The sequence below is a fragment of the Eleutherodactylus coqui genome, chromosome 13 (genome assembly GCF_035609145.1).
Source record: "Eleutherodactylus coqui strain aEleCoq1 chromosome 13, aEleCoq1.hap1, whole genome shotgun sequence".
Lineage (NCBI taxonomy): Eukaryota > Metazoa > Chordata > Amphibia > Anura > Eleutherodactylidae > Eleutherodactylus > Eleutherodactylus coqui.
The window spans coordinates 67,010,318-67,128,020 of NC_089849.1; the positions used below are offsets into that span (position 1 = coordinate 67,010,318).

Below are 117,703 nucleotides of genomic sequence, written 5' to 3' on the forward strand. Positions count from 1 at the left end.
AATCATCAGAAACAAGGATACACCTGCTAGGATGGTACAAACATTTACATAAAACAGCTCCCCAAACAATGGAACTAAATAAATATAGTATATAATCATAAACAAAATGAAGGAAGGTTAGGCCTCATGTCCGCTTGCACGCACGGATTCCTTCTGCTGAATCCTGCAGCGGAATCCAGACGTGCCCGCTGACATGGACAGAAAAATACATTTTCTTATCTGTCCAGATCCAACGTGGGTCTCCTCTTCTTTTGTTCAGCGCAATTTTTTTTTTGTAAATCACCTGCTTTCTCGCGAATCATCTGCGATCCACAGTGTCAGCTGAGTGTGTGCCGTGGATCGGATGGCTTCCATTGACTTCAATGAAAGCCAAAAAATGGAGCATGCTGCAATTTTTTCCTGCGCATGCGATCTGCATGCCAGAAAAATTATATCTGCATGCTTTTAATAGTTTTGCGGACGCTAATGCATCCCTATAGGCAGCTTGATTTGCGGATCTCCCACGTGGGTTTCCCAAATCAAATCCGCTTGTAGATATTGAGCCTAAAAAGGAAAAAAAAGAAGTCAAAGCACAAAAATGCACGCAACCAGACCAGGTAGAAAAGTAATTCCTCCAGGTAGAAACAGACAAAGGCTGCCGCAATACGTTCATAGCAGAATAGTGGAGAAAAGGGGAGATCAGCGCTGCTGAAGAACAGGACCAAGAGCGGAGGCTTGAAGGATAAGTCTCTGTGCCTGATCTTGTTCTTCAGCAGCGCCGATCTTAGAAGACAAACAGTTAATAGCATACGTAACCCTTTTGGTATCTGTGTGAAACTAAATTCTTTGCAAAATATCCACCCCACAGCACTAATGAAATAACAATGGAGAATAACTATAATAGTACAAGACTGGAGACACCATGTTAAGTCCGAGAACAATGCCACTGCTCTACAAAAACAGAAGGTCTCAAAACATTCCACCTGCAGTATTGCTACCGATGTCCATAAAAAGCTGCTAGTCATCTGAAGACACAGACTCATCCTGCCACAGGGATTTCCTATTGAAATCCCGCAAGAAATTAGGCCACACTGATAAATCCTTTCTAATTTCACTGCAAATCCATGCATGAAACAAAGGATTACAAATACCAGAAATGGAATTGGCTAACCTGCAAAATACCCTACCCATGGGCATAACTCTACCCAGGAGGCCTCATAGTAGCCTTACACTTACATAGCAGTCAAGCAATAAACGTACTAGCCTTCTTGATCATGGACAAAGGAAATCTAAATTCACGCCTATATATTCAATACAGATTATAGGAAAAAAATGTTTTCTCCTGAGCCAAAGAGACACCAATGTGTGAACAAACAGAAGGGAAGGTGGAACAATATGTCTTCAACACCACCTATTGGAAGGTAGCATTCCTGCAAGTCAATGTCAGACTTTTGAAACAAACCTTATAACTATGACTGGGAATTGTGAGTCATAGCCAGAATAACCATGCACAGACAACTGTTTCGGAGTTGTTGCCCTTCATCAGTGTGCATCAGGTTTCTGGCTTGGCTACTTGGAGGCCTATAGATGTGGGTATCGTTTCTACTTAAGGAGAGCACCTAGAAGGTGTGTGAGGAGACTTATAAGGCCATGCATGCTCCTCTGGGAAATATGCAAATGGAAAGATGAAACAATACCTCTGCAGCGCCACATATACGAATGCAGAAGTCCTGCAAGCCAATGTCAGACTTTTGGAACGTACCTTATAACAATGACTGGGAATTGTGAGCCAAAGCCAGAATAACTATGCACAGACAGCTGCAGAAAAAAACAGACATCAACTCCGGCAAACATGCCAAATAATGAATCACACCTCCCTGCATTTCTTCCAATCAGTAAACCCATTTCATAAAAAGAGAAGAAGGACGCAAAGTCAGGGAGAAACCTATTGGCAAGCATTTATCAAAATAAAAACCACTGTTAGAAAGTCCAAATGTGTTGAAAACATAAGAACATAGAGAGCAAGTTAAAAGCTGACTGAATATTGGCTTCTAACATTAATGAACCCTTACAAAAAGTTTTACTTTACAGCGCCCAGGTTCCAACTTGGGGCCATCCTTGTCAGGACGATCACTCCGCTCTGTTAGGCAAGGACTTCATTACCCAACTCCAGCTTAGAGCTAGCTCATTCCAGTCTCTGCTTCGTACCAAGCTTCATGCCAAGGAGTGAGCATCCGGTTCCTGGGTCAGCTGTCAGTCCTGTTGGGGGGTTTCCCTGCTCTGAGGAACAACATAGTGGTTCCACACCTGAATATATAACACTACTGATCTATTTGTGAAGAAAAAAGCAGCTGTCTTTCTTATTCCTCCTGTTATGGCTGCTGGTCATGACCACTGGCATACCTCCTGCAGTTGGGTGTTGCCAGCACTGTATCCTCAATGTTGTCTGTGGCAGGTGCCACTGTCAGTTTTCTGGTCCTTATAGAGTGCAAGAACACACCCAGTCTGCCTCTTAAAGGGACAGTATACGCATCCAGCTTTCCTGTTTCCAACCAATTCTAACAAGCCCTAGGTTATTTGGGCTACTACACCCATCAGCTGGTCAAACAGTCTTCACACAGTGTGAAGGTGCATGTGTATGCTGCCTGATCTCCTGGTATTTGATCCCTGCCTGAATCAACCAGCTTTCCTGACCTCTGTAACCCTGATTTTGGCTCATTATTTGACTATTTTTTTCTTGTCTACTGCCTGCTCCAAACTTCGGCCTGAGCTACATTGTTGAAGTATTCTACCAGCCTTGACTCTGGCTCTGTTCTATGACTACACACCTGTTAACACCCTCCAGTACCACATTACGTAAAATGAAGTATGTGAGCTGCCTCTTAACTGAGACTATTTCTAGGGCAACGGTCTAGAAGTCCCCACAGTGAAGACCAGATGCCAATTGGTCAAAGAGTGAAAAGTAGGGAATCTCAGGTGTTGCCCTACATCTAGCCCCAGTTAAATCAGTGGTTCCAGATCCGTTGCCGCCACACTAATATTCCAATTACTAATTGGAATTCTTATCTTAATAATATGAAAATATCAATATAATTATGTTGTTCACCCAACATCTTCTGTCACTCGTCTTCACTGACTCTCAGTAGATAGGGGATAAGTGTTAAAGTTGGCACAATTGCTTTAAGGGATTTTTCACTTTGCAAAGTTTAAACACAAGAGCAGGAAGTTGTCCTTTTAGATTATGCACAGTGTCAAATTAGATAAGTTCAGCGCACATTAAATGTTATTACACCAAACATACCGCATGCCCAAACTTGCATTAAGTAGAGCAGCATATATTTGTTGGCAACTCTAGGATGAGAAGATGGTTCAATTCTCCTGCAAAGCCTTGAAGGGCTGTGATAGTACTTTTGTATGCAAACAGTCTAAGCAATATTTAACCTGATTAAATAGTTAGTGTAGGAGATTTTTTGTGAAACATTTTATTTTGGTCTTATTTCCTAAAGATTGTGTACCCCTAGAATGCAAGCACATGTTATGTTGATAGTAACCACCATGTGGCTGATCAATTCTATGTAATTGGTTCATTCTACATGCACAATTTGAAACTCGGTATTATTGTATCTTGTCACCACCAGAAGCTAGGGGTTTGACAGGGCTTGGATGGAGGAACACCCCTGTCACACCCCTAGCTCCTGATAGGCTGTCTTCTGTATGGTTCTAGCAGCAGCGTCTGTGTAGATTTTTGGCTGCCCTGGAGGGTTAGGGTTAGGGATTCGTTTCCTGTTAGGCTTACATTATTAGTTGTAAATACTTCCATGTTACACATGTAACATTGAAGGATTTACAGTTAATAATCTAAGGCTAACAGCAAAACAATCCCTAACTCTAACCCTCTAGGGCTGGCAAAAATCAATACACACGATGCAGCAATCAGTTTCCCAGTAGCAGCCGACCCCCTTCCATCTCCTCTGCCCAACCAGTAGCCGCCACCTCCGGTGACTGTGTGATGCTAGCGGCGCTGCAGCAATCCCCCTGCAGTGAGGCAGTGCCTCCGCTCCCTCAATGCTCCGGCCGCGTGTCTGCTGCTGCCGGCGGCGCTCCCAGCCTTGCTGCTGAGGTCCTTTGTGGACTGCACTCTCTTGCCACCGCTGCCTCACCATAGTGTGGATCTCCTGCCATTCCGGAGTGAAGGGAGACGGACAGCGGGGAGCAGTAGCAGCGGGGAGGTAACAACAGGGCTGGGGAAGAGACACCAGCAGCGGGGAGCTAACATACTGGCTGGGAAAGAGACAGGTCACACACACACAGTGGGGAGCCAGGGAGTGCAACACCAGTACCAGGGAGGTTAAATCAGGGCCGGGAGCAGGAATGGGAGAATAATAATGGCCTGCCAGGACCTGCAGGGGAGGTATCTCTGCAGCCAATTTGGTACAGGGAAGTGAAAAACGTGTAGCGAAATCAGGAACTTAGTGAGGGGTTGATAACAGAATAGCAATTATGATGCAACAAACCAGAGGATGAGCAGGATCCGTTGACAGATCAGGAGTTGATACGAAGAGTAGATCCATTAGAGCCAAGCAACTAATTGGAATTCTATCTTAATAATATGAAAATATCAATATAATTATGGTGTTCACCCAACATCTTCTCTCACTCGTCTTCACTGACTCTCAGTAGATAGGGGATAAGTGTTAAAGTTGGCACAATTGCTTTAAGGGATTTTTCACTTTGCAAAGTTTAAACACAAGAGCAGGAAGTTGTCCTTTTAGAATATACACAGTGTCAAATTAGCTAAATTCAGCGCACATTAAATGTTATCACACCAAACATACCGCATGCCCAAACTTGCATTAAGTAGAACAGCATATATTTGTTGGCAACTCTTTAGGATGAGAAGATGGTTCAATTCTCCTGCAAAGCCTTGAAGGGCTATGATAGTACTTTTGTATGCAAACAGTCTAAGCAATATCTAACCTGAATAAATAGTTAGTGTAGGAGATTTTTTGTTAAACATTTTATTTTGGTCTTATTTCCTAAAGATTGTGTAGCCCTAGAATGCAAGCACATGTTATGTTGATAGTAACTGCCATGTGACTGATCAATTCTATGTAATTGGTTCATTCTACACGCACAATTTGAAACTGGGTATTATTGTATCTTGTCACCACCAGAAGCTAGGGGTTTGACAGGGCTTGGATGAAGCAACACCCCCGTCACGCCCCTAGCTGCTGATAGGCTGTCTTCTGTATGGTCCTAGCAGCAGCATCTGTATAGATTTTTGGCTGCCCTGGAGGGTTAGGGTTAGGGATTCTTTTCCTGTTAGGCTTACATTATTAGTTTAAATACTTCCATGTTACACCTGTAACATGGAAGCATTTACAGTTAATAATCTAAGTCTAACAGCAAAACAATCCCTAACTCTAACCCTTTAGGGCTGGCAAAAATCAATACACACGATGCAGCAATCAGTTTCCCAGTAGCAACTGACCCCCTTCCATCTCCTCTGCCCAACCAGTAGCCGCCACCTCCGGTGACTGTGTGATGCTGGTGGCACTGCAGGAATCCCCCTGCAGTGAGGCAGTGCCTCCGCTCCCTCAATGCTCCGGCTGTGTGTCTGCTGCTGTCGGCGGCACTCCCAGCCTTGCTGCTGAGGTCCTTGGTGGACTGCACTCTCTTGCCGCCGCTGCCTCACCATAGTGTGGATCTCCTGCCATTCCGGAGTGAAGGGAGACGGACAGCGGGGAGCAGTAGCAGCGGGGAGCTAACATCAGGGCTGGGGAAGAGACGGGGCACACGCACACAGTGGGAAGCCAGGGAGTGCGACACCAGCACCAGGGAGGTTAAATCACAGAGCCGGGAGCAGGAATGGGAGAATAATAATGGCCTGCCAGGACCTGCATGGGAGGCATCTCTGCAGCCAATTTGGTACAGGGAAGTGAAAAACTTGTAGCGAAATCAGGAACTTAGTGAGGGGTTGATAACAGAATAGCAATTATGATGCAACAAACCAGAGGATGAGCAGGATCCGTTGACAGACCAGGAGTTGATACCAAGAGTAGATCCATTAGAGACAAGCAACAAATTAAAAGGGTGAGACAAAAACATAATGCAAGAGGAAGGTCAAGGTCAGGATCAGGAGTCAAGAAGAGTCAATATACACAAAACAATAATCAAGCAAAGGATGTACCTTGATTTGCAACCCTGGCATTGAAGCCAAAATCTTCTTAAAAAGGCTGATAGGAGGTACAGAGAAACGTCCACTGGGAGGAAGTTAAGGAGAAATATCACTTGGATGGAAACTCAAGATTAAATCTTCCCAGTATGCTTGGCATGGATTAAATCTCCAGGCAGATTGGAGATAATCCATATATTTGTCATCAGTGCAAATACTAACAGGAAATTTTGCTCTCTCCAATAGATGTTGCCATTCTTCTAGTCAGGTTTCGCAGCCAGCAATTCTTGCTTTCTGATGGAATAGATTCTTTTTGAACAGAAGAGAATGTATTGGAGAAAAAGCCGCAGATTGGCAGATGGCTTGAACTGCAGAAGTTAAACAATTCTCAGTATTAATTCCCTTTCAGGTTAGAGCAGTGAGTAGTGAGACCGCCTGAGAGAAATGTAGAATGAATTCATGGTAATATTCTAGTTCGAAACACCCAGGAAACTCTAGAGAGCTTTAACCCTTTGCAATCCAATTTTGGATTCAGGGTTTCCTAGGGGGCTTTCTTTTTCTGCCATTATACAATGGCGCCATCTGCTGGCTAGAGCCAGTACTGTGGTATGTGACATGCTGGAGAGGCCCCCGACAACAGGGCGGCCAGTAATCTACAGTAAGAATACCCTGCCGGATGTCTTCCAACATTGGAGCTCTACAGCCTTCAATCATAATGTCTTCAGAGGTCAGGCAGTGGATTGGAAAGGGTTAAAACATATGGACTGAGGTCAATTTTGAATTGTAGAAACCTGGTCCAGATCCACATAAAATCTCTCAGAAGAGATCATATAGGCCAGGAATGGAAATTCAGATTTTTGAATAGTCATTTCTCAAATATGACATATAAATAATTCTGTTGGAGCGGAGGCAACACAGAATGAACATGAGAATGTTGAGTTTACCAAATTTAGAAATAAATGCCCATAACATCTAGGTTTATGAATGAACATCTTCATTCACAAACTTGGAAAACAGCAACTCAGACTGAGAAGGCAATGCTGAAAACAGGAAGATCTCCAGTGTGCAATTTGACCAGTCTGAGCCAGGGTAATCCCAAGAGCTAGACTTGAACCCTTTAAAGGAAGACTTGACCCTAAGGGATGAAAGATCCATTGACCAATGTGAGACTTATGCGCTTCTTAAAGGTCACGAGAGGAAGTCTCTGAACCAGAGAATATTCAATAGAATTTTCTGATGTGTCTGAATCCAGAAAGCCCTGGACTCTTGGAGAAGTTGGAAACTTACAGTAACAAGAACTAGAATTTATCATTGGGGAAAGAAAGTGACAGACCCAAGGTGATCTTCCCTATCTCACCTAGGCCTTTATGGCACAGAAAAGTTGCAAACTTTGCACAAGGGCTGCTTGCGCAAAACTTCAATGACTTTTCACCCATCTGTGCTGGCTCTGCCACTTTTTTAAAATAAAATAAAGTAGGCGGAGCTTGATGGGAGGGGGCATGGCCGCTCAAAATGTCAGATTTCTGTATAATTATGCCAGAAATGTACACCTGGTTGGGACAAGGTATATATTTCTGTGATGGTACATGTCATGTATTCATGGCACTGTGCACTGGCGGAAATCTTACTAAGCATTGGAAATGCCAGGCTTAGTAAATTTCTCCTATAAGTGTATTCCTTTTCTTGAGATATATTCTGAAACTGAATTTCTTCTCCGATAGCCAGAAAAGCAGCAGAAGCTAAATTGTATGAGCAGCAGTACATGGTGCTCACTGGCAGTATGTAGAACAGTAACATTCTTTCATATAGAACTTAATGGTTTTCTAATGTTTCAATACCGGGCAAAATTGCCTATTATCAGTTTTAACACAAAATGCCACATTCAAAGTGCTGCATAGAGAAGCTGCAAAGAATTGGAATCTCCTTGTGTTTTCTTGGCCATACTCAGCATAAACATGCTTATTTATTACCATAGCAGAGAATTATCTGGCAAAGTGCTATATACTAAAATCCAACAGGCTGCCCATAAAAACAAGACCATCAAATGTGTACGACCAGCTTAAAAGGAATCTATTGTATCAGTTTTCTTTTTTACAAATTAGAACTAGATTAGTGAAACATTTTTTAATGTGTTTTAGTTTACAATGATTGATTTTTCATTCTATTTTGTGTACATGATTATATGGGTGGTCATCTTCCCATCTAATGAGCATTTAACAGCATTGAGTTATATCTTTTACAGCAGCCACACAGACTATAGGAATTTCCAGTCTGAAGATGATTCATTGAGTTCTACGGAAAACTGTTGTGGTCATGCTCTGTGAGCTGCGCATTGTGTAGGGAGAGCTGTGACCATCATCTATTGTGAAAGGTGGTTCCAGTATAATTTATATATATTAGGGTGGTCCATAGAGATATGGCAAAAAATAAAGTGGCAGCTATACAGCAAGACACCTTCCCAATTTGTTACTGTTAAGGTTGTGCCTCTGTGACCTGTGCTTCTACAGGTTCCCTTGTGCACACCTTCACAGGTAGGGGGTAATTGAGCTGGCTGCGTGTGGTATTCTCCAGCAGCCAATCCCCGCCTGGTCTGCAGCAGAGAAATACCAGCAAACTCTTGTGAGAGATTGCTGGTCATTTTAGTGCCTTTCGTATCACTGTTAATCCCACTCAGAGCTGGTGGTTGCATGCGTCTCTGAAGTGTCTGTCTCCTCCTCTGAAGACGGTCTGAGCACCTGCTGTCCCTCACCTCCTTGTGTTCTGGGATGCATGCATTGTGTAGTGTGTGGTACGGTGACCACACAGGTGCAGACTGCCCACAGGTTTCTCCCTATCCCTGGGCAGATAAGGCCCCTAGATGTCTGATGTCCTACGTGTGTGTCAGATGGGTAATGCCTGACACTGTTCCCTATGTCAGTACAGTCGCTGACTCTCCCTATTCCCCTGGAGTGAGGACACTTGGACAGCTTTGGTTTGCCATTGGTATGCATGTGAGCTCTGGGTGGGGTCTGTGTTGTATGCACTACCTGTTGTATGTTGTTGTGAAAAGTGACTTGTGTCATATGTCTGTGCAGGGTGCCAGACATGTGCTTTATGTGCAGTCCTGTTCTGTGTACAGTGTGTGTGTGAACAGTGTTGTGTAATGAGTGTTTAGCACATCTCTCCGGCTCCTTGATCAGGGATACTCAGGTCACTAGAAAACATTGGTGCCGCCTTTATCGAGGCGATAACTCCGCTTTTAGGCAGGGGTGCCCCTCTTTCCCTGATCAGTAAGGGACAGTTGTCCATTCTTCCTCCTGGAGAGATGCAATTGGTTCGTGCAAGTACTCTATGTGTGTGTTTGTGGTTTTAAATGGACACGTTTGCGTCTATTCTGAGGAGTGGCGCTTTTGTGCTCCAAGCGGACGTAACAGTGACATCAGCTAATAGTAATGTTAGGCTAAAGTTTTAGCTTTAAATTGCAACTGCAAGATTGTGCTCAAAGCTGATGTATATTATGAGAAATGGTGCTTAAGATTTCCAATTACACAAGCTACAGAATAAATATTAACAATTTGCTTTTGCAAAACAACCCTACACATTTGTGCTGTTCCTACAAAAATACCTCCAAATATATGAAAATAGTCAAAATTACAACACATACTTGTCAGTCAGTGCTTAAGGACCGGACAGCAGACTTCTGGGTAATCTGTGTTGGAACAGCCTTGCGATTTGCTTCCATGAGTTGAAGCAACAGTTGTTTTTCTTTTTCATCATTAGTAAAATTCATGTTCCTTGAGCACAGCCTTGTCACAGACATAAAAATCTGAAACTGTGCCCCAAATAAAGGTTTTTTTAAAGGAAAAAAAATAGAGGGTGTTTTGCTGTGTAGTTGAAAATTGAGTTTTTTGGGCCACCCTAATATACATGGGTGTTACCGGTTTATTGTAATCCTGCCTGTGACAATACTGAGCTGACTGCTGAAAATGTTTTCTCTATAGAGCATGAAGTATCAGTTTAGTATAAGACTTAGTGGACACTGTGAAAATTGCAAGATTTCAGCATTAGATAGATAGATAGATAGATAGATAGATAGATAGATAGATAGATAGATATGAGAGAGATAGATAGATATGAGAGAGATAGATAGATATGAGATAGATCTGAGATAGATAGATAGATAGATAGATAGATATGATGCAGCGTCCCGTAGGGCAAGATGCTGGCTTGTCACGGTGGCACTTACCCCTCTCCCACCTGGAGGGACGCATGCAGCCAAGGCCAGGGCAGCGCTGGGCCTCTTCCGAACACCCCCGACATAGGGATGCCCAATAAACGGTAGAACAAGTGATGAGGTTGTCACGAGTGACGCTACCATTCCGGCGCCCACCGGCATGAACATTGGCAGGGAAATAACTGAGCCACAGACAGAGATATAGTACCTTAGGTCCCCTGGAAGGGTGAGGGCCTGGAATAACTTTACTTGAATGATAAACTTCAGCAGTATTCAAGGCATAAAGATACAGACTGATAAAGTGCAGGAATTATATACATGTTAGAGTACCTCCACACAGCAGGCCCAGACTTAGAGACGCCTGTGTGTGATGAATCAAAGACGCGTACCTCCACTCAGCAGGACCCAGACTTCAGGATGCCGGAGTGTGAACTGTTATGAATGAATAAATGTACCCACTTGCTGCTCACTCTGTCTTTGGGGGCTCACTCTCTATTCATAGAAGCAGGCACTATGGGACATATCTCCTCCTCTTCCATCTTCAACACATAAGGGCTAAAGGTGCCCCCCATGTGCCTCTGTGCTTTCTCTCTTTGGTGGAACTCAAGATGGAAGATTTTTTCCCGCTCTCAATCACTCACATTTATACCCTCTCTCATACCACGGGACAGGACATAAAATGATACATTAACAGACAGTCAGTTCACACTTTAAAGACATTTACTCTACATTTGCTGCAGCTGGGCAATACAAATAACAGAATGACAAGACATTTCTGCGCATTGCATCAAGACAAGACATTACATGTATGACATTATGGAGGGGGCCAGGAAAGCATGTACTGGACGACTACAATGAGATAGATAGATAGATAGATAGATAGATAGATAGATATGAGATAGAAAGAACAAAAAGCAGGGGGTGTTTTGTTTCTGCGCTTCTTACTGGATGAGAAATGTATTGCAGAATAGTTAAAGAAGCACTTGCTTCATAGGGAGACCCCCCCTTTCCCATAAATAGAGCCTGTAATCCCTCCTTCAAAAGGGTATTTCAAATCACAGTCTTCCGAGCAGGAAAACACTAATTGATTAAACAAACAAAACAAAATACAACACAAAATGTGGTCCTAAAAGCGATGCAATGCGTTTCAGGGCAAAAGCTCCCCTTTTTCAAGCATCATTCAATACCTTCAGCTCTTCTTTATATACAATCCCAAATTATCACTACGTTGTGGCGTCACCACGTGACAACGTGACGCCGCCGCTCTATTTATGGGTAAGGGGGGTCTCCTTGGAGGGGACTTCCCTATGAAGTAAGTGCTTTTTTTTAACTATTCTGCAATTCATTTCTCGTCCAGTAAGAAGCGCAGAAACAAAACACCCCCTGCTTTTTGTTCTTTCTATCTATTTTATGTCCTGGGTACAGTGATCTGGACCTGGAGTTTGGGTGTCTGCAGCTCACCAGAAGGTTCTGTTCTGGTTAGAGGAAGAGATATATTGGTGGCGGAGGACTGATTCCAAGGGTGCAGCGGTCTGGTACCCCCTTGATCATTAAGGGGGCAGGACTGCTAGCACCAGGTGAGTCTCCTCTACATTTATTTTGCCTAAATTAATCATTTGTAAAGATATACCCTGAGTGCTATTCCTGATAAATATTTTTCTACATAGGAGATAGATGAATAGATAGATAAGAGATAGATAGAGATGTTTTTTCTATTTTCCATGTCATTATATTAAAAAATAATGCTAAAAACTTGCAGTTTTCACAGTGACCACAAAGTCTTATACATCATCATACCTTTTTTACACAATAAGCCATTTTCTAATTACCCTTTTCCTTTAAGAGAATGAAAATAGTATTAGATAAGTAGGTCCTAAGCTTTTCAAACATGCCAATGCAACCGTGCATAATAAAGACACAAGGTAAAGCAAAGTCCAATGGTGATGACATTATACTAAAGCTGCAAGATTTTAAGGGATCAGAACAAAGTGCTGGGCTTTCATCTGTCTATAAACCCAAGCTAAGATCACTGCTACTACTCCAGTACTAGACCTCTGAAAGGGTTATATGTGCACGATTCCCCAATGGGCTTTATTGCATACTTCTCCAAGTCCCCAGTGTGGAAACCATTAACAGAGTTTACTGCCTGGCCCACAACAAGCTACAGGCAAGTCCCTGCTTTGTGAAGGAACACACCCTGCTCAGTCTCACTTAATTCTATGATCTTTCTTCTTTTGTCTTATCGTATTATCTTAAGAAAACCAAACATTACTGCTGGGATACGGAATTGTTATAGGAAACAAATGTTAGACTCCTCAGCACCATGTCCGACCAAAGTTGGTGCATTTTACATTTATAGCTCATAAGAACCGGGAATTCTTCTAACGGTGGATGGGCACAAACTGGGCAGATTCTTGAGGCTAAATAGTAGGTTTCTATATTTTACCAACTTCGAGCCCACTGGGCTGTGACTGGTTATGGCTTGCAAGACCTGAGTAAGGTTTTTTTCACACGAGCGTCATTTTGACACATAGTAGGCACTAGGGATGAGCGAGTATACTCGCTAAAGCACTACTCGCTCGAGTAATGTGCTTTAGACGAGTATCTCCCTGCTCGGCCCTGAAGATTCGGGGGCTGGGGGCGGGCGGGGAGCGGCGGGGAGGAATGGAGGGGAGATCTCTCTCTCCCTCTCTCCCACCCGCTCTCCCCTGCTCCCCGCCGCAACTCACCTGTCAGCTGCGGTGGCTCCCGAATCTTCAGGGACGAGCAGGGAGATACTCAGCTAAGGCACATTACTCGAGCGAGTAGTGCTTTAGCGAGTATACTCGCTCATCCCTAGTAGGCACGTCAAAAAATCGCAACTATCGTAGCATAAAATTGCATGAACGAAGAATAGCTGCGACAAAGTCACGGGTATTCTTCACAATTTTTCATGGCTGGCTGCAGCGTCTTGCAGTGAACTGACGCCGCAGCCCCAAAATCCCTCGGTCGGCAGGACTACTAAAATCTCTTTAAATGCCTCACTTAAGGCGCCTGTCATTGTTTAGCAGCACTAGCTGCTGTTAAACTCCCTCCCTCTCCCTTTTTCAGCTGATTCCCATAAACTCCAATAGGAGTCTATAGAGCCTCTGCGTTGTGCTGTCGAAAAATAGGACAAGACCTATCTTTTGACGCGAAAGAAAGTCGGGCATTGAAATAATGCGCCTATGTTCTATCTTTTGCGGTCTGATTTTTTTCTAGGCATTTCAAAAAATCGTTCGCTGGAAGGAACCCATAGGAAACTAATGGTTCTAATAGATGCAATTTTTTGAAGCGCCTACTTTGCATCAAAATGACCCTCGTGTGAAAGAGGCCTATGGCCAGATTCACACAGGCACATTTGCATGTGTATCTGCGCATTAAAAATGTGCGCACGCAATACACAGAAGATAGAACCCATTGATTTCCATGGTTTCATTCACATGCACGTATTTGGCGTGCAAAATCCGGTTGGGCACAAAATATGCAGCATGCTCTCTTTTCCTACACATTTGCACAGGGAAGGATAACATTTTAAACTCATGAAACTATTGGACATTTCAATGGCTGACAGCATCGGTTCCTGTTCTTTTTTTCCACGCAAAAAGTACAGCAAAATATGCTGATGCGTGCACAAATACGCAACACCCATTCTGCAAAAACCATTATGTTTATGTGAATCCAAACTAACTCTTGAAGAGAAAGGATCATTCTCACAATTGGGCCCCATTCACACGGCCCCGTTGAAAGCAATGGGATGGCATTGCGCTCCTCTTCCACAGCTGTGACAGGAGATTCTTTCGTCCCCACTGCAATTGCGGTTACGCTTGTAAATGTCCACTGTTGTGCCCTATTTTGTTTCTTTAATCTTAAAGGGGTTGTCCCGCGCCGAAACGGGTTTTTTTTTTTTTCAACCCCCCCCCCCCCCCCGTTCGGCACGAGACAACCCCGATGCAGGGACCTAAAGAAAAAACCGGACAGCGCTTACCTGAATCCCCACGCTCCGGTGACTTCTATACTTACCGGTTGAAGATGGCCGCCGGCATCTTCTTCCTCCGTGGACCGCAGCTCTTCTGTGCGGTCCATTGCCGATTCCAGCCTCCTGATTGGCTGGAATCGGCACGTGACGGGGTGGAGCTACACGGAGCTACACGGAGCCCCATTGAAGAAAGAAGAAGACCCGGACTGCGCAAGCGCGTCTAATTTGGCCATCAGAGGCGAAAATTAGACGGCAACCATGGAGACGGGGACGCCAGCAACGGAACAGGTAAGTGAAAAACTTTTTATAACTTCTGTATGGCTCATAATTAATGCACAATGTACATTACAAAGTGCATTATTATGGCCATACAGAAGTGTATAGACCCACTTGCTGCCGCGGGACAACCCCTTTAATAGGACTGATGGGGTCTGATTTGTGGTTTTTCTGATACAAATCATATGTAAAGACCAATGTCAGCTTATTTCATACTGTGTCATTATCCCTAATGGTGGCTATGGGCAATTAAAAAGATATCTTTGAACAGGGGCGTAATAACTCATGGGACCCCATAGCAATACCGAAAGACACCCACCGCACCCAAAATCAAAATAGTTGCACAAGACTTAAAAAATAAAATATTGGAGCAGGATCAGCAGGGGATGGTACAGAGAGAGGAGACACACAGTCCTAAGTTACTGGCAGGCAGCAGTAGTAGCAGGGTCATTCTAATACCTGCATAGGCTCCAGTGCATGGGTATTTAAGCTGTCCTCCCCTCAACTATCGCCCCACCACCTCTATCCCCAAACTTTTCTTGTGATAAAATTAATAAAAACATTCATACTTACCAGACCTTGCTTTTTATTGTTTTGTAACCTCCTCAATGAATTTGGTGTTGCTGCCAGGGTGCCTGATGCTGTCAAGGTGCCCGATGCTGCCAGGGGGCCTAATGCTGTCAGGGGGCCCAATGCTGTCAGGGGGCCCAATGCTATTACAGTATTTGCCCTATGGTTAAATCAGGACTGGAAGAGGAGATGGTGGAGCCGCAGCGCTGGAGAAGAGGCTTGCTAGCTTTGCTCATAATCTGGTGGGCTGGTAAACAAGGCCATTCGGCTGCTGCCATTGGCGGTTCACTACTGTCTTTGAACGCTATAAAAAGTTAAAACAATAGAAAAATGAATCGACACATAATTTAGGACCTCAGAATGACTTGATGTTAAAACCACATGCAGCATACAGTTGCTGCAGCAGATTTAGGGTGGTTTCACACCTGCATTTGGTGTCCTTTTAAAACTGAACAGTTTTTAACTGAATGTGGACTGATTACAAATTGAAGGCTTCTTCACACAAGCGTATGCGCAACTACGTTCGTCGCTACAGAGTGTAGTTGCGCATGAACAAGGTAAAAATCTTTTTTCATTACCTTTGAACTTCAGGCTAGTCCACACGAGTTTGAAAAAGAAAAGCGGGAAGATAGGTGCTGCCCTATCTTTCTCACTCGTATTAACCATGTGCGAGAAAGATAGGGCAAGTCCCATCTTTTCTCTGGCGTAATATTAACAGCAGAGAATTTCGATAGCGGAAACAAAACCGTTATTTTTTTATGCTTTTTTCCGTTTAAAAAAACTAAGTGCGAACGGAACGGAGTCAAACTCAACCCAAACTGAGAGCAAAAAAATGAATTGCTCTCTATGGATCCAGTTTGCCTAATTCTTTTTATTTAAAAGACTGAGGAACAGACACAGATGTGAATCTACCCTTAGGGCTTTTACCCACTAGCCCTTTTTTTAACACTGCGATATCGCTGCATTTTTTTAATGCAAATATCAATGGACTTTCTAATGTTAAAATCGCATTGCACAAAAACTTGCGATTTTTGTGCGATGCGGTTTTAACATTAGAAAGTCCCATTGAAAAAAATTGCAGCGTTAAAAAAAACGCCAGTGGGTAAAAGTCCTTAGCTGGACACCAGAAAAGGATTTTACAAATAATACCCAGTACCAGATCATTTCATCTTGACCCCTTTTGCTCTTTTAGGCCGCCTGCACACGAGCGTTCCGGATTCCGCTAGCGGATTTTCACGCGCATATGGTACCTAAATGTGCTTGCGGATAGGTGCGGATGCGTGAAAAATCACGCGCGGATATACGCGGATGTCTTGCGGAAAAAAACGCGCAGAAAGACCAGCAGACACCCCTTATTGTAAACCCAACCCCTAGAGAACTGCCCATTCCTTGGAAAACAGCTTAAAAACCAACACCTAGACTCCGTTTTGTCCCTCTTGCTTGTGCGAGCACCGTTAAATTATTCTGGCAACATGCTTTCACCCGGTGAGCAGATGTCTTTGTGGGCATGGTTGATCCATGTAACTTTTTTCAGGCGCTTCTCCAGCGTGACTTTATTTCAGTCACTGCAAAAAAATTCACAAGAGGAAGGCCGCCTGCACACGGGCGGAAATCCCGCGGCGGTATTTCCCGCGGGATTTCCGCCGCTGAAAGTCTGCATAGGAGTGCATTACAATACGCACTCCTATGCAGACGGCCGCGGTTTGGCTGCGCGAAATCTTGTGTGGCAAACAAACCACGGCATGTCCTATTTTTGTGTGGGGCTCGCACTCACCCGGCCGCCGGCTACAGTCTGCGCATGCGCCGGCTGCGCGGCAGCCGGCACATGAAAGAGCTGGGGCCGCCAGGCGCGGGTGAGTACGCGCTCGTCACTGCAGGCTCTCGGGTCGGCTCCCGCGGCGAGAATTCTCGCCGCCGGATCCGACCCGCTCGTCTGCAGGCGGCCGAATTCATTACTACAGATTTTGCATTCTTAGATCCTGCATTGGCAAGAAATACTACCTATCTCCCTCTACAAATTTGCCTGTGAAGCTCTGTGCTGTGTGTTGGGATGCCTCCTACCATGCCTACTTCCTGTAGTCATAGCAACCAGTGACTCCATCTGCAGCTGCACTGCGGATGTACTGCATGAAAAAACGCACCCATTCACTTGTATTGGAGGCTTCACGCGCAGAATCCGACCCAAATTAGAACAGGTCGCAGATTTTTTCACGCGCGTGAAAAAACGCGATACAAATCCGTCCGTCTGGGGACAACTGCGGATCCTCATAGGAGTATATTGGCTGCGGTCTGGGGCAGATAATGTGCCTAAAATAACGCGCTGGAAATTCCGTTCGTGTGCAGGCACCCTTACAGAGCCTGAAATCTTCTGTTTACGGTGATCAAACCTACTTAGGCCTCCCTCACACAGGCGTTTGCAGAATCACAGCGTTTTTTAATGCTGCATTTACTGCGGTTTCAGCAGCACTGACATGCGTTTTGCCAGCGTTTTGGCTACATTTTCAGCACAGCTGAAAGTGCAGCCAAGGAGTCTGAAAAAGAAGCAATACTCACCTAGCTGGTGCCGTCCGGGTCCCTCCCGCTGCTCTCCGGAGCTCCGGGCAGGATGCACCAAATCGCAGTCATTGCTTCATCGAGCGCTGGCACTGATTGGCTGAGCCAGCACTCGAGGAACCAATCAGAGCAATCTCTTGCTGGAGACAGGGTCTTTAAACCCGTTACCAGCAAAAGATGCTCTGTCTGCACTGACAAGTGCCCGGAAGCCTGCCCGTAGTTCCGGAGAGCAGCGGAAGGGACCCGGACGGCACCGGCTAGGTGAGTATTGCTTTTTTTTTTAGGTAGTGTAGCTAGGGCTCGTGTTTAGCGCTGTTAAAAACATGGTACCAAGTTGTGCCGCGTTTTCAGCAGCGCTGAAACTGCTGTCTGGTCATTTCAATGAGCAACACACAGATAACAAAACAGCCAAAACGAGAACATACATCGCTTTCGTTTTGATGCTTGTGTGAACAACCCGATTGAAATGAATGGGAGCATTGTACAGCATTTAGCGCAACGCTGAAAAGGCAGCGCTAAGCGCTGTACAAAAACGCCTGTGTGTGGGAGGCCTTAGACTGTAATTAGGTTAGATCAGCTGTATGAAAATCCTTATGAAACATGTATAGAGTAATGGCAGGGTGTACTACATGTGCTTTCTGTAATCCCTCCCTCCTTGCTGAAAATGGGGAGGTGAACTATAGAAAGTCCTATACTGAGCTCTGCTGTGCTGTCAAGTTGTGGCTTTAAAATATGTATGTGCATCGAGAGCCTTCATACACCTTCGGCCCAAATTTTCATCTAACCAAAACCAGGACTGGTAATATATGTAAAGAAAAATGTAACGTTCCCTTCTCTATAATCTTGGCTTTGATTAAAAAAAGAGGCATGCATGTGGTCAGCAACAGCCACCATGGTTGAGTTCAGCCTTATGCACTCAAAGTACTAAATACATATAAAGAGTGAGAAGAGCTGTAGCAGCTTGCCTGCTTGCTGACTATTTTCAAGTAGCTACAAAATATTTTTACTATAGTGTAGTGGCCCAGCACATCATTCTGGTCCCCTCCATAAATGCCATACATGTTTGTCCTGTATTGATGCACTGTGCAAGCCTGTCTTGTCATTTCCAGCATGTGTGTTGCACAGCTGCAAGCGCTTGAGAAGAATAAAATCATTGCCTGCATGTAAATGTAACCAGTATGTCTTGTCATGTGACATGAGAGAAGGTATAAATAGGAGTGCATGAAAGTGGGAAAAGAGTTCCATCTTCTGGTGTTCCATCTTGTCTGCTGCAGAGGATTGCAACTAACATAGTGCCACACTGAGGCACCTTCAGCTTCCTTGTGGTGAAGATGGAAGCTGAGGAGAGATATCCCGAAGCAACTGAATTCTGGATGTGAGTGTAGTGACCCCAAGAGAGAGCATTCGTAAGTAATTCTGTAAGACAAGCCCAGTGCAGAGGTACTAATAGAAGTCTTCAAGTTTCTCTATGTGGCCGTTCAGAGCCAGGATCCCCGAATAGAAGTATGCTACTAAGTTACATCCACGCATCTCTAATAATTAGTCAGAGTGTCTGCGGAGTGACCCCTACCCCCTTCCTCCTCCAGAGTGTTCCCCTTCCAGGAGCAGTACCTGACAGATAACGTAGACTACAGGACCCGTGTCATCCTGTGTTTCCTCCCTGACCTCAAGCCTCTTGCCTTACCTGTGCTGTATTGACTGTACCTAAACTGCCTTGTGATAACTGTTTACTGCAAGTTTACAATAGGAAAGTTTTACTGGGCCCTAACCGTTCCTGGGGACCCAATGTACTAAGTAACTGTGTCCGTGATTATTCTCAGTCGAGTAGCATACCGGTGTGTAGGAACGGTGGCGTCACCCGTGATAACTACAACCCCCATCATTCTGTTTATTGACATTCCTTATACTAGGGGTGTCTCTGGTGACCTGCATTGTGTTACTCTGGCCTTGGCTGCACTGATACCACCGGGAAAGAGTTGGTAAGTGCCACCGTGACACATCCGCACTATACCCTCCCAACTTCCCCACATATGTCAAGTGTCCAGGATCTCCCTATAGGACGCTGCAGTCAGCCAAATTCTGGTGTCACTAGGAACAGGATCAGAACTGTTGCGCCATATATGTTTAATGGACTGCTACTTAAATTGTGGTTGGGACATCCAAGATGGTGCCCAATCATTAGTGTTTGTTTCTGGCTCACTCCCGCCAAAGCTCTTCGTGCCAAAAGAACTACGCTTTGGCCTGGCGCCAACACCCCTACTAAATGGACTTGTTGGAGCCCAAAGTGGGAGGAGTTACCTGCCACAGCAGACTCTTGGGATCAGAACACTTTTTGCCAGGCAAAAGCTAAGGTGAACTCTACCCATAGAAGACAGAGACTACACCCAGTCCCAGTGGCAGTGGTGGAGCCAGTTGCGAGCAGGCAACTCCTATACTGGGAGGAGGATCCACAGCTAGTCTGGCTACACACCGGTACAGAGTCAATGAATGAACAAGCAGAGACTGACAACCAGAGGACTGTGGGGCCTTCTCAACCTCTCTACTTTTTCCGCAGGAATGGCATGACTGCGCAAGTGGGACAGCTACCGTGAATATTAACCCTTTCTAATCCACTGTCTGATGTCTTCCAACATTCTGATTGAAGCCTGTAGAGCTCCGATGTCGTAAGACGTCCGGCAGGGTATTCTCACTGTATATTATTGGCGGCTCTGTTGTTGGGGGCCTCTCCAGCATGTCACATACCGCAGTACTAACTCTAGCCAGCAGATGGTGCCATTGTATAATGACAGAAAGAGAAAGCCCCCTAGGAAACCCTGAATCCAAAATTGGATTGCAAAGGGTTAATTCACCGACACAATGGGGTCATCAAGGACTTTATCCCAAAATTGCTCTGATCCCTCGTCTTGGAATACAGAGACTCTAATTTTGCGTTTCATTTAATGGGAGAGTGGCAAACCCCATCTGGACTACTGCCGCGGACACCGCTGAGGAGACCGGTTGCGTTCCTTCAGATAGCATGGATACTGTATCCACCTCTCTTTTCACCACCTCAATGAGGCTGGAAGATGTTGAGGAGTTGCTGGTAAGTGTTAGTGTTTCAGCAGCTATGGCTGACACAGATAATAGGGAGAACCAGTGGTACGAGCTGACAAGAATGGCGTTCCCACAGAATAATTTCCATTTCCCAGAATGAACACTAAGTTTAAAAGACTCTAACGTACCAGAGGCATTGTACTGTTTCCCCCGTTATGCCCCTGATAATGCAAAGGACTTTAAAGTAATGCCCTGATTATAACTTTTTCATGTTAAAAAGTTTAATGCAACGTTATACATTTGTGCAGGAGGACGTAAAGGAGTGTTCATGTTTATATTTCACTCACGCTCTCTAAAGTAATTTCTTACATGAAGTCATTTATTATTCTCATGCATATTTATGTCTAGTTTAATACAATTAATTCAGGCTAATTAATGCTAATTTAGAAATGTTAGTATAGCTACTATCATTGTGTGCCTGAAACTGTGTGCATGGTATGATTGCTTTATATGTGTATGACTGTTAGGTTTCTTGTGTCCCCCCTCAGTCCAGTCTTAGTGTTAGCAGCCCGTTCTAGCCTGTCCTAGGGGGCGGGGCCTTCTGTTCACCTTCTCACAAATCACGAACAGCGGTATTGATGTAAGCTACTGACTTCTCTGCTGATATTTTTGCTCTTTCTCCTGCCAGTCACCTTTCATATTTTTATGCTTGGTAACAGTGTGTTTCTCCTTCAAAAAGACAGTGACGTTCATTCCACTGATCTTATCTCACTAGCCTCTGGAGCAAATTGTTATTTAGGACGCTCCATAGAAATACTAGTGGCTTTGAATTCTGTTCACCCTACTGTGTTTCCATGAAAATAAGACATCCCCTGAAAAATAGGCCTAGCAGACATTTTGCTGGAGTGCTAAATATAAGGCCTCCCCCGAAAGTAAGACCTAGGTCTGTCCCTGCTGTGTGAGTCTGCTGTGATGAGCTCTACCTTGGGGCCGGAAGCTGCAATACCGTCCCTGCTGTCCAGGAACTGCTGTGGGTGATCGTTACAGTTTCCAGACAGTGTGTGGGAGCCAGATACTTTACAGCCCTTATTTTTTGTGGCCCTGTCTGTGTGTCAGGCAACCAGTGTGTCACTTTGATTCTTTAGGGTGCCTACCCACTAGCGTTTTTTTTCACTGCGAAATTCGCAGGATTTTTTTTCTGCAGGGGGTCTATGGGACTTGTAATGTAAAAATCGCGATCACGCAAAATCGCGATTTTGCGCAATCGCGATTTTAGCTTTGCATGTCCCATAGCCCAAAGACCCCTGCAGAAAAAAAAAACGCTGCGAATTTCGCAGTAAAAAAAACGCTAGTGGGTAGGCACCTTAGGGGGTGATCGTTACAGTATCGAGACAGTGTGTACATGGAAATAATGATAGTAACAAGAAATGCTTGATAGGATTCACAGTCTGTCTGGTTATGCTGGTTTGTGATAACAACTACTGTACAGTATATAAGTAATGTTCATATTTTTTTTGTTCAACAATAAATGTGAAGTCATCTTAATGGAAAAAAGACATCCCCTGAAAATAAGGCCTATTGTATCTTTAGGAGAAAAAATTAATATAAAACACTGTCTTATTTTTAGGGAAACAGGGTAGTAGATTTTTCACAAATGTACTTGCAACTCAAAGTCATTTACACGCTGTCATAAATAAAAGGCTGCACATTGTGTTTACAGGTTTCGCCTTGCACACTCCGTGACTGCGCAAAGTTCTTAAAGGGGATAGAAGTAATACACTCAAGATGGCCAACTCCAGATAGATACACTCTGTTTTAGAGGCGCCAGGGTTGGCTTGTTCTTAAAGGGGTTGTCCCGCGCCGAAACGGGTTTTTTTTTTTTTCAACCCCCCCCCCCCCCGTTCGGCGCGAGACAACCCCGATGCAGGGACTGAAAAAAAGAACAGCACAGCGCTTACCTGAATCCCCGCGCTCCGGTGACTTCTATACTTACCGGTTGAAGATGGCCGCCGGGGTCCGCTCCCTCCGTGGACCGCAGCTCTTCTGTGCGGTCCATTGCCGATTCCAGCCTCCTGATTGGCTGGAATCGGCACGTGATGGGGCGGAGCTACACGGAGCTACACGGAGCCCCATTGAAGAGATAAGAAGACCCGGACTGCGCAAGCGCGTCTAATTTGGCCATTAGGCCATTTTAGACGGCGAAAATTAGACGGCAACCATGGAGACGGGGACACCAGCAGCGGAGCAGGTAAGTGAAAAACTTTTTATAACTTCTGTATGGCTCATAATTAATGCACAATGTACATTACAAAGTGCATTATTATGGCCATACAGAAGTGTATAGACCCACTTGCTGCCGCGGGACAACCCCTTTAAGTAGAGGGGATCTGTATTCGCCCAGTACATCATCCTGGTCCCCTCCATAAATGTCATATATGTTTGTCCTGTATTGATGCACTGTGCAAGCCTGTCTTGTCATTTCCAGCGTGTGTGTTGCACAGCTGCGGCGCTTAAAAGGTTAACTTTTAATAAAATAATTGCCTGCATGAAAATGTATCAGTCTGTCATGTCATGTCAATAGGAGTGCTTGAGAGCGGGAAAACAGTTCTATCTTCTGGTGTTCCATCTTGTCTGCTGCAGAGGATTGCACCTAACACAGTGCCACACGGAGGCACCTTTAGTTTCCTTGTGGTGAAGATGGAAGCTGAGGAGAGATATTCCGTAGTGACTGAATTCTGGATGTGAGTTGAGTGAGCCCAAGCATAAGAGAGAGCATTCGTAAGTAATTCTGTAAGACGGGAACAGTGCAGAGGTACTAATTGAAGTCTTCCAGTTTCCCTACGCGGACGCCCAGAGCCAGGATTCCCCTGTAGAAGTATGCTACTAAGTTACACCCACGCGTCTCCACGACTGGGTGAAAATCAATAATTACTGTCAGAGTGTCTGGAGTGACCCCTACCCCCTTTCCTCCTCTAGAGTGTTCCCCTTCCAGGAGCAGTACCTGACAGATAACATGGACTGCGGGACCCATGTCATCCTGCGTTTCCTCCCTGACCTCAAGCCTCTTGATTTGCCTGCACTGTATTGACTGTACCTAAACTGCCTTGTGATAATTGTTTTCTGCAAGTTTACAATAGTAAAGTTTTATCAGGCCTTAACTGTTCCTGGGGACCCAATGTACTAAGTAACTGTGTCCGTGATTATTCTCCGTCGAGTAGCATACCGGTGTGTAGGAACGTTGGCGTCACCCGTGACAACTACAACCCCCCTCATTCTGTTTATTGGCATTCCTTATCCTAGGCGTGTCTTTGGTGACCTGCAGTGTTACTCTGGCCTTGGCTGCACCGATACCCCCGGAAAAGAGTTGGTAAGTGCCACCGTGACACGTCCGCACTATACCCTCCCAGCTCCCCACGTATGCCAGGTGTCCAGGGTATCCCTATGGGACGCTGCAATAGTATATATAGTATTCATATAATGAACAGATAAATTACTAAAATGTAGTCAGACATTATTAAAGCCATCAATACAATGCCATGGAAACAAATATTCCAATTTACAGTAAGAATTGTGATGACTTCTAGAGTTAATATATATTATTGTGCATTCTGCATGATAATCGTCCCGTGTACATAGCCCCTAATGGTTTCACTTATTGCGTACTAGTTGTGGAATTTCAGTTGTGAAATCTGCATCAAATGCACGAAGATAAATCCCCATTAAAATCATGTACAGATTTATTGTGGATTTTTAGTGCAGATTCAGGCCTTTTTTACACGAGTGTCAATATCACACCATAGTTAGCCGCATATTAAAATCGCGAACATAGCGTAACTGCCGAAAATAGCGTAGATGGACAATTTTCCACAAACAAGTCCCAAGCTGAAATAGTGTTTTATTCGGGGATTCACACGGCCGGATGCGACTTTTTGCGCTGCTGATCAGAATTCCCTTGGTCGGCAGAAATTCTCCTAATGACTTAAATAGAGGCACCTGTCCTCTTTTCCCGGCTTTGCACACAACTAAACTCCCTTCTCGCTTTTTTTCCATCTCCCACAGGAGTCTATGGAGGCTCCAGCGTTTTTTTTAGTCCAAAGATAGACCAAGACCTATATTTTTCGGCATCAGGAAATTTCGTTCGCTTGTGTGCTATCTTTTTCTGTCCAATTTTTTTTTTTTGCACGGCTACAAATCGTTCGTTTAAGTGAACATATTGGAAACCATTGGTACTAATCGTTGCGTGTGCACAAGGCTTCACAGTGCAAATTTTACATTGTGTGTGAACCCAGATGATAATAGGGGCCAGAGGCAAAGAAGACACGAAATAATATGTACAAGTACAGGGGACATGATGTAACAACACTCCAGCATATAAGTAAGGGCCCATTTACACACAAAGATGATCGATCAAAAGATGGCTTTTGTGCGATCATTTTGCATAAACTACTACTTGGTACTAATGCCTATTAGTATCAATTAGTAACATGTGAGCCACCAGGAGCTGTAGTTAGGGAACAGACCACCCGCTGTTCTCTGAAGAAATTCCCTTTGTTCTGCCACAGGGCTGACAGCTGAGACAATGTAATCAGCGCTCCCTAGGCAGAACACAGCCTGTGGTCCTTCTTATCGGCTGTTCTGTGGAAAGATGGATTTCATGCTGAACTGAAATCCATCGTTCAGCAGAAAAGTGAAAGATGGGCACATTTACACCCAACGATTATTGCTCAAAAGATGGCTTTTTAGCAAATTTTGAGTGATAATCGTTCTGTGTAAAAGGGCCCTAAAACAGCAGAAAGGCTTATCTTAACATACGTGCAAGGCCAAACTAGTGCCACTGATAAAACCAGAAATGCCTTCAGACAGAGTGTCTACAGACAGGAGTTTGACTGGATTCAGACAAGACTCAGGAGTCAGACAGGAGTCTGACTGGGATCAGACAGAAATTAATGGGAGAGCTGACCAGTATGCATGCTCAAACTAGACTGAAGAAGAACTGTCTCCCTCTGCGAGGAGGGGCAGAATTAATGTGTAGAGACCAACAGTAATTGGCTGGCAGTGCTGATCCACCCCTTAGCCAACCAAGCATCTTAAATTATGCAATCAAAAGGAAATGATGCCTGCTGTTTTAAAGAAATAAAGCATTTTTTCACACGTGGAGCCGACACTTTATATTAATAAATCTACTTAAATACCTACGGAGAAAAGCTCCTGTCAGTGCCCAGTACCAGAATGACAGAGAGCATATAGAGGTCATCTCAAAGTTTATCCCTTTCTGTATGGTCTTTTAGGATCAGAATATATGCAGATTTGTTTGAATGGAGGCATGCAGATCTGCATGGGAGCATAAAGACTTCTGGCATTTCTGGTGCATTGGAGTACTACAGATTGGTAGAAGGGGCGTAACTATAGGGGGTGCAGGGGATGCGGTTGCACCCGGGCCCAGGAGCCTTAGGGGGCCCATAACGCCTCTCTTCTCCATATAGGGAGTCCAGTACTATGAATAAAGCATTTTATTTGGGGGGCCTGCTACAGGTTTTACATTGGGGCCCAGGAGCTTCAAGTTACGCCTCTGATTGGTAGCACGAGTACACATAGCCTTCACATGAAAATAGAAATATCTGAGCAGACATTTCATTTGGTTAATACTTACTGCCACATCTAGAGTATTTGTATAACTTGTCCTTTAAACAAAGTAGATCATAGGGCGGGTCAGTTGTATGACAAGCACACGATTCATTAAAGATGCTCTGGAAGCAAGTCCATCATTACATTTACATTTCTACTAGAAATACAAGTCGTGCATTATGTCATTTCATCTTTTACCTAATAGGTTTACAACCTTTAATCAAATATTAATCTAATAATACAGCTTTTGATAAAACAATCATTTTTGGATCAATCAAGATCAGATTAAACCAATGAAAATGTGAAACTAAACATTTTCCATATAGTTAAGGTCTATAGAAATACAGAACCTTGCAAAAGTATTCCCCCCCACTAGGTGTTTTTCCTATTTCGTTGTATTACAAACTGGAATTAAAATGTTTTTTTTATATTTTATGTAATGGTCATGACAGAATACTCCATCTACAGTGGAATGAAAATGTATCTGAATTAAAAAATAAAAGTTGTGAGTGCCTATGTATTCACACTAGAGATGAGCGAGCACCAAAATTCTCGGGTGCTCGTTACTCGAGCCGAACTTTTCGCGATGCTTGAGGGTTCGTTTCGAGTAACGAACCCCATTGAAGTCAATGGGCGACCCGAGCATTTTTGTATATCGCCGATGCTCGCTAAGGTTTTCATTTGTGAAAATCTGGGAAATTCAAGAAAGTGATGGGAACGACACAGCAACGGATAGGGCAGGCGAGGGGCTACATGTTGGGCTGCATCTCAAGTTCACAGGTCCCACTATTAAGCCACAATAGCGGCAAGAGTGCCCCCCTCCCAACAATTTTTACTTCTGAAAAACCCTCATTAGCTAGGCATACCTTAGCTAAGCACCACACTATCTCCAACAAACCACAATCACTGCCTGCCACTTCTCCTGGGTTACATGCTGCCCAACCCCCCCCCCCCCCGACGCAGTGTCCACAGCGCACACCAAAGTGTCCCTGTCCCTGCGCAGCCTTCAGCTGACCTCATACCACATGCTGGCCTCATAGCCACACCACCCTCATGTCTATTTATAAGTGTGTCTGCCATGAGGAGGAACCGCAGGCACACACTGCAGAGGGTTGGCAGGGCCAGGCAGCGACCCTCTTTAAAAGGGGCGGGGCGATAGCCCACAATGCTGTACAGAGGCAATGAGAAATCCAATCCTGTGCCACCTCCATCAGAAGCTGCACACGTGGGCATAGCAATGGGGAACCCATATGCCACATACTATTCATTCTGTCAAGGTGTCTGCATGCCCCAGTCAGACCGGGGTTTTTTATAAATAGTCACAGGCAGGTACAACTCTGCAATGGGAATTCCGTGTGCACCCACAGCATGGGTGGCTCCCTGGAACCCACCGGCTGTACATAAATAAATCCCATTGCAGTGCCCAGCACAGCTGAGGTAACGTCAGGTTTAATGCAGGTGGTCTTTGGCCCACACTGCATACCCCAGTCAGACTGGGGTTCTTTATAAGTAGACACATGCAGTTACAACTCCGTGTGGACCGACAGCATGGATGGGTCCCAGGAAGCCACTGGCGGTACATAAATATATCCCATTGCAGTGCCCTGGACAGCAAAGCTAACGTCAGATTACATGCAGTTGGGCTTCGGCCCACACTGCATGCCCCAGCCTGACCGGGGTTTTTAATTCATAGACACAGGCAGGTACAAATCCCCAATGTGAAGTCCCTGTGGACCCACAGCATGGGTGGCTCCCTGGAACCCACCGGCGGTACATAAATAAATCCCATTGCAGTGCCCAGCACAGCTGAGGTAATGTCAGGTTTAATGCAGGTGGGCTTCGGCCCACACTGCATGCCCCAGTCAGACTGGGGTTCTTTATAAGTAGACACATGCAGTTACAACTCCGTGTGGACCGACAGCATGGGTGGGTCCCAGGAAGCCACCGGCGGTACATAAATATATCCCATTGCAGTGCCCTGGACAGCAAAGCTAACGTCAGATTAAATGCAGGTGGACTTCGGTCCACACTGCATGCCCCAGTCAGACTGGGTTTTTTTATAAGTAGACACAGGCAGGTACAACTCCCTATTGTGAAGTCCGTGTGGACTGACAGCATGGGTGGCTCCCTGGAACCCACCGGCGGTACATAAATAAATCCCATTGCAGTGCCCAACACAGCTGAGGTAACGTCAGGTTTAATGCAGGTGGGCTTCGGCCCACACTGCATGCCCCAGTCAGACTGGGGTTCTTTATAAGTAGACACATGCAGTTACAACTCCATGTGGACCGACAGCATAGGTGGGTCCCAGGAAGCCACCGGCGGTACATAAATATATCCCATTGCAGTGCCCAGCACAGCTGAGGTAACGTCCGATTAAATGCAGGTGGTCTTCGGCCCACACTGCATGCCCCAGTCTGACCGGGGTTTTTAATACATAGACACTGGCAGGTACAAATCCCTAATGTGAAGTCCCTGTGGACCCACAGCATGGGTGGCTCCCTGGAACCCATCCGCAGTACATAAATGTATCCCATTGCAGTGCCCTGCTCAGCAGAGCTAACGTCACATACAATACAGGTATGCTTCGGCCCACAGTGCATGCCCCAGTCAGAGTGGTAATATGTACCTTAACAGTAACCGCGTTGGTAGGAATGTGGTAGCGACTGCGGACCTAGTAGCGCGGTTTTATTTAGTTGGTTTTCGGAATGTGGCCAGGATTAAGTGGGCCGTGGCGGGGTGATGGTGGGGGGGCTCTCTTGTTGTGTCGGTAAAGGTGAAATTCTTGGACTGCCACCAGACGGATCAATTCAAAGGTATTTTCCAAGAATGTTTTCATTGTTGGAGGAGGAGGGGGATGTTTTTGAGGCACTACGTGTCCTCTCCACGTGTCCGTGCTTATATGCACCTTAACAGTAACCGCGTTGGTGGGAAATGGCCTCGCCACCATCATGTCTTTGGGAAGCCTCCGTTTCCACACCTCAGTGACATAGCATTAGCAGCGGTATAGGCAGAGCCCAAAATTAGTAACATTTCAGCGATAGCATTAGGGACAGGCCCCAGTAACATATCACTAGCAGCATTATAGGGGGAGCACAGTATTAGTTCCATTTCAGTAGTAGTAGCAGTCCAGACAGGCCCAGTAACAATTCCAAAGCAGCATTATAGGGGGAGCACAGTATTAGTTCCATTTCAGTAGTAGTAGCAGTCAAGACAGGCCACAGTAACATTCCCGTTGCAGCAGTCTAGGGAGATAACAGTCTCTTTCACATTTCAGTAGTTGCAGTATAGACAAGGCCCCAGGTACATTTATGTAGCAAAAGTGTAGGCCAACCCCACACACCTTGCTGCAGCATGAGTGCAGGCGAAGCTCATAAAAATTACTAGGATTACACTGTAGGCGAGGGCCCAAAAAAATTGGTGTACCAACAGTACAAATGTACGTCAGAAAAATTGCCCATGCCCAACCAAGAGGGCAGGGGAAACCCATTAATCGCTTTGGTTAATGTGGCTTAAATTTTAACTAGGCCTGGAGGCAGCCCAGTTAAAATAAAAATTGGTTCAGGTGCAGGTTTCAACACTTTAATGAGCATTGAAACGTATAAACATTGTTTACAAAAGTAATATGACTGAGCCTTGTGGGCCTAAGAAAAATTGCCCGTTCGGCGTGATTACGTGAGGTTTCAGGAGGAGGAGCAGTAGGAGGAGGATGAATATAATACACAGATTGATGAAGCTAAAAGGTCCCCGTTTTTGATGATGATAGAGAACGATGCTTCCATCCGCGGGTGCAGCCTACGTATTGTTTAGGTACTGCTGCTGTCCGGTGGTGGGGAAGAGAAATCTGGGGAAATCCAGGCTTTGTTCATCTTTATGAGTGTAAGCCTGTCGGCACTGTCAGTTGACAGGCGGGTACGCTTATCCGTGATGATTCCCCCAGCCGCACTAAACACCCTCTCTGACAAGACGCTAGCCGCAGGACAAGCAAGCACCTCCAGGGCATACAGCGCGAGTTCAGGCCACGTGTCCAGCTTCGACACCCAGTAGTTGTAGGGAGCAGAGGCGTCACAGAGGACGGTCGTGCGATCGGCTACGTACTCCCTCAACATCCTTTTACAGTGCTCCCGCCGACTCAGCCTTGACTGGGGAGCGGTGACACAGTCTTGCTGGGGAGCCATAAAGCTGGCAAAGGCCTTGGAGAGTGTTCCCCTGCCTGTGCTGTACATGCTGCCTGATCTCCGCGCCTCCCCTGCTACCTGGCCCTCGGAACTGCGCCTTCTGCCACTAGCGCTGTCGTATGGGAATTTTACCATCAGTTTGTCCGCCAGGGTCCTGTGGTATAGCATCACTCTCGAACCCCTTTCCTCTTCGGGTATGAGAGTGGAAAGGTTCTCCTTATACCGTGGGTCGAGCAGTGTGTACACCCAGTAATCCGTAGTGGCCAGAATGCGTGTAAGGCGAGGGTCACGAGAAAGGCATCCTAACATGAAGTCAGCCATGTGTGCCAGGGTACCTGTACGCAACACATGGCTGTCCTCACTAGGAAGATCACTTTCAGGATCCTCCTCCTCCTTAGGCCATACACGCTGAAAGGATGACAGGCAAGCAGCATGGGTACCCTCAGCAGTGGGCCAAGCTGTCTCTTGCCCCTCCTCCTCATGCTCCTCCCCCTCCTCCTCGTCCTCCTCAACGCGCTGAGATATAGACATGAGGGTGCTCTGACTATCCAGCGACATACTGTCTTCCCCGGCCTCCGTTTCCGAGCGAAAAGCGTCTGCCTTTATGCTTTGCGGGGAACTTCTCAAGAGGCATAGCAGAGGAATGGTGACGCTAATGATTGCAGCATCCCCGCTCACCATCTTGGTAGACTCCTCAAAGTTTCTAAGGACCTGGCAGATGTCTGTCAACCAGGCCCACTCTTCTGTAAAGAATTGAGGAGGCTGACTCTCACTGCGCCGCCCATGTTGGAGTTGGTATTCCACTATAGCTCTACGCTGCTCATAGAGCCTGGCCAACATGTGGAGCGTAGAGTTCCACCGTGTGGGCACGTCGCACAGCAGTCGGTGCACTGGCAGATTAAACCAAAGTTGCAGGGTCCGCAGGGTGGCAGCGTCCGTGTGGGACTTGCGGAAATGTGCGCTGAGATGGCGCACCTTTCCGAGCAGGTCTGACAAGCGTGGGTAGCTTTTCAGAAAGCGCTGAACCACCAAATTAAAGACGTGGGCCAGGCATGGCACGTGCGTGAGGCTGCCGAGCTGCAGAGCCGCAACCAGGTTATGGCCGTTGTCACACACCACCATGCCCGGTTGGAGGCTCAGCGGCGCAAGCCAGCGGTCGGTCTGCTCTGTCAGACCCTGCAGCAGTTCGTGGGCCGTGTGCCTCTTCTCTCCTAAGCTGAGTAGTTTCAGCATGGCCTGCTGACGCTTGCCCACCGCTGTGCTGCCACGCCACGCGACACCGACTGCTGGCGATGTGCTGCTGCTGACACATCTTGATTGCGAGACAGAGGTTGTGTAGGAGGAGGATGGTGGTTTAGTGGAGGAAGCATAGACCGCCGCAGATACCAGCACCGAGCTGGGACCCGCAATTCTGGGGGTGGGTAGGACGTGAGTGGTCCCAGGCTCTGACTCGGTCCCAGCCTCCACTAAATTCACCCAATGTGCCGTCAGGGAGATATAGTGGCCCTGCCCGCCTGTGCTTGTCCACGTGTCCATTGTTAAGTGGACCTTGGCAGTAACCGCGTTGGTGAGGGCGCGTACAATGTGGCGGGAGACATGGTCGTGCAGGGCTGGGACGGCACATCGGGAAAAGTAGTGGCGACTGGGAACCGAGTAGTGCGGGGCCGCCGCCGCCATCATGTTTTTGAAAGCCTCCGTTTCCACAAGCCTATACGGCAGCATCTCCTGGCTGATCAATTTGGCTATGTGCACGTTTAACGCTTGAGCGTGCGGGTGCGTGGCGGCATACTTGCGCTTGCGCTCAAACAGTTGCGCAAGCGACGGCTGGACGCTGCGCTGAGAGACATTGCTGGATGGGGCCGAGGACAGCGGAGGTGAGGGTGTGGGTGCAGGCCAGGAGACGGTCGTGCCTGTGTCCTGAGAGGGGGTTGGATCTCAGTGGCAGGTTGGGGCACAGGGGGAGAGACAGTGGTGCAAACCGGAGGCGGTGAACGGCCTTCGTCCCACCTTGTGGGGTGCTTGGCCATCATATGTCTGCGCATGCTGGTGGTGGTGAGGCTGGTGGTGGTGGCTCCACGGCTGATCTTGGCGCGACACACCACACACACCACAGTTCGTTGCTCGTCTGCACTCTCAGTGAAAAACTGCCACACCTTTGAGCACCTCGGCCTCTGCAGGGTGGCATGGCGCGAGGGGGCGCTTTGGGAAACAGTTGGTGGATTATTCGGTCTGGCCCTGCCTCTACCCCTGGCCACCGCACTGCCTCTTCCAACCTGCCCTGCTGCTGCACTTGCCTCCCCCTCTGAAGACCTTTCCTCAGTAGGCTTAGCAAACCAGGTGGGGTCAGTCACCTCATCGTCCAGCTGCTCTTCCTCCGAATCCTCTGTGCGCTCCTCCCTCGGACTTACTGAAATTACTACTACCTGAGTGATAGACAACTGTGTCTCATCGTCATCGTCCTCCTCACCTACTGAAAGCTCTTGAGACAGTTGCCAGAAGTCCCCAGCCTCATCCCCCGGACCCCGGGAACTTTCCAAAGGTTGGGCATCGGTCACGACAAACTCCTCCGGTGGGAGAGGAACCATTGCTGCCCATTCTGGGCAGGGGCCCGAGAACAGTTCCTGGGAGTCTGCCTGCTCCTCAAAATGTGTCATTTTAATGGAGTGAGGAGGCTGGGAGGAAGGAGGAGCAGCAGTCAGAGGATTCAGAGTTGCAGCAGTGGACGGCGTAGAAGTCTGGGTGGTCGATAGATTGCTGAATGCACTTTCTGCCATCCACGACAGGACCTGCTCACACTGCTCATTTTCTAATAAAGGTCTGCCGCGTGGACCCATTAATTGTGAGATGAATCTGGGGACACCAGAAACGTGCCTCTCTCCTAATCCCGCAGCAGTCGGCTGCGATACACCTGGATCAGGAGCTCGGCCTGTGCCCACACCCTGACTTGGGCCTCCGCGTCCTCGCCCGCGTCCACGTCCTCTAGGCCTACCCCTACCCCTCAGCATGGTGTATTACGAGTAGAGCAGAAACAGAACGCTGTAATTAAATGTGCCGCTTATTGGCCTGTGGTTGGAGGCTGACTTCGCTTACGGAACGCACAGCAGAACCAGGAAACAATTATGCGCAAGCCTGTAGTGAGACGTAGGTGCGTATGACTGAGCTAGTGGAATTCACAGCGCAGAAGCAGTCAAGTGGCCAAAGGCCAGTGGTAGGCCTTAAGTATTTTGCTTCTATTTTTTAAAATGGTGAGCTGAAACACCAGACAGACCCTGTATGCAGCGTATATTATGTATACTGTTTCCCTCTGGCGGTATGACGGCGGTGATGTAACGGGCACAGCAGAGCCAGGAAACAATTATGCGCAAGCCTGCGGTAACGCTTAGCTGCGTATTAATTATGACTACTACCCCCAGCAGACACGCAGTACACTGAAGATGGTCACAGGCAGCCCAAATATAGTATTTTTCTCCAATTTTTTTGAAAAAGCCCACTGCCTATATAGACAGTATATCTCTTTCCCTGCCTCACCAGTACTGCACCTATACTCTGTACAATGACTGCAGACTGCGGACGCAATGCTCTGTACGGCCGATATACAAAAAAAAAAATTGTGCAACACTGCTAAAAGCAGCCTCAACAGTACTGCACACGGTCAGATGTGGCCCTAAGAAGGACCGTTGGGGTTCTTGAAGACTAAAATAACTCCTAACGCTCTCCCTATAGCAGCAGCAGCATCAGTAGCACTGTCCCTGATCTATGTCAGAATGCATCTGTGGCGAGCCGCGGGCGGGGCAGATTTTAATACTCGGGTGACACCTGATCTCCCCAGCCACTCACTGCAGGGGGGTGGTATAGGGCTTGAACGTCACAGGGGGAAGTTGTAATGCCTTCCCTATCTTTCTATTGGCCAGAAAAGCGCGCAAATCTCTCAGAGAAGAAAGTGAAAGTAACCCGAACATCGCATGGTGCTCGTCTCGAGTAACGAGCATCTCGAACACGCTAATACTCGAACGAGCATCAAGCTCGGACGAGTACGCTCGCTCATCTCTAATTCACACCCTTTGCTATGAAGGAAGGTCTGGTCTGGTCCAACAAACTTAAGGCGTAATGTCTACGGTACGTACTGCATTGGCTATCCGGATGCACTGCGGATCATTTATAAAATGCTTAAAAATGATTTTTAAATGCTTGCGGGTGATCGCAGATGGCGGGGTATTTCCACGCGTATGTACGTGGAGGCACTGCAGATCATCCGCGTGGAAAAAATCCACAAACCCACCTCCAAGCCTTTTCCCCACCTCCCTGACTGCTTCTAACCTTCAAATGCATTTAAATGTATTTGCAGATCGCTGCGGACTCAAAGCTCCCATAGAGATGAATGAAGCCAAATCCGCGATGAACGGGAGAATGCTGCGATTTTAAATCTGCGCGGATACTAAATAGCTACAATAAAATCAAATCCGCAGATCTAAAATCAGTTGTGGAAGCCCCATTTATTTCTATAGGCGGCGATCCGCGCAGATTTCCACGACTCAAATCCGCACGAATTTCACAAATAAAATCTGCAGGTGGAGATTGAGCCTAAGTCACATAATTAATTGAATACGATATCCTGTGTACGATGAAAGTATCCCATGTTCTCTCGCAGAATGTCAGTTTAAATACCCCTGTTCTGAAAGTTCCCTTCACCCCTTCAATCTGCGAGAATTATAAGCAAGCAACATAAAGATCAACGAGCTCGCCAAGTATAGATCAGGATTGCGTTATATAAAAATATCCCAAAGTTAGACATCCCATAGAGGGCCATTAAATCCATTGTAACACAATAGAATATAGCGCCACTGCTAACCCAACAAGAGGAAGCTGCCCATCATAACTCACAGACGGGGCATAGATGGCATTAATCAGAGAGTCAACAAAGATACCAACGATAACTCCAAAAACACTAGGATTTGGAATTATCTGTCCATAGGACCAATATAGGCCATACACTCTACAGAGTGAGACTTTATGGAAGAGTTGCCAAAAAAATGCCATTGCTTAAAGAAAAACATAAGAAAACACAACTGGAGCTCATCTTAGCATAGAGGCAGGGCTGAACCAGTGTCACCGACTAGACTAGAAATTCCTTCAGACAGAGTGTCTACAGGCAGAAGTTTTGACTGAGTTCAGGAAGGACTCAGGAGTCAGACATTAATCTGGCTGGGTTCTAAAAGAAATTAGACAGAGATCTGACCAGTATGCATGCTCCAACTAGACTGGAGAATAACCGGTTCCCTCAGAGAGGAGGGGCCAGAATAAATGTGTAGAGACCAACAGTGATTGCGTGGCTGTGCTGATCCACCTCTCAGCCAACCAATCAACCTAAACACCTGTAGTTGTGTCACCCCAATCCCATCAAACAGCATGTGGCAAACTCATCAACCATATGGAAGATGTTTCTCTGCTCACAAGAGACTAAAACCGAACGTTTTCGCTATCATGGGAAACGTTATGTGTTGTGAAAACCCAACACTTCCCATCACCCCAAGGGCATCATTCCCACAGTGAAGCATGGTGGTGGCAGCATCATACTGTTAGGACACCTCTCTTCTGCAGGGACTTCTGGTCAGGATAGAAGGAATGATTTATGGCATTAAATGCAGGGCAATTTTTGCAGAAAACCTGTTGCAGTTTGCCAGAGATTTGAGACTGAGATGGACGTTCACCTTCCAGTAGGGCAATGAGCCTAAACATATCGCTGAAGTTATACTGGAGGGGTCTATGGGGAAACATGGAAGAAGTGTGGAATAGTCTAATTAAAACGCAGACTTCAACCTAGTTTGAGAATGTGTGGCATGGCTTCAAGACAGCTGTAAATTAACACAACCCATCTAAGGACCCTGTTCTCACGATTTTCGTTTGCCAAAAGAGATGAGCTGGTGACGTCATCACCAGCTTATCTGGACTCGTGGACCTTGTTTAAATGGCACTGTTCCCATTGAGAATCATGCAGTTCTCATGCACTAGTCATTCAGTGTTTCACATTCCTATGTGAAAAGCTGAACGATTAGTGTTTAAACTGCACAAAAAATGTCTGAGCCGGCGCTGGTTTTTGTGCCAGCTGAAACCGAACAACTAGCGAAAACCTCCTGATTCTCGCTCGTCATTCAGTCATTTGCCTGCATTTAAACTGAAAGATTACACTGTGCAACAAATTTTTCAAAAATTTCCATAACAGAAAGTAATTGATATGTTTCTGTAAAATTGAAACCTGCTGATTCCACTGGTGAGATTGAATACTGGCGGCACGTCTCATTTTCAAGGAACTAACCATTTCCTTTATTTTAGATGCTAACAGTTTGGTCTCCGTAATATTACTATTCGACTGTTTTTGGTGGAAAATGACGCTTGGATCTTGACTTCCTCCTGTAAGAAACATTAGTTTCCCTCTGTAAGAACCAGCAAAAGTCGCCCATTGTATTCGGCTTCTACTTCCCTTTGTAGCGGTCTTCTATGACTGAGATGTCTTGTGTGCGTAATACTCGGTGAATAGAACCCATTGATTTCAATGGATTCGTTCACATGAGCATATTTTTTGCACGATGTACAATTGCGTGAAACAATACGCAGCACGACCTTGTTGGGGTGTATTACACACTGCAATAAGCCATTGAAGTGAATGGGTGGGCACAAATGCACAGTGAGTATGCAGGAAACCTTTTCAATGAGCCTGTCTATGTTGTTTTATGCATGCGCAAATATGCAGTGTATTTGTGCACTTAAAAACACGCCAGAGCAGGCGAAAAACGTGGGTGTAAGCAAATTGTAGTCGTGCAAATACATATTGCATTTGCACGACTGAAATGCGCTTATGTCCATGGGAATGAGCCCCAATAGTGACCCCTATAGTAGCCCTAGTAGAAACAGTGCCCCCTACAATGGCCTCAGTAGTAATAGTGACCCCCATAGTGGGCTCAGTAGTAAGTGACCCCCATAGTGGTCACAGTAGTAACGGTGTCCTCTATATTGACCTGAGTAGTAATAGTGACCCCCTCAATGGCCTAAGTAGTAATAGTGACCCCCATAGTGGCCCCAGTAGTAACAGTGTCCCTTATATTGGTCCGAGTAGTAATAGTGACCACCATAGTAGTCCCAGGGATGCTGCCCAGCCAGAGGCCAATAGCAACCCTCCCATTGGATCAGGAATAGGTAATCTGGCGCCACGAGGCACAGATTTTATTGCAGAAGGTATATCTGGATACAGAATTTTATCTTTCAGTTTACTAGAGGAACCTTTGGTATTTGTCATGCAGAAATACCAGTTATTATGGTGGACTCTTTGTTATACCATCGGAATGGTAAATGGCATTCTACTCTTGCCTTTCAGCCACTGTGTGAGATGAGTGTTACATGACACACAGATGATGTGCGGTGCCACTTCTTACCTTAGTCACCAAGCTTTATTCCCAAATACTTGTGATAGGCCTACTTTACCAAGGATGTTATTTTCCTCCGCTGTGAACTGTCCGCAGACATAGCAGAAATTGTCTGGGTTGTTCAGACATCTGCGCCGCTCAGCCATATTGTTATTAAATGTCTAACCAATGACCTGTAAAAACATAGTCCATTAATTACAACTTACTGGTGGATGATCGGCAGTGTTCACGCCCCATGGAAACATACCCTATATGTTACATAAACCTACCCTTACAGTGTTCAGTCAGCGCACGGTGTGTAATAGTGATGGCTAAATAGTTGCACAATCACTTTTGTTCTTTTAATTAAGCAAGGTTAATGGCGAGCTACTGGATTAATTGTAAAGGCATACTTCCCAAAAATAAAGTACATTGGATTATATTATTCCTCATAACTGGAATGCCTTACGTGGCCGAAAAGACGGATATCATATTTGAATTCAACACATTAAAGTTACTATAAGCCAGGGCCTATCTGCTTATCTAAAAATTATATTGCAGTGTTATCATTCAGTTTTGCTGGTTTGTACGATTTTCTAAGCAATAAATAATCATTCTATCTAAACGAGTCTTAATTTGAAGTATTTGAGCAGTTTTATTTGGAAGAATAGACAAAACCTCAGTATCTAGATGTGCTAAACTAATAGAGACATTCCTCAATAGACTTACATCTATAATTGCAACAAAAGATGGCTGCACAAGGTAATGACTTTCAGGGGTTGAATACTTATACACATTAAAGTTCTGTTTACGTCTTTAATTATTGTTGGTCTTTAATTGTTACACCCGGCGTGAAGCTACTCATAGCTGTTCCATTTCAGTCAGCTGGAACAGAACGACTAGAAGAATACCTACAGCCACTGAACAAGACATTGTTCATACCAGGTGTATGCTCATCTACAGACAGACACTAAACAAGACATTGTTCACACCAGGTGCCTGCACACCTACAGACACTGAACAAGACATTGTTCACACCAGGTGCCTGCACACCTACAGACACTGAACAAGACATTGTTCACACCAGGTGCCTGCACACCTACAGACACTGAACAAGACATTGTTCACACCAGGTGCCTGCACACCTACAGACACTGAACAAGACATTGTTCACACCAGGTGCCTGCACACCTGCATGCATACAGTCACCGAAACAGACATAGTTTAAACGTGAATGCATTCTTCAAACAAATGTTTCTTATAGTTGATGTAAGTAAGTGTCTGCAGTGAAGGTCCTAGGAAAGTTTCAATAATTGCCCTTGAAATTCACTTTCTAACAATGATATTCATTAATAAGTGGTATTCTCCTTTAAGAAAAAATCCAACCAGATCATGAGCCATTGCCATGGCACCAGTACAGTGAGTGTCCTGGACTATTAGCTGCCGGTTACCCGAGCACTGTCAATAGAAGAAAAGAGGAGAAGGCAGGAGGGAGAATCAGAACAATATGCGATCCTAGAACAGCCAAGAACTGTATAAAAGGAACAAACTCCAAGGGAATAAAGTGAGGTCACAGCGACCACAAGAAAACCTGTCTGTAGCCTTGTGATTTCTCCAAAAATGACACAGAAGAGTTTATTAGAAGGATAACAAAGCTTTTTATGATTACATTTCTGTGACCGTCTTGTCGCAGTGAAGCAGAGCTTACACGTATGTCATACATCGCAAGTAATGGGCTTGCACCGCTAGCAGGGGAATAGAGGGCACATAGATGCTGCAGACTAATTACTGCCAATATATCCAGTAACGTGTCCTATAATTTGATATGTCCGCTTTAATTTTCTATAATACATTGGGCTGAGCTTTACAATTTCACAAAATTTTCATATTCTCTGTATTCAATTTCACAGATTGCATGTAGCACCCATAAATTGAAGGAGTTGTAAACTATTAATGGCCGCTCGTCAAGATAGGCCATCAATAGTAGATCATTGGAGGCAGACCCCCAATGATAAGCTGTTCAGCAGCCAATTCACTTATGCACTGAGCTGATTTCTGCAGGAAGCAGATAGCTCCGTTACCATTACAGTGGGCAGGCTCGGTATAACAGGCTTGATAGTACATTGAAGTAAATGGGAACTTTGCCTGTAATAGCAAACCTGGCCACTGTAATGGGAATGGAGCTGTCTGCTTCCTTCAAAAATCAGCTCAGTGCACAAAGCATACCAGCCTGGCAAACAGCTGACTGGAGGGGTCCCTGGCGAGCTACAATTGATGACCTATCTTGAGGATCAGCCAGCAAATCCACAGCTGATCTGCAGAGGTAAAATGTGCATCTAATAGTACAGATTGTGCCCTAGAGGTTAGTGTAGACTGGCCATGGATTTAATTCTTGTATTGCAATCCGCAGCAAACAATTGACATGCTGTGGTTTTAAAATCTGCATGTTATGTCAATGAGGACTTAAACAGACAACCGTGATTTTGTCCCGTTTTGCAGCGTTTTTGCGCATGTGCCAGTCTGTTTTAGCCCTAGGGCTGGGTTCACATGGGGCAAAATTGCTGCGGACTTTCCGCACGGAAATTCTGCCGACAATCTTAAGCCCGAGACTAACCAGCAAAGTGGACGAGATTTACAAAATCCTGCCCACACGCTGCAGAGAAGCCGATGCGGCCAAGCCACACTGAAGCTGACATGCCACGCAGAATTTAAAGCCATGGCATGTCAATTGTATCGCCGTTTCAATGGCGGCCTCTCTATGGGGAAAGATGACTTTAGCGGAATACAGGCGGCAAAGCTGCTTTAAAACCCGGGTTTTGAAGCTGCATTTCTGCCGCCGAAATCTGGCTGTATTTCTTTGCGGAAGCGCTGCAGTCATTCCGCCAGATTTACACGGGATTTACGCCCCGTGTGACCGCAGCCTTAGAGTGAATTCATGCCCGCATTAGGGCTCAGTTCAGGGTTTCTATCTCTCTGTTCTGTTTCTGGAGTTTTCGTTTTTTCCCCCTTGATTTCAATGGGGTTTCAAAAGAAAGAGAACCAGAGGAAAGCTTCCGTTAGGATGCCGGTTTTTTATAGACTGCAGACTGCACTATTTTTCAATCCCAAAGAACTGAATCCTAATGGAATGGAAATAAACGGGAAGCTTTTTTTTTTCTTTTTTTTTGAAACCCCATTGAAATCATTGAGGAAAAATTGAGACATTTATTCCCCTTTTATTTCCGTTTTTCTGCCCCAAAAATTAAACAGAGGTCCGGGAACCACAAACTGAGCCCTTAATCAGGTGTGAACTCCCCCTTAAGGTACAAGCACAGGGACGTATTTTTCAGCAAATCAGTACGAAATTGGATGGACATAATAAATTGCAGCATGTCCTATTTGTGTTCTCGGATGCCCATAGTACGTATATATGTGTGGGGTCCCATACATCAGACAGCACAAGGACGGGATGTATGTGTGCCGTCTGATTCAAGTTGAGCCTGAGAATATCGGGCGTAACTTTTCATGTGCATATAGCCTGCGGCAAAACACAGGAGCCATGCAAATCTTTCCATCCTGCTTTTCGCTGGTTTGCCGTTCTGGTTTGCCTTCCAAATACTGATGCAAAATACTCACCAGAAGACTGCCGAGTCTAGGGCTGTTATTAGACGAGTCAATTTTAACCCCATATTTGGTCCTTGTTTTGCGAACTGTAATACGGAGCTAATGTGAATCTATTCACAAGATCGCATTTTTCACGGACATTTTTAAAAAAAACCGCAGCATGACCTATTTTTGTCCATTTTAGGCCTCCGTATTGGTATAATCGTCTATTGGGTGAATACGGATCACTATTTGCTCAGTAGAAAATAGCGCAGATCATACGACTGCTGGATAAAAGACAGGAGGACTGATAAACAGGATTTTGAAACTGAAGGAAAAAAGGGAAAAATTGGCGCTATGCCTCAACATCCAGAAAACAAAGATCATGACAACAGCGGCTAATAGAAACTGAAGCTTAAAATGAACAGCAAAGAAATTGAATCAGTTCAGGGATTCATCTTCCTTGGATCAAAAATCGACTGCGATGGCGAATCTACTCCAGAAATCCAACGTAAGATCGAATTGGGCCGCAATGGTTGGCATGAATAAGATCTGGAAGAGCAGGGATATCACTCTAACTACCAAAAGCAGACTAGCTAGAGCCATCGTCCTTCCTATGATGATGTACGGGGGTCCGACACTAAGAAAGGCCACCTGTAACAAGTCCATATTATGGATCTGGATTACGGATGTGTTAGAATTAGAGATGAGCGAATATACTCGTTTCGAGTAATTACTCGATCGAGCACCGCGATTTTCGAGTACTTCTGTACTCGGGTGAAAAGATTCGGGGGGCGCCGGGGGGCGGGGGAAGGCGTGGCGGAGCGGGGGTAGCAGCGGGGAACAGGGGGAGCCCTCTCTCTCTCCCCCCCCCCCACTCACCCACGGCGCCCCCCAAATCTTTTCGCCCGAGTACGGAAGTACTCGAAAATCGCGGCGCTCGGGCGAAAAAGGGGCGTGGCCAAGTAGGTTCACTCATCTCTAGTTAGAATGCGCTCATCTGAAACTTGCCTGAGGGTTTATTCACACATCCATTTTTTAGTCTGTGTTCAGTCCGTGTTTGTAGCACCCGGATAGCACATGGACCCACTGATGTTAATTCACCGCTCCAGACTTGCGATTTTTTTTTTACAGACCCAAGATCCATGCAAAAAAAAAAATGCTATTTTCACCCATATCACAGACGACAGTAAAATATGCAATGGCCACTCCCCCCACCCCGCTGCTAAGTCAGCACACGTACATGAATCTCACATGCGAATATGTAAATGTAGTACTTTGCAAAAGTTTTAGGCAGGTGTGAAAAAGCACTGCAAAGTAAGCATTGTTTCAAAAATAGAATGTTTCTGATTGACTCTAAATTTATTCTGCAACAGGACAACGACCCCCAAAATACAGCCAATGTCATTTAGGACTATCTTCAGTGTAAGGCCGCCTGCACACAGGCGGATTTTTGCTGTGGAATCCGCGGCGGGTGTCTGCACTGCGGATCTGCAGCAAATACCGTCCATAGCATGCTATGGGAAATCGATTCTTCCTACACACGAGCGGAAATGAATTGCGGTTTCCGCTCTCGAAGGAAAAATCTCAGCATGCTCTATTTTTGCACGGATTCCACAAAGACGGCTTCCATTGAAGTCAGTGAAAGCCATCCGACCCGCGGTCCGTCTGCAATTAACATTGCAGACAGGTTCTGGATTCGGCATCATTGCCTAGCGACAGCACAAGAAAAATAAACTTTTGAAAAAAAAATCTGTACTGCGCATGTCTGATGACGGCTCACCGCAGCTATCCGCAGTACAGATGAAGAAAGAAAATGACAGGTGTGCAGGGCCGCCGGCCGCGGTCAGAGCCAGAATCTGGCTCTGCTGCATGCGGACGGCCTAAACAAGAACAAGGAGTCCTGGAAGCAATGATTTGGCCCCCACGGAGCCCTGATCTCAACATCTTCCAGTCTGTCTGGGATTACATAAAGAGACAGAAGGATTTGAGTTAAGGCCCATTTATACCAGCCGATGATCGCTAAAAAAAATTGCTAATCGGTGATCGTTTTAGCGATAATTGCTGCGTCCAAATGTGTGCCCATTGTGCGCTTTTCGTGCACTGCTAGCTGATCGTTAAATTCAGTCCAACCTAAAAATCGTCAGTTAGCCTTATCAGCAGTTCTCCACGGGGAGTGCTGATAGCATTGTGGAGAACAAAAGACCTAAGCGCAGATAAGAGCCCTGGGGCTATTAACTGTGTTCAGGGAAGGCTTCATTTGCACACTTAATTGCTCTTAAGTAGCTGAGTAGCTACTTAATAGTTTATGCAAAATGATCGCTCAAAGCTGTCACTCAAACTGGCGTTTGAGCGATCTTTGAGTGATCATCAGCCCGTGTAAACCAGCATTTTGTCCCCATGTCCATGGGCGGAAACCATTTGTGGGAGATCAGGGGTGTAACAGTTTTCCCGCGCAGATGTACACGGATGCACTGCGGATCATCCACGTGGAAAAAAATCTGCAACCCTGCCTCCCTAATTGATTTTACCCTCCAAATCCGCAGTACTTCCACAATTGTATTTGCGGATGCACTACGGATCGTCCGCACCCATTGACCTCTATTGAGCCCGTCCGCACGGAATCCACACTGAAATGGAGCATGCAGTGATTTGTTTTCTGCAAAACAATAGTCTGCAAATCAAACCTGCATGCTTAAATTCAGTTGCGGATGCCAATGCCTTCTTATTGGCACTTTGAATTGCGAATCTTCTGCGCGGGTGATCCATGTGGATTCCGCAAATCAAATCCGTCCGTAGACATGAGGTTGATGCCGACATCCATAGAAAATCTGTGCTTAGTTCTCGAAGATGTTTGGAACAACCTCCCTGCTGAGTTCCTTCACAATCTGAGTGCAAGTGTACCTCAAAGAATTAATGGTGTTTTGACGACAGAGGGAGGTCACACCAAATATTGATGTCACTTTGTTTTGTTGTCACTTTGAATTTTGTTAATTGACAAAAATAAACTATTAAAATTTCTATTTTTGAAAATATTCTTACTTTGCAGCATTTTTTCCACACCTGCCTAAAGGTTTTGCCCAGTACTAAAAACCAGAAGGGTGAGGAAGGCGGTCTTCACATCTGTGCCGGAACCTCAGTTAGGTGGTTCCATCGCATGGCCGGCTCAAAATACTGGAAAAAAGAGTTATAATCAATGGGGTCTGTTCGGTTCCATCACAAGACAGATCCATTCCACCAGGGAATTCTCATTTCCTGCTTCCCGAATGGAACAGAACGGAATCCTCACTGCAGATGTGAAGGCAACCTAAATAGAGATGAGCGAACGCGTTCGTCCGAGCTTGATATTCGTGCGAATATTAGGGTGTTCGGGATGTTCGTTATTCGTAACGAACACCATGCGGTGTTCTGGTTACTTTCACTTCCTTCCCTGAGACGTTAGCGCGCTTTTCTGGCCAATTGAAAGACAGGGAAGGCATTACAACTTCCCCCTGCAACGTTTAAGCCCTATACCACCCCCCTGCTGTGAGTGGCTGGCGAGATCAGGTGTTCGCCTAATATAAAAGTCGGCCCCTCCCGCGGCTCGCCTCAGATGCGGTGTGAGTTAGATGAGGGACAGTGCTGCTTGTACCGGAGCTGCTGTAGGGAAAGAATTGGTAGTTAGTGTAGGCTTCAAGACCCACCAAAGGTCCTTATTAGGGCCACTGATAGCTGTGTGTTGGCTGCTGTTAGCAGTGGGATTTTTTTTTTTCTCAAAATCGCCTCTGCAGACCGTTGCACCTGGCATTAGGGACAGAAGTGCTGCATAGGCAGGGAGAGTGTTAGGAGTGAGTGTAGCCTTCAAGAACCTCAACGGTCCTTTCTAGGGCCATATTTATCCGTGTGCAGTACTGTCCAGGCTGCTGTTGGCTGTGCTGCCTTTTTTTTGGGCTTCTCAAAATCGCCTCTGCAGAGCATTCCACCCTCCATTGATACTGCAGGGAAAGAATTGTATAGGCAGGGCCACAACACAGTTATTATTCATAGAATATACGCAGTGCTGCCTTTTGGTGGGAAAAAACTGAAAACAAATCTATTTGTCCAGCCTCTGTCCGTCCTAACGCCTGTGGACACATGTGAGCTGCGTGAAGAACAGTGCTAAATCATACGCACCCAGCTACGCTTTACTGCTGGCTTCGCCATTTGCTTTCCTTAATTGGGAAAAAAAATTCCTGCTCTGCCAGAGTTATAATAACTCTGCTACCCTCACGTTCTGTGACACATAAGCAGGGACACAGCACAGTTATTAAACTTCTCATGTTCATTGAATATACGCAGTGCTGCCTTTTGGTGGGAAAAAACTGAAAACAAATCTATTTGTCCAGCCTCTGTCCGTCCTAACGCCTGTGGACACATGTGAGCTGCGTGAAGAACAGTGCTAAATCATACGCACCCAGCTACGCTTTACTGCTGGCTTCGCCATTTGCTTTCCTTAATTGGGAAAAAAAATTCCTGCTCTGCCAGAGTTATAATAACTCTGCTACCCTCACGTTCTGTGACACATAAGCAGGGACACAGCACAGTTATTAAACTTCTCATGTTCATTGAATATACGCAGTGCTGCCTTTTGGTGGGAAAAAACTGAAAACAAATCTATTTGTCCAGCCTCTGTCCGTCCTTACGGGCGGTGGAGACGTGTGAGCTGCGTGAAGAACAGTGCTAAATCATACGCACCCAGCTACGCTTTACTGCTGGCTTCGCCATTTGCTTTCCTTAATTGGGAAAAAAAATTCCTGCTCTGCCAGAGTTATAATAACTCTGCTACCCTCACGTTCTGTGACACATAAGCAGGGACACAGCACAGTTATTAAACTTAGATAATTCATTCACTAGAGGCAGTGGGGCCTTTCGTTTTCCAAAAAGGGCAAAAATTATATTTGGCCTGCAGTCTTGCGCCAATTTATTTCCTGCCTGTGAAATCAAATCACTGGTAATACAGCATGCTGAGGGGTAGGGGTAGGCCTAGAGGACGTGGACGCGGCCGAGGACGCGGAGGGCCAAGTCAGGGTGTGGGCACAGGCCAAGCTCCTGATCCAGGTGTGTCGCAGCCGACTGCTGCGCGATTAGGAGAGAGGCACGTTTCTGGCGTCCCCACATTCATCGCCCAATTAATGGGTCCACGCGGGAGACGGTTATTAGAAAATGAGCAGTGTGAGCAGGTCCTGTCCTGGATGGCAGAAAGTGCTTCGAGCAACCTATCGTCTACCCGCAGTTCTGCGCCGTCCTCTGTCTGCTGCTCCTCCTTCCTCCCAGCCTCCTCACTCCACTACAATGACACATGCTCAGGAGCGGGCAGACTCCCAGGAACTGTTCTCGGGCCCCTGCTTAGATTGGGCAGCAGCGGTTCCTCTCCCACCAGAGGAGTTTATCGTCACTGATGCCCAACCATTCGAAAGTTCCCGGGGTCCGGGGGAAGAAGCTGGGGACTTACGCCAACTGTCTCAACAACTTTCTGTGGGTGAGGAGGACGATGACGATCAGACACAGTTGTCTTGCAGTGAGGTAGTAGTAAGGGCAGTAAGTCCCAGGGAGCAGCGCACAGAGGATTCGGAGGAAGAGCAGCAGGACGATGAGGTGACTGACCCCACCTGGTGTGCAACGCTTACTCAGGAGGACAGGTCTTCAGAGGGGGAGTCAAGGGCATCAGCAGGGCAGGTTGCAAGAGGCAGTGCAGTGGCCAGGGGTAGAGGCAGGGCCAGACCGAATAATCCACCAACTGTTTCCCAAAGCGCCCCCTCGCGCCATGCCACCCTGCGGAGGCCGAGGTGCTCTAAGGTCTGGCAGTTTTTCACAGAGACGCCTGACGACCGACGAACAGTGGTGTGCAACCTTTGTCGCGCAAAGCTCAGCCGGGGAGCCAACACCAACAGCCTCACCACCACCACCATGCGCAGACATATGATGGCCAAGCACCCCGCAAGGTGGGACAAAGGCCGTTCACCGCCTCCAGTTTGCACCCCTGCCTCTCCCCCTGTGCCCCAACCTGCCACTGAGATGCAACCCCCCTCTCAGGACACAGGCACTACCGCCTCATGGCCTGCACCCACACCCTCATCTCCGCTGTCCTCGGCCCCATCCAGCAGTGTAGTTCAGCGCACCGTTCAGCCGTCGCTTGCGCAAGTGTTCGAGCGCAAGCGCAAGTACGCCGCCACGCACCCGCACGCTCAAACGTTAACCGTCCGCATAGCAAAATTCATCAGCCTTGAGATGCTGCCGTATAGGGTTGTGGAAACGGAGTCCTTCAAAAGTATCATGGAGGCGGCGGCCCCGCGCTACTCAGTTCCCAGTCGCCACTACTTTTCCCGATGTGCCGTCCCAGCCCTGCACGACCACGTCTCCCACAACATTGTGCGCGCCCTCACCAACGCGGTTACTGCCACGGTCCACTTAACTACGGACACGTGGACAAGCACAGGCGGGCAGGGCCACTACATCTCCCTGACGGCACATTGGGTGAATTTAGTGGAGGCTGGGACAGAGTCAGAGCCTGGGACCGCTCACGTCCTACCCACCCCCAGAATTGCGGGCCCCAGCTCGGTGCTGGTATCTGCGGAGGTGTATGCTTCCTCCACTAAAGCACCCTCCTCCTCCTCCTCCTCCTCCTCTGTCTCACAATCAAGATGTGTTAGCAGCAGCATGTCGCCAGCAGTCGGTGTCGCGCGGTGTGGCAGCACAGCGGTGGGCAAGCGTCAGCAGGCCGTGCTGAAACTACTCAGCTTAGGCGATAAGAGGCACACGGCCCACGAACTGCTGCAGGGTCTGACACAGCAGACCGACCGCTGGCTTGCGCCGCTGAGCCTCCAACCGGGCATGGTCGTGTGTGACAACGGCCGTAACCTGGTGGCGGCTCTGCAGCTCGGCAGCCTCACGCACGTGCCATGCCTGGCCCACGTCTTTAATTTGGTGGTTCAGCGCTTTCTGAAAAGCTACCCACGCTTGTCAGACCTGCTCGGAAAGGCGCGCCGGCTCTGCGCACATTTCCGCAAGTCCCACACGGACGCTGCCACCCTGCGCACCCTGCAACATCACTTTAAGCTGCCAGTGCACCGACTGCTGTGCGACGTGCCCACACGGTGGAACTCTACGCTCCACATGTTGGCCAGGCTCTATGAACAACGTAGAGCTATAGTCGAATACCAACTCCAACATGGGCGGCGCAGTGGGAGTCAGCCTCCTCAATTCCTTTCAGAAGAGTGGGCCTGGTTGGCAGACATCTGCCATGTCCTTGGTAATTTTGAGGAGTCTACCCAGGTGGTGAGCGGCGATGCTACAATCATTAGCGTCACCATTCCTCTGCTATGCATCTTGAGAAATTCCCTGCAAACCATAAAGGCAGCTGCTTTGCGCTCGGAAACGGGGGCGGGGGAAGACAGTATGCCGCTGGATAGTCAGGGCACCCTCCTGTCTATTTCTCAGCGCGTACAGGAGGAGGAGGAGGAGCATGAGGAGGATGAGGAGGAGGGGGAAGAGACAGCTTGGGCCGCTGCTGACGGTACACCGGCTGATTGCCTGTCATCCTTTCAGCGTGTATGGCCTGAGGAGGAGGAGGAGGAGGAGGAGGATCCTGAAAGTGATCTTCCTAGTGAAGACAGCCATGTGTTGCGTACAGGTACCCTGGCACACATGGCTGACTTCATGTTAGGATGCCTTTCTCGTGACCCTCGCGTTGCACGCATTCTGGCCACGACGGATTACTGGGTGTACACACTGCTCGATCCACGGTATAAGGAGAACCTGCCCACTCTGATTCCCGAAGAGGAAAGGGGTTCGAGAGTGTTGCTATACCACAGGACCCTTGCGGACAAGCTGATGGTAAAATTCCCAGCCGACAGCGCTAGTGGCAGAAGGCGCAGTACCGAGGGCAAGGTAGCAGGGGAGGTGCGGAGATCTAGCAGCATGTACATCCCAGGCAGTGCAACAGTCTTTAAGGGCCTGGCCAGCTTTACGGCTCCCCACCAAGACTATGTCACCGCTCCCCAGTCACGGCTGAGTCGGCGGGAGCACTGTAAAAGGATGGTGAGGGAGTACGTAGCGGATCGCACGACCATCCTTGGTGACGCCTCTGCCCCCTACAACTACTGGGTGTCGAAGCTGGACACGTGGCCTGAACTCGCGCTGTATGCCCTGGAGGTGCTTGCTTGTCCTGCGGCTAGCGTCTTGTCGGAAAGGGTGTTTAGTGCGGCTGGGGGAATCATCACAGATAAGCGTAGCCGCTTGTCAACCGACAGTGCCGACAGGCTAACACTCATCAAGATGAACAAAGGCTGGATTTCCCCAGACTTCTGTTCTCCACCAGCGGACAGCAGCGATACGTAAGCAATACGTAGGCTGCACCCGCGGATGGAAGCTACGTTCTCTCTCACCATCCAAAACGGGGACATTTCTGCTTCATCAATCTGTGTCTAATATTCCTCCTCCTCCTCCTGCTCCTCCTCCTGAAACCTCACGTAATCACGCTGAACGGGCAATTTTTCTTAGGGCCACAAGGCTCACTCAAATAATTTTTCTTAACAATTTTTATAAGTTTCAATGCGCTTAAAAGCGTTGGAACTTTAACTTGAACCAATTTTTCGTTACACTGGGCTGCCTACAGGCCTAGTTACCACTTAAGCCACATTAACCATTGCTTACATGGAACGAAGACTGCGCTCCCGCTATACTGCTGCTTCAGAATTGTTACTGGGGCCTGTCTTGAGTGCTACTATTGCTTACATGGAACGAAGACTGCGCTCCCGCTATACTGCTGCTTCAGAATTGTTACTGGGGCCTGTCTTGAGTGCTACTATTGCTTACATGGAACGAAGACTGCGCTCCCGCTATACTGCTGCTTCAGAATTGTTACTGGGGCCTGTCTTGAGTGCTACTATTGCTTACATGGAACGAAGACTGCGCTCCCGCTATACTGCTGCTTCAGAATTGTTACTGGGGCCTGTCTTGAGTGCTACTATTGCTGACATGGAACGGACACGTGGAGAGGACACGTAGTGCCTCAAAAACATCCCCCTCCTCCTCCAACAGGGAAAACATTGTTGGCAAATGCCTTTGCATTGGTTCGTCTGGTGGCAGTCCAAGAATTTCACCTTTACCGACACTACAAGAGAGCCCCCCCACCATCCCCCCGCCACGGCCCACTTAATCCTGGCCACATTCCGAAAACCAACAAAATACAACCGTGGTACTAGGTCCGCAGTCACCACCACATTACCACCAACGCGGTTACTGTTAAGGTGCATATAACCACGGACACGTGGAGAGGACACGTAGTGCCTCAAAAACATCCCCCTCCTCCTCCAACAGGGAAAACATTGTTGGCAAATGCCTTTGCATTGGTTCGTCTGGTGGCAGTCCAAGAATTTCACCTTTACCGACACTACAAGAGAGCCCCCCCACCATCCCCCCGCCACGGCCCACTTAATCCTGGCCACATTCCGAAAACCAACAAAATACAACCGTGGTACTAGGTCCGCAGTCACCACCACATTACCACCAACGCGGTTACTGTTAAGGTGCATATAACCACGGACACGTGGAGAGGACACGTAGTGCCTCAAAAACATCCCCCTCCTCCTCCAACAGGGAAAACATTGTTGGCAAATGCCTTTGCATTGGTTCGTCTGGTGGCAGTCCAAGAATTTCACCTTTACCGACACTACAAGAGAGCCCCCCCACCATCCCCCCGCCACGGCCCACTTAATCCTGGCCACATTCCGAAAACCAACAAAATACAACCGTGGTACTAGGTCCGCAGTCACCACCACATTACCACCAACGCGGTTACTGTTAAGGTGCATATAACCAGTCTGACTGGGGCATGCAGACACCTTGACAGAATGAATAGTGTGTGGCACATAGGTTCCCCATTGCTATGCCCACGTGTGCAGCTCCTGATGGCGGTGGCACAGGATTATATTTCTCATTGCTTCTGTACAGCATTGTGGGCTATCGCCCCGCCCCTATTAAAGAGGGTCGCTACCTAGCCGTGCCAACCCTGTGCAGTGTGTGCCTGCGGTCCCTCGTCGTGGCAGACGCACTTCTAAATAGACATGAGGGTGGTGTGGCATGAGGGCAGCTGAAGGCTGCGCAGGGACAGTTTGGTGTGCGCTGTGGGGGGGAGGGGGTGCGGTTGGGCAGCATGTAACACAGGAGAAGTGGCAGTGGAGTGTCATGCAGGCAGTGATTGTGCTTTGTTGGAGGTAGTGTGGTGCTTAGCAAAGGTATGCCATGCTAATGAGGGCTTTTCAGAAGTAAAAGTTGTTGGGAGGGGGGGGGGCCCACTCTTGCCGCTATTGTGGCTTAATAGTGGGACCTGTGAACTTGAGATGCAGCCCAACATGTAGCCCCTTGCCTGCCCTATCCGTCACTGTGTCATTCCCATCACTTTCCTGAATTGCCCAGATTTTCACACATGAAAACCTTAGCGAGCATCGGCGAAATACAAAAATGTTCTGGTCGCCCATTGACTTCAATGGGGTTCGTTGTTCGAAACGAACCCTCGAGCATCACGGGAAGTTCGTTACGAATAACGAACACCCGAACATTTTGGTGTTCGCTCATCTCTAAACCTAAAGGATCCTTCACACGGGCGTATTTACAAGCGCAAAACGCAGAGAATAGAACCCACTGACATCAATGGGTTCGTACACAGTAGCTTTTTTTGCACTCGCATTTCGCATATGTGCAAAAAAATAGAATCTGCTCTATTTTGTGTGCATTTGCAAATCAAAGGGCGCCATAGAAGTCTATAGGCGGTTGCGCAAATGTTTACGCAGTACGCAAGAGGATGTGTGAAATACAGTGCAAAACGACGTGAAAAAGAGCACAATCCGGAGCTCATTAGGCTAAATAGCTGGGCGGGAGGGTGTCCAGCGGCCATGTGAACACTCCCTGCGTGCGCAAAAGAGGACAGTAAAATGCACAAACACATGCACGCAAAATTGCTTTGTTCACGGTGCAAATGTGTTGCACGCAAAAGCACATATGCCCATGTTAAGCTGCCCTAAATTAAGATTTCTTGCAGGAACTTCTGCAACTGAAGATCTGTTCCCTCCACATGGATGCCGCTGTTTCTTCGCTTGTACGCAGATTTCGGTAAGCTGCACTCAGAAAAATGGGATGGTCCGAGAAATTTACACAACAAGTCACCTGCATGCGAATATTGCTAATTCTTCATTGTTTAAGCCTGTCTATTCCAACCCATCCCTGTAAGAAGCAGCGCGGAGGGAATATTCATCCTGGGGCCGGACAGACCTGGAGATGCTGGAAGCCACAATGTATTAACCCATGGCATGCCGTGTGTGATACAAAGTGACAGTGGGCAGCAGCTGAAGTGAGTGGGAGGGATCAGTGTGGATCTACACCCAGCTGGGAGCACATCCAGCTCTTCTGCATGAGTTGTCTGCACTTGTGGGTGACTTCATTTACAAGAGGGTGGATTGCAGACTTGATCCAGGATCTTACTTTTCTTGTCTGTAACCTTGTGACAAGGCAGCGCTCCCCCAGGGGCTCCACACCTCTTCTTGTCCCCAAAGGCTCATTCTTTCTTCGCTTCCTAAATGCGTCTTCGTTGGGTTAAACTCCTGAGCCTGATGGTGGGGCTGGCAGTTTCTGCAGTCTTCTATGGGCACTACTACACTTCCTTGGTGGCTTCGAGGTAAGGAGGGAAAGGGGAGCATCCTTATAGTGGGTGGTGTGTATTAATATTGGTAGAGATAATGCAGAACTGAGTTTGTCATTTGGCATAATTCATCTATGATATCATGCTCTGCAACAGAACTGCTGCGAGTAAAACATATCTGAAGTCCGAGTGTGATTCGCAAACCGTAGAGCTATAAAAAGTTAATATTGCTTCCATGGAACTGCAGTGTTGAGTTTGATGTAGCGGGGCTGAAATTGTTTAGCAGTCATTATGCCTGATGCCTTGTATGTAGGCTGCTTTTAGACGGAGCGCAAAAGGGTTCGCCTGAGCGAATAATGTCCCAGTTTGCTCGGGCGTTACAGATAATGATTGGCGAACAAGGCAATGATGATTTTCATGCTTGCATTAAATGAATAATCGTTCATCGTTCAATCGTGTTTGTATTGAATGATTATCATTCAAATTCGAACGATCCTACTTTATTACCTTAAAGGGGTTATCCCTCAAACAACATATTACCTAAAACCCACTGATCACTCCATTCTAAGTCCATGAGACTGATGGAGATAGGCAAACACAGTACCAGTCCTATAGAGATTGAACTGAGCAGGAGGGTACATGCATGACCACAGCTTCCAACTTCTCCACAAATGGGGGCTCAGGACCTCTATTCAAGTGACTGGTGGGGTCCCAGTAATGATACACTACTCATCCGTATTACGGACATGTTATAGATGACATTACAATTCTACGTCATTAGTATAAACTGCAATTGGTTTTATTTCCTACTAATCTGTATTTGCCCAATAGAAAAGAATACCAAAACGGGGGCAAAAATGGAAAAAAAAATAGGTCATGTTGGGTTTTTTAAAAAAACGAGCATGAAAAATATGTGCATGTGAATAGATTTACATTAGCTCCATATTAAGAGTCTGCAAAACTGGACCCAGTAAAGAGTTAAAATACACTTGTCTGAAAGTGATCTTATAAAGTGGATTGGTAATAAATGTTTTAGTGGGTTAACCCCTTTAACTAAGAAAATGATGCATAAATTGTGATGTGTTATTCAATAAGTATTATGAAACTCTGCTACATCTTTACTTCTGTTAGTGATATGTTGGAGAAGACATGATGATGTCTTCGCTGTGGGTGCTGGTGGCTCTGGTCACCTATGCCATGTTTGTTTTACTATTCACTTCCTACTCTGCCTTATCTACTGTATATCTGATGGCTGTGCTGCTGTTCTGTCTGTCTGCACTATGGGTGATAAGGCAGCAGTTTATCTGAGCTGTATAGATGTTCTGCAGGTAGGTACAGCTGTGCATACACAGCCACAGCAACGCACAAGATGGGATTTCTTTGACACCATGCATTGTGGTTGTCTCCTGAAGTTTTCTTCATCCTTGTTGTAATAGATAGATAGTACATATTTCGGACACTACAAGGTTCCAAAAGACTTGAGATATAATTGGCTGAAAGGCTCTCAAAATTTGTAACATTTATTTGGACGATAATGAGTTCAAACTTGAAGAAACGTCATTGTCACAGGTCCATCTTGTAGATACTGCAATCCTTGAGAAGGGCCTTCTTTCTAGAAGAGAGAACCTCGTTAGCATGGCATGCAATGGAGTACGTTATGTTTTTTTCTTGCAGATTATTAAAAATGTATAGTATGGGTTTATAGAGCATAAATATTAAATGCTAGTAGGAAATTAGATCTACTTAGCGCTTACTAATTGCCCGTCCCACCAGCAGCCCCCCATACTGCCTGCAACTCATGGTCAACACACCTTTTTCTCACACCTGAAGACCACTCTCAACAAAGGCATTTTTGTGCTAATTACAAGAGCTCCCATTTCTACTGTAGCACAATGTTTGCAGTCTAGTGGAATAGGTTCGGCTGCATCTACTTCATCTTTCATGAAAGTTTCATTGTCTGGTGGGAAATGTATCAATAAAAAAGTTACATTCATGCTGCATACTAGTTGTGTACAAGTTTTAACCTGGCAATTTTGACACAAATGTGTGCAAATGGAAAGGTAATACAAAAATTGACTATAAGTCTGGTATGACTAGAGTCAGAATCATTAACCCTAACATACATAGACTTAAAGCCCCTTTACACGCAATGAATATCGCTTGAGCAAATGACTGAATATCGCTTTGTTGACCTAACGAATTAACAACTCTTTTTGCATAACGCACAGTTATCGCTTGAAATCCCCTCTATTTCCCTCATTAACTAAAGCAAACTCAGTATATGTTGTTTGCTTAGGTGGGCGTGTGTTTATGCAAGGGAAACTCTGTCAGTCAGGATTTTAATTAGGCTTTATTCAGACGAGTAGCGGGAAAACCTTGCCAGAAAATTGCGACCATGTAAAGCATTGGATTCCAATGCATTCATTCACATGAGCTATTCTTAGTCGTGAAAAAAATTGGAACTGAAAAATCGCCAAATCACCAGTGATTTTCAGCAGCGATTTTTCCCCGCAGCGTCAAAAAAATCGGCCATTGCCTATCTTTTGACAAAAATCGCAGATTCCTATGGGAGCTGAAAAAAATGGAGGGGGCGGGAGTTTACCTGCGCCCGCCACTAGTTAAAGAAGACAGCTGACGCTATTTAGCTATTTAGGCTAAATAGAGCCATTCTGCCGACCGCCGCTGCAGCGTCTTTTTTATGCGATGCGGTCGTGTGAATGGACTAGAAAACGCTAATTCCTTTCAGAATTAGATCATGGCAATGCAGTGTTGCCGCGATTTTTTTTACGGCATGTGACCTGTGTGAACACACATCGCTCCTGTGAAGGAGGCCTTAGTGTGAAGAAAACTCATTGACTTCTGCTGGCATGAGTAAACAAGCACTCATTGTATTTGTCAAGGTAAACAATCGCCCCTCCCTTCAAGTCTTTCAAGCGCAAATGGAATGAATAATGAACTACCTATTTTTCTGCTGGCTAAATCTCAGAGATGTGACAACTGAACGAATAGTGAATGACGGCCGTGCATTTACACGTAATGATTATTGCTCACTTTCGCTCGTTTGAACAAATTTTGAGTGATAATTTGTTGCGTGTAAAAGGGCCTTTAGGTCTCATGCATAATGCTGTATTAACCTCTGTTGTATGGAGCAGTAAGAGGGCACCCATAGACAAGTTTGGGCATCTACTTTGCCTTCCTCTGGTTTAATATGATATGATCAGAATTGCATGAATTTGACAGAAAAAAATAGTAATGGCGTAACTATAGGGGATGCAGGGGATGCGGTTGCACCCGGGCCCAGGAGCCTTAGGGGGCCCATAAGGCCTCTCTTCTCCATATAGGAAGCCCAGGACTATGAATAAAGCATTATAGTTGGGGCCCTGTTACAGGTTTTGCATTGGGGCCCGGGAGCTTCAAGTTATGCCTCTGCGTTTAGGGGTTAAGAGAAGTTGGGGGACCCCAAGATAAACTTTTGCACCAGGGTACATAAGCCTTTAGCTACGCCCCTGGTCCCTATGGCTGCTGTTACATAGCTACAGTGAACTTCAGGTACAGGCAGCTTCTTGTATACAGCTCTGCTCTGTCATTCCGGCTTCATTCACTGGTTTCTAGTCAACACTGGCCTCTTTACATTCCATTGTCATGCTCAGTTTACTATGAAAAGAGTAAAAAGATCCTTAAAGTTAGGTTTACATGTTCTTACTTGTGGAATGAATTACATCTACTCCTGCTTTCCATATGGGTGTAGCACTGAAGATGTTCTGAAGTTCTAAAATACTGAAGTACTGAAGTTCTGAAATACTAAAGTACTAAAATCAGTAACCAGATCTCTACTGTCAGCGCCCCCAAAGAGCTATTAAATGGTGCCCTCAATAGTAGATCAGTGGGGGGCCATCACTTAGAACCCCCACGAATCAGCTGTTTGCCAGCTGGTATGCTTGTGCACTAAGCTAATTTCTGCAGGATGCAGACAGCTCTGTTCTTATTGCAGTGGCCAGGCTTGGTATTGCAGGCCAAGTTCCTATGGAAGTAAATGGGAACTTTGCCTGTAATACTAAGCGTGGCCACTGCAGAAATCAATTCAGTGTACGGGTGCGCCGACCCAGCAAACTGCTGATTGGATGGGCTCCATTGCAACAGACCCCTGCCGATCTACAATTGATGGCCAATCCTGAGAATAGGCCATCGGTAGTTTACAACTAGAGAGCCCCTTTAAGCCCTATCCAGGTCCTTTTACACGCAAATGAAGATGATAAAGTGTTAATTGACATTAGTGTCAATTAACACTTTATGCAAAATGATTGCTAAAACTTTCAATCTTTCAATCGTTCAAAAGATTATCTTTGCATGTAAATGGGCCTTTAGTTTCTGTCACTTTTTACAGGACAGAATAGTATAGTTGACCGGAGCCTTCAATGTGTACATAGCCTGATTCATAATACGCTTTTAATAAACAACATTATACATTTTAAGCACTATTTGAACTGATTTTTTTTTACCATGTGGAGTAGTACCACTAATGAAGAGAACTACACTAAGTAGCCGGACTAGCTGATGGATAAGAATGCTTTACATGCTTTCTATGCATTGCTACTATGTTCATGCAAAATACCTCAGGCTCTGACAATTTATGAGATTTCCTACATAAATATTTGTTGCTACTATTGATCCTTTCCAATCCAATTTTGGGTTCAGGGTTTTCCTAAAAGATTTTCTCCTTTTGCTGTTATACAACAGTGCCATCTGTTGGCTAAAGCCAGTGTGTGTGCACCAGAGAGGCTCTGACAGCAGAGTGGCTGGCAATAGATGGTAAGAATACCCTGTCGGACGTCTTCTGACATTAGAGCTGTACAAGCTTCAATCAGAATGTAGGAAGACGTCAGACAGTGGATTAGAAAGGATTAAAGGGCTTTCAGCCAGGGTAGATTATCAGTAGTTGATCGGCTGAGGTCCACTAATAGGAACCCTGACCGGTAAGCTGGTCCAGTACCCACTGTCACTAGCAGAACACACAGGAGTGGAAGCAGATTGCTCCTACTCTTGTGTAGTGGATGGTGCTGGTAATTAAGGGGCAGCTATCACTGATTTTACAAGCACCGCACACAAGCAGCAATTACCAGTGCAGGCCACCACAAAGGGATTGGAGTGATCTAATTCCACTCCGTACATTATGTGTATTGCCGGTGATACCCGACACCAAAACAGTTGTTTGGTTAGGGACCCGAGCAGTGGACCCTAGTTGATCAGCTATCAATCACCTACACTGAGGATAGGTCATCAATAAAAATAGCCCTGATAACCCCTTCAACAAGGTTTTTTAGTTGTGGGTTTTTTAGATAACTTTTATAACTTTCTGTGCCACAGTTTTTTTATTCTTTTAATTGCCTTACAATCACTATTGTTGTGGTAAGATAAGGGAACAATAGTTTTTTTAATGACTTCAGATAAATGGTCACAGAAACGCATCACACAGAGTTAAGGCCCATTTAGACATCTTTTGAGCGATAATCATTGGGTATAAATGGGCCCATCTTTCACTTTTCTGCCAAACAATGGATCTCAGTTCAGCATGAAATCCATCATTAGGCAGAACAGCTGATAAGAAGGATGCTGTGTTCTGCCCGGGGAGCGCTGATAACATTGTCTTAGCTGCCAGCCCCACGGCAGAACAATGGGAATATATTGAACGAACAGCGGGTGGTCTGTTCCCTGAATACAGCTTTCGGAGGCTCACAGGCTACTAATTGGTACTAATAGACATGCAAAATGATCGCTCAACAGCCTTAGGGCTCTTTCCCACAAGTTCATACACGGAGACGGTGTTTTTACGTTTTCACGCCTGCTCTATAAAAGCGCCTGAATGGGCATTTTTCCCGGATCACGGCCAGCGTTTTATCATCCATTCATACGACCGCGAGCATCGTTTTTAGCTAAAAAAATATGCCGCACCCCCGAAAACCCTCACTCGGCCAGAAAAATCCCCGGGATGCCTTCCAATGCCTATATTGAGGCACCTGTAAGCTTTTCGCAGTGTTGGATGCTGCAAAAATGCCTCCCCTTCCCTTCTCTTTCCCTGTTCCTATAGGAGTCTATAGGACCCGCCGACATATATTGGTCAAAAGATAGTTTCAGAACTTTTTTTTGGCTGAGCGTATATGCGCCGGCCACGTAAATGTTCTATTTTCATGCTGCTGGCGTATTTACGTGCCGTATATTCGCCCGTGGAAACTAATGCTTCAGATGGGTACCGTATATGCGCTCGGGCATGAAAACACGGCGTATATGCCCTCATGGGAATGAAGCCTTAAATTTCAATTCCTAATCATATGCGCTAATCTCCTGTCCCTATCTGTAGCCCAGAATCTCTGTCGCCTATCAAGTATCCAAAGTGTTCACCACTATCTTTTCAATGGCATTTTCAGAATTTATTTCTAAGAGGCTCATAGAAGGTAATTCCATTGAGATATTTTAATATTTTCTTCAATGTAAAAAGGAAACAATTAAGAGATAATAAAAAATAAAGAAATCAAAACACTCTATAAAAAAAATGAAATCACACCTTAAAGTATAATATTTGTTGCCCCTAGACATTTATCTAAATGCCCTCAGCCATGTTGGATTGTCTTGCTTGCTCCCTCCCCGGGCCATAGAGGATTGTCCTGCTTGCTCCCTCCCCGGGCCATGGAGGATTGTCCTGCTTGCTCCCTCCCTGGGCCATAGAGGATTGTCCTGCTTGCTCCCTCCCCGGGCCATAGAGGATTGTCCTGCTTGCTCCCTCCCCGGGCCATGGAGGATTGTCCTGCTTGCTCCCTCCCTGGGCCATAGAGGATTGTCCTGCTTGCTCCCTCCCCGGGCCATAGAGGATTGTCCTGCTTGCTCCCTCCCTGGGCCATGGAGGATTGTCCTGCTTGCTCCCTCCCCGGGCCATAGAGGATTGTCCTGCTTGCTCCCTCCCCGGGCCATGGAGGATTGTCCTGCTTGCTCCCTCCCCGGGCCATAGAGGATTGTCCTGCTTGCTCCCTCCCCGGGCCATGGAGGATTGTCCTGCTTGCTCCCTCCCCGGTTCTTAGCACCTCTTCCCCAGCTCAGCAATAAAATCTCTGAAAGCTCTTGAAGTTTAAATAACAATCCCCGGCCAGCTCTGCCTCCATGTAGCGATTAAGCACAGGAACGATCATCACTGGAAGGACAGATCGTCCCATGTAAAACCACCCTAAGGTTGCATTCACACCTGCGTTAGAGCTCAGTTCAGGGTTTCCGACTCTGCTTTTTTCACCATTGATTTCAATGGGGTTTCAAAGAAAATGAAAAGGAAATGGAAAGACTTCAGTTTGCTTCCGTTAGGTTTCCATTTTTTGGGGACGGGAGAATAGTGCAGTCTGCAACGTGTTTTTTCCATCCAAAAAACGGAAATCTGACAGAATGGAAGCAAACGGAAGCCTTTCTTTTTTTTTAAATTCTTTATTTATAGCAGATTATCAATTAGTTACAGTCAACTTAGAAATTTCGTTAAGCACCGACATACCAACATCTTAAACATTGCAATATTAAAGAATTAGTTACATTTTCTTTGTTGCTAGTCGAGGTGTGACTTATCTTATTGTAAACAAAGATCTGGTACCGTGTTAGCCAGTAGAGCAAAATGTGATTGTTCTCAGCAAGAGAAACGACGTAATCTTGTAGATATGATACCTTTTAATGGCTAACAAAAATACATGATGTTATAATAGCGAGCTTTCGTACCAACGCAGGGTACTTCTTCCGGCTTAAATGGATTGGATCTGAAGAGGCATGCATATTTATACACACTTATAACATACATACTTATGACAAGGCACAGATATGGATGTGATTGGTTCGCACTTAAAAGGAGTTCTGCAAAACAGAAAACAAACTTTTTTTGTCTAGGCACTGATAGATTCAATGCATTCCACCCCACCATAAACCTGACATTAAACTACTCGCATACAGAAATCAACTTTTTGGACACCACCATAAAGATTTCAAATAACTCAATACAGACATCCCTGTACCGAAAACCGATTGATCGGCCCACATACCTCAGATGGGACAGTTTCCATCCGAAACACATCAAAAAGTCCATTGTCTACAGCCAGGCCATCAGATACAACCGGATCTGCTCCAATCCAACAGACAGAGAGGAACATTTGTACCATCTTAAAAGAACATTTATAAATCAGGGCTACCATCCCACCTCAATTGATGACCAAATCACCAGAGCCACCAGGATACCCAGAAGTCAACTACTCCAATACAAGGAGAAGGAAAGAAACAATCGTGTGCCTCTAGTAGTGACCTACAATCCGCAACTAGAGGTACTAAGGAAAACCGCAAGAAAACTCCACCATACCCTGCACAAGGATGACCGTCTGAAAACCATATTCCCGGACCCTCCGCTTCTGTGTTACAGGCAACCCCCTAACTTGAGGAACTTTATAATCAGGAGTGCATTACCCTCTGACACACAAAAAGGAACTTATCCCTGTAATGTAAGGAGCTGTAAGACCTGCTCACATGTACTGACTGCGGACAGGATACGGATCCCCAACACACAGCAGGACTATAAGATCCCGGGGACATTTACATGTTCCTCGTCCAATGTTGTTTACCTGATCACGTGCAGTAAATGTACTGTTGGGGGTCTTTATGTTGGAGAAACAGGACAGAAACTCAAAGCCAGGATGAGATCTCATCGCCATACAATTGAACACAGAAGAAGAGAATTACCTGTGGCCGAGCACTTCTCTAACCACGGACATGACATAGGAGATATGAGAGTTTTGATATTGAAGGGTGGTTTCAAGTCACAAAACCACAGAAGAATTTGGGAATATAAATTGATAACAACCTTTGACACGCTGAATACTGGGTTAAATTATTCCCCAGGATTTATGCGTGAATGGGAAGTGTGAGACTTGATTGCACAGATAAGACCCCCATCAGCAGTAATTCAGGGACCATAACCTTTCACTCCCTTATCAGTATTTAGCTAAAAATGTTTGTGTATCTCTTATAACAATTCGAGCCTGTTGACCTTTTCCCCCCCTCCAACAGTAATTTAGGGACCATAAAACTTTCACTCCGCTATCAGTGCCTAGACAAAAAAAGTTTGTTTTCTGTTTTGCAGAACTCCTTTTAAGTGCGAACCAATCACATCCATATCTGTGCCTTGTCATAAGTATGTATGTTATAAGTGTGTATAAATATGCATGCCTCTTCAGATCCAATCCATTTAAGCCGGAAGAAGTACCCTGCGTTGGTACGAAAGCTCGCTATTATAACATCATGTATTTTTGTTAGCCATTAAAAGGTATCATATCTACAAGATTACGTCGTTTCTCTTGCTGAGAACAATCACATTTTTATCTTATTGTGGTATTCAGGACTCGTTGTCCTTCTGTTTGTCGTCTGCGTTTCTTTTCTTTCTATTCTTTCTATCTATACAATCTAGAACCTTTTAAACGAACGTGCCACATACGGGAATAAACCAGTGGGACATACTTAGAGGGGGGAGAGAGGGGAAGAGAAAGGAAGAGAGAGAAGAAAGAAAAAAAAAATAAAAAATATATATATATATATATATATATATAAAAGAAGAGACAGAGAATACCAAGTATATCATAGAGTGTAGCACTGTATTCTGGTGTTGCTTACTCCGTTTGTCGATTAATTATCGAACGATATTCCTCTGAGTACTGGAACACTATCCAGTGATACCCTTTCTTTTTTTTTTTAAACCCCATTGAAATCGGTCGGAAAAAGTAATCAGTTTTTTTTTCTCGTTTTATTCCAGTCTCTGTCCCCCAAATACGAAACAGAGAGACAGAAACCCTGAACTGAGCCCTAACACAGATGTGAAAGCAGGCTAAATTAATGTTACGAAGCAATTAAAACTGAATGAATTAAATTACATAAAGTCTTAAAATGTAAAGAGTTGTAATGGCGCACATGGGCATGTTGAACCACTTTTTGTTTTTATCATACATTTGTTAGGGGATGTACGGGCGTTCCCAATACTAGTTTAATTATATTTTATAATGTTATTACCACTTATTGAATTATTCCTTTTATAATGATGATTAAGCATATGATTATAGCTTGATGAATAGAGATGAGCGAACGTACTCGTCCGAGCTTGATACTCGTTCGAGTATTAGGGTGTTCGGGATGCTCGTTACTCGTAACGAGTACCACGCGATGTTCGAGTTACTTTCACTTTCATCTCTGAGACGTTAGCGTGCTTTTCTGGCCAATAGAAAGACAGGGAAGGCATTACAACTTCCCCCTGCGACATTCAAGCCCTATACCACCCCCCTGCAGTGAGTGGCTGGCGAGATTAGGTGTCACCCGAGTATATAAATCGGCCCCTCCCGCGGCTCACCACAGATACATTCTGACAGAGATCAGGGAAAGTGCTGCTGATGCCGGAGCTGCTATAGGGAGAGTGTTGGGAGTTATTTTAGGCTTCAAGAACCCCAACGGTCCTTCTTAGGGCCACATCTGACTATGTGCAGTACTGTTGAGGCTGCTTTTTGCAGTGTTGCACTTTTTTTTTTTTTTGTATATCGGCCGTGCAGAGCATTGCGTCCAGAGCATTGCGTCCTGCAGTAATTTTACATAGTCCAGGGCCAGTAGTGGTGGTGAGGCAGGGACAGTGAAAGACATATCCAGTCTATATAGGCAGTGGGCTTTTCCAAAAAAATTTGGGAAAAAAAATCTATTTGGGCTGCCTGTGACCGTCCTGACTGTACTGCGTCTCTGCTGGGGGTAGTTGTCCTAATTCATACGCAGCCAGCTAAGTGTTACAGCAGGCTTGCGCAAAATTCTTTCCTGGCTCTGCGTTGCCTCTTACATCACCGCTGTCATCCTGTCCAGAGTGAAACAGTCTGCAGTAATTTTACATAGTCCAGGGCCAGTAGTGGTGGTGAGGCAGGGACAGTGAAAGACATATCCAGTCTATATAGGCAGTGGGCTTTTCCAAAAAAATTTGGGAAAAAAAATCTATTTGGGCTGCCTGTGACCGTCCTGACTGTACTGCGTCTCTGCTGGGGGTAGTTGTCCTAATTCATACGCAGCCAGCTAAGTGTTACAGCAGGCTTGCGCAAAATTCTTTCCTGCCTCTGCTGTGCATTCCGTAAGCGAAATCAGCCTCCAACCACAGGCCAATAAGCGGCATATTTAATTACAGCGTTCTGTTTCTGCACTACTGGTAATACAGCATGCTGAGGGGTAGGGGTAGGCCTAGAGGACGTGGACGCGGGCGAGGACGCGGAGGCCCAAGTCAGGGTGTGGGCACAGGCCGAGCTCCTGATCCAGGTGTATCGCAGCCGACTGCTGCGGGATTAGGAGAGAGGCACGTTTCTGGCGTCCCCACATTCATCTCACAATTAATGGGTCCACGCGGTAGACCTTTATTAGAAAATGAGCAGTGTGAGCAGGTCCTGTCGTGGATGGCAGAAAGTGCATCCAACAATCTATCGACCACCCAGAATTCTGCGCCGTCCACTGCTGCAACTCTGAATCCTCTGGCTGCTGCTCCTCCTTCCTCCCAGCCTCCTCACTCCATGAAAATGACACATTCTGAGGAGCAGGCAGACTCCCAGGAACTGTTCTCGGGCCCCTGCCCAGAATGGGCAGCAATGGTTTCGAATCCTCTCCCACTGGAGGAGTTTGTCGTGACCGATGCCCAACCTTTGGAAAGTTCCCGGGATCCGGGGGATGAGGCTGGGGACTTCCGGCAACTGTCTCAAGAGCTTTCAGTAGGTGAGGAGGACGATGACGATGAGACACAGTTGTCTATCACTCAGGTAGTAGTAATTGGAGTAAGTCCGAGGGAGGAGCGCACAGAGAATTCGGAGGAAGAGCAGCAGGACGATGAGGTGACTGACCCCACCTGGTTTGCTACGCCTACTGAGGACAGGTCTTCAGAGGGGGAAGCAAGGGCAGCAGCAGGGCAGGTTGCAAGAGGCAGTGCGGTGGCCAAGGGGAGAGGCAGGGCCAGACAGAATAATCCACCAACTGTTTCCCAAAGCGCCCCCTCGCGCCATGCCACCCTGCAGAGGCCGAGGTGCTCAAAGGTCTGGCAGTTTTTCACTGAGAGTGCAGACGACCGACGAACAGTGGTGTGCAACCTTTTTCGCGCCAAGATCAGCCGGGGAGCCACCACCACCAGCCTCACCACCACCAGCATGCGCAGACATATGATGGCCAAGCACCCCACAAGGTGGGACGAAGGCCGTTCACTGCCTCCGGTTTGCACCGCTGCCTCTCCCCCTGTGCCCCAACCTGCCACTGAGATCCAACCCCCCTCTCAGGACACAGGCACTACCGTCTCCTGGCCTGCACCCACACCCTCACCTCCGCTGTCCTCGGCCCCATCCACCAATGTCTATCAGCGCACCGTCCAGCCGTCGCTAGCGCAAGTGTTTGAGCGCAAGCGCAAGTACGCCGCCACGCACCCGAACGCTCAAGCGTTAAACGTGCGCATAGCCAAATTTATCAGCCTGGAGATGCTGCCATATAGGGTTGTGGAAACGGAGGCTTTCAAAGGTATGATGGCGGCGGCGGCCCTGCGCTACTCAGTTCCCAGTCGCCACTACTTTTCCCGATCTGCCGTCTCAGCCCTGCACGACCACGTCTCCCGCAACATTGTACGCGCCCTCACCAACGCGGTTACTGCCAAGGTCCACTTAACAACGGACACGTGGACAAGCACAGGCGGGCAGGGCCACTATATCTCCCTGACGGCACATTGGGTGAATTTAGTGGAGGCTGGTACAGAGTCAGAGCCTGGAACCGCTCACGTCCTCCCCACTCCCAGAATTGCGGGCCCCAGCTCGGTGGTGGTATCTGCGGCGGTGTATGCTTCCTCCACTAAACCACCCTCCTCCTCCTCCTCCTCCTACGCAACCTCTGTCTCGCAATCAAGATGTGTCAGCAGCAGCACGTCGGCAGCAGTCGGTGTCGCGTGGCACGGCAGCACAGCGGTGGGCAAGCGTCAGCAGGCCGTGCTGAAACTACTCAATTTAGGAGAGAAGAGGCACACGGCCCACGAACTGCTGCAGGGTCTGACAGAACAGACCGACCGCTGGCTTGCGCCGCTGAGCCTCCAACCGGGCAAGGTCGTGTGTGACAACGGCCGTAACCTGGTGGCGGATCTGCAGCTCGGCGGCCTCACGCACGTGCCATGCCTGGCCCACGTCTTTAATTTGGTGGTTCAGCGCTTTCTAAAAGCTACCCACGCTTGTCAGAGCTGCTCGGAAAGGTGCGCCGACTCTGCGCACATTTCCGCAAGTCCCACACGGACGCTGCCACCCTGCGCACCCTGCAACATCGGTTTCATCTGCCAGTGCACCGACTGCTGTGCGACGTGCCTACACGGTGGAACTCTACGCTCCACATGTTGGCCAGGCTCTATGAGCAGCGTAGAGCTATAATGGAATACCAACTCCAACATGGGCGGCGCAGTGGGAGTCAGCCTCCTCAATTCTTTACAGAAGAGTGGGCCTGGTTGGCAGACATCTGCCAGGTCCTTGGAAACTTTGAGGAGTCTACCCAGATGGTGAGCGGCGATGCTGCAATCATTAGCGTCACCATTCCTCTGCTATGCCTCTTGAGAAGTTCCCTGTAAGGGCGCCCACCCACTGGCGATTTTTTTTTCTTTGCGTTTTGCGTTTTTCCTGCAGAGCAATTAGAATTGAATGTACTCCTGTCCACTGGCGTTTTGCGTTGCGTTGCGTTTTTTAACATAGGAACTGTCAGTTGCATATGTGTCCTTATTTTTCTCCTAATGCACCCATGAAAGTCAATGGAAATTAATGGAAAAGCCGCGAAAACGCCGCGAAAGACGCCGCGAAAAACGCGGCGTTTTTCACGCACGAAAATCAGAAACGCCAGTGGGTGGGCGCCCTTAAGCATAAAGGCAGACGCTTTGCACTCGGAAACGGAGGCGGGGGAAGACAGTATGTCGCTGGATAGTCAGAGCACCCTCCTGTCTATATCTCAGCGCGTTGAGGAGGAGGAGGAGGAGCATGAGGAGGAGGAGGAGGGGGAAGAGACAGCTTGGCCCACTGCTGAGGGTACCCATGCTGCTTGCCTGTCATCCTTTCAGCGTGTATGGCCTGAGGAGGAGGAGGAGGAGGAGGATCCTGAAAGTGATCTTCCTAGTGAGGACAGCCATGTGTTGTGTACAGGTACCCTGGCACACATGGCTGACTTCATGTTAGGATGCCTTTCTCGTGACCCTCGCGTTACATGTATTCTGGCCACTACGGATTACTGGGTGTACACACTGCTCGACCCACGGTATAAGGAGAACCTTTCCACTCTCATACCCGAAGAGGAAAGGGGTTCGAGAGTGATGCTATACCACAGGACCCTGGCGGACAAACTGATGGTAAAATTCCCATCCGACAGCGCTAGTGGCCGAAGGCGCAGTTCCGAGGGCCAGGTAGCAGGGGAGGCGCGGAGATCAGGCAGCATGTACAGCACAGGCAGGGGAACACTCTCTAAGGCCTTTGACAGCTTTCTGGCTCCCCAGCAAGACTGTGTCACCGCTCCCCAGTCAAGGCTGAGTCGGCGGGAGCACTGTAAAAGGATGGTGAGGGAGTACGTAGCCGATCGCACGACCGTCCTCTGTGACGCCTCTGCCCCCTACAACTACTGGGTGTTGAAGCTGGACACGTGGCCTGAACTCGTGCTGTATGCCCTGGAGGTGCTTGCTTGTCCTGCGGCTAGCGTCTTGTCAGAGAGGGTGTTTAGTGCGGCTGGGGGAATCATCACAGATAAGCGTACCCGCCTGTCAACCGACAGTGCCGACAGGCTTACACTCATCAAGATGAACAAAGCCTGGATTTCCCCAGACTTCTCTTCTCCACCAGCGGACAGCAGCGATACCTAAACAATACGTAGGCTGCACCCGCAGATGGAAGCATTGTTCTCTATCACCATCAAAAACGTGGATCTTTTAGCTTCATCAATCTGTGTATAATATTCATCCTCCTCCTCCTGCTCCTCCTCCTGAAACCTGACGTAATCACGCCGAACGGGCAATTTTTCTTAGGCCCACAAGGCTCAGTCATATAATTTTTGTAAACAATTTTTATATGTTTCAATGCTCATTAAAGCGTTGAAACTTGCACCTGAACCAATTTTTATTTTAACTGGGCTGCCTCCAGGCCTAGTTACAAATTAAGCCACATTTACCAAAGCGATTAATGGGTTTCACCTGCCCTCTTGGTTGGGCATGGGCAATTTTTCTGACGTACATTAGTACTGTTGGTACACCAATTTTTTGGGGCCCTCGCCTACAGTGTAATCCAATTAATTTTTTGCCCACCTGCATTAAAGCTGACGTTACATCAGCTGTGCTGGGCACTGCAATGGGATATATTTATGTACCGCCGGTGGCTTCCTGGCACCCACCCATGCTGTCGGTCCACACGGAGTTGTAACTGCATGTGTCCACTTCTAAAGAACCCCAGTCTGACTGGGGCATGCAGTGTGGGCCGAAGCCCACCTGCATTTAACATGACATTACCTCAGCTGTGCTGGGCACTGCAATGGGATATATTTATGTACCGTCGGTGCGTTCCAGGGAGCCACCCATGCTGTCGGTCCACACGGAGTTGTAACTGCATGTGTCCACTTCTAAAGAACCCCAGTCTGACTGGGGCATGCAGTGTGGGCCGAAGCCCACCTGCATTAAACATGACATTACCTCAGCTGTGATGGGCAATGCAATGGGATATATTTATGTACCGCCGGTGGCTTCCTGGCACCCACCCATGCTGTCGGTCCACAGGGACTTCACAATAGGGAGTTGTACCTGCCTGTGACTATGAATTAAAAACCCCGGTCAGGTTGGGGCATGCAGTGTGGGCCGAAGCCCACCTGCATTTAATCTGACGTTAGCTCTGCTGTCCAGGGCACTGCAATGGGATACATTTATGTACAGCCGGTGGGTTCCAGGGAGCCACCCATGCTGTGGGTGCACACGGAATTCTCATTGCGGAGTTGTACCTGCCTGTGACTATTTATAAAAAACCCCGGTCTGACTGGGGCATGCAGACACCTTGACAGAATGAATAGTGTGTGGCACATAGGTTCCCCATTGCTATGCCCACGTGTGCAGCTCCTGATGGCGGTGGCACAGGATTATATTTCTCATTGCCTTTGTACAGCATTGTGGGCTATCGCCCCGCCCCTTTTAAAGAGGGTCGCTGCCTAGCCGTGCCAACCCTCTGCAGTGTGTGCCTGCGGTTCCTCCTCATGGCAGACGCACTTATAAATAGACATGAGGGTGGTGTGGCATGAGGGCAGCTGAAGGCTGCGCAGGGACACTTTGGTGTGCGCTGTGGACACTGGGTCGTGCGGGGGGGGGGGGGGTGGGGGGTTGGGCAGCATGTAACCCAGGAGAAGTGGCAGCGGAGTGTCATGCAGGCAGTGATTGTGCTTTGTTGGAGGTAGTGTGGTGCTTAGCTAAGGTATGCATTGCTAATGAGGGCTTTTCAGATGTTAAAGTTGTTGGGGGGGGGGGCCACTCTTGCCGCTATTGTGGCTTAATAGTGGGACCTGGGAACTTGAGATGCAGCCCAACATGTAGCCCCTCGCCTGCCCTATCCATTGCTGTGTCGTTCCCATCACTTTCTTGAATTGCCCAGATTTTCACAAATGGAAACCTTAGCGAGCATCGGCGATATACAAAAATGCTCAGGTCGTCCATTGACTTCAATGGGGTTCGTTACTCGAAACGAACCCTCGAGCCTCGCGAAAATTTCGTCCCGAGTAACGAACACCCGAGCATTTTGGTGCTCGCTCATCTCTATTGATGAAGAATCGGACAGAGTACGGCCAGTGATGACATGTGGGAGAGTCTGAAAGAGATGCTCACCGATATGTAGGACTTGCTTCCCTGGAAAAGGGTGAGCAGCCGATTGGACACCTACGTAGTTAGTGGGTGAATGTATAGTGCAAAGAAATGAGCCTCATCTCTTGACGTATTGTGGAGATATTCCTGGAGAGTGCTAGAATAGTTGGAGGAGAGCCATGTAGGACCCTGGCAGAAGTGAATCCCTTAGGGGACGAAAGAGAATGTCATAGAGATACAAAGTGTCAGTAAACTGAGAGGACTGCCTAAATTGAGAGTAGACCTAGAGGTGGTTTTAGACATAACGATTATCATTCATATGAAAGTGAATGATAATTGTTCGGTCTAAGGACAAGCCAACGACGAACGAGAATCATTCACTTTTCATTCATCGTTCATATGCAGGCATAAAAAATCATTGTTGGATCGTTCACTCGTCGTTTGGTTTAAACAGCGCTCATTCAGCCCTTCTCATTTACTTCTACAGGAACTGAATGATTGTCGTTTGAATGAGCCAACGATGCATCTGCCTGTCTAAACAGGCTGAACGAGTGCGACCAAGTTAGCGGTGACATCACTCGCTCATTCAAACAAGAATCGGCTCATCTTAAAGGACCAAAAGTGAGCCTAGTGAGTGTATATATTGTATCATTCCACCAAAAAAGTGCCAGAAAAAGAGAGAATTGCTTTCCTAAGCATGTGGCCCCAACTCACTTCCTTTCCCGTCAGTAAAACGAGTGCGGAGGGTCTCCATTACTTGTGCTCCTGAGCCCCCTCACTGTCTGGCAGAGCCAGGTTGGCCCCTGCCTCTACTATGCGGTCTTAAGGTGCTTCTACATGGAATAATTATCATTCGAACGAGCAAAAGTGAATGATAATCGTTTGGTCTTAACTCAAGCCAACGACTGAACAACGAATGAGAATTGTTCATGTTTTGCTCGTCCTTAATTTTCTGCAGGGATCAAAATCATTGTTGGCTCGTTCAGTTTAAACAGCGCTCATTCAGTCTTTCACATTTGCTTATACAGTGGAAGTGAATGACTGAATGATTCTCGTTAGAATGAGCCAACAATGCATCTACTTGTCTAAAAAGGCTGCACGAGAGTGAACGACTTGGCGGTGATGTCATTCGCTGGTCCAAAGAGAATCGGCTGGCCAAAAAGCTGCGTTACAGAGAAATAACTGTCCTTATATCATTTCTTCCAGCTCCCTAGGTTGTATTGGGTGGGTGCAGGTGAGGGTTTATAGTCATTTTTACCCAATTTCCCAAGAGTTTGACATAGAGAATATTGAATAAGAGCTGAATAAAAAAGTTTTCCTCAGTGAAGGTCTGTGAGTTGTGACCCCCCCCCCCACCACCTTCCTTACCTCCAACCCCACCCAACAATTACTACTATGGAGAAACCCAGAAAGACCTTAAAGTTTGTGTTCAAGATTTGCATGTGCTGATATCTTGTAGAAATCTGTGGTACGGTATGTTCTCACGTCATTCCTAATTCCTGAAATTCATTGCCCTACCCATGATAAATGGCATCTAACATCCTGCTACTAATTTGACTATTTCAACAGCATACAATTCCCAGTCCTGATGTAGTGATCACTACCTGAAGACGGGAGGTCATGTTTAATTAGTTGTGCTGTCATCCAGCCACAGCTAATATTGACCCTCTTAGACTTCAGCAGTCACAATCACACTGATAACCCGGTCAACATTCACCACCAAGCAGTATGGTCTTTGTGTAATATATGGGTGGGACCTTGGGTTTGTATGTTTCATGGAGTCATAAAGTCTAATGATGACTAGCATATAAAGGCTTTGTATATATTCCTAAGATAAGAAGTTTATCAAGGGTTCAGCAATGCTTGGCAAATAATGGATAATTGTATTGCTATAGAGCAGAAACGCAGAACATATAGAAAACCCTAATCACAAATTAGGCCTACTGAAGTTTGGCAGTACTTATGGCTGGGACAAAAATTGGTCACGATCTCATTGGTCACAAACCCAACTCAGTTTTTCGGGATTGCCCCAGGAGTGTAATTATAATGGCTGCGGCTGCACCCTGGTCCTGGTACCTTATGGAGTCCATAAGGTTGCTCTTGCTATTTGAGGAGACCAGTACTATAAAAGTAGCATTATAGACGAGGGGCCCAGTTTCAGATTTTGCATTGGGCTTAGAGATAAACTTTGTCAATACAGTGATCCTTTCATACAGGGAAGGTCAAAAATATGGAAACACCGTACTAAATGCATGCCTTAAAATCTGTCGTTATATGTCTTATTGAAATATGATTTATAATCCCATGTAATTTAAGTGGAGGTAATATGACACAGATGGTACTGGGCAGAAGTGAACATCCGCCCGAGCAACAAGGCTCTATTGGTCAGGGGTTTGAGCCATTCAGCTGCTGTCACTAGCTGGCTCCACAAAACACCCAGAGCAATGCAAGAGGTGAAGTAAACACAAATTTGGCGGGAAAGCTCTCAGCCAAGCCATGCTCAAAGGGGCAACTCAGTGCTAATAATTAAAACGCCACGCATTTCGTAGGTGTTTCCATATTTTTGTCCACCCCTGTACATGTTCGGTAATTCTGCACCATCTATTGAAAGTTTTGGGTTTTTTTCTATATTATTAACAATCACAGTTTTTGTTTTGCAGACAGACGACCCCGGCGCAGAATTTGCTGCTGCACCAGAAAAGCAGAACTTCCCAAGCTTCTATAGAGAAACCTGTCTGGGAACATGCTGGGTATGTGACTTTATCCTTCTCACCAGGTCTGTTGTACAGATTATCTACTCAATGCTAAAATGCTGCAATTATATGCTCAGATTAAATAAAGCAGGTTTTCTTTGATCAGACAGGCTCATTTGCATATCAAAAAGCAAATAAAATGAAAACATAAATTGGAGCCCCTGTTTTAGTTGAGTCGTATTCCGGTGATTTACCCTTTGAGATCTAAGTGGAAATGTTGCTTTGAAATGTTTAAAGATTTTCATTTGCTTCTCCGCCTGTGAGAAAAGCCTATTACTAACAGTTTAAATGCATATAGTTCCCCACTGCTCGGATGCATTGACTGCTTGATTCTTCCAGAAATGCTAAGAATACTTATCCTCCGATTAACCTGACCAAGTGATTTCACTGCTCTTATGAAATGCTGGAGCTATTAGTGATCCGAGATAGGAACGCAATTTACGAAATAGATGAAAACAAACATCTCTCTTATCGGATAACAGAGGTGGGATGTTCTGATTACAGGCATCATCGGAATACCACACATTCCGACTCCCATCATAAGATGCCCATAGACCTTAGCCACGTTTACCTGAACTGACTGTCCTCCTGACAGCTAAGGCTCTTTCACACGATTGTATATCGGCCGCCGTTTTCACGGCCGGCCAATATACGCTACGATCTGATGCGTAAAAACACATGAACAGGCACACAAATCGTAAAGTTTGTGCGCCCGCTCAGATGGCATGGGTGCATATACGCTGAGGCTGCCATGCCGTTGCCCCTTCCTTCCCCCTTGCCTGCTCCCCTTCTCTCTCCTCCCCTCCGGCTGATTGCAATGGGAGGGGGCGGAGTTAAGCTCCTTGTCCACAGCCGGCAATGAGAGGAGGCCGGACGGGGTGGCGCTTAGCACCAGCCCCCCGTCTCCTTCCATTGCAAACAGCCGGACAGGTGGAGAGAAGGGGAAGGAGTTTAGCAGTCATGCTGCTAAACTCCTTCCTTTCTCTGGACACTGTCATTGGCTTTCATAGGAGTCAATGCAGAGGCCGATGAATTCGGTCTGGGAAGATAGTTCCAGGACTATCTTTTTGTCCCGATATAAAAGCGCTCGGCGCTACAATGGCAAGCCGGGCGCTTTTACGCCGCGGGAATATGGCCATGTGACCTGATGCATTGAAAACGGCGCCAATATACGCCTGTGTGAAAGAGCCCTAAGGTTGGCCTTACATCAGGCCTGCCCAACATACGGCCGGACTAGCCTTTTGACATCATAGCCATGTCACAGCCCACGGCACAGTTATGTCATGCTAGGTGCTAGCAGTAAAGACTAACCTTTACCACTAGTGGATAGCGTGACATGACGGTGCAGGTTAAAGGACCTTCAGTGAGTGTCAGTCATTTGACCAGCCACCCAGCGCCATGCGCAGCTGGTCACATGACTGTCACTCAAGTCAGGGATAGGTCCTGTAAGCCGTGGGAGCAGCGGTGTGCCAGAATCTTTCAACCTACCCTACAGAATTTGGAGCCGTGTTTATACTGCAGTAAGTGCATTGCAGACTAAGGCCTTAGTCACACGGGCGTTTTTTCACGCGATTTGCGCATCGCATGACGGATGCGCATGCGCAAATCGCGTGACCGGCGCCGAAAAATCGGCCCAAAAATCGCCCGAAAATCTGCTCCTAGCCGCGTTTCATTAGAAACGGGCCGGAGCTGTCCAGCGCATTGCATTCAATGGAGACGGCAATACAGCGGCTCCATTGAATGCAAGCGCTGCGGGCGAGTGTGGGATGAATTGTCGGGAAGGGGTTAAATATATAACTCCTTTCCTGCAATGCATCCTGAAAAGTGAAAAAATAAAAAAAATGTATGTACTTACCTGCTCCCGGCAGCTGGAGATCCCGGCGGCCGGCCTGCAGTGGGTGTGAAGGGGGTGTGACTCAGGCTTGCCCCTGATTGGCTCAGCGCTGAGCCAATCAGAAGCAAGTCTCAGTCACACCCATTCATGAATTCATGAATGGGTGTGACTGAGATCAGCCTCTGATTGGCTCAGGCTGAGCCAATCAGGGGCAAGCCTGAGTCACACCCCCTTCACACCCACTGCAGGACCGCCGCGGGGATCTCAGGCTGCCGGGAGCAGGTGAGTACATCCTTTTTTTTTATTTTTTCACTTTTCAGGATGCATTACAGGAAAGGGGTTATATATTTAACCCCTTCCCGACAATTAACCCCGCGCACGCCGGCAGCCCATTGCTTTCAATGGAGCGGCTGTATTGCCGCTCCATTGAATTCAATGGGCAAACATCGTTCTTCTCTGCCACAGCTGTTCCAGCTGTGGCAGAGAAGAATGATTTGTCTTCTATATGTTCTCATTGGGGTCGGCGCTGCTGCCGCCGGCCCCATTGAGCGCATATAGAGAAGAGAACAGGAATCGCAGATCGCAGATAGGTGCGATCTGCGATTTCTGTTCTCTAATTTATCGGACGAGCGCATAAAAAGCGCTCATGTGTCCGATACCATTGCAAAGCAATGGTTTTAAAAAATCGCCGGACGCATGCGCATGCGCAAATCGCGGCAATAAACGCCCGTGTGACTGAGCCCTAAAGAGGTTTTATGTGATTCTGGGCTTTTTCTTGGGTTCCAAACTATTAGAGATGAGCGAGCATACTCGCTAAGGACAATTGCTCAATCGAGCATTGTCCTTAGTGAGCATCTCCCCGCTCGGAAGAAAAGGTTCGGCTGCCGGCGCGGGGGAGAGGTGAGTTGCGGCCATGAGCAGGAGGTAGGGGGTGAAAGAGGGAGAGAGAGATCTCCCCTCCGTTCCTCTCCGCTCTCCCCCGCCGCTCCCCGCTGGCAGCCAAATCTTTGCTTCCGAGCGGGCAGGTACTCGCTAAGGGCAATGCTCGATCGAGTAATTGTCCTTAGCGAGTATACTCGCTCATCTCTACTAACTAATATATAGTGAAGCAATATGCACAATAAGAGTTTTTGCAAAAAAAATCATAGCGGCATGAACCAACTGAGGTCCATGCTCATATCTGTTCACTAGCAGACAGCATCCTGGGGTTTGCAAAATAGTTTAATGATTAAATTACAGAATAGGTTTTTAGCGGCTTATGGGCCAATAGTTGTTTAAACGGCTGCAGAAGTGCTGATGCCACCGCTAAGGTAGTCAGCACTCATGCAGAGCGTTTACATTAAAAGACATCGCTGGTTTCGCGCCCAGTGCTTCTGTGTTTACACGCAATGAGAAGCAAGCGATAAACAACCGTGAGCAAATAGTGAGCAATTTTTTCCCATTTACACTGAACAATTATCGCTCATATTTATTCATTTGAACGAATTTTGAGTGCGAATCGTTATGTGTAAATAGGCTGTTACTTACAAAGTGAGCTGCTAAAAACCCAGGAGGTTTGCCAATTTAATTTGGGGCCCTACCTACTGCCAAATCGTGCAGGCCTGACTTTTACATTACTTAGCTGTTGAATGCTCAGCTAACACATACCTCTCCTGAATCCCCAATACACATGCTAGGATTGTGTGCATGTGTACAGAATAAAAAGTTAGATATCGTGTTAGCCAGTAGAGCAAAATGTGATTGTTCTCAGTGGGAGAAACCAAGTAATCTTGTAGATATGATACCTTTTAATGGCTAACAAAAATGCATGATGTTACAGCGAGCTTTTGAACCTCTCGGGATACTTCCTTGGGCAGGATCTGTTTCATTATGCCTGATGAAGGATCCTGAGAGGTCCGAAAGCTCACTGTAACATTATGTATTTTTGTTAGATATTAAAAGGTATCATATCTACAAGATTACTTGGTTTCTCTCACTGAGGACAATCACATTGTGTACTGAAAAAAAATTTGCAATGGGGGTTGAATAATTTTCATTCCAATTATAGAGCTCAATCTACCATTAGACCCGTAAATCTCAGAGTGAGGTCTTTAGGGGCTACTCACACCTCGCTCAGGTCTCCGTCTCCAGGTTACGTCACAGTTTTAGATCTGGATTTCCGAAAACAGCATCTGGCCAGGAGCCTGGCAGGAACTGTAGGCTTCCATTAGTCAAACAGAGACCAATAAAATCTCTGTTTGAGCAGAGTTTTGTTCCTTTCCAGCATTTGTGCTGAAGAGTATAGCATAATTGATCATACAGCAGCAAAATGCCAAAAACGAAAGGAACCCAGCTCAAACGGAGACCATATTGCCTTCAGCTGTTTTTGGTGATCCAGGTGGAAAGCTGTGGAAGCCGGGGACGTAGGCTCAAATGGGGTGTCAACAGGTACTTTGGCTGTTCTCCTAGTGGCTTTCACAAAGAAGTGGTCCCCCTTGTAGTGTGTTCTGTTCCCAGCCTGTTGTAGTGAAGAATCCTATAAGGACTCACATGTCTTAACCAGTGTCCTTAGCTGGCGTGGGTTTCATAAACTCTCTAACAGCTGAAATATACTCTAGATCCTTTTGTGGTTATTTTCCACTGAAAAACCGTGCTGAATGCAGATCACAGCAACTGATAACAAAACTGTAAGAATATTACAGCTTAGTCCGATAGCACAGAGATACTATTACAGTGCAGATTCAGAATCTAACCATACCATCTAGGGCTTGCAAAAAGTTTGTACAGAATTAAAGCCCTGCTGTTGGTCCTAGATCATCATAGAAAATGATTCTCCATTTGCACCTCCCTTTGCTAGTCAGAACGGGGAGATGGTGGACTCAGCACAACCTTTTATTACACAGTTCTTAATTTATTTTATTACACGCCATATAATATGACTTGCCCTGCAACAGAAAATGTGCAGCCGCCCACAGCTTCACCTGGTGACAATATCTGATGTGGACTTCAGCAGCTGATCAAATGATTGTAAGGGCGTCTAGTTGGAAATAAATCCTATTACAGTACAGTTTATTTCAAAGCACCTTAAGGCCCCCTGTCCACGGCAGTTTATTCGCCGGCGGTAAACCGCCAGCGAATCACGCCGGCCGACGCTTCCCATAGCATTGCTATGAAAAGCGCCGGCACCTGTCCACGAGCGGAGAATCATTGCGATTCTCCGCTCTTGGCAGGCAATTCACAGCATGCTGCGAGTTAATTAAATTAATTAATTAAAAGCCAGATTATACATGAGCATGTTTTGTCTCTGTCCATATTTTTCTTTAAAAGAAAGGTGGATTATGGCTTCAGCAAATAAATGGTATTCTTTGCATAGTAAAAAGTTTTACAGTTTTCTGATACACTTTTTGTATCAATTCCTCGTGATTTTAAAGATTTCTGTAATTCAATAACCTCCATTGTTTCTGGATGGGAATCTATCCTGGTCATGTGATGCATGGCTCGTTACAGTACGATTATCAGAACTGCATCTTCTGATAATAAACACTGATTATGTAATGGTGCGCAGCAGAAGTATAGAGAGCGACCGGGAAAGGGGGATGGGGGAGGTAATAGTAAAACCATCTGATCTGAAGGGGCGAGCCGTTGTTGTGTGGTGTTGCTTGGAGAGAGGAGAAACACGGAGAACAAGGAGAGTACATGTACTCCTGTGCGTTACCAAGAGGGAAACAAAAGGGACTGTGAAATGCGGAAAGAAATTAAGTGCTTTCGCGGTAAGAGAAAAGAAAGAGGAGAGCATAATTCGGTGGCTGGAAGTGTATGTTAATGAGGATTTCATGGAGGATCTGTGTGGTCAACTGCAAAAAGTGAGAAAAACTGCCAAGTTGTGAGAGAGAGGGAGAAGAAGCGAAACTGCAACCAACAGACCAGTGGGAGTGCTGAGCTGAAGTGCCTACCCCGATGTCTTGTTGCCCCTGAAGAGGGCAACAAGTCCCTTCGGCGTCCCATCCAATGTTGAACCGGTACCAAATCATACAAAGCATATAAACTCTTTGTCAAAAAAAATCAAGCACCTAGGAGTTTTTCTGCAAAACGCAGCATGCAGTTACATCTCAGGCAGATATGCAAATGTTTAGAGCTGTGGAGTGATTAGATGAACAGTCTTGTCACCTGAGCCCATAAAAGTGGTTCTACCCTTTGCCTACGAATAGGCTCTTGGCTGTGCATTATTGCAATGTGAGAAGCTGGATGGTCCTATCAACGAATTGCAGCTACCTGTTCTGTTCTGACCAGACTGTCAGGAGGTGTTGGGACCAGTGGATGTGTGAGGGCACACAAGGTGACCGGGCTCAGGACCCCCCAACACACCACCAGTAGAGAGGATCATCTGATTGTCCGACAAGCACGAGCGGCAACAACTGTTTCATTGTCTGCAATCCAGACAGGTGGTTCCATCGTTACAGGCCCCTGTGTTTATTGGAACCATTTCCAGGCCCTTGGCTGAAGGACATTTGGTCTCACAGTGTCCATAATGTGTATTGCCTTTGACACCCACCATTGCCTCGGGTTGGAGTGGTGTCGTCAGTGACAAAACTGGACGCTATGCGTGGAACCAGGTTGTCTTCAGCGATGAATCCAGGTTTAGTTTGGGCACTGACGTCAGCCATGTTCGTTTCTGGAGAGCTAGGGGTGAGCGCCTTAATCCTGACTTTGCTGTGAAGCGGCATGCTGCCCCCACTGCTGGTGTAATGGCCATCCCATACGACAGTTGGTCACCCTTAGTTGTGGTACGAGGGACAATGACAGCTCAGCCACATGTGTTGACTCTCATGGCAGGGTTTCCAAGAGGCATTTTCCAGCAAGATAATCCTCGGGCACACGCACAAGGGTGTTACAGTAATGCCTCCACAAAATTGTCACACTTTCATGGATGCCTGGTCACCAGATTTATCAACAATAGAACATGTATGGAACCATCTGGGATGCCAACTTCGACAGTCTATGAGCTTGCACAATCTAGAGGCTCGAGTTACAGCAAATGTGCACTGATATACCGCAGGATACCATACAGAACCTGTATGCCCCCATGCCGACCCGTATCACATTTTGGATCCAAGCTAGAGGCGACCCAACAGGGTACTAGAGCTGTCGGTCATGCGCAGCACAGATTTTTTTTTAAACTTCTTCTTTTCCCATGGAATCCATGGCCCGTCCGCAATTGACTTCAATAGAAGACATCCGTGCGGTAACCGCAGTAAAACGGAGCATGCTGCGATTTTTAATCCGCAAAGGGAAACCGCAATTGATTTCCGTTCATATGCATAAAGAATAGAGATGAGCGAACCTACTCGGCCACGCCCCTTTTTCGGGGGGCGCCGTGGGTGAGTGGGGGGGTTTCCCGGGGAGTGGGGGGGAGAGGGAGAGAGAGGGCTCCCCCCTGTTCCCCGCTGCTACCCCCCGCTCCGCCACGCCTCCCCCCGAATCTTTTCACCCGAGTACGGAAGTACTCGAAAATCGCGGTGCTCGATCGAGTAATTACTCGAAACGAGTAGGTTCGCTCATCTCTAATAAAGAAGCATTTTTCCATAGCATGGTATGGAGGTTATTGCTGCAGAATCTGAAGGCGGACGCATGCATGTGGCCTAAGGAATGTTACAGTGTAGGCAACCCTGCATGATTACCACACAGCAGCCGCATGGATCCCTATCCCGCTGATTACCTGCACTGTTACATAGTATCAATGTGCGGCTGTGGATGCTTTTTAGCCTCTGAAAGACATACACAGCTGCAGATTGATACCATGTAAAGGCCCATTTGGACCCAACGATTATTGCTCAAAATTCGCTCAAAGGCAATCTTTTGAGTGATAATCGTTGTGTGCATTTACACTGCAAGATGATCGCTCAAAATTCGCTCAAACGGTAGTTTGAGTGACAGTTTTGAGCGTTCACTTTTCATAAGCTCTTAAGTAGCTAATTAGCTACTTAAGAGTTTATTAGTGTGTAAATGATGGCGGCCGTTGTATACCAAACACAGTGGAAGCGCTGTCCTCTGTATACAGCTTCTGTATTCATGGAGCACTCAGCTGGTAAACAGCTAAGCACTCCGAGCCGGGTACACAGAAGACAGCTGGAGCACTGTCTTCGGTATACAGCTGCTGTGTTCACGGAGCGCTCAGCTGAGCGCTCCGAGCCAGGTATACAGAACACATCTGGCGTGCTGTCTTCTGCATACTCCTGCTGTGTTCTCCGAGCGGGATACCAGCTGAAACAATAGTATCAGCGGTATCCAGCTGAGAACTCAGCGCGCTGTCCGTTAACGAAAACTGCACAATTTCCGCACGTTTAGACACTAAGATTATCGCTCAAAAGACGGCTTTTGAGCGAATTTTGAGCGATAATCGCTGTGTCTGAATGGCACTTAGCACTGCAGGTAATTCTGTTTATACTATTTCATTCATTAGCTGCAAAGAGAAGATAAAATGTTCTGTCTGTGGTGTATAAAGTAAGCGGTCAGTTACTCTACTACAGATGGTATTTCTATACACACATAGTAGTGTTGTCGTACAGTCTGAGCGCTGGTCTATAATTACATACACAGATTACCAGCTACCTGTCCTATCATGATTACATGTGCTGAACAGATTGGTTTACACACCCGGATCATAAATCATCTCTGGAACATGTCCCTGAGCTCTAACCTGCCATGACCCGCATAGTGGCAAACAGGTGTACCTCCTAAGTACACTTCTGGACATATTTTCCTTCTTAGCACATTCGGTATGTAGCAGAGCTGAGTTTATCAGGTGCAGCACAGTTTGAGAATGTCATTTGGCACAAATCCCTGCATTGTGTATTTTGCACTTTTGCATATGATACTACAGAGAACTGCCAGTAAACCAGCTCTATGGCTGTCAGGCACCTCGCACTTATTCCACTTTCAGTAGAGCGATATTTATAGAAAGGCTTTGTGCGGCCAAATAACTAGAAAGGATAATGAAGAGCCGGGTATTTATTATAACAATGGAAGCCACGTGGTCACAGCTATGCAGAACAAATGCTTTGTCCTCCGATGCTTCCCAAAATATCTTCTGAAGACTTTTACTAACTCTCCTTCAATGCATTGCCATTAGGTCATCTAAGTCTATATGTTACCAGAGTACTGAAAGAAGATTAGACATTTTTTTAGAGCATTGGCCAATAGTGATAAGAGCTTGGGGTAGAGAGAGAGAAACCCTGCAGATTTCGGCTGGTTGACCATAAATCTGCAACAAATTTAAACTTTGGGTAATTTAGATTCATTTAAAGGGCCACTCCGGCCAAAGCACTTTTTTTTATCATCCCTGTCCCCCTTATCTGATTGCCTGTCACATTCTGGAGGTTTTCAATGCGTATTGCAGTCCTTCATTCAGTGTAGCCTCCTGTCTGATGCTTATCAGGCACCATCTATATGGTGAGACTCTTGCTTTCGCTTTAATCATATAATCCAGCAGCATGGCATTAGCTAGAGGTTATACCATTTCTGCTTGCTGAGTGGATAGTTTAATTATCATTACCTGCTATATTCTAAATAAGCTGTATTTCATAAGTACACAATTAAGAGGTTGGTGTGTGATCTCCTCTATTATAACTGTGTGTCAGCAGCTGTCCCCACCTAAGCTGTTTCTGTGGTAAGGTGGATCACAGGAGTTATGCTAACTGAAGAACTCACTTAAAATTTAAGATATAAACAGAAGGAGTTCTGAACTGATCAGACTTGAGATGACATGACCATCTGAGGAGAAAGAGGCCAGGAATCACTAACCAAGGTAACACTAGCTCACTAATATATACTGATGGGCGAGATACATATTGAAAATGGCTTAAATCTGCCACAATTCCGCATTAAAATCAGCAGTTAAGGGCTTAGGTTGGCTGTCCACTGGCGAGTTGTCATTGCGAGATCCGCGGCGATGAATCGCCCGCGGACCTCGCATGATACGCTTTCCATAGGCTAACTATGGAAAGCGCAGCCCGATGTCCAGGAGAATCATAGCTGCGGCCCCATCCTGCCCCCTCCCATTGCAAACAGCCAGCAAGGGGAGGAAAGGAGCAGGGAAGGGGGTGGGAGTTTAGCAGTCACGCAGCTAAACTCCCTCCCACCTTCCTTCTCCAGCAGTTGTCATAGGCTCCCATAGGAGTCTATGCAGCGGGTGGGGGCATAAAAGCGCCCGGCTGAAGCGCACAGCCGGGCGCTTTTATGCTGCGGAGATATGCCCATGTGCACTGATTCATTGTAAACCAATGCATCAGAGGGACAGCGTATATCAACCGGGCATGAAAACTTGGCCAGGTTTTCACGCCCGGTCGATATACGCCCGTGTGAATCCAGCCTGAAACACATGGGTGTAATTTTGTCCCACTTGATTTCAGTGGTTTCGTTTCCACTATGGGGATTCCTGCGCATTATTACTACTATGCAAGAAAGATAGGGCAGGCCCTATCTGCCAACTTTTTAATTCAAACTTGCGTGCACTAGCGTGGAGTTTGAATAGTCTGAAAAAAAAAACCAACAAACGATTCATGCCCCAATGGGCTCCGTAGCTATGAGCGTACTACTGGTAACACATGTGCCCATGTGTTTTTGCCCTTATGGACAACTTATCTAAATCATGAGCAACTAATATTTACAAGAGGAAGACCATAACAAGTCATAAAGATTATAGGAGACGCGTGCGTGCAGCCCAGAATACTGATAAGAACACATTAGCAGCAATTAATAGGAGCTGTAAGATGCTGGTAATTACTATATTATGTTCCAGCTTCTCCGGCCTCGCAGAGGATCACAGACACATCCATTTTTTCTTTTTTACAGACACTGAAACAGATTCCGTTCCAGGAGCCTGTCCGCAAGTCCATTTGTTCGCAAGTCCAAACAAATGGTTGTATGGAGCGGGATTGCGGGTGGATCAAGCTGCCTAGCAACCGCGATCTGACCGGACAAGCTTCTATCAGGCTTGATAGAAGCCTGTCCGGTCCCTGCACAGTATGATGTAATGCCATAGCATGACATCATACTGTGCCATAGCATTACATCATACTGTGCAGGACAGATAGTTCGTATCTAGCGAAATTCGTAAGTCGAATGTTCGCAAGTAGGGGACTATCTGTACTTTTTAAAATCTGATAACCACTTTGGGGCTCTTTCCCACAGGTGCATATCAGCCGGCCGTTCTCACAGCTGGACGATATGCGCTGTGATCTGATGCAGTGGATTACAATGCATCAGATCACATGGGCATATTTGCGAGACATAAAAACGCCCGGCCAAGCCAATATAGCACCGGACATATTTACGTCAGGCCCAAAACATAGTCTTGGAACTATGTTTTGGCCCAGAATACGTCAGACGTTGTATAGGCTTCTATGGGAGCCCATAGCTGCGGCGGTAGGTAGGAGAGAGTTTAGCAGCGAGGCTGCTAAACTCCCTCCCTCTGTTCTCCTCCCCTTCCCGTGCAGGCTCACCTCTGTTCCCCCCCCCCCCCCCCGCTCGTTCTGTGCAATGGGAGGGGGCGGGACAAGGTGAGGGATGTGGGCGGAGCTAAGTGCCCACGTCTCCCCGACCTTTGTGCATAGCCATCAATAGGAGGAGGCGGGGAGGACTGGTGCTTAGCTCCGCCCATGCCCCCTCCCATTGCACAGAACAGGCAACGAGAAACAGAGGTGAGCCTGCGATGGGGAAGGAGGGGAAATGGGCGATGGCTTGCTGAGCTAAGCGCATTTGGCCGGCTCACCAGACCATCTGAAAGCGCACACAAATGTTTGATTTGTGCGCCCATTCACCAGATTTTCCGCTCCCAACATAGCGTATATCGGCAGATTGTGAAAACGGCGGCCGATATGCGCTCGTGGGAATAAAGCATAAGGCCCATTTACACCCGCAGATGATCGCTCAGAGATCGATCAAACGACAGTTTGAGTGACTGCTTTGAGCAATCATTTTGCATAAACTATTAAGTAGCTACTCAGCTACTAAAGAGCAATTAGGTGTGCAAATGAAGCCTTAGCTGAAAGCAGTTAAAGCCAGAGGACTCTTATCTGAGCTCAGATCCTTTGTTCTCCACAGGAAACAATGCTATCAGCACTCCCCGTGGAGAACTGCTGATAAGACTGAAGGACAATTTTTAGGTTGGACTGAACAAACAGCTAGCAGTCCCTGAAAAGTGCATGATGGGCGGACATTTAGACACAACGATTATCGCTAAAACGATCGCCTTTTAGCGATTTTTTTTTTTAATAGCAATTATCGCCTGGTGTAAATGGGCCATAAAGGCCAGTGTCACACGGGCGTATACGCATTTCCATGCGTATTTGCGCAATAGGTGTTGCCTATTTGTGCGTGCTGCACTGTACTTTTTACATGCACAAATCATGCGCATTTGTACATGCAAAAAAATGAAACCATGTTCCCTTTTATTGAAAAGGGCAAGTTAAATAATTCAATATTGGCTATTTTTGTCCTCAAATGCATAAGAAAATAGAGCATGCTGCATATTTCTTGCGCATATGAAATTCATGCGCAAAATAGGTGCATGTGAAGGAGCCCATTGAAATCAAAATTTGCATGCAAAGCACTGCACAAATACGTTCATGTGAATCCAGCCTAAGGCCAGCTCCCCGAGGTGTAAGTGTATGCACACGGCCATTTACTGTATATTTGCCCATGTGTTGTGTGTGTGTGTGCATTTTACGCTATTATTTGCACATGCATGCCCTGCATATTTGCATGTGCAAAAAAAGATGTGCGAGCACGCACCCACTGATTTCAATGAGCAACTAAGTTTAGTTAGTTTAATATGCCCTATTTTTGTGTGCAATATGCAAAAATTCGGACATGCTGCGTATTTTTTGCATGCGAAAAACGTACATGTGACGGAACCTATTAAAATCAATGGATTCTATTCACTGCGTATTGCGCACGCAACTTTATTTTATCCATGTTGGATGTTATTTGCTCAGATATATAAGGCTGGGTTCACATGGGGCAGATTTCCAGCGGAATTCCCGCAGTTTGGCCGCACTGAAAAAACGCGGGAATTCCACTGGACAAGTGCAGCTACAAAACCCGCTTCCTTTTGGGTTTTGAAGCGGTTCGGGATGCTGACTTTCTCCTGCTACTTTCTCTCCCCACAAAGAGGAGCGAGGCCACAGCGAGAAAAAAAAATTGACATGCTTTGCCGCGACGGATTGGCCGCCCCGTGTGGACGAGAATATTGCAAATTCTCGTCCACATGGCTGGCTTATCCTGGGATTAGCGGCCAAAAGCAGATTTGTCGCAACAAAATTGTGCAGGGAATTTCCACGGCAAATCAACCCATAGCCTAAATGATGCTGGCAGTAACATGAGAATACAGACGTTTGCTGGTTTCAAGTGGCATTGTATGTAAATTCATCTTGAAGTTATTTAGTCATTGCATAACTTACAAGTTCAGACTTGAAGATGGCTCCAATAAGGAGCTGAACCGTTGCTGTAAAAACTATGGGTGCATCTCATAGAAGATATGGGAGCGCTGCTTTTTCTATAGCGCTGCAGTGTGGCATAAAACGGAACATACTGGTATGTCATTAAAAACTTTGAACCTTCCTCTTCTGTGGAATTTCTTGCCTTCCTAACCCTTTCCCATCCAGTGTCGGACCTCGTCCAACAGTGAGATTACCCTGCATAGCTCCCATGTAGGGCAAGGTCAGACACATGCTCCGAACACTATTTACTATGACTTGGAGTTCTCTTCTGCATTGGTATATTGCAGTATGGAGAGGAGCGCTCCAAGGCTTATTATATAAGTGTGTGTTATATCAATATACATATATATACAGGATTATTACAAATGATCTTCCTGATGTGAAAAACTCATAGGGCGCCTGCAAACGAGCAGAAATTCCGCCGCTGTAAGCCTGCATAGGATTGCGTTAACAAACGCAATCCTATGCAGACAGCCGCGATTTGGCCGCGAGAGATCTCGCGCGGCAAACAAATCAGGGCATGACCTATTTCTGTGCGAGGCCGCCGGCTCCGGTCTGCGCATGCGCCAGCTGCCTGGCAAGCCGGCACATCAAACAGCTGGAGCCGCGGGTGAGTACACGCTGGTCCCTGCAGGTGCTCGGGTCGGGTCCCGCGGTGAGAATCCTCGCCGCCAGATCCGACCCGCCCGTCTGCAGGCGGCCATAGCGCTTGTTTAATTTTCAAGGAATTTCTAATAAAATCACCATGACGGGTCATTTCTGCTTCTGTCTGTTGAGTAATTCCAAGGAGTCCACAATGCGTTTTCCAACCCAAAATAAATAAGAGCTGGGGAGGGTGCGGGTGGCAGGGAATTAGGATTGGAAGGGGTTAACGTATTTGACACCTTCCGTTATGTTGAGATAGGGTTGGTACACAGTCCCATAGAGTGTTTAGCCCTAATCAACTACTGTTGTAATTTACAATATGGCAAGAACCACTCAACGAAGTAAAGAGAAACAACAGTCCATCATTACAAGAAGGTCAATCAATCCGCAAAATTCAAGAACTTTGAAATTCTCCTCAAGTACAGTCATGAAAACCATCAAACATTCATTATGAAACTGGCTACATGATGACCACCCTAGGAAGGGAAGACCAAGAGTTCCCTCTGCTGCAGAGAAGTTCATTAGAGTCTGGCCACCTGCACACAGCTGGGTCGGATTCCACATGTTGGAGACCGCAGCGGGATCCAACCCTGTGCCTGCCCGGGTGTACCTGTTATTTTGTCTTCTCTTCTCTACTGCAGATGGTCCTAGTGATGACGCGGAATCCACGACCCTTCCGCAATGTTAATTGCAGAAGTACCGCGGTCAGACGGCTTCCATTGACTTCAATGGAAGCCGTCTACCCAGAATCAGCTCAAAAATGGAGCATGCTGTGATTTTTTTCTTTTTCCATGGGCAGAAAATCGCAGTTGCTGTCCGCTCGTGTGAGCGGACATGCAGATGCTCTATTGGTTTGAATTGGTGCGGAATGCCATGTGGGAGATGATTGTGGATTCTGCTAATGTCCTATGATGGTGCATATAACACAGCATAATAAATGAAAGCTAGTGAAAACGAAACCATTGAAATCAATGCCTTCATCTTGTCCCAGTATTCGGCCATGATTTCTTGTCTTTAAGCCCGAAAGCCTCATCTATGAGTTCTATTCGCTTCTGTTTAGCGTACGCAAATACCTGCACAAATACACCCTTGTGAAGTTGACCTACAATAAAAGCCGAATTAGAGGCGAATGATCACCTGTTGGCCGTGTTTACACTGAACTATTACTTGCACGATCCAACAATATTTTGAGCATAATCATTCCATGTAAAAGGGCCTAAAGTCTAATGTAGGTGTATACGGGGTTACCAACTGTTACCGCCTCTCATAACAAAGCTTGAAGCTCAAAGACTGCAAAAGGAGCAAATATGATGATTACTGGTACACAGCACGGATATTAGTGCATATTTACCTTGTCTCGCTTACACAGCGAGCGGAAGAGGAACACGTAGGCGTCTGTATTATTAGATAGAGTGACAATGGCTTATAATGAAGCCGAACTGCTAGGTTTACGCCGGCCGCAGAAGCTTCACAGATCTGACGCTCACTCCGATATCCGGGCTTCTTCACACCGGTGGATTTACATTAGTATTTTGTGGGCCACAACCAGGAGCCGGTCGCAAATATGGCAGAAATCACATCTCCCCATTCTACGTTCTCGCTGTACGCTCCACTTCTGGTTTTGGCTCACAAAATCCTGATGGATAATCCGCCCGTGTGAAGGACCCTCAGGGGCATTTTACACAGAGCGAGAAATTGTTCACACAAGCAAACAATGACAGCTGAGTTATTTGCTTTAGGGCTTATTCAGATGAGCGTAAGCGTAAATATATTCGCCGGTACATGAACCAAGTTAGGAGATGGCAAGAAACAGGCAGATTGATCGGTTTTCTTTATGATCGAAATGCCAGTTCACACGTTGGCATCTTACACCGTTCCCATGGAATAGAATGGCAATGAAATGCCTAATTAGGATGAGCTGTCTTCTTTTCCCTCCGTTGTACGCAGGGTAACTCCCTCCCTTTTTCTTTTCCCTCCGTTGTACGCAGGGTAACTCCCTCCCTTTTTCTTTTCCCTCCGTTGTACGCAGGGTAACTCCCTCCCTTTTTTACAGCTGCCATAGAAGTCTATGAAAGCTTTCTGCGTACGGCCTCCTTCACACGAGCTTATGCGCTTTCACGCTGTCCGCATCGCGGACTAAAATCCTGTGAATTAAGAAAAGCCGCAATCAAGTCCCAAGCTTAATTAGTGGTTTCTCGTCCATTTACACGGCCGGGTGCAGCGTATTAGTGAAGGAATACGCCGCAGCCTTGAAATCCCTCGGTCGGCTTAAATCCTCAGAATGACTTCTAATGCCTAAATAGGGGCAATAAAAGGGTCCTTATTCTCTTATTGGAACGTTAAACAAATTCTGGTTAGTTTCCTTCCACATCATGTTTCGCCATCCAGCCCCGCTTCTGCCTCAGTCGATGGGAATGCCACAACGAGTGCAGTATCTATAATAACGCTGCTATGTCTCAGCGAGTCTGTCAGCATTTTGACACTGCAAAACCGCTGACAGCTCCATTTAGCTGTAATCCCCGCCGCCTTGACAAGTGCCATGAGGGCAGGACTTCTCTCTGAAGTGCCCCTGGCACTCTCCATTGAGCTGCTCCGGATTTGATGGACAGCCATGGCTGTCTCCGGATTGAACTATCAATCACATCTCTACAGCAGCTCGATGGGAAGTGAGAAGTCCTGGCCTCCCTGCACTTGTGGCAGCAGGGATTAAAGCTTTATTTTGCAGTTTCAAAACTGTTTGCAAACTCCCTTTAAAGAGTCATTTCTATAACTTGGTGCCCTTGGGACATGGTAATTCTCCCTGGAATCATTGGGGTGACAGGTGAAGGCTGGACCAAGCATCTTACTGGAAAAAAGAAAGGCTCAAGAGGGGCCAATGTTTCATATAGCAGAAGTACTAGTTTAGTCCTTACACCTGCTGCCTTGCTGTTGTTTTCTCTTGTAAAGCAGATCTATAGCGTCTCATTATGTCGTAGCCACCTGTTCATTTCCTGACTCAATCCTTCTAGTTTAAGCAGCTTTTTTTCTTTAATACAGCTCCTATAAGAAGTACAGCCCGACAATTTAGCCCTTGATTGGAACAAAAAAGTTTATGCACTTTTGTGTTATAGTTGCTACTGCTTAAGCCTGGTTTGGACACAACGATTATCTTTTGAGCGATAATTGTTGTGTGCTTTACAGCGCAAGGTGATCCCTCAAATGTTAGGCGATAACCTTGCGCTCCGAGCGCAGATTGCAGAAGCGGGGCCGCTTGTCTTCTACATCCAGCTTTTTCCTGCTCAGAGCGCCCAGCTGTTATACAGTCGAGCGCTCCGAGCGGAGAATGCAGAAGACAAGTAAGGTGGCCCTACTTGTAGTGGCCCAGCTGTTCTCTGCTCGGAGCGCCCGGATCTTATACAGCCGAGCGCTCCGAGCGGGGTATGGAGAACACAGCTGGACCGCTCTGTTCTTCATACCCAGCCTGTCATCAGGGAGCGGGATATAGCTGAAACAATAGTATCAGCTGTATCCCACTGTGAATCCCTGATAACTGATCGCTGATCTTTCAGCACGCTGAAAGACAACGATGAGCGATGGCTTAACGAAAAACTGCACGATGTCAGTGCAGTTAGACACAAAGATTATCGCTCAAAAGACGGCTTTGAGCGATTTTTGAGCGAAAATCCTTGTTTCTAAATCAGCCATTACTTGTAGAAGTGGCTTCCGTGATGTTTTAGGTGTCATAAAATAAAGGTGTTTTTTTATTTACATTTCAGAGAAAAGGAAGAAAATGCATAGCTTGTATTAGGGTCAAGTTCACAACTTGTAATGTTCTCCTTATACTATGCACCGCAGGTGTGTGTGCGCCATACCCATCAACAATTGCTGGTGATCACCCCAGTCTACCACTTTTAATTGTTTCACTTGTGCTTTAGCATACAATTCGTGAATATATAAATATATACTTGATTGAAGATGACCATCCAGAATATTTTTTTTCTACAAAGGCAGATGTACTCAGCTATATAGGCTTACAGCTGTATAAATCTGGGGCATGTGTTCAATGCCGTTCTTTAATAGTAATGCCTGAAACGCAGTTTAAATTTTGCCTAACTTTTTTGAAACCCTCCCCAGGACATTTTTTGGATCATATGTGAGTAGAGATGAGCGAGTTGCGGGAGTGAGCATGGGGGAGCGGGGGAGAGAGTGAGAGAGAGATCTCCCCCCCGTTCCTCCCCGCTGCTCCCTGCCCCCCCCCCCCCCCCCCCCCCGCCGGCACCTGAATCTTTAGAGACAAGCGGGCAGGTACTCGCATAAGGCACTACTCGCTTGACTAGTTTGCCTTAGCGAGTATGCTCGCTCATCTCTATATGTGAGTATTGTTGGTCTACAGGCTTTATTGGCCCTGATAGTTCCAATATCTGGACATATGTTTGCATAGAGTTGTCATATTAGAAAACGGAGCAAACACAGAGATGACAAGTTCTCTTCATTTATTCTCACTTCATCTATCCCGTCTTTTCCTCTTACTTTGCTCCCTCATTTCCTTACTCAGACCCCCACCTTTTCCTCAAAGACACATAGCAGAACAGAATACCACACAGATGGGTGTCATGGCATCCAGTTCACTTCCTCTGGGATCCAAATGTCACAAATCTAAGCCCTGCTGTTCCCTCTTAAGTTTCCCCCAGACACAAATCTACCAATGTCCCTGCCAACTCTCTGTGCCGAGCCAAATTCGCCACCTTTTATCCTCTTACAGGACACAGATATAGTGTCTTGTCGCTTGCCTGATGCCAACAAAACATATGTGGCTGATAATGTCAGAAATGACAGAAATGTCTGTAGTCAGCTGACATTCATTATTAGGTAAAGCGATCAGACACCAAGAAATATGATTAAAAGGGTAGTTTTATTTTTAGAAGGATTTATGGATCACTAACAGTTTCCCATGTGTCACACCAAAGAAAAAAGTTTGGTACCGTGTTAGCCGGTAGAACAAAATATAATTGTTCTCAGCCTACGAGAAACCAAGTCATCTTGTAGATGTGATACCTTTTAATGGCTAACAAAAAGACATGATGTTATAGCGAGCTATCGAACTTACTTAGGGTTCTTCCTGAGGCATAATAGGATAGATCTGAAGATATATATATAGGGCACAGACATGATGTGATTAATTTGCACTTAAAGCAATGCCAGAACAGGATGAGCAGAGGAGTAAATACTTAATTAGTCCACTGATGCGGATGTAAAAGTTTTATGGTCTGTAAATTGGTATTACAGGGGTCACCAGGCCAGAGTGTTATTTCTCATGCACTCCACTCTAGCATGAAATCTTTTGAGATATTTAAGCCTGTGTTGAGAGTGTCAAAGATGGTTATAAAATTGTACTCCCAAATTCTTCTGTGACGTTGGGATTTGAAGTTGCCTTTTAATATAGTAACTTTCATATGTTCCATGTTGTGTCCGTGGCTAGAAAAATTCTCAACCACAGGTAATTCTGTCATTCTTTCTTTAATTGTGTGGTGATGAGACCTCGCCCTCGCTTGCAGTTTTTATCCTGTTTCTCCAACATAAAGGCCCCCAACAGGACATTTACTGCACAGGATCAGGTACACAAAATTGGACATTGAATATATGAATGTCCCCGGTATCTTATAGTCCTGCTGTGTGTTGGGGATTTGTATCCTGTCTGCGGTCCGTATATGTCAGCAGGTCTTGCAGCTTCTTACCTTACAAGGATAAGTTCCTTTTTGTGTGTCAGAGGGTAATGCACTTTTGACTATAAAGTTCATCAAATTTAGAGGTTGCCTGTAACACAGAAAGAGAGGGTCCGGGAATATGGTTTTCAGACGGTCATCCTTGTGTAGGGTATGGTGGAATTTCTTTGCGGTTTTCCTTAGTACCTCTAGCTGTGGATTGTAGGTCACTACTAGAGGTACACGATTGTTTCCTTCCTTCTCTGGGTATCAGAGTAGTTGATTCCCGGGTATCCTGGTGGCTCTGGTGATTTGGTCATCAGTTGAGGTGGGATGGTAGCCCTGATGTAAAAATGTCCTTTCAAGATGGTATAAATGTTCCTCCCTCTCTTTTGGGCTAGAGCACATCCAGTTGTATCTGATGGCCTGGCTATTGAAGATGGATATTTTATTGTGCTTGGGGTGGACACTGTCCCATCTGAGGTATGTCGGATGATCAATAGGTTTTCAGTACATGAATATCTGTATTGAGTTATTGAAAATTTTTATTGTGATGTCCAAAAAGTTGATTTCAGTGATGTCAGGTTTACGGTGGGATGAAATGCACTGCATTTCTCATGGAATTTTATTAGTTCTTGTTTGGTGTTGATCCAGATGATTATGATGTCAGCAATGTAGCGGAAGTAGGCCAATGGTTTGTTGGGGCAGGAGGCCAGAAAGTCACGCTCCAGTTTTGCCATGAAAAGGTTGGCATATTCTGGTGTAATTATACTGCCCGTGGTAGTACTAGTGAGTTAAAGGTATATCCCTTTTTCAAAAGAGAAATAGTTGTGTGTGAGGATGAATCTTGTGAGTTGTAACACAGATTTAGAGGCAATGCCATTAGCCTCAAGGTGTACCTGGCAGGTGATCAGTCCATTCTTGTGTGGGATATTGGAATATATGGATTCCACATCCATGGTGGCCAGGATGGTGCCATTGAGGAGGGCACCTATGGTTAATAGTTTGTTCAATAGGTCAATGGTGTCCTGCAAGTAGCTAGTTGTATTTCTCACCAGTGGTTTGAGGACACCTTCTTACCATCCTGAGATTTTCGCAGTGAAGGTTCCCACACCTGAGATGATTGGCCTCCCTGGATTGCGGACTTTGTGTAGTTTTAGAAGCATGTAGAGTATTCCAACCTTGGGGTTCTCCAGTATCAAGTCCAAATGGTTTTTGGCATCCACAGACAGTCTTCTGATGACCCTTCTCAATTCCCTCACATATTTTTGGGACGGTTCTTGATCCAGTTTGGTGTAGTGTCTGGTGTCTGTCAGCTGTCCGTCTGCTTCTTTCATGTAGTCTGATGTATTCATGAGGACTATAGCACCACCTTTATCTGCAGGCTTAATGCTGATCTCCTTGTTGTTTTTAAGGCAATAGATGGCCCTTCTTTCCTGCAAAGTGATGTTAAATGCTTCATTTTTCTGCTTGTACGGTATAGTACATTTCACCACATGTCTAAAGGAGTCTATATATTTGTCCAAAGTGGGATTGTGACCAGTTGGAGGTGTCTAATCACATTTCTTCTTGGCCCCTAGTTTCTCCTGTGTTCGGTTGCTTGAAAGTCCTGTCTCTTCTTTGTTATGGAAGAACTCATTCAGTTCCACATGTCACTGCACAGTTCTGTTTTATCAAGTGTTTTAGTAGGACAGAATGTAAGCCCCCTGGATGGAGAGGACACTGAGCTCCTCTTTAGTGGGGTAGGGAGATGACAGGTTGATAACACAGCTGATTCTACCTGTGTCCGTGTCCTGTTGGGGTTCTCTTCTATCCTGCCAGACTTGGGGTGTTCTTGATCAGTGTTTGGCTACAGTCCTGCTTTGAGTCGAAGTCTGTGGAGTTTCTTTTCCTTGTTCTTTATTAAGCAGAACCGTAGTGTTGTACAATAGGGTTGCAAAGAATTAATTAAGCCATTGGTGCAACATATGAATTTCCACATTCTCTTTATTTGAAATCACGGTTTATTAAGAAGAAAATATTTTTATTTTATGTGACTATTCTCCGCTATATTAGATCGTATCCAGCTTTTCACAAACAAACACAAAAGTAAGACATTAATGTATGACAGGTGGGGGTGTTTGCTCAGCTTGTGCAATTGAATGGCCTGAGCTGCAGTTTAAGACATAACCAGGTGTGTATGCATAACTCCTCTGATTGCCCCACGTGATCCTATATTGATGGCCACTAGTGGGGCCACAGAAGGGCACTATTAATAAATGGGATCATTATTACTAAGTGGGGCCACAAAAAGGTTACTATCACTAAATGAGGTCACAGAGGGGACACTATTACTAGATGGGATCATTATTACTGAATGGGGCCACAGAAGGGCACTATTAATAAATGGGATCATTATTACAAAGTGGGGCACAGTTACTAATACTTACAAATATCTTGGCCTGACTGCAAGTCAGCTGACCAAAACTCACAGCATCAGCTAAAGATGTCTCTGTGTCAAAATCTGCAGAGACAAGAATCAAAGCTGGAAGAAGTTTTCATGGCGGACTGGAGCAGATGGAGAAAATGAGGAAAGCAAACAACAGAGAGGACGCTACTTGTGAGTCACTTTATGTATTTGTTTATTCTGTCTATGTCTATCGGATCAGTATTTTATTAATGTCCAGTCTGCAGTGTGGTGATACTCTGCAGACCACCTATATGGTAACTGATCACTGTAGTCAGCCACAGCATGGTAGTCATATACATTTACAGTATGGTGGTGATTTTAGAATTCTCGTAGAGTTTTTATTTACCCAGAAACGATATGGTAGTGTTATTTAGTCAAGATATGGTGGTATTATCTAGAACGGGTCGGGTTCCGCATGCGGGAGCCCGCAGCGGAATCTGACCCTGTGCCCGGCCTGCATCCGTGCTACCTGTACTGCAGATGGATAATCTGTACCGCCGATGGACCTGGTGGCTCGCCATCGGACATGCAGAGTACAGATTTGTTTTTCAAAATTATTTGCAAATAAGGAATATGGAACAATTGGTTTTCTATTCCCAATCATTGTTTTACAGGCTTACATTGTACAGCCGTACATTGATTTGAATGAATGCTGCCATCCAATAGGTGGCGCTGCAGAGGTATTGTTCCTTATTTACATAAATTACCCAGAGGAGCATGCATGGCCTCATAAGTCTCCTCATTCACCTTTAAGGTGTCTTCTCACACTCCTTCTGGGTGCTCTCCTTGGGGAGAGATGATGCCCCACCCACCCCGGCCCACTTAGGTGTCTCCACACACTTTTTGGGTGCTCTCCTTAAGGAGAGACGACACCCCTCTTGACCCATATCCCAGGACTCTCACTAGCCAAGCCAGAAAGCTACTGCACACTGATGAGGGACAAACACCCTGAAACAGCTGTCTGTGTATGGTTTTCTGGCTTGGTTTCCTATTCCCAATCATTGTTTTACAGACTTGTTAAAGAGTCATACATTGACTTGAAGGAATACTGCCATCCAATAGGTGGCGCTGCTAGGTATTGTTCCATCTTCCTTATTTGCATATGACTGCTCAGAAATGACTGAATCGTAAAGCTAATTGGTGAGTGTAAATGTGACTCTAAGGCCTTGTTCATACAAGCGCAGTTTTCACGCTCAAATAGCGGTGTTAAAAAAAAAAACGCATCTCACTCATGCAAAAATCTCGTGAATGAGTGATTTCCAGCAATTAAGTCTCGAGCTTAATTAGCTGTGAAATTGCCCGTTCACACTATCAGGAGGTGCGTGTTGTGTGTTTTATCCAGCTCCCATAGAAGTCTATGGAAACTCCTATGCAGCAAGCAACAAAGATAGGTCAGGTCCTATCTTTTCTTGCACCCCGGACCTTAAATGTGAGCTTTGTACACGCATGTCCTATCTTTGATAGGTGCAAGTATTTTGCACGTATAAAATTTCTTCATCTGAACGGTTCTATGGAAAACTATTGTTTCTATTAGATGTGATTTTTTTCATGCGCCTATGATGCGCTAAAACCACGCTTGTGTGAACGAGGCCTAAAGGCGTCATATGCAAGCTTAGTGCCTAGGGCTGCATTTAGATAAATACGGCCCTGCTTACAAGCTCTTGTAGCTGGTCCTCCAGAAGACACATCGTGACATCCCCTAGACATGACAAAATTGTAATTGTCTGCTTAAAACTGGCAAGGCCTGGGGGTATCAGGTGAAATGCTTCAGGACAATTCTGCAAATCACAGCAATGAATTGTACAATTGGTACTGCATTATGCAAACCAAATCAAAATCAGCAGGAATTGAAGCTGCCATCTTTTTCTTTTTGCAGAAGTCTTCAGCCAGGAACCGGTCCTAAGTCCACTTTCAAGGAGTCAAATCAGAGCCGACATAACACTGAGAAAAATCAAGAAAAGTGAGCCTTAGGAAAAAGCTATTTTTTAAATTAATTGTTCTGTAAATACCAGAAGATGAAACTATTTTAATTTTATGCCTTCAATTTAGGAAAAGGGACAAGAAGGCCACAACGACAATAATGAAGTCGAATGTCCAGGTAAAACAGGGTGCTGGAGATGTATTAGAAGTAGCTCCAAAGTGGAGGTTCACTTTCAGAATCAGAATTGTGAGAATTAAAGCAACCCTCTGGTCCCAGACCAGCCAAGATGACCGCACCACTTCAGTGCCTATCTGATAATCACAGTGCATCGGTAGTCTAAGACACTACATGCTACTCATGTGACCAGCACTGGCCAATCAAAGCAGTGTTTAGTGTCTTAGACTACTGATGAACAGTGTCAGAGAATCGGTGTGGCCATCTTGGTTTGTCCAGACTAGTGGTTCGCTTTAACCTAAAGTGTATTCATTATTAGATTAACTTCCTATCTCTTTTCCTCCTAGCGGCACGCTGCCCCTGACTGTCCCACTTCTCTACGTTTCCGCGTGCAGAATGACTCTTATTTCAGAAACTTGTTCAATTTTGACATCCCTGTGCTTATGTGGGCCAATCATTTCACTGACGACACCAGGAAAACCCTTAGCCAGAGGCCAGTGCCATATGGCTGGCAGGATCTTCCCCCAGAAGGTATCAATCATCATAAAATCCCAATAATTGGTTTCCTTACAGATTACTTTTGATCACTGGGGTCCCAGCAGCAGGACACCTTGTGATCAACTTAACTTCAAAGTGAAGAACCTCATTCAATGGTACGATGCATGCTGCTTCTTTCAACTAAGTCAGTAATTAGGGGGGTTTCGCACCTGCGTTGGGGATTCTGCTTTTCTGCTTCTGCTTAGGGGGTCTCTAATTATCAGTTTAAAACCGGCAACTACCTTCAATCAATCTTGTTATTTCTATAGCGCCAACATATTATTTATTACCCCCCACCAAGCTGGGGGGGTACCGACCTCGGAAGGATGAGTCGACCTTGAGCCGGGGATTGAATTTGCAACCTTCAGGTCGTGAGCGAGAGCTTACACTCTGCGCCACACGAGGCTCTACCTTGTGCCAATGAGCCAATATTCCTGCAGAACGATTTCAACACCTATGGCACGATGAGTTGCATTGATTCTGAAGGCCAAAGGAGGTCCAACTTGCTACTAAAAGGGGGTCTCTAATTAAGTGGTCATTCTGTGTATCATACATACCTACACAGTCGGCGCTGATGGTGCTTCTACAATGTGCACCAACCCTACTTGTCCAAACAATATATTACCTGCTTTCTCCTTCATTCTTTCGATTGCTCAACACTTTTTTTTACATCTACTCATAACAAATTCTGTATTACTCAGCTACGACAATGAGCTCACACCAGCATGTCCATAGATTTCAGCAGTGAGAGCAACTATGACATTTTATTCATTCTCCATATCCAATTTCTCAAACAATGAGATTCATTCTTTTTAAGAGGACCACCCCCAGAGCCACACACAGGGTACTTATGTCCCTAACTTTCCAAGATAGGATCGCCAACATCTCAGCTGTGGGTGTTATTATTAACCATTTCGGTAGACAAGATACATCAAAAGACTTAATCTGGGTCTTCTATAGAGCTAGATAACTGGGCATACTTTGAAGTGGTTCAACTTTCTCAAATCTCAATATTATATACTATATCATTTTCATACCATTTATAAACTACAATTCTGGGGAGATAATAGATTTTATACTATATCTGTCATTGGAACAGTGGTGCTTATATAAATCCCTCTCTCCACCACGTTGTACAATGGTAACTATTCCATATGAAAGCCTGGCAGATTAGAAAATTCTTAATAGGATAGTGAGGAAAGCTGAAAAGAGGAATCCTAGAACAGGAACGTACAGAAATGACCCGACGTCACATTAGGAGGGTCAAGTGAGTACACAGAAAATGTAATAAGCCAAGCATCAGTAGACCTCGATACACTGAAGAGAAGAAGTGGGGAAGTTATCAATACCCCTGTGGCTAGACGTCACCGTGGAGCCTTAGCACCAATGTCTGCTTATTGTATCTTATTTGATACATTCTGGATTGTTACAACTAAAGAAAACAAATATATAAAAGTTACAAATAGTTTGAAGAAACATAAACAGTTAAACCCAGAGATGAAGGAAAAAAAGAAGAAAGGGACAATAGATGCAGGCGAGAATTGCCGATTAGCACAAGGCAGTACGTGGTGCCAGACATGGAGAGAGCTCTTTCATTGAAGTTGCAAGGTCAGGATGGAAATCAAAGCCAGAACAAGATGGGGACAGAACAAATTGCAGACACACAAGGGCAGAGCTGAAAGGAATGAAGACGAAATATTCATGAAAATCAGCAAAGTCGGTGAGCTGAATTCACAGCGGCACCTACAATGCAAATGTTCTGGACTTCTATTACATTGGAAGCGGACAGTACAGCTCGGCTCCCGTGTCGCCTTCTTGGCTACGGATATTGGAAACTTGACATTTAACATATTACACGGCATGAGACAGCAAACTTTATCTCCACATTTTCATCGGCATGTGATGTAATAAATGTCAAGATAAGTTTGCTGCACTTGCAACATACAGGAATCTTCACGGGATGATTCTTCTCATTGCTGTGGAAGTTTCCATTAGTTTATCTTAGCATTTACAGGGTGTTCCTATTTAGGGCAATCAAATGTATTCTTTGGGTCTATAGCTGGCGTGGGTTTGCATTTCAAGCATACGGACTTCTAAAGATGCACCAAACTTATTAAGAGGTGCACCCTTGGTAATAAATTCAGTGCATATTCCGCAGCTCACTGGTGTAAGGTCATCAGCCTTTAGTAAATTCTCCAGTAGCTTCAGGCTTTGGTCCTGTATCTCACTACAATTATCTCTCAGTAGAGATGAGCGAGCATACTCGGTAAGGCGATTTACTAGAGAGAGAGCATCGCCTTTTTCGAGTACCTGCTGTCTCGTCCCTGAAGATTCGGGGGGCGGCAGTGGGGAGCAGGGAGGAGAGTGAGAGAGATCTCTCTCTCTCCCTCCCGATCCCCTCTGCAACCCCTGCCCCTCCCCCTCCCCCCGAATCTTCAGGGACGAGCCAGCAGGTACTCGAAAAAGGCGATGCTCTCTCGAGTAAATCACCTTACCGAGTATGGTCGCTCATCTCTATCTCTCAGCATAAGAGCAGAAACACACAGGCGTATGCCACTACAGAGCATAGTTGCACATGAACTGTTTTGTTTTTTTTTATCCGGGCTACTGAAACTCCGCGCCAAAGCATGCAAGTTTTAAAAAAACAGTGGGGAGACAGGTTTTGTCGTAGTAGTAACGGGCGAGAATACTACTAATGAGAACAAAACCATTGAAATCAAGGGTTATGTTTTGTCCCATTATGTGGCGATGATTATCATGGCCGCATAAAAGAGCTAAATCACGCCCAATAGAAGAAGGGCTCATATGCAGCCGATCCCTGCGAAATTGCAATCAATTACACAGGGGACTAACTAGGCTTCATAGCTTTCTCAATCACAGGTGATTTCCGCGCCGATGTGATCGGTCCCAGCAGCATAGAAAGTACAGCTAAAAGCGCTGATAAAAAATAGGCCTTGCCCTATCTTTCTCACACATAGTTTTTGTTTGTGAGGAAAAGATAGGGCAGGACTTAACTTTCTGATTTTTTTTTAACATGTGCAATAGCGCGATTAAAAAAAATACTTTAGACTGGTTCATGCGCAAATACGCTCTATAGCATCGAGCGTATTTGCGCATGTGGCCATCTGATGAAGCCTTAGGGTACATTCACACAAACGTATATCGGCTCGGTTTTCACGCCGAGCCGATATACGTTGTCCTCGTGTGCAGGGGGGGGAGGATGGAAGAGCCAGGAGCTGAACTGAGCTCCTGCCCCCTCTTTGCCTCCTCTCCGCCCCTCTGCACTATTTGCAATGGGGAGAGGTGGGACGGGGGCGGGGCTAATTCTCAAACTTAGCCCCGCCCCGTCCTGCCTCCTTTCATTGCAAATAGTGCAGAGGGGCGGAGAGGGGGCGGGAGCTCAGTTCCTGCTCCTGGCTCTTCCATCCTCCCCCCCCTGCACACGAGGATGACGTATATCGGCTCGGCGTGAAAACCGAGCCGATATACGTTCGTGTGAATCCAGCCTTAGTCTTATGAGTACAAGAAATGTTCTTTTTCCTGCACAATTACAGTGTTTCACACATCTCTAAGCATATTGTGCATGCATTTGCACATCCCAATTGACTTCTATGGGGACTTTTGGTGCACAAATGTGCAGGAAAATAGAGCATACTGCAGGTTTTTTGTTTTGCAACAGAAATGTGCTGGAAAATATGCACATGTGAATGAACCTATTGAAATCAACGAATGGCAGAGCGCTGCCTGTGATTGGCTGAGCACTTAGCCAATCAGACGTAGCCCTTTCAGGAGGCAGGGATTTTAAAATCCCCGCCTGCTGAAAAAGCTTCACTACAGTGCCGGGGACCATGCACGGAAGACACGCCAAGCCCCGACAGCGGCAGAGAGGTGAGTATATATTTTTTTATACAACCTAGGTATGATTTTCAGGGAAGGGCTTATATTTAAAGCCCTTCCCCAAAAATCACTGCAGGGGATGCCGGCATCCTATTGCTTTCAATGGGACCGCCGGAAGCAGCGGCCCCATTGAAATCAATGGGAGAGCTTCGCGATTCTCTGCCACAGCTGTGACAGGGGAATCTTTACTCCCCGAAGGGAGTCCCCTTGTCACTGAACACTGTGACAGTGCTTTCACAGTGTTCAGTGATGAGGCGACTCCCCGTGGGGAATATTTACATGCAGTACGGACATTCCTGATGCATGCATGTCCTATCTTTTACAGGTGTGCGTGTTTGCATGCCTGTAAAACACGGACATGTGAACACACCAATTGTTCTAATAGACGCGTGGTTTTTGCACGTGCGAATGTACGTGCAAATACACGCTCATGTGAATGAGGCCTTACAGGGATGCTAGGAGTTGTAATCTCACAATGGTTAGAGACCAATACGTTAGATAATACGGTACACCCACAACATTAATAAGAGCTATCTGGAATTCAACTTCCTTTATTTTCTAAATATGAGAGTAGTTCCTTTTTTTACTCCCTTTTTACCGTATCCAGCCCAACAAATCACCAATATACAAAGAGCACATTCAAGGTTCTCTCTCATTTTGCACAAAATTGAATATTAACATTCAAGGCTTTAGGTATATATACTCCTTCATGCCTCCACCAGTTATTCTCTGGCTTTCTTAGGCCATTTTATAGCTGCACTTTTTTGCAGCCGTATATTTTAAATAATGTATGATTCTGACTTTCATTTTTTTCCCATCCATCACCAACAGACAATACAAACATATGTCACAGTATAACCAAACAACACAAGCCATTGCTATATATCACTGATGCAAAGCAGCGCCACAACGTTTCAGGTTACTAGTTACAAACATTCCACTGCCTTGTGCATACTACTTAGTAATTACTACTACTATTATTGAGACATTGAACATAGCTGCTAGCAGAAATATACGCCTCAGCACTCATATACATTTAATATCTGAATTAAATTGCACAACTGTTAACACTAACTGCATATTTTGATCAAAACATGTGTGCCCATCTAACACATCCAGGCAAATCTTATGGGATGCGTACCTAGCTCCAAAAGACACATCTATTTGGGCCAGAGGCCCCTATGAACTCATGGAAACTGGATATATACTTTAATTAAGCCATCAGGGACAGATGAATGAATGGAGTGCAAGACAAAAGTGAGTGCAGCCAGTCTCCACCAATGCAATGCCTACAAAAAACAAAAGTCAGCACTTCCAACAAATGTGAAGGTGCATGTAGGCCATGAGAGCAACAAATACAGTTAGAGAAAAAGGTGCCTCAGCACTCATGCACATTTACAGTAATCTCTAAATGAAATTGCAGAACTGTTTATACTAACTGTGTAAAAATGCAAGGTTCTTAGTACATAGTTTGATCAAAGCATGTGAGCCCATCCGCCGCATCTAGACGAACCTTATTGGACGGGGAGCTCTAAGACACATCTCCTTGGGCTAAGCTGCCTATTGTCCCATATTCTACTAGTGTGCAAACAAAATGAAGCATTTTCTAATTAGATAAATACTAATCACTCTTGAAATACTGTGTTTCTGTTTATTTATTTTAAAGAATGGTTCTCATGAGGTGTCCCGTCTGTATTTTTCCTTTAGATGTATCGTCCACATTAAAGCTACTTAATGATTCTGCAAACAAGAACCTGTTTGATTGGCAGCCTCCTAAGGGATGTGTTCGCTGCGCAGTGGTGGGAAATGGGGGGATCCTGAACGGATCCCATAAGGGCAAAGAGATTGATGAGCATGACTACGTTTTCAGGTACGAAGATAAATGGATATGGAATGTAAATGAGTAGCAGACACATATACGATCTTTGTAGGCTTTAGGTGCAGTTATGAGCATCACCTTGATTTATGCATGCGTGGATTCTGAAACAAACAGCAATGTACCTTAGAAAATAATCTTGAAGAAATCATTTGAAGAGGGCCTGTCAGCTCTCCTGACATGCTTAAGTAAATGCAATTCTGGAGCATCGTTTCTTAGAACTATGTCTTGTGCTATTCCTCTGTTAGTCATCCTGGAAATGTATGAATAAACAGACAACTTATCAATGTGGCAAGTTGCCCAATCAGTGTTTACGCTTTCAGACTGTGTAGGGACTAGTGTTGCTCCTCTTGATTGGCCAGGCAATAAAATCGGACTGATTTCCGCCAAATCGGATCGGGTGAGGACGAACCAATTTTTGGTGAAAATCGCAGAAAATTCGAATTTTCCATAATGCCTGTTATAGAGGTCAGTGTGCAGCAGCCAGGGCACCTTGATGATGTCACCAATATGTCTTTCATGTTGCATATGGGCAGCAGCTTCATTGGCACCTGCACCCCATGACCAACCCATATATAACATAGGCACAGTGTAACCACAATTAAACACAGGACAGAGAATGGTGAACTCAGGACAGAGTTTTCTTCAACATGTCTCACCTCTGTGGGGGGTAATGAAATATTAAGTGCCTCTGTCTTTGTGTAATTGACCGTAAAGTTGAATAAAGGCTGTACCTTTCAAACTCCAGAGAGGGTAGTGAGATATGGGCCTGGGAAATATGAAATGGTAGGTCATCCACATATGAAGCAGTCTTAATTTGACGTTCCCCTAATTTGCCTTATCGCAGAGCAACTGTGAAGTTCTCCATCATCAGGACATAGAGCAATGGCGAAAGAGGACAGTCCTGTCTTGTCCCATTATGAATAGGAATTGGGGAGGATAAGAGGCCGTTTAGCTGGATTCTGGTCATGGGGTGTGTGTATAGTGTCAGGATACGACTTAAGAATTTGGGGCTTAGCCTTATTTGTTTATGGGATTCTGGCAAGAAACCCCAGTGGACTTTGTCAAAAGTCTTCTCAGCATCCACCGACAGAAGTCACAGGGGATTGGACAAGGTCTTAGCTCTAGTTGAAAGAACCAAAGTTTTGATAAAGTTATCCCTTGTCTGCCCTTGATACATCCAACTTGGTCTGAATGTATTAGAGAGGGAATGCATGAAGCCAACCGGTCTTCTAACAATTGCGAATAAAACCTTATATCTACATTTATTAGTCATTTAAGGCTAAAATGAATGGATATTGTAGGATCCTACCCTGGCTTCAACAAAACGTTGAAATGCACTTCTAATGATTGTCTCGTGAAAGGAGAGTCGGAAGGTAACTACAAGGAAACATTAGAGAGAAATGGAGTAAGTTGCTCACGGAACTGCTTGTAAGAGGCTGGCTTGGCGCCATCGGGACCCAGATTTTTTTCTTCCTGCTGAAGACTTGATAGCCTTCCGTATTTTGTCTTATGCTAGAAATCACCGATGAACAAATAGTACACGAACAGTGCATGATGGCCGCACGTTTATCGCTCAAAAGATGGCTTTTGAGCAAATTTTGAGCGATAATCGTTGTCCAAATGGGCCTTTATATAGTAGGGTTTTCTTATATCTATCTTTTATGTTTAGGTTGAACGGTGCAGTGACAAAGGAATTCGAGAAGGATGTTGGTACAAAAACTTCATTTTATGGTTTTACAGTCAACACTATGAAGAATTCTCTGGCTGCTTACTATGAATATGGCTTTTTTGAAACACCTAAAGGAGAGGTAAAATATAAAATAACTACAAGGGATGAAACGTGCCAAGGAAACTGTTAGAAGAGATAGAAAAATAAAGGAGTTCACTTTTTTTCTTATTACTAATAAAGTAAAGCTGGCCACACACATTAGATTAAGGTCTACCAATTTTGACAGGACTGGCCAACTATTTAATATGCATGGGGACCTCTTGACTCTCAGGAGAGATAAGCCACCTGCAGAAGAGCCTGGCAGAAGCTTACTCTCCTGTTCCCCAAAAAAAGTACATATATGCTTGGCTGAGTGTGCATGTGTATGGGGGGGGGGGGGGGGTGAGGGGGTGAGTCGAAGAAATAACTATCTAAAGTGTATGGATAGCTGCATTCATACTGAATATGCCTATGTTAGGTTGAGTCAAATGATCTTGTTGTTGGGCATGGTCTATGGCAGTATTGAAGTATACCTAGGGAGACATGATAGTTCAATGAGGTCACTGGTTATAATGCTATGGCTGATCAGTATAATGTACTTATTAGACTATTAAAGGGGTTGTTCAACTAAAAAAAACGTATCCCCTATCTACAGGGGATCCCCTATTTCCATCAGTCCCACTGAAATTAATGGAGCTCTGATGCACATACTCAAACATCACTCCACTCATGCAGAAACCTTTGGGAATCCTTTCTTAGGATCTGTGTTGAGCCCCACTGAACAGCTAGAAATGACCTTGTTGTTGGGCATGGTTCATAGCAATATTGAGGTATACCTAGAGAGATATGATGGTTCAATGAGGTCACTAGTTATAATGTTATGACTGATCAGTATAGTGTACTTATTAGACTAATAAAGGGGTTGTTGAACTAAACAAAGTTATCCCTTATCCACTGAGGATCCCCTTTTTCCGCCAGTCCCACTGAAATTAATGTAGCGATGATGCACATACTCAACCACCATACTCATTCATGTGGGAATCTTGTGAACCCCTTTCTCAGGATTTGCGTTCAGCCCCATCGAACAGCTACCTGCAGTTAAGGGGATAACTTTGTTTTATGGACAACCCCTTTAAAGGGGTTGACCCAGTTCTAGCTGTCTCGCTGCAGGAAGTAAAACTCTCCATACATTGCATAGTGGCCCAGGTTAGTACTGCAGGCAGAGTCCCATTCACTTTAATATGACCTAGCCTACAGTACCAACCCGAGCCACTACACAATGTACAGAGCTGTCTGCTTCCTGCAGCAAAACAGCTAGAAATGGGAAAAAATGGGAGAATTGTTTGGATAATGCATATTGTTTGGACATCATTTGATGGTAATAAGGGGGCTGCCTGCGGTGCTTTATTTTGGCACTATATGATTTTCTATAGTATAATGTGAGTTGAAAGTACAAGAAATTGTTGCCCATGGACCCATCTTGTCTTAAACCAACCCTGCTTATATTCCTTGCTTGATGTCAGCTTTACTGTGAGTGGTTGAATACATTTCTCCTTATTACAGGGTCTTCGATACATCTTTATACCATCAGATCTACGGGACTATATTATGCTTCGCTCCGGCATTTTAGGAGTTCCTGTCCCAAGTGGTGAAGACAAAGGAGACAAGTGAGATTTCCTGTATTTAATGGAAATGATGGCATGCGTAAATACTCATAGAAATCCAACAAGTCTTCCTTATTCCTCTTTCTTAGGCCTGCTGTATATTACGGACCTGAGGCAACTCCAAAGAAATTTAAACTTCTTCATCCTGACTTTCTTGCGTATACGAGAGACAGGTGACTCCGTACTCTACTTTCATACTCTTTACATTTGAAGACACTGGGGGCAATTTATTTTTACTGTCTTAAATGTCGAAAGCTTAAAAGTAGACCAGACAGAAGATGCTCCAAATCTATCACACGGTGTGAGGCACGGTGATAAATTTGGCGCATCTTCTGCCTGGTCTACTTTTAAGCATTCTACATTTATCACTATGTCTCACACTGTGTGATAGATTTGGAGCATCTTCTGCCTGCCTAGACATCTTAGAAACTTGCCCTTATGCCACATTTGATTGGCTTACTTTAGACCAATAGCTTGTACCAAAATTTTGGCGCAATTTTGGCACAATTCGGTGCATTGACTCCTCTATGCCATGCCCCCTTTTCTAGATACTTTTCAAAATGTAAAGTAAATTCACTGCAAGAAGGTTTACTGCTAGAGATGAGCGAGTATACTCGCTAAGGCACATTACTCGAGTGAGTAGTGCCTTAGCCGAGTATCTCCCCACTCATCTCTAAAGATTCGGGGGCCGGCGTGGGTGACAGGTGAGTTGCGGCGGGGAGGAGAGAGGGAGAGAGAGATCTCCCCTCCGTTCCTCCCCGCTCTCCCCCGCCGCTCACCGCCCCCCGCCGGCCCCCGAATCTTTAGAGACGAGCGGGGAGATACTCGGCTAAGGCAATGCTCGCTCGAGTAATGTGCCTTAGCGAGTATACTCGCTCATCTCTATTTACTGCACTTTAAAATGAAGACAGAGCCCCGAAACATTTCGCCAGAGAACTGGCTTCATCAGGGAAATGGCGCTGCATAAGGTGACATTTTAAAGTGCAGTAAACCTTCTCTAGTCAGTACAGCGGTCTCTGTCTGCACTAGAGATTTAACAATCACTGTTGCTCTCATGGGTCTCATGATCATAGTTCAGTGTGATGCAGTGGGTTGCAAAGGTTAGGGAGTATATAGCTATTGTGACTACCAGTATTTTCCATTATATCCTATAGATAACATTATGGACTAGAGAGGTGAATATGTTTCTGAAGTTAATGATTTAACAGAATTTAATAAAGTTTAGATTTTAGTTAGGGATGTTCTTTTTAGGGAAGTTTTGTTTGGGTGCAAATTGTGCGAAACTTCTGGGGCATTTAGCTTAGTAAATCCAACTAATGCAAATTTAAATTTGGTCTTTGGTCATTAAACTGTTAAGGCCTATTTAGGCAAAACGGTTCTCGCTCAAAATTCGCTCAAAGCCGTCTTTTGAGTGATAACCGTTGCGTCTAAATGCACGGACATTGTGCGATTTTCGTGCATGATTCGATTCGCGCTCAATTCTAGTTTTCTTGAATTGAGTGATGAACTCTTCTCAGCGGTGCAGCTGTTATTTTCACAGTCGGCAGTGCTGATAAGATTCTTTCAGCTCGTGTCCCGCTCCTAGTTAACAGAGGAACACAAGCTGTAAGCGCGGAGAACAATGCAGCTGTTTGCTTATGCAGAACAGCTGTATTGTTCGCCGAGTGATAGCGACGGTGTCCCGCTCCGCCTGCAGAGTTCTTGAGTAGCTACGTAGCTACTATAGACTATGCAAAGATGATTGCTCAAAACTGTCACTCAAACTGTTCTTTATGCAACTCTCCTGTCTATCTTCATGCAATAATTTCACACTACAAATTATGTAATGAACTGGAAGTGAATGCATTTACTTAATCGGCTTCAATATCATTCTTATCTTACAGTTTTTTAAAGTCAGAAATATTAAAAACAGAGTTTGCAAATCTCTATATGCCCAGTACTGGTGGGCTAATGCTACTTACTGCACTACACAGCTGTGATCAGGTAAGCTAGATCTTTTATGTGTCTAAGTGGAATACCGCAGCAGAGTCCGTCACGGCACCCCCCCAAAGACCCCATACTCATCTCCAGATCCGCTGCATAGCTCCCGCACGACACTGCCGGCATGCATGCGCAGTACAGTGCATGGCACGCCGCCAGTGTCATATGACGCGCCGGCGGTGTCGGCAGTGGGCGGGGTGCATATTCACGCTATACTTCCGCTGTGCTACAGCAGAAGTATAGCGTTACGGGCAGCTTCCATTGACTACAATGGGAGCCGTCCGTGCGTATGCCCATGGCAAAGGGGACATGCCGCTGGTAATTTCACGCAGCCGAATTCCGTGGTGGAATTCCGCAGCGTGTACATTGAGCTATTAGGTTTAATATTAGGTTCCGTCCGTGGGTATTAGCCCTTAGGCTGGGTTCACATGGAGTGGAATTGCTGCGGAATTTCCGTGTGGAAAGTCCGCATGGCAATTCTGCCCGCGGATCCTAATCCCGGGATTAGCCAGCAAATTGGAGGAGATTTTGCAAATGACATGCGGCACGGAATTCAATAACGCTCTTTTCTCCTTAGGGAGAGCAACTATATACTATAAACTAAGTGAGGAGACTCAAATGGCCAGGCACGCTCCTCTGGGTAATATGCAAATAAGGGAGATGGAATAAATCCTCCACAGTGCCACCTATTGAAAGGCAGCATTCCTTCGAGTCAAAGTGGGACTCTTTATACAAGTCTTGTTACAATGACTGGGAATCAAAAGCAAAGCCAGACTCCATGTACATACAGCTGTTTCTGGGTTCTTGCCCATCATCAGTGTACAGTAGGAGTCTGGCTTTTGCTAGTGAGAGGCCTGGGACAGGGGTCAGAAACGCTCTTTTCTCCTTAGGGAGAAACTGCTGAAAAATTTGAATCCTAGAATGGTAGAGTTGGCAGGGAACCCCAGGGTGATCGGGTCCAACCCCCTGCTCAATGCAGGATTTACTAAATCACCCCAGCCTTTGTTTGAACACTTCCATTGAAGGAGAACTCACCACCTCCTGTGGTAACCTGTTCAATATGATGATGAGCATCATCAAACTCAAGTTCTTCTGACCACTCATAGGTTAAACAAGCAATTTGAGAGCTTTCAAACTTGAAAACTGTCAGCAGTGGGATTCGAACCCACGCCTCCAAAGAGACTGGAGCCTTAATGCAGCGCCTTAGAGCGCTCAGCCATGCTACCATAAATATTTGATCCATCAGTTTGGAAAATTTCAGCCATGGTTAGCAAAAAATATAAGTAGATAGCATAACTGGCAAATCATTAGTTCATTTGCACAAGCCCAGTGTCTTCTTTTTCCAAACTGGCTCCCTGATTGGCCAGTTTAGTTTTTCACATGGCTGGTATAAGGCTAAACTGGTGAAAGATGAAATTATTCGCATTGCGGCCGTGCATTATCTTACGTGTTTGGTTACCTTTACTGTAAGCTGGATCATTTCTAGGCTAGCAAAGAAGAAAATAGAATTGTACTTCTGGCTAAGGCCTGACGGGCATATAACCTGGGTGCTTAGGGTACCAAGAGCAAGAGTTAATAAACGTTTGATAGGAAATGTAGGTCATACAATTATTGCTGTAAACACAGTTTGCATAATGGACAAGAATGTGAGGACTGTGCGGGCTCTTAAGGGTACCACAGTGCTTAAAATCCATATATATACACCATACCGGGGCTATCATATATATTTGTGGTCAAGAGGGCATTAAATTGAATGTTTGCTCCAGATGAAGGAAAGCCTGGCTTCTATCCAGATTAAAGTATGTCTTCTTCACAGGTCGATGCCTATGGATTCATCACCAGTAACTTCAACCAGTTCTCTGACCATTACTTTGAAAGAAAAAAGAAAGAACTTGAATTCTATGCCAATCACGACATGATAATGGAAATGTACTTATGGCGCAAACTGCATGAGAAACGGATCATGACTTTATACCAACGATGAAGAGAGGGAGGACTCTGCCAACTGGACTTGTGAAAGTATGAAGCCAATACTCCCCCATAGCTCACAATAGCTATACAACATGAATAAGGGGGTTGGCCTTTACAGGCGGGTCAACAGGACTTATTGTGGAGTGGGATATTTTAACGACAGTACAACCAGCCTCCTCATTAAAGGGGTTTTGTAGGACTAATATATTGAGTTCCTATCCGCAGGATAAGATAGGTCATCGATATTGGCTCGATGGGTGTCTACCACTTGAGCCCCGATCAGCTATTTGATGAAGGCCGGTGCTCAGGTGAGTGCTACGCCTTTTCTTAGGTCAGTGACGTAAATTTCTTTCATCACGTGGCCTAAGAGCATAAACAAATGTCATAGGACAGGCACCATCCTATAAGACAAAAAATTAGGGTGCAGCCGCAAAGTATGTAGAGACCACGTTTATAATCCCAAGAAGAAAGCAGACCCATACAAAAGCATGGCACACTCCCACATACAAAAACATGGAAAATATATATATTACAGTACTCCAGAAACATAAAACACATTTGAGTACAAGATAAAAACATTCAAAAACAACACCTGAATCACCTGAGCCATGTAAATAATTAGCCCTGGTAAACAACAGTACGTATAAAGAGATAATACATTGGATGGAGAAATATTCAAGCATATTAACCAATCCACCGTTTAAATGTAGCAGGACATGCCTGATGAAGCTACTTGCGTAGCAACGTTATGTGTGGGGTCCAACTTTAGCACAATACCATGGATGGGTATCATTCTTACTGGTTTTCAATTCCCAATCATTGTTGCATAGCACTTTAGAAAGGGTCGGACATTGATTTGCAGGAATACTGCCATCCAATAGGTGGCGCTGCAGAGGTATTGTTCCATCCTCCTTATTTGCATATATTCCCCAGAGGAGCGTGCATGGCCTTATAAGTCTACTCACTCACCTTCTAGGTGCTCTCCTTAAGGGGTGATGATACCCCTCCCGACCCACATCTCACTAGCCAAGCCAGAATCCTACTGCACACTGATGAGGAGCAAAAATCCCGAAACAGCTGTCTGTGTATGGATTCTGGCTTGATTTTCAATTTCCGATCATTGTTACATGGACCTGTATAAAGGGTCGGACATTGATTTTCAGGAATGCTGCCATCCAATAGGTGGTGTTGCAGAAGTGTTGTTTCATCTTCCTTAATTACTGATTTTTAAACATGCTTTCCCTGTGTTATGGACGAAGAGTGTGGACCCACTGTCCCAACCAACCAGTTTAACTTTAGGCTAATCCTAAGGATGTCATCCTCACGGGTCCTCGGTATTCATCCTTTAACCCCCATACAGGGATCCGGCCTTCGCAGCGGGGCATCAAGCAGGCTACTACCTCAGGAGTGTGGTTGGCAGCTGACCCTCAGAGGTCAGACACTTGTGCAAAGTACCGTGAAACAGTGCAGGCTACAGACAGAATCTGAAATAATGATAGGACCGGCAAAGTGTAATGATGCATGTAAGTCCGCAAATCCAGGTAGACACAGGGCAGACACTGACAGCAACAGGAGGTCTTTGCTAGGTGACAGGCAAACACCAATACTCGGGCATGGAGGAGGATCTTCGGTGCAGCTAAATAGGGAGGTAATGGCCAATTACCCTGCAGCTGGATGAGAGCATTTGGGGTTTAACTCCTACAGTGCTGATGGAAAGTTAAAGACCATCATACAGGAGGAGCGAGGCGACTGCCCAGAAGAACAAGGGGACGGCTGTCCTGGGTAGCCGGCCTAAAACCCTAATTCTTGCTTTGCTTGTATTTCTTTGCAATCTCAGTATGTCACATTGCTTCTTATATGGGTATGCTGCTACATTCCCTACATTTTATTGGCTATGAACTGTGGATTGGTTAAATGCTTGATTTTTTTCCATCCAATATATTATCTTTTTGTAGGTAGCAGGGCTTAATTATTTATAGGGCTCAAGTGGTTCAGCTATAGTTTTAAAATGTTCTCATCTTGTACATTTTATGTCTTTCTGCAATATCGTAATACATTTTTTAATGTTTTGGTATTTGCGATGTGCACCATGCTTCTGTATGAGTCTACTTTCTGCTTGGAGTTATAAACATGGCCTGAGAGCAACTCAGTCCCATTCAAGTGAATGGGATTGAGCTGCTTTACCAGGCATCGCCACTATTAAATGTACAGCGCTGTGCCTTGTATTCTGTTAGGCACCGTAGCCTCTTCAAACAGCTGATTGGCTGGGGTCCTGAGTGGCAGATCGTCACCAATTCGATATTGATGAGTACTATTCCTGAGCATCAATACTGGAATCTCGGAAAAGCCCTGTAATGTTACAGTATCAGTATATGAACATTCAAGGTTCACAAACAGAAGACTTCTCATATAAATAGTTCTGATTAATCTTTAACCACCGTGAGATAACTAAATGTGATATTAACATACTTTAAAGGGCACCAGTCACCATGCTAAAGCCATCCATTCTGCAGGCAGAGCCAAGGAGCTGGCAGATTGATATACGGAGTCTCGACCCACACAACTATGGTGACCGGTGTCCTTTAACGGAGTTTCGTTAAGGCTTATCACGATCACAAATTTTAAAAAATGGTCTCCGTAACGCTAAACAGTTTATTCCACTACCGAATAACAGGATGTGTTGATTTTACAAAACATCGTCTTGGTCAATAATCTACTAGTTATGGTTTCCAGATCTAAGACGGAACTTTGGATATTTGGAACTGGATTAATCAATAACATTTACAGTTAAGAAGAGTTGGGAAACTTATGGTTCCGTCTTTTGCTACAATGGTGTCCCACCATGTGGCCAATACCGTAATACTGCAGTTTTATGTGGGGTTGTGCCTTATTTTTACTTCTTCCTACTATTGTGAGCAAATGTGACACTGAATACCTCTTGGATGCTGCTGCATTGAATGTTTTTTTTAAGGTACTTAGAATAAGTTCATACATGGTGGATTTTACCTGTGGATTTCCAAAAAAATCATGCTGCGGAAGTTTTCTGTATGAATTTAGACCGTCGGAGTGGATTATCCAATCCACAGCATGTCAATTATGTCATGGATTTTCATTGCAGATTTAACTCCTTAAGGCCAGGCTCACACAACGGGATTTGTATTGCGGATTCCACAATCGCCGTCAGCGTGGACGATCAACGGTAAAACACGGGCATTGAAAGGCATGCATTTTCGATTTTTCTTTCATGCTTGCAGACACGAATTGCTTATTCCACGAGTGGAAGAAAAATCGCAGCATGCTCTATTTTGCAGCGGAATCCGCCCGGACGGCCTTTGAGGATGTCAATGGAGGCGTCGGACCTGCAGCCCGCACCTGGGTCATTGCTAAGCGACAGCGCTGTAAATACAAATACATTTTAAAAAACCTGTACTGCGCAGAACCGCCAGTATAGTTAGGCCTCTTTCACATTTTGTGTCATTTTGACACAGAGTAGGCATGTCAAAAAAAAAAAATCGCATCTATAAGCACGTTATTTTTTTAAAAATTTTTAATTTTTTTTAAAGCCGAGATTTCTCTCCGTCAAAAGATAGGACTTGTCCTATCTTTTAACAGCACAACGCAGGCGGCTCCATAGTCTCCTATAAGAGTCCATGCGAGCCAGCTGGCAAAGGGAGGGAGTGAGTTTAACATCCCCACAGGGATGAAGGGACTCCCTTCATCTCCATAGGTCAAAGGGAGGGGGAGGGAGTTTAACATTCCCATAGGGATGTAGGGAATCCCCGGGGAGTCCCACTGTGACTCCCTTCATCTCCCTGAGGATTCCCTTAATCCCCACGGGGATGCCTTTAATTGTTCTGGAGGCAGAGGGATTTGGGGGCGTCAGTGCACTGCAAGACGCCGCAGCCAACCGTGTAAACCTGTGGATAATAGCTGTGACTTGGTTGCGGCTAGTCTTTGTGCACTCGTTTTAGCGCTCCGATAGCCGCGATTTTTTTAGCACGGCTATCAGGGCGCTAAAATGAGGTTTGCGTGAAAGAGGCCTTTGGGGGGGTACGCAGGGTCACCAGCCAGGTTCACAGCCGGATTCCGTTGTGGCCTTCTGATTTGCTCGTGTGAGCCTGGCCTTAGTATGAATCTGCATACAACAGGATCGCCACGGATTAGTGGGAAGAGTCACCGCGGAATATATTTTCCCACATGTGGGCTTCAGCCATTAAATGATGATTGTGTCGTATTCAGTTTTTTTTTTGTTTTGTTTTGTTTTTTTCAAAAAAAGGAAAACTATTTTTTTAAAATAAAAGTGTACATAAAGCGTAGTGGCCGTCTTGGTATATTTCTTGTTTAGGTTCCTGTTTTACTGCAGAGATTACGTTCAGCAATCTGTCCACTATTAGGCCGGATTCACACAAGCGTATTTGCGCACGCAAATTTACACGTGCCATGCGCAGAGAATAGAACCCATTGAGTTCAATGGGAACTGTCCGTATTTTGCAGGCGAGTTCGGGAGCGCAAAAAATTATGCATCGTGTTCTATTTTCGTGTGCATTTACGCAGGGAAAGAGAACACTTTACATTCATGATAATAATTGTCCGTTTCAATGGTGAAGATTGTTGCACGTTTTTTTGCATGTGCAAATAAGCAACACCCATGCCGCAAAAATGTGGCGCAAATGCACACGCAAATACGCGTATGCTCATGTGAATCCGTCCTTAAGAAGAGTTCGAAGGCCACCTTCACACGTGGTATATTCGCGGCGGACTCTCCACAGTGGAAAACCTGCAGCAAATATACATCTACTCTGTAGTGGCCTAATCTGCACCTAATTGGGGCAGATTTGACAGCTGCTGGATTTAGCCCCTGTATTGCAAGAGTTAAACTCCACAGCATAAAATCCCAGCATAAATAAATATGCTTCAGATTTAGAAACCACAATGTTGTTCAAAAACGCTGCAGATTCGTTGTGGAAAAAATGGGGCCAATTTTTAACCCCTCACCCCCCCCCCCCTCCCCCCAACATGACTTCTACTGTAAATTCCACAGCGATTCTACCGGTGGAATTTCCACAGCATTTCCTCCATGTGTGAAGGTGAACTAAGTAGCCGAGGGGTGCAATGAATGATGTAACAACCATTGAACTATTCTTATGAGGCCCCAATCAGATCTTGTAATTAGCTCTGTCCAGGGTGTCTCTTTAAAATCCTGAAAATAGCACCGCTGGACGGGACCTGTCTCAGCCATTATTAAACCCCTTGTGGACCAAGCGCAGTAATTATGTGGCACCTGGTCCTGGGCTTTAATTCCAGTCGATAGCAAATGTACGGCACAGGATAAAGCCTCCGCTCAAGCAGGAGCAGGTTGGGTTGTCAGCTGTCAGTCACAGCTGAGAACCTGGAGAAGAAGGGAGAAGCGTTTTTTTTAATTGCTTTTGGCTTCTCCTTTCCCGGGTGCATAGCGATCAATCAGCACTATGTACTAAGAAGTGTAAGTGTTGCTTCCACTACGTGACCCAGCAATCACGTAACCGCTGAGATCCCCTGGAACAGCAAAGCTGCAGGGTCCTATCAGACCCTGATCAGCTCTATCAGCGACAATTGTCACTATAGGGGATGTTTTCCCCTGTAACTGAGGCTCCAATGGATGCAACTCCTACGGATGCATCAGCTACAATGGAAAAGTATGAAATAAAAATAAAAAAAAAATTTAAAAAAGGAGGTCTTATATGACATCATGGGGGTCATAGATGGTTAAAAAAAATAGTTACAAAAATAAGTAATACTAAGTCTTCTTGACCTCTCTGCTGCATTTGACACTGTCGACCATGACCTCCTCCTTGCTATGCTTCACTCTATCAGCCTAGGGACACTGCTCTCTCCTGGTTCTCTTCCTACCTCTCTGACCGCTCTTTCAGTGTCTCCTTTGCTGGTTCTATCTCCTCTCCACTTCCTCTCGCTGTTGGGGTACCCCAGGGCTCGGTTCTTGGTCCCCTTCTCTTCTCTATCTACACAGCCCTAATTGGACAAACCATCCTCAAAATTCGGCCTCCAATACCATCTCTACACTGACGACACCCAACTATACACCTCCTCTCGTGAGATCTCTGGACCATTCCTCCAAAATCTCACCGACTATCTGCTGTCTCTAATACTATGTCCTCCCTTTTTCTCAAACTTAACCTCTCTAAAACTGACCTCCTTGTCTTTCCACCCTTAACCAGCCGACCTCCCCCCAACATCTCTATTCCAGAATGCCTGCTTCCTTGGGGTCACACTGGACTCTGACCTCTCCTTTACCCCCCACATCCAATCTCTGCCCCAAACATCCCACATGCACCTCAGAAATATTGCTAAAATCTGGCCATTCTTCACCACGGACACGCTAAAGACACTCGTTATGGCCCTCATCCACTCCCAACTCGACTACGGCAAGTCGCTATTCATTGGTCTTTCCCGGACCAGACTCGCTCCACTATTAACCATACTAAATGCGTCAGCTAGGCTCATTTTTCTATCCAGCCGTTACTCAGACGCCTCCACACTATGCCAGTCACTGCATTGGCTGCCCATCTAACTAAATTTAAACTCCTCAACCACAAAGCTCTCCATGGCGCCGCCGCAGCACCGCACATTACCTCCCTCCTGTCCGTACATCACCCAGCCTGCTCACTCTGATCCGCTAACACACTCAGACTAAACACCCCTCTAATACGGACCTCACATGTTCACCTACCTGACTTCACCAGAGCAGCACCCATCCTCTGGAATGTTTTACCCTAAGGCATCCGGACAATTCCGGATGCACAAAATTTCAGACACACCTCAAAAACTCACTACTTCAGGGAGGCATACCAAATCCCCTGACCTAATCCCCTTGCCCCTTCCTATGGCTCCCCACACCTTCCAACTTGCCTATCACATACGACTTCTACCCCTGCATCTCCTTACCACCCCCACCCAGTTTACTTTCTAATAACTGATTTCCACATGTAATCCCCGTACTGCCTGTGTTCCCCATTC

The 117,703-nt window shown here is 45.9% G+C and overlaps 1 protein-coding gene across 1 annotated transcript; it reads left to right on the plus strand.

Annotated features, from left to right (window-relative positions):
• Positions 1 to 52,996: 52,996 nt before the first annotated feature.
• Positions 52,997 to 115,005, plus strand: ST6GALNAC2 (ST6 N-acetylgalactosaminide alpha-2,6-sialyltransferase 2). Its single transcript, XM_066587814.1, has 12 exons — positions 52,997 to 53,267; positions 72,780 to 72,869; positions 95,019 to 95,108; positions 96,835 to 96,918; positions 97,008 to 97,056; positions 97,401 to 97,584; positions 103,195 to 103,357; positions 105,036 to 105,174; positions 106,638 to 106,741; positions 106,828 to 106,911; positions 108,622 to 108,721; positions 110,535 to 115,005. The coding sequence occupies exons 1-12, from the start codon at positions 53,170 to 53,172 to the stop codon at positions 110,700 to 110,702; spliced, it is 1,353 nt and encodes a 450-aa protein (XP_066443911.1). The 5' UTR covers positions 52,997 to 53,169; the 3' UTR covers positions 110,703 to 115,005.
• The last annotated feature ends 2,698 nt before the right edge of the window (positions 115,006 to 117,703 follow it).

Bases quoted from the DNA above. Each gene is read 5' to 3' on its own strand.
- ST6GALNAC2 (XM_066587814.1), top strand. From the start codon at position 53,170: ATGCGTCTTCGTTGGGTTAAACTCCTGAGCCTGATGGTGGGGCTGGCA. The intron at 96,919-97,007 runs GTGAGCCTTAGG...CCTTCAATTTAG, and splicing joins ACTGAGAAAAATCAAGAAAA to GAAAAGGGACAAGAAGGCCA. The intron at 97,585-103,194 runs GTATCAATCATC...TTTTTCCTTTAG, and splicing joins GCAGGATCTTCCCCCAGAAG to ATGTATCGTCCACATTAAAG.